Source organism: Notolepis coatsorum, assembly GCF_963971535.1.
Source record: "Notolepis coatsorum genome assembly, chromosome: 7".
Classification (NCBI taxonomy): Eukaryota; Metazoa; Chordata; class Actinopteri; order Aulopiformes; family Paralepididae; genus Notolepis; species Notolepis coatsorum.
The window spans coordinates 1,790,590-1,934,768 of NC_140171.1; the positions used below are offsets into that span (position 1 = coordinate 1,790,590).

The window sequence follows — 144,179 nt, forward strand, 5'->3', positions numbered from 1 at the left end:
TTATCCGTTGTTCATCCCTATATATCAAGACTTTATTATCCGTTGTTCATCCCTATATCAAGACTTTATTATCCGTTGTTCAAGCATAAAGTATGAAAAGGGAGCACGTCTCACTCACCGGTCCACCGTCTACAGTAGCGTCGTCTCCTCTGTCGCCCTGAAGAGGCATAAAAAATATGAATTTTTATGTCATTGAAAATGTTTTTTTTTGTGTGTAACATCTGGTAATGAAATGATGACACAAAATGTTGGTCATATAGGCACGATATTACGATGAACATTTTAAGGGGAAGCACTAAACACACACACTTACTAACTCTTTAGCCAGGAGAAGCACTAAACACACACACTTACTAACTCTTTAGCCAGGAGAAGCACTAAACACACACACTTACTAACTCTTTAAGGTCAGACTTAGCATCATGTGTCCTAACTAACTAAAATGAAAACGCAAAAAAACGAACAAACTAAAACAAAAACGCAAAACAAAAACGCAAAAAAACGAACAAACTAAAACGAAAACGCAAAAAAAAGAACGAACTAAAACGAAAACACAAATAAACGCAAAAAAAGAACGCAAAAAAAATTACGAACTAAAACAAAAGAAAAACGAACTAACTAAAATGAAAACGCAAAAAAAATTATCCATAATGCGCACGAAACAGATGAATGTAAAAAAAATAATAAACTCAACTCACGTCAATTCCATCCACTCCCGGTACACCGGCCACTCCGACGGGCCCCGGGGGACCTCTGGGACCAACCGGGCCCCTCTGAAGAACAGACACAACACAAGAAGGGAGAAATCATTTTCAGCTTTTTTTCAGGGTGAAATTCATCCTGGAATCAGGGCTGGTTTGGCGGGCGGAGGGGCAGAGGGGCGGGCGGGCGGGCACAGAGAGGCTCATTGTGTCGTCGGGGAAGCGGTCTTTGTGTGTGTGGCGTCAGGAGAGAGAGGTCACGAAATGAAAACGAGAGCCTCAGCATCTCCTCTCGAGTCCCGGCATGTGTTGAGATGACCTCTGCTGCTGCTTTAGCCTCATAATTGGTTCCATATGTTCAGAGTGTGGATACAGGCTCTATATAGTCGCCTCATCACCGTCGAGGATAACTGTTGTCTGTGTATTTTATCTTTTTTTTTTTTTTTTTGGGGGGGGGCTGGACTGTTAGATTTTATAATGTGGATTTGTATATTTGTATGAATTTTTTATTTATGTGTTTTGTTTTTATTATTTATTCGTATTTTTTGTTGTACATTTTTGTATTGTATTAGTTTTGTCCAGGATTCCCAGGAAGACGTCTCTTTCACGTGTCTCTAATGGGGATCCTTTATTAATAAACATAAACATCAAGGACATTTTTATTTTATTTTTTTTTTATTTAGTTTTGATCACAAAGTAGATATTGTTTATTGTTTATTGTTATTCGCACTTACAAACATACATTCTGGAATATAATAAGTAAAAAGAAGAACAGTTAAAATGTGCAGGAAAAGTCAAAAAACCCAAGGGCTTATAAGCGACCTCTCCTCTTAAACCTATATAGGATAACTACACAGAACCCCCCCCCCCACATTATGCACAAACACACATGCGCATATCCCTCTCTCATACACACAGATACATACAATACAGCATTATACAACTATTATAATGTTGGGACATTTTAAAAAAAAGACTTTACACAAATACACATGGATACTACAGACTACAGGATCTGTAGTTCTTTTTTAAGCTTACTTTGAAATATATTTAAAGTGGAACATGTTTCTATTAGATTTTGTATATCATTCCACATCACTGCACCTTGATAAACAAATCAAGGCACTGCAATATGAGTGTGTGGTTGTAATAAATGTTTTTCTAGGTTTTTCAATAGTAAAACCTATTGCTATACGTTTCAGGGAGTCGTTCCTTATCGGGGGGGGGGGGGGGGGGGGTTGCAAAATTGTGGATTTGATGGTGTTTTTTTATTGTGGATCTTGTGACGTTACTTGTTGATCCGTGAAGCCTGTCGTCGAGGGAACTCGTTGTGATGTCGGGCTAAACAAACACATCTGACTCGACTCGACTTGACATGTGTGTAATGTAATGTAATGTTATGTAATGTAATGTAATGTAATGCACACCGATTAATTACTGCACTGTTGCGAATCTTAACCGGCTGTTGTGTGGCAGTGAAAGGGTTAACCCTCTGTGTGTTGTCGCAGTGAAAGGGTTAACTATAACTACCTACCTCAAACTATATAGTCAACCTGCATAACATGTATAGCCTGTATAGCATGTACAATAGTGCTGTATATAATGCATATATATTCATATTTACCATACTATATACATATAAAATATATATATATCCACATCTGTCTGAATGTACCTGCATATAATCCTTCTATATACCTATTTATACACCTGCATATAACACATATAGCTAGCATGTAAAATAATGCTGTATATACTGTGTGTATATATTTATTTATTATTACCATATATATTTATCCACATCTGTCTGTACATACCTGCATATAACCCATATCTGTAGATACTATATATATACCGGTATATCATACATCTGATTATTAGCACTATTGCTCAGTAGTACTAATTTATATATTTTATACCCAGTTTAATCACCTGTACGTTGTATATTACTATTGCACTTTACTGTTACATTTGCACTCTGCATGCGGTCGGATGCCAAACTTATTTTCGTTGTACTGTATACTTGTGCTGTATGATGAATTTGATTGATTGATTGAAAACTTTATTAACAGATTGCAGAATGGGTACAATACAGTACAGCTCAATACATACAATTGTTAAGGGGATGCAGACCAGAGAAAGACTTTCGTCTTGTTTACATCAGGGTTCCCCCATGAAAATACATGTGATTTGAGGCCGATTTGAGGAGAGACATTTTTGCTAAATGATTCAGAACAAAGATACACTGTGTGCGACGAGAAGGACGCAGATGAGGACCAGAGCGACACTCACCTGAGCGGAGCAAATTAGGACGATTTGCAATAAAATCACCAGCAACGACTCGTGATAAATCCGGGCCCGAGCCATGGTCTTCTCTTCCCAGCGGCGAGGAAGGTGCAAAAAATAAGTCCCTTTTTTCTGCGATCAGTTGGGGTTAGCCACCTGTCAAAATATATCCCCCAACTGAACCCCGGCGTATAGTGAAAAGGTACGATGTAGTATTAGGAGCTCATGTTTATTCATCACGAGGGGCCGGAGCTGGGAGGTGGTTGGAGGAGCGCTCGGAGGTGCGCAGTAGGAGGAGGGGGAGTGATTGATTGATTGATTGAAAACTTTATTAACAGATGGCAGAATGGGTACAATACAGTACAGCTGAATACACACAATTGTTAAAAGGGATGCAGACCAGAGAAAGACGTGTGTCTTGTTTACATCAGGGTCCCCCATTTTCAATTCATCAGGACATTTATGACATACAGATAGACAGTACTGCTACATCTATACATTTATGACATGCCAGATTTGCAAATACAGTACTGTTTGTGATACAAAAAGAGTCCAGAAAAGAGAGTGTATACATTTGACGTAAAAAACTGTACATTGGGGGAGGTTGGGTAGGTGGGGTGGGGTGGTTGGGTGGGGGGGGGTTGGGTAGGAGGGGTGGGAGGGGAGGGATTTTATGCAAGGGGAAATAATGCGTCTACCAAAAAGCCTTATAAATACCATAAACTTTCAGGAAGGCAAAACTATGAATGAACAGGAGCATGCATTATAACTTCCAGTAACATATGATTTAATAAGAGATACGTGTTTGTCTCTCTCCCATTCTTAATGATGTCAGAATCAGAATCGCAGAAAGGTCTATATTGCCAAGTATTTTACACATGCAAGGAATTTGATTTGGTTGTTTTTGGTGCGACAGGGCTGTACAATTGTGCACGCACGATTAAAAAATGTATGATGAATTGAAAATGGGGGACCCTGATGTAAACAAGACGAAAGTCTTTCTCTGGTCTGCATCCCCTTAACAATTGTGTGTATTGAGCTGTACTGTATTGTACCCATTCTGCAATCTGTTAATAACATTTTCAATCAATCAATGAATGAATGAATGAATGAAAACTTTATTTAACAGATTGCAGAATGGGTACAATACAGTACGGCTCAATACACACAATTGTGAAGGGGATGCAGACCAGAGAAAGGCGTGTGTCTTGTTTACATCAGGGTCCCCCATTTTCAATTCATAGTGACATTTATGACATACACTATGACATCATGACATTTATGGCATAGGGACATACATGACATACAGGTATATAGTACTGTTACATTTGTGACATATATGATATGCAAATATACACTACTGTTACCCATATATCCTGACAGAGAGTATATACATATGATGGGGAGGAGACTGTACATTAGGAGGGGGTGGGTGGGAGAGAAATATACATACGGTGGGGAGAGAATATATACATACGGTGGGGAGGAGACTGTACATTAGGAGGGGGTGGGTGGGTGGGAGAGAACGGTGGGGAGAGAATTTATACATACGGTGGGGAGGAGACTGTCTATTAGGAGGGGGTGGGGGTGGGGGGGTTTGGACATTTACGGTGGCCAGTTTCGAATTGCAGTCTCCCGTAGGTGTTCTTTGAGAGTGTTTTTGAAGGTGGGTAGTGATTCACATTCCTTTACAGCTTTGGGTAGGGCGTTCCACATTTGATTTGATTTTTTTTTATTTGAAGTCTTTATTTCGAACATGCAATGAATACAACAAACAATAACAAAAAAGAAAAAAAAAATCAATCTGCATGTTCGAAAAGGAGTAGGAAGAAGTATACACTTATTTAATCCTACCCCTTTTCCACTACTCAAATGAGTGTACTATTTTAAACATAAAAAAGAAAAGAAAAAAAAATATATATATATATATGCAAAACAAAAAACAAAAACTATATATGTATAAAATAAATAAAATAGAAAACAAAATAAAAATGTAAACACCCGTGAATATCAAGTCCCTTCTTCATCCCTGTACCTTGTGAACATAATTTCCTTATACATCAGTTTGAATTGTCTCATGTTTGGACATTGCTTTAGCACCACATTTAGACTGTTCCACAGTTTCACTCCACATATTGAGATGCAGTGTTTTTCTCATGGTAGTGCGTACGTTTAGCACCTTTAAATTGTGTTCTCCCCTCAGATTATAACCCCCCTCCCTATCAAAGAACAATTCTTGAATGTTTCTTGGAAGTGCATGACTTTTTGCTTTATACATTAATTGTGCCGTTTTAAATTCCACAAGATCATTTAACTTCAATGTCTTTGACTCCAGAAACAATATGTTAGTGTGATCACGATAACCTGCAATGTGAACTATCCTTATGGCCCTTTTTTGGAGTATAAAAAGTGGTTGTAGTGTAGACTTATAATTGTTTCCCCAGACTTCAGCACAGTAATTTAAATATGGTAAAACTAGTGAACAGTAGAGAATGTAGAGTGATTTTCTATCCAGGATGTGCTTTACTTTACTCATGACTGAAATGCTTCGTGAGAGTTTAGATTGGACATGTTTTATGTGAGGTTTCCAACAGATTTTATGGTCTATTATTACACCTAGGAATTTATTTTCATAAACTCTTTCAATAATCACATCATTTATTTTAACTTGTACCTGAGTATCCAATCTACAGTTTCCAAACAACATAATTTTAGTTTTGCTCAAGTTCAATGATAATTTGTTTCTATCAAACCATTCCTTCAATTTCTTCATTTCAGATGTGATGACCTCTAAAAGCTGCTGGACATTCTCACCAGAAAAAAAAAGATTAGTGTCATCCGCAAATAAAATACATTTAAATATATTGGATACTTTACATATCTCGTTAATGTACAAGATGAACAGTTTTGGACCCAACACTGACCCCTGGGGGACACCACAAGCAATGTCCAAACATTCAGATTTATAATCTCTCATTGTCACAAATTGTTGTCTTTTATTTAGATAGCTTCTCACCCAGTCCAATACTACCCCCCTGATCCCATATCTCTCCAATTTCCTGATTAATATATCATGATTAATAGTATCAAATGCTTTTTTTAGGTCAATGAATACTCCAGCTACATGTTTTTTTTGATCTATGGAATTTGTGATTTTTTCAATGAGTTCTATTAACGCTAGTGATGTTGACCGGTGTGTTCTGAATCCATACTGGCTATCGGTGAGTAAATTATGTTTATCAATGAATTTATCTAATCTGTTGTTGAAGAGTTTTTCTAATATTTTTGAAAACTGAGGAAGTAGAGAAACAGGCCTATAATTTGTGAAGTGGTGTTTATCTCCAGTCTTGAACAGAGGTATGACTTTTGCTATTTTCATTTTATTCTGAAATCGACCAGTTTTGAATGATAAATTGCAGATGTGCGTGAGTGGTTTTGAAATCCCACTAATGACATTTTTTACTATTTTCATATCTATTTCATTACTGTCTGTAGATGTCTTGTTTTTACATTTATTAGTAAATGTAGATGTGGCATAATTGCGAAACGTGTTTAGTCCCTTGTTTGAGCCAAATCTGGGTTTAACATGATTTGTTGAGCTTCCTCTGGTGTTGTGGTCGTGGTATTCACTGACCTTTGGGAAGTATTTTGACATGTACATGGGTATCTTGGTCGTGTAGTGTATCTTGTAGACCAGGCCCATTGCAAGTTGCTGTACTCTGTCGTCTACTCTAAGCCATCCTAGGTTGTCAAAGTGGGCAGGTGAGGTGGGTTCTAGGAGTCAGGTCAAGCAGTAATCTGACTAGTTTGTTTTGAGATGTTTGTAATTTGTTTTTTAGTGCCTTTGAGGTGCTTTGGTACCATGATGTTGGTTGACTTTTTTTATTACATTGGATGCCATTTTGTCACAGGAAAGATTAGCTTCTAGGATGGAACCCAGGTAGGTAATTTCATCTTTCCTTGTGACAATATTGTCCCCCACTGCAACTGAGAAGCCGTCGGTCTTGCTGAATTTGTTATTTGAACCGAAGAGAATGGACTCTGTTTTGCCCATGTGTAATGATAGTTTGTTGTCGGCGAGCCATATGCAGATTTTGCCTAGTTCCGAACTTCCGAGCTGAGGGCTTTTTCAACCTGTCTGCACGACTGTGCTAAGTAGGCTGAGGTGTCTCTGTTTCTTTACACCTTACTCTGGAGTCCAGCTCTGGCTTCTCTGTCTGTGTCTCGTTCTCACATGTTGTCTTTGTGACAAATTTGACTAGCCTGTGTTTTTGCACTTTCCCTTTACCGGGATAATAGACTAGAAAAGCGGGGCTTCCTTTGTCGCGCCCTACAAAGAGTCCTTTTTCACATCTGGACTCGAGCTTTCCTCTGTCCTGCTGGTAAGCATAACACACTGATCCAAATTTGTGCATTCTAGCTAGATTACACTTTTTCCCTGTCAGTGCTGTATACGGGGTGGTGCCCGTGTTCTTATTAAAACACCTGTTTCTGGTGTAAGCGGCTTCTTGTACCGCATAATGCCATAGACTCTTAGGTAAGTTACCATCTATTTAGCTTACACCTAGCCATTTCGAAAAGAGTACGTCCTTCCCTCTCTGCCACCCCGTTCTGGTGCGGGGAGTACGGACATGACGTCTCGTGTCTTATCTTGTTCCTTCTCAACAGTGATTGGAACTCTCTATTTGTGAACTCGGTTCCGTTGTCGGACCTCAAGCATCTTATGTTGCCATAAGGGGCAACATCTGCAAGGAATTTCTCCGTGGCCTGGAGTGTCACTCTTTGCTTTGTGAAAGTAAACAAACACTGCCCCTGTACACACATCTGTAAAAGACTGTACATATTTAAAGCCACCTATGGACTCGTTGCTTACTGGACCGGCTAGATCTGTGTTAACTAGGGCAAGTGGTACCTTTACTTTTTCTGTGGGACTTCTGTTTCTCGATTGAGTGAACTTCCCCTTTATGCACACTTCACATTCTTTGTCAGGTCCACGCTTTTCACCTTTAATGTGCATGCCTTCTGTCACTGCTTGCAGTTTCAGTAGATCCTCGTAAATTACAATGACCCATGATCTCATGCCATGTCTGAATATCGTGACTGACAGTCACATTAAATATCATTATTATTTACACTTATCGTCATCATTACACTCTGTTTGTAGATAATACATTCTCTTGTACACCTCTATGTTAAATCGCGTACTGTCAGGCTCTACAAGATTTTTTTTTTTTTTTTAAACTTAAATTTTTATTAACAGTTTTAGACAGACAGCACTTACAAAAAAAAAGAAACTAACATCACAATAAAAACAAAAAGAAAAAACAGTGCACATAAATATTTACATGGGTATCATGGTTAGTTGTCTGGTTCCCCTACAGTTGTTTTCTAGGTACTTGATACAAAGGCTGATTGTGTATCTCCCTTAAACAGGCATAAACAAGTAATTCCTACTCAAAGATGATAAATACTGTCTAAGGCTTGTATGTGTGATCTGGGTCCAGAGACCCTCCTTGAGCTTCTTTCTTCCCTTATCCTTCGTCCTTTCTTTTTTTTTCTCTTGTTTATTAACTCTCACTTTGCCTTTTGATTCACCCATACACAAACCACATCATCCCTGAATATTAATATCACACCGTTAAACAGACATAAATAATAAAGTATAAAAACATTCAGCAATTGTAATATCCCAAAAAAATAGAAAATACTAACTAAAGCATAGTTGTGTGACATGGGTTCAGAGACCCTCCTTGAACATCTTTCCTCCTTTACCCTTCGCCCTCTTGTGTTGCATTTGGTTCTTCCTCTGTGATGTCGTTTTCGTTCCCTTTATAATCCTCCCACTTTCCCCATCTTTCCCCAAATTTCTCTTCCTGTAACCTCAGCATGTGTGTTATCCTAGGATTAAATAAGTGTATACTTCTTCCTACTCCTTTTCGAACATGCAGATTGAGTTGTTTTTCTTTTTTGTTATTGTTTGTTGTATTCATTGCATGTTCGAAATAAAGACTTCAAATCAAATAAAAAAAAAATCCTCTCCATATCCTGTATTTCTTCCACTATTCCTACCCATTGTGCTATTGTCGGTGGGTCTTCCTTGTACCACAGTCTCGTTATTGCTTTTCTGGCCGCTATCAACATTATCTTTATTAAATATTTGTGTCCCCCTTGTATTCCCTCGTGTGTCAGGTCTCCTAAGTAAAGCACCAGTCCTGTTTGTGGTAGCCCGTATCCTAATATTCTGATCATTGCTTCCCCTATCTCCTCCCAATACCCCTTCAGCTTCTGACATCCCCAGAATATGTGCGTGTGATTTGCCCCCTCCTTCCCACACATCCTCCAGCATGCTCTTTGTGTTGGTGCATATTTTCCCTTCAGCTCTGGGGTTATAAAGAATCTGATTATGTTTTTCCATCCAAATTCTTTCCATATTCTCGATCCTGTTGTTGAATGTTGTACCTCGCATATGTTCCCCCATTCCTTCCCTGTTATTCCTATCTCTAGTTCTCTCTCCCATTTCTCCCTTATATAATCGGTCGTGTGTCCCTTGCTGGTCATTATAGCCCGGTACAGTGCTGATATTACCCTTCCTTTCCCTCCTTCGTATGCCCTTACTATCATCCTAATTATTCCATTATGTTCTTCTTCCTTGTCCCCTCTTATTTCTCTATTATAGTAGTCTCTAATCTGTAGATATCTGAAGTGGTCCTTGTTTTCTAGTCCAAATTTCTCCTTTAATTTTTGTAGTGTTTGCATTTCCCCCTTCTCTATCATTTTGCATATCGCTGTTGCCCCCCCCCCCCTCTCCCACCTTCTGAATCCATGGTCTAACCTCCCTGGTTTGAATCTCTTGTCATGTGCTACCCATCTCAGGACCCCTGACTGCTTCTCCAATTTGTGTGTTTTTACTACTCTGTTCCATATGTTCAAGGTGCATTTGGTGATTGGATCTAATAGTCCCTCTTTCTCTTTAAATAGTTCCCTATCTCCCACCAGAGCTTGTACCTTGTATCCCTCCCCTTCTTTTTCAATGTCTTTCCATCTTGCCTCATATCTGTCGTTACACCAGCACGTCACTGCTCTCAGTTGTGCTGCATAGTAATAATCTTGTAGGCTGGGTACTGCCATCCCTCCCTCTTCCTTTGGTAGTTGTTGTGTTTTATATCTGACCCGTGGTCTTCTCCCCGCCCATATGAACCTCGATATCAGTCTGTCCCACTCCCTGAATTGATTCTGTGGTTTTTGTATCGGTAGTGACTGGAATAGGTACAGTAACCTTGATAGTATGTTCATTTTAATGACCTCTATTCTTGAATTGAAGTCCAAGGGCATTACTGTCCATCTCTCTAAGTCTCTCTTGATGTTCTGATTTATCTGTGTATAATTCGCCTCAAACAGTTTCTCCACCTCTCTCGTGATGTTCACCCCTAAGTATTTAATCTTGTCCATGTCCCATCTTATCCCGTACTGTTCTCTAATTTCCGTCGTTGGGGTATAGTTCCATGCTAAGGTCTGTGTCTTTGTCACGTTTAGTTTGTATCCTGAGTAGTGGCCATATTCCTTCAGTAGATCCATCAGTGCCGGGAAGCTCTTTTCTGGTTGCCTCATGTATACTATCACGTCGTCTGCAAATAGGCCTAGTTTATATTCCGTTCCCTTTATCCTTATTCCCTTGATGTCCTCGGTCTGTCTGATCAGTTGTGCCAGTGGTTCTATGAAAACGGCGAAGAGCGTCAGTGAGAGACAACATCCCTGTCTGGTAGCCCTCTCTAATCTGATTCTATCCGTCAAGCTGCCATTCACCTTAACCCTCGCTGTCGGTTCTTGATATAGCGCCTTGATCATCTTCATCGCCCTCCCGTTCAGTCCAAACCTCATCAATGTTTTATATAAAAATGTCCAGCTCACACTGTCGAATGCTTTTTCTGCATCTAGGCTAATCAGTACCGCGCTACCCCCTTGTTTTTGTATCTCCTCTACTATGTGTAATGTCTTTCTCACGTTGTCCTGTGTCTGTCTCCCTTTAATAAATCCAGTTTGATCTTCATCTATAATGTCTGGCATAAACGTCTCAAATCTCTTTGATATTATCGATGTATACATCTTGTAATCCACGTTAAGTATGGACACAGGTCTGAAACTACTACATAATTCCCTATCCTTCCCTTCCTTCGGTATCGTGGTGATTATTGTTAAGTCGCAAATAAGACAACCGTTATCTTTCATTCATGTTTATTTCACGCTGCATAGCGTAGTGGCCACAGCCTTCCTCCAGTCCAAAACCAGTGACGCGCAACAACAGTGCCCATTCACCTTTATCCAGATTACCGTAATGGCCGCAGTAGAAGTGAACTTAACAATCTCACTCTCTTTTTTTAAACAAATAATACAAGATCAGATCTCACTCTCTTTTTTTAAACAAATAATACAAGATCTCACTATTTTTTTTTAACAAATAATACACTGCAAGGATATTTAAAAAAAACAAAAAAAAATAAACTCAGTCATCATAACCAGTTACTCAGTAATCTAGCTTCCACTGTCCATTCTTCAGTGCTTTAAGCAGCACAAGGGAAGATGCTCCCTTTTTGGTCAGACAGTTTGCCAGCTGGTCCTTCGTAGTAGACCACAGAATCCGTTGGATCCTTTTGTCCTGGATAAGTTCTTTGATTCCACTTATTTCCAGTCTCAGTCGTTTCTCAGTCACTGACTTGGTGGACTTGATAGCCTCCACAAGGGAGAAGTTGTCTGTAACACACATCACAGGTAGGGTGCGCTGTTTGACCATACCTGTAGTAAGTTCAGAGTAGAGAGAGGACAAAAATATGGCATTATCAATACCATCAGCCAGGGCTAGTGTCTCTCCTGCCAGCGTGCTCCGAACCACTCTTCTGATCCTTTTTGATTTCCAGCAGATTGGAGAGAATCGTCCTTTCTCACCCATCAGAACGATGAGATGCCCTCCTTGTGTTCCCCCATCTGGGAGGTTTCCCATGGATGCGTCGCTGAAAACAACAAGCTTCAAACAGTCCTCCTTTCCTAAGTTGTGAAACTTCAGGGTGACATGTTCTGATTGCAGTTTTCGTACTACCTTATTTGCTTCATGCATAGTTTGCACAGTAGCATGTTTTAGATTGGTTGCAAGGACACATGTATCGAACATGATATCTGGCCTACTCTGTCTAGCCACCCACAAGAGTTGTCCTATTTTTGACCTTAGGTTGTCAGTCTCACACTCTGTGAGAAGAGCATCACGGTGCAACGCTCTTGATGGGTCTATGAGAATGGGCTGAAGGTTCTTTATGTAGATCTCCTGTTGCACAAGCACTTCTCCACCTACTGTGGAGAGTTCCATCCCCACATAGCGAAAGTTGTCTTGTTCCTCACGTCCCACCTGGAAAACTGTTTTGAGGTGGGGAATGGTCGTTGTGGCAAATGTGTGTGAGCCACCCCAGATGAAATCATCCACATGACAGGCAAGAACACCAGTCACAATACAGTTTTCATCAAGCCAGTAGAATACAGCAGGATCAACTTGTGACATAGTGGCCCCTGTTTTGATCATCGTTGCTTTTACTCTGTTGTACCAGTAGAGAGAGGCATCAGCAAGTCCATAGACACACTTCTTCAGCTTCCACAGTGTCCCGTCACTTTTAGCCTCAGGAGGAGGGCGGATGTGTATATCCCGAGACAGTTCCATTCCTTGAAGAAAAGCTGACTTTATGTCCATAGAGTTCAATGTCCATTTTTTCTGACACAGAACTGATATGAGTAATCTAAGGGACTCTGATGAGCATGTAGGCGAGTCCTTCTGTAGATCTTGAGTGTTAAATTCTTCAAAACCCCTAGCCACTAGCCGTGCTTTAGGTATGATACCATCTGGGGTTTCTTTAAGCGTACACACCCATCTCGTTGACACCTGTCTTTGACCCACATTTTTCACCTCCTCAAACACCTCATTTTTCCTCCAGTTACTGATTTCATCTTGTTTAGCCTTATCAAATGGTACACCCTCTGTTACTAATACATCATTTTCCTGCATATCAGAGCATAGTTCTACACCATCTAGTTCTACACCATCTAGTGGCTTAACCTGAAAATTGTCTACTTTAGTAAGATCAACTGACCCCATAGTACCGGTGATGTCAAAAGGTTCTAAGTACTGTAGGTTGTACCAGTTGCTGTTTTTTCCTGTAGCCTTTCCTGCTCGTCCCATCACTTTAGCTGTGTGAGAAACACCTGTTACATTATCCACAAAGCTGATTGTCTGACCGGCTTTTACCTTTATACCGGTTTTCACCTCTATGCCGGTCTGGTGATAATCGTCTTGATTGATCGCATTAGGGTTATCTATATCCTGGTTTGCTACACCTGCTGCGTCATTATTCATGTCACCATCAGTAACGGGCATGTCCTCACTGTTACTATTCATATCATTGTCAGTAACAGGCACATTATTATCACTAACAGATACATCGACATTGCCCACAGTATTACTTTCCCCAGGGTGCACTTTTCGCAGCCTAGATTGATGAACCCTGACATATGTCCCACCATGACGTACAAAAATCACCACCCCATCTTGCCCTATCACAACCCCAGGGCCTTTCCATTCAACACAGTCTGTCCTTTTGTAGAACACTTTGTCTCCTGTTTCATACTTCTCATCTGTTGGACGAAGCTGCTTTCGAAGAGCTCGTCTGATTCTCTCTGAGCATTCTGCCTCCGTAAAAGCTTTCCTTGCTGCATGTAATGCTGTTATGTGCTTTCCCACCCATGCGCTCATTGTAGTTCCCTCCAAAGCAGGTGGCTGGTCAACAAACACAGAGGGAAGGTTCGGGTTCTGTCCAAACACCAGCTGATGTGGACTGTAGCCATGCACGTTCTGCATTGTGTTCTTTGCCATGAGTGCCCAATCAAGAGCCGTTTTCCAGTCAAGTCCTTTGTCAAGTTTTACCTTCAGTAGTATCTCTGTAAGGGATTGGTTGTGGCGTTCCAGCAAACCATTGCTCCATGGACTGTAGCCAGCAGTCGTCTTGATCTCGATGTTGAAGTTCTCCGCCATGTCTCTTATTTCCTCATTATTGAACTCTCCACCGTTGTCAGTGAAGAGACGCTCAGGTGGACCATGGACACTGATCCAGGAATGCACAAAATTGTTCACTATCACACTTGGCTTCTTTGAGGTCACGATGCTACCTGCACTAAAGCGAGTGAAGTGATCGATAATGTGTAGGTACCACACATTTGGTTCTAGCTCATGTAGATCAACTGCCACAGTCTCGTTGTACCTGGAGGCCATGGGCAGACCAACAGCAGGCTTGGGCTTAGCCTTGCTGTACTTGAGACATATCTCACATTTTCCTACTATTTCCCCTAGAATAGCAGTGCATTCATCATCCGTGTTTCCAGCATTTGTCAGCAGCTTCTTTAGCCTATCAACTGATGCATGTCCAAATTGCTTGTGAAGTTTAAGTAAAGCTTTGTGTTTTTCCACACTGGTCATATTATCTGTGATGGCCAGGACCACATTATCATATGCTTCACTCGGGGACTCCTTATCCAGTATGTTCAGACAGTAGTGTCCAGATGAAGTCAACTCTAGAGCTACTGGTTTCTGAAACATTATAGCTGTATCGTTTTCTAGGTTCAACACAGCTCCTGCTCTCTTTAGCGAAGTTTTACTGAGCAGTAAAGGAATGTCAGATGAGACTACCTCTGTTTCAATATAACATTTTGTATCTCCTATCTTGGCTGGTATCTTGACCTTTTTTGTAGAATGCACAACTCGCCCATCCCCAAACTTAAAAGGTTTGCTACTCTCTGTGCTAACCAACCTTTTGACTTGTTTCTCATTTAGTCCCCCAACATAGTTATCCAGCCATTTTTCACCACATACAGTCCGTGTACATGCCGTATCAATGACGGCCGTTCCCAGAGCCTCAACCATGAATATTGCTGCATCTGATTCCTTAGAAATAAGTGTTATATTACACTCATCTGGCTCTTCATTTTCTTCCGTCACTTTTACATATTCTTCCTTGTTTGGGCAATCTTTCACCCAGTGGAATGTGCTCTGACAAATCCCACACTTCGCTCGTCTTCCAAATTTATCAAGCGGATTAGTGCCTGCGAATGGTCCTCTAACTTGTCCACTTTGAGATCGCGGCTGCTCCCGCCTCTGCTGCTCTCGTCTCTGATCTGTGTAAAAAGCTGCATCTTGCTTCACAGTAATGCCTCCTGCCCTTTTCTCCGTTTTTTCTCCAAATATACGTTTCAGTCCTGACTTCATATCAACAAAGGTGTGCTTACCACAGGCAGTCAACGCCAGTTGTTTGTCTTTGATGTCGAGGCCCGCTGTATCCAGTAGTTTGAATGCCAAAACAGCGTCAGGTAGAACCATATCGAACTTCTTGATCCGGTTGTACTTTTGTTCAAAATCAACAATATAGTCCACCATAGAGACGCCGTCTCCTCGCGAAATCTGATCAAACTCCGAATAGGCTTCGTAAGCCCGGTCCTTCTCTTCTCTCAAAAACACACTGTCAAGTTCCCGAATCAAAGTTACCATTCCATCATCCTTATTCAGATCATCGACAGGTATTTCCAACGCAGTATCCCTCGCTCTACCCGTCAACGATAGAGCAACAGCCAACGCTTGTTTCTTCTTGGCTAAATCCGTCACCCGACTCCACATCTCCACTTCATTCTTCCACTTCTCAAAAGACGTCTTTTCGTCCAGTCCAGGCGGCTGCCTGTAGTTAACGTTAGAGGCCGACATCCTCTGCTACCATGTTAAGTCGCAAATAAGACAACCGTTATCTTTCATTCATGTTTATTTCACGCTGCATAGCGTAGTGGCCACAGCCTTCCTCCAGTCCAAAACCAGTGACGCGCAACAACAGTGCCCATTCACCTTTATCCAGATTACCGTAATGGCCGCAGTAGAAGTGAACTTAACAATTATGACTTCCTTCCACGAGGGGGGGCATTTTACCCTCTTCCATCGTGTGTCTGAACGCCGCCCCTAACATGGGTGCTAATTCAGTTCTAAATGTCTTGTAGAATTCCGATGGGAATCCGTCGCTCCCCGGAGACTTGTTGTTTTTAGCTCTACTAATTGCCTCTTCCAGTTCTTGTTCCGTAATTATTTTATTTAATTCTTCATTCTGTTCTTTCCCTATCGATGGTAACTCTAGCTTCTCCAGATATGTTTCTATTTCCTCTTCTCCCGCTGCTTTTGGCTGTGTGTATAATTTCTCATAGTATTCTCTAAATGTCCTCTCTATTTCAGCTGGGTCCCTCAATATTTCATTAGTCTTTGTATCCCTTATTGTGTGTATCGTGTTCAACTTCTGTTGCGTCCTAATTCTCCTAGCCAACAGTCTGGTCGCTTTTGGTCCCCCCTCATAGTACGTTTGTTTCATGAACCTCGATTTCTTTTCTATTTCCGTCAATAATTCCCTATTTATCCTGGCCTTTACTTCTTTGATTTCTCCGAGCGTTTCCTGTTCTTTTGATATCTGGTGTCTCCCCTCTAGCTTCTTCAGCTTCCCTATCAGGCTATCTTCCTTATATCTGGCTATCTCCTCCTTGATCTGACTCACCACCCCCTTGTTATTTAATATGCCTACATTTAGTCTCCAAATCGTGTTCCTCCGTCTCCCTTCTAGATCTACTGTCAGATATATGGCGCTGTGATCCGATATGTCCGCCACTCCTATACTGCTCTCCCGTGCCCTGTAACTGTCCCCCGTCGTCATCAAAAAGTAGTCTATTCTCGCATATGTCACGTGTGGGTGTGAGTAATGTGTGTATTCCCTGTCCATGGCGTGCATCCCCCTCCAAACGTCTGTAATTCCCATTTCCGTCATCTGAATATTCATATATCTACTGATGGGTGCCCGTCCTTTTCTAGTACTCGTGGTGTCTAGGTCATGATTCAGTACTACGTTAAAATCTCCCGTGCATATCAATATCCCTTCTAGTTCCATCACTATCATATCAAAAATGGTCTCATATAAATCCCTCTCACTCTCTGGGGGTGCATAAACATTCACTAACGTAACCATTTGGCCCTCCATTTTCCCCTTCACCAGAACAAACCTTCCCTCCTTGTCTCTTACTTCAATTCAAATTTGACTGTGTTTTTGATTAACGTGATTACTCCTCTCCTCGGGTTTTGTTTAAAGGAACTATAGTATGCATTTTCATATCCAAATCTCTTCAGTTTCTCATGATCCTGTGCTACCAAATGTGTCTCCTGCAGAAAAATCACTTCCATCTCACTTTTTTTACATTTCAACATCACTTTGCCCCTCTTTATCGCATTATTCATTCCATTAACGTTTAACGACATCATTTTTATACCTTTAACCATTGTCATCTTTCTTCTTCTTTCGTCTGTCAGTCCCCCCCATGTCACACTCATTCCCCCCTCCGGTTGGAGCCTCCGCTCTCTTCACCGAATACATATAATGATTAACATAAATAAAAAACATAAACTTTACATAAAGTGCTCCCAAGGCGTTCGGGGGGTCCCTGTGTCCCCCCCTGTCCCCTGCTGGTGGGTGAGGGGTAATTGCCCTCCTAGCGAGAGGCCCCCTCCTGACGGCTTGGGGGTTTGAAACCCTTACCCCCAATCGCTCGTCATATTTGTCCAGCTTTCTTACTGTTTTTTTTTGCTGTCGAGCTCCTGGTCAAAAGCGCTCTGTCCTTCCTTCTGATCAAAGACCCTCTTTTCTTGGTCCCTCTCAATGTGACTCATATGTTTCATTGTCCCTCCTTCCTCCCATACCCGTGTGCGGTGTCTCCTGTGTACCCCCTTTTACTTTCTTTTCCTCTCCTCTATTTTCTATGTGATGTCCATTTATCCCCTTAATCCCTCCCAACTGTGTTACTCACAGCGTGTGTCTATGTATTTGTTTCAGTATGTTCTGTGTCTCGCCTATCAAACCTAGTTATATTTCCATTTATTTCCTCCATCAGCTTGTGTATTATGTGTCCATGTATACGTTATGTTCATTTCTATATCCTGCCTCTACCTGGGAATGTGTGTTTATGCATATGTTATTTCAGTTTCTATATTTTGTCTCTATTTGAATAGTTTTTTCAATCTCTTGTGCGTGTACTCATCCGTTCGCCTCCTCCCGCCTCCTCTCCGTCTCTGGCCTCCTCATCCGTCTCTGTCCTCGTTCTGTCACGTTTCACCTCGGCCTTCTCCTCTCTCCTCCCTCCTCTCCCTGGTTTCGGTCTCCCGCTCTGATCCATCTGCGTGCCCCCTCCAATCTCTGCTGCAAGCTCCGCGTCTGGTCCTCCTGCCTCCTTCCTTCTCCGTCCTCCGTCATCTGCATCCCCCGTCGTCTCATCTCCCGCTCCGCTTCTCGTGCCGTCGCATACGTCGCCGCCCCTTCCTCCCAGTGAATCCTTAGCGAGGTCATGGGTGACTGGAATCTCATTCCGTTTTCTTTCAGAGTTTTCTTCAGTCCCGCGTAGGACCTGCGTGTTATCGCTACCGCTGTCGAGTAATCGTGATCAAATGATAGTCTTTTCCCTTCGATTTCAATCTTCTTGGTCCACGCGGTTCTGAGTATCAATTCCTTAATCTCAAATCTCAGAAAGTTAATAATCACCGCTCTCGGAGGTCTGTCCGGTTTCGGTCTCGGAGCCCTCTGAATCTCCATTTTTTCCAGTCCCGTCTCCTTCAATTGCTCCTTGATAAGCTTTTCTACATAATGGGTCACCGATTCCCCTTCGACTCCTTCTTTCAATCCCCATATTCTGATGTTATTTCTCCGTGACCTCCCCTCCATGTCCGACATCTTTGTCTCCATCTGTTCTTGTTTCTGAATCGCACATGTTAATACCTCGTGTATCTCCGTGTTCCATTCCTCCGCTTGTGCCGTCCTAGTCTGTAACTCGGTCACATTTCTGTCCTGTTCCGCCATCTTCTCCTCCACCCTTTTGAGTTCTGTATTCATTTCATCTCTGAAGTCCTCCTGTTCCTTCCTCAATTCCTCCCGTAGCTTCCCAATATCATTCCTTATCGTGTCCGTGTTCAGTTTTATCGCCGCTGTTATGTTCTCCAGTATCCCGGCCTGCATGACCACGGCCCATCCTGGCATTCCCGTGTCTGCCTCAGCGGGACCTCCCCCTTCTTCCGCCTGTCTTTTCTCGGCTTCGCTTCGGGGACTCTGTTTCTTCAAATTCTCTTCTTCTCGTGTGTTCTCCATTTCTCTTTCCTTCACAATCGTTGTCTCTTCCTTACTTCTCGTGTGCATTTTCATTTTTAATGACTTTTCGGGTCCTTTTTTATCAGTTTTTTCGCTCATTTGACCAGGAGCTCTATCGCACGTGTGTTACCCGTCTGCTCTCATACCGGAACCCTACAAGAACATCTTTACCTTCATTGAAGAACACTTTGGCACCGTTCGCAGTAGCAGATTTTACAGAGAATAGTTCTTGTGGGAACGAGGGTATGTAGAGAGCGTTCTTTAACGTCACTGTACACCGGCGCCCCTCACTGTCTATGAGGCTTACCTGTGCGTCTCCTCTCCCTTGCGCCAACCCGTAAGTGCGCTTCCCGTCTTCCAGCTCCATGCTGTGTCTCTCCGGCTCGAAGGTGTTGTCAAAGTTCTTGAATCGATTCCTGTCGTTGATGACGTGGGACGACGCACCTGTGTCCACGATCAGTCCCTTCCTTTGGGCCTGCTGCTGCTGCGTTGGCTGGGTGATGTACGCTGTCTGCGCCCCGAAGATGAAGTCCTCTCGTCCCGCTACTCTCCGGGCGTCGTCTCGACTCGTCTCACGTCCACCGTCGTCGCCATCTTGTCTACAGCCGCCATCTTGTCCATGCGCGTACTGTGCGCTCTGGTCGCGTTTCTTTCTACACACTTTGTCTGTGTGCCCCGTGGATTTGCAGAAGCTACACCAAACAGTCTTTGTGCAGTTATCTTTCCGGTGCCCCTTTTCTCTGCATCGCCAACACGCCAGCTCCGTCGTGGGTCTGGTCTTCTCTCTCGGTGCCGCCCGGGCCTTCAGCACCCTCTCTCCCGCCTCCGCGGCGACTGGGTGTGTGTCTTCTGAGGCCTCAAAGTTCCGCAACTTGTCCTTGAACTCTCCCAGCGACATGTCCGCTGAACCGTGTGTCACCAGTAGTGTGAACGGTTTGTACAGCTCCGGTAGTCCTCTCATAACCATTGCCATCATTAATCCATCGCTTGGTGCTTCTCCTGCACTCTTAAGCGCCATAATGATCTGCTCAGCTCTGATGACGTATTCGGTCACAGTCTCGGTGTGCGCCTTCTTCAGCGCGGTTAGTGTTATGTAGAGGGATACGATTCGGGGTCTTCCCCGTCCGATATAATGTTCTCTCAACACTTTCAGGCTCTCTCGGCCTTTGTCCTTAGTGTCGCGGAATATCAGCCCCAAGCTTGTGTCGTCTAGCAGTGGTGCTAACTCGCAGTATGCGTCAGCATTCAGCTTGGTGTCCACTGTCCAGGGCTCGCACGGCCGCCGTTACTTCTCCCGTGGGGGCCGTCAAGATCATTGTCTTCAGTCCCACACCGTGCATGCAGCACAACATTCGCTCTTCCCAGAGCTCATAGTCCTCTGCTCTTCCGTTGAATGAGGGCCATTTGCTCCTTCCTTTGGTCGACATCCCTTTTTGATGGTAGGCGTAGCTTTAGCTCCCATTAGCTTAGCTTTAGCCACGCGGTGCTCCCGGTGCTAAACTAGCCTATACTTCAGCTAAACTTGCTACCCTTATTATTTCGCCCCTGCGTGATCTGGGCCCATAACCTGTTGACAGAGTCAGCTATGGAGCGACAATAATATGGTCATGACGACAAGGTTTCTCTTTAGCCTTTGGCGTGGTTTATTTCACATTGCACCCAACAGTACACATGAGTCCTTCTCTTGTGAGAGCGACGGAGGAAGAGAGTGAAGGGGGAGGTAACAACTCCTTTTATACTTCTCACCTGGCATCAGCTACAATTTTTTTTCAGATTCAGATTCAGAGTTTTTATTTGCCACATGGAATCATACAATCAGAGTTTCTTCATTACACAATCATAAATAACATTCCATGGACAAAAGGAGCAGGAAGAAGAATAAATCTTATAGTTACCTGCCCCTTATTCCTAAACTAAAAAAGTATTTTCTTAATGGTCGGCGTACAACCTAATTTATACAAATAATAATTTATACCATTATACAAGTTTCAAGTTTCTTTAATAGTTGTCATACAGAAGTACAGAATACTTTTTGTACAAAATGCTTCTTACTGTTGCGCTCCAGAGACTGTGCATGACAAGATAAGTATGAAATAAAGACATAGTAAAAATTAGAAGTAAAAAAAGAGGTCACAGTGTTCAGTTTAGACATATGTACAATGTTCGTAGACGTAGTTACCATACAATATACAATACTGTGCAGTGTACTAATATACAATACTATATAGTGCAAGGCATAAATGGACGAGGTGCAGTTTAGGTACAATTCACAGTAGGTGTACGAGTTGTAGTGCAAATCCTTTATCAATAAATATAAAGTGTAAGTGTGTTTGTGTGATCTAAAGTGTGGAGAGTGGGTGCTGCAGTGTGTTGTTTGTTTGAGTGAGTGTGTGCGTGTGGGTGTGTGTGCTGTGTGCATTTGATGGTTGTTGCATAGTGATTATTGTTCGTTTAGCGATTATTGTTCGTTTAGCAGCCTGATGGCCTGGGGATAGAAGCTCCTTCTGAGTCTTTCTGTGCTCGCCATAAGACTCCGGTATCGCTTGCCTGACGGCAGCAGTTCAAAGAGGCAGTTGTTCGGGTGGCTCGAGTCCTTAATAATTCTCTTAGCCTTCCCCTTGCACCGCTTGTTGTAAATGTTCTGGAGGGTGGGAAGCCCCCCTCTAATTGTGCGTTCGGCTGAACGTGTCACTCTTTGTAGTCTGCTACGGTCTTGTGCAGTGCTATTCCCAAACCAGGAGGTGATGTTGCCGGTCAGGATGCTCTCTATTGTACATGAGTAGAAGTTCCTAAGGATCTTCTGACTGACTTGGAACTTCCTTAGGCGCCTGAGGAAGTAGAGGCGTTGTCGTGCCTTCTTCACAACACTGTCAATGTGTGTGGTCCATGTCAAGTCCTCGGATATGTGGGCTCCGAGGTACTTGAAACTGTTCACTCTCTCAACTGGTGCCCCGTCGATGTTGAGGGGGCTGTAGTCCTTGACCCCCGACCTCCTGAAGTCCACAATCATCTCTTTTGTTTTGCTGACGTTCAGGGAGAGGCAGTTCTCCTGACACCACTGTGACAGGTTCTCTACCTCTTCCAGGTAGGCCCTTTCGTCGTTGGCAGAGATCAGGCCCACCACTACTGTGTCATCAGCAAATTTGATGATGGTGTTGTTGTTCCGCTGTGCTACGCAGTCATGTGTGTACAGGGAGTAGAGGAGGGGGCTCAGAACACAGCCCTGGGGGGCCCCTATGTTGAGCGTGATGGATGAGGAGGTGCAGTTGCCGGCTCTTACCACCTGGGGTCTGCCCGTCAGGAAGTCCAGGACCCACTGGCACAGGTCATAGTTCAAGCCCAGGTCCCTGAGCTTGGCTATGAGTTTGGAGGGGACTATGGTATTGAATGCTGAGCTGTAGTCGATGAACAGCATTCTCACATAGTTCCCCTGCCTCTTGTCCAGATGTGATGCTGCTGTGTGCAGCACATGGGCTATGGCGTCCTCCGTGGACCTGTTGGGGCGATATGCAAATTGCAGAGGGTCCAGGTTGATGGGGAGGGAGGAACAGATGTAGCCCTTCACTAGCTTCTCAAAGCACTTCATGGCTATGGAGGTGAGGGCTACAGGGCGGTAGTCGTTGAGGCAAGCGGGCGTAGATTTTTTGGGTACAGGGATGATGGTGGACTTCTTCAGACAGGTGGGGATGACGGCCTGTTCCAAGGACAGGTTGAAGATGTCAGTGAATACCGGGGCCAGTTGGTCGGCACAGACTTTTAGGACGCGGCCGGGGATGCCGTCCGGTCCTGCTGCCTTCCTGATATCCACTTTTTTAAAGAGATCCGTCTCACCTCATGCTCTGTTACCCTGAACACTGAGTCTCCATCAGCAGACCCCCCCCCCCCCCCCATTGCCGTGGTTTGTAGGCTGGTGTTCACAATCCACAGTTAAACAAAGAAAAAATTAAATAATAATAATAATAATAATAATAATAATAATAATAATAATAATAATAATAATAATAATAATAATAATAATAATAATAATAATAATAATAATAATAATAATAATAATAATAATAATAATAATAATAATAATAATAATAATAATAATAATAATAATAATAATAATAATAATAATAATAATAATAATAATAATAAAGAATAAAGAATAAAAGAAAGAGAGAAAAAAAGAAAAGAAAGAAAAGAAAAGAAAAGATCACATTTGATTTTCATACTGACTAAATATTTCTTTTTTATAATTTTTTTTGAATTGATAAACACTATTACATCCCTTAAGCTCGCTATGGAGAGAATTCCACAACTTTACACCAATAACTGAAGGACACATCTGTTTAAGTGTGTACCGACGCCTATAGCGCCCTCTTGTGGAAACTGTTAGACAGTTACATGCAATCATACATAGCATCTAACTTCAACAGATTTGATTACGTAATCCAATCCGATTTCAGAATCCTTTTTTTCTTTTGAACAACCCATTTTCAGAATTTGATCAAATCTGTTATCCGAAATCCGATCGGTTTACTTTTGAACAACTGGGCCCGGGGCCATCAGGATGCTCAATGACAACAACACTATGTAACAAACCATCGACTACACTCACAGCACACACATCCCCACGCACACACTCACTTTAAACAAACAACTCACTGCAGCACCCACTTTAGACACTTTAACACACTTTATATTTATTGGTAAAGAGATTTGCACTACAACTCATACCTCATTGCACCTTACCCTAAGTTGTACCTCATCCCAATTCTGCATTGTACTGTATATCGTATTGTAACTCAGTTACTTTTCTCTACTCTGCATTGTATATTGTATATATGTATATTGAACACTTTTGTCTACGTACTTGACTTCTATTTTATACTTATTTTATACTTATCTATTTTTTATCTAGCACACTCTCAGGAGCTAAACAGAAAGAAGCATTTCATATAGAAGTATTCTGCATTTTTGTATGACAACTAATAAAGAAACTTGAAACTTGAAACTTGAACAATATTGCCTAAGTGATGTGGATAATAACAAGGCACCGCTATAGGGATACCATATAATTTGCTATAGGTCACTGTCTCTCATTTCAAGTCTGTTGTTTGATTGATTGATTGATTGATTGATTGATTGATTAATTGAAAACTTTATTAACAGATTGCAGAATGGGTACAACACAGTACAGCTCAATACACACAATTGTTAAGGGGATGCAGACCAGAGAAAGACTATCGTCTTGTTTACATCAGGGTCCCCCATTTTCAATTCATCAGGACATATATGACATACATGACATACAGATAGACAGTACTGCTACATCTATACATTTATGACATACCAGATTTGCTAATACAGTACTCTGTTTGTGATACAAAAAGAGTCCAGAAAAGGGAGTATATACATTTGATGTAAAAACTGTACATTGGAGGAGGTTGGGTGGGGTTGGGTGGGGGGGGGGGGTTGGGGGGGGGGGGAAACACTGTATAACTGTACAAGCAAAACTGTACATTGGAATATTGACAAAACCATACTAGGTATGAATGAATGAATGAAAACTTTATTTAACAGATTGCAGAATGGGTACAATACAGTACGGCTCAATACATACAATTGTTAAGGGGATGCAGACCTGAGAAAGACGTTTGTCTTGTTTCCATCAGGGTCCCCCATTTTCAATTCATATAGACATTTATGACATACACAACATACATGACATTTATGGCATAGGGACATATAGGTATTTAGTACTGATACATTTGTGACATAGGCGGTATTCAAATATACAGTACTGTTACCCCTAGATCCTGACAGAGTATATACATATGATGGGGAGGGGACTGTGCATTAGGAGGGGGTGGGTGGGTGGGAGGGAAATATACATACGGCGGGGAGGGAATATATACATGCGGTGGGGAGGAGACTGTCTATTAGGAGGTGGTGGGGGTTTTGGGCATTTACGGTGGCCAGTTTCGAATTGCAGCCTCCCGTAGGTGCTCTTTAAGAGCGGTTTTGAATGTGGGCAGGGATTCACATTCCTTTACAGCTTTAGGTAGGGCGTTCCACATTGTTGTGGCATAATTGCGAAACGTGTTTAGTCCCTTGTTTGAGCCGAATCTGGGTTTAACATGATTTGTTGAGCTTCCTCTGGTGTAGTGGTTGTGGTATTCACTGACCTTTGGGAAGTATTTTGACATGTACATGGGCACCCCGGTCGTATAGTGTATCTTGTAGACCAGGCCCATTGCAAGTTGCTGTACTCTGTCGTCTACTCTAAGCCATCCTAGGTTGGCAAAGTGGGCAGGGGTGAGGTGGGTTCTGGGGTTCAGGTCAAGTAGTAGTCTGACCAGTTTGTTTTGTGATGTTTGTAATTTTGTTTTAAGCGCCTTTGAGGTGCTTTGGTACCATGAGGTGCACGCATAGTCATAGTACCCTTGAATGAGTGCTCCTGCCAGAGTCTTCAGGGTATTCTTGTTTACCAGAGAGGAGATCCGGTACAAGAATCTAGTTCGTTGGTTGACTTTTTTTTATTACATTGGATGCCATTTTGTCACAGGAAAGATTTGCCTCTAGGATGGAACCCAGGTAGGTAATTTCGTCTTTCCTTGTGACAATATTGTCACCCACTGTAACTGAGAATCCGTCGGTCTTGCTGAGTTTGTTATTTGAACCGAAGAGAATGGACTCTGTTTTGCCCATGTGTAATGATAGTTTGTTATCAGCGAGCCATATGCAGATTTTGCCTAGTTCCGTGCTGAGGGTTTTTTCAACCTGCAATTTGTTCTTGTCAGAGACCAGCAGGGCTGAGTCGTCCGCAAACAGGAACAAGTTGCAGTCACAGGCTGACGACATGTCATTTGCATAAATTAGGAAGAGTAGCGGTCCTAGTATGCTTCCTTGTGGAACACCACAGCTCACTGTGAGGGGGGGGGGTAGAGTACCGTTTACCTCTACCATCTGTTCTCTCCCCTCCAGGTAGGATTGCATCCAGCTCACTGATAGGCTATCAAAACCAATTGCTTTTAGCTTGTCCATTAGAATGGAGTGATTGACAGTGGCGAAGGCCTTTTGTAGGTCCAGCATGACCTAAATGACTGTACATTGGAGGGGGTTGGGTTAGGACATTTACAGGGGCCAGTTTCGAATTGCAGTCTCCCGTAGGTGTTCTTTGAGAGTGGTTTTGAAAGTGGGTAGTGATTCACATTCCTTTACAGCTTTCGGTAGGGCGTTCCACATTGTCATTTAAATGTATTGTCTTGTCATTATAATCACAAGACAATAATAATAATAATAATAATAATAATAATAATAATTATTATTATTATTATTATTATTATTATTATTATTATTATTATTATTATTATTATTATTATTATTATTATTATTATTATTATTATTATTATTATTATTATAATAATTATTATTATTATTGTTGATGTCAATGTTGTCTGTGATGTTGTTTTAAAAAAAAGAAATTGGAAATACAATTTTGAAAAATGTGTAGTGACGTTTCAGTCCTCCGTTCCCACGCACCGGGGGGCGCTGTTTCTCAAACAAGCCCCAGAGAAGACACCGGACAGGGCAGCCAGCTGATCCGCGAAGAAGAAGTCCTCGGGGCGTCGCATTCAAAGCAGCGTCCTAACGGCTGTTGTTGTCCTGGCAGCGGCGTCACGCTCATGGAACGCTACTTTAGTTTGGTTTGGTTTAGAAATACAGCCACCGACTCAGTTCTAATGTCTCCATAAGGACGTCGACACGTCACGCGTACAGGTAGGAAATAAATACATCATATTTTTTATGTGTATCTCTCCGACGATCATTATTAACCAAGTTTAACCAACTGTTTTCAGACCGGTTTGCTAGCTAACGTTAGCTCGTTTGTTATTGATGTTGTTGTTTAGTTGTCCACCACCGGTGTGTTTGAACTCTTTCACTGCCACACAACAGCAGATTAACCCGTCGGTAGTGTGATAGTAAAGGGTTAACCTTCTGTAGTGTGGCAGTGAAAGGGTTAATCTGCTGTTGTGTCGCAGTGAAAGAGTTAACCGGCTGTTGTTTGGCAGTGAAAGGGTTAACCTTCTGTGTATTGTCGCAAAGGGTTAACCTTCTGTGTATTGTCGCAGTGAAAGGGTTAACCTTCTGTGTATTGTCGCAGTGAAAGGGTTAACCTTCTGTGTATTATCGCAGTGAAAAGGGTTAACCTTCTGTGTATTGTCGCAGTGAAAGGGTTAACCTTCTGTGTATTGTCACAGTGAAAGGGTTAACCTTCTGTGTATTGTCGCAGTGAAAGGGTTAACCTTCTGTGTATTGTCGCAGTGAAAGGGTTAACCTTCTGTGTATTGTATTTGTCGCAGTGAAAAGGGTTAACCTTCTGTGTATTGTCGCAGTGAAAGGGTTAACCTTCTGTGTATTGTATTTGTCGCAGTGAAAGGGTTAACCTTCTGTGTATTGTCGCAGTGAAAGGGTTAACCTTCTGTGTATTGTATTTGTCGCAGTGAAAAGGGTTAACCTTAAGATAAGATATTCCTTTATTGATCCCCTTGGGGAAATTCAGGCATCATAGCAGCATGGGGGGGAGGGGGGGAGGGGTACAGGTAGTAAAACAACACAGTATACAGGTAGTAAAAGACAACACAGGCAGTGTAAACAATTTGATCAATATGGTCAATATAATTTACTATCTGACTAGCTGAGGAATATTCACATTATTCACAGTGTCACATGAGGTGCAGTATGCAAGAGGTAGTGTTATAATAATTTACTATCTACTGAGTATACATTAATCAAAGTACCAGGTAGTCTACTTTGTCCCCCTTGGGTTCCTATAAGTCCCAGGTCAATGTCTGGTAGCAGTCGCTGTCGCTGCCCCCTGTTGTGGGGCCTGGAGGCTGCTAGTCGCTGCCCACTGTTGTGGAGCCTGATGGCCGCTGGTATGAAGGACTGTCCGAGGCGGTTAGTTGAGTGTCGGGGGGGGATGAGTCTGTGGCTGAACGAGCTTCTCATCTTGACTAGCTCGTCGTAGAGGGGGTGGTAGGGGTTCTCCATGATGGCATCCAGCTTCCTTATCATCCCCCTCTCTACCATCACCTCAAGTCTAGGTAGCTCGACTCCCACCACGGAGCTAGCCTTCCTCACCAGCTTGTTGAGCTTGTTGGTGTCCCTTGAGTTGATGTAGCCTCCCCAGCATGCCACAGCATAGAAGAGGATGCTGGCCAGTGGCCACAACAGACTGGTAAAAAGACTGCAGCAGTTTGTTGCACACATTGAAGGACCTGAGTCTCCTCAGGAAGAACAGCCTGCTCTGTCCCTTCCTGTAGAGGGCCTCTGTGTTGTCCGACCAGTCCAGTTTATTGTTCAGGTGTACCCCAAGGAACTTGTATGAGTCCACCATCTCCACATCCACCCCTCGGATGGAGATGGGAATCGGGGGGGGCCTCTTCTTGCCCCTCCGGAAGTCCACCACCAGCTCCTTGGTCTTACTGGTGTTGAGTTGGAGGTGGTTGCTGTCGCTCCACCCCACGAAGCTCTCCACCAGGGCTCTGTACTCCTCCTCATCATCGTCGGTGATGTAGCTTACGATGGAGGAGTCGTCTGAGAACTTCTGCAGGTGGCACCCGCTGGAGTTGCGGCAGAAGTCTGAGGTGTAGAGGGTGAAGAGGAAGGGTGACAGCACAGTTCCCTGGGGGGCGCCGGTGTTGCTCACCAGTACGTCAGACTGACTGTCCTTTAGTCTGACGTACTGTGGTCTCTCAGTGAGGTAGTCCTTGATCCAGGCCACCAAGCCGTGCTCCAGCTGCATCACAGAGAGCTTCTCCGCTAGCAGTGACGGCTGGATGGTGTTGAAGGCGCTGGAGAAATCAAAGAACATGATCCTCACTGAGCTGCGCGGCTTCTCCAGGTGCGTGTACGCTCTGTGGAGCATGTAGATGATGGCATCCTCCACCCGATGTTTGCCTGGTATGCAAACTGCAGGGGGTCGAGGGAGTCACGCACCAGGGGCTTGAGGTGTTGCAGGACCAGTCTCTCAAACGTCTTCATGACGTGTGACGTCAGAGCGACTGGCCTGTAGTCGTTGGGGGTGCTGGGACGTCCCTTCTTGGGCACCGGGACAATGCAGGAGGTCTTCCAGAGCTGGGGCACCCTCTCCAGCCTCAGGGAGAGGTTGAAAAGATGCTGGAGCGGTGCTGCCAGCTGCTCTGCACATACCTTGAGCACCCTGGGATTGGTGTTGTCCGGTCCTCTGGCCTTGTTTACATTAATTTTGTTGTATTGTATTGTATTAATTCTGTGTATTGTCGCAGTGAAAGGTTTAACCGTTTGGTAGTGTGGCAGTGAAAGGGTTAAATGTACTCATTGTTTATCCTGCTTTCAAATGTATTCATTATGTCTCCTGCTTGTTTTAACTTTCATCGTTCAGCGCCCCCCCCCCCCCCCTTCCTACCAAAGCTGCACTCAACATTGTCTCGGAGTATTATGGACAACCTGGATTTCTCAGAAGAGGAGATTCAGGAGCAACTGGACATACTCGGCTATACAAATATCCCAAAACACAGGCTGCATCAATTCAAACGAGGTGGGATTATTTTAAACACACACCACCACGTATGGCATTTGTTGCGACTGCTGGTGGTGATCAACCACGAGGATAAACACTTAATAATAATAACACAAGTCTGTCTCTGTTGTTCTATTATTAAGATCTCGACCAACTGATAAGGCATGAAACATCCAAGAGCCAGGCTTCTTCCAGTGAACTTCTCTCGCCCAAATCGCACACCGTTGACTCTCGGCAGAGCCCGCCTGCCTACACCAAAGAGAAAGGTAAACCCTCTTGTTAATGGAACACACCAACATTTATGGAAAATGCACTTACAGTCTTCTCTAGAGTGGAGAGACAGAAGATAGATACAAATGTCCTCTCTGGGTTCAGTTGAAAGCGATCTTAGCACAAACTAATGGAAGTGGGTAGTGGAAACGGACCACTAGCCTAGCTTTGGGAGGGGTGTTTTTGACCCAACAGCTAGGTTAGTGGTCCCAATCTGCTTCCATTAATTTGTGCCAGGCTAGCTTGCAATCAAGATGGCCTTTCTACTGAACGCACAGAGGAAATTTGTTCCTTTTTTAAAAGTGTGTTCCTTTTCATACTGTGAATAATGTATACTCAGTAGATAGTAAATTATAACACTACCTTAGGCATACTGCACCTTATGTGGCACTGTGAATATTTCTTCAGCTAGTCAGATAGTAAATTATATTGACCATATTGACAATTGTTTACACTGCCTGTGTTGTTTTTACTACCTGTACACTGTGTTGTTTTTACTACCTGTACCACCCCCCCCCCATGCTGCTATGATGCGTTTACCTGCTATTAACCTCAGGGCCATCACGGTCAAGCCAAAGCAGACCTCCTCTAAAGAAGTCCAACAAATAAAATTAGCTTTCCTAAATGTCAGATCACTGAATAATAAAACATTCTTAGTAAATTATCTGATTAAAGAAAATAACTTAGATTGCATCTGCCTAGTAGAGACATGGCTAAATAATGACACAGCTACATCAATAATGATAGAAGCTTGTCCACCAGACTATAACTTTTTTCAAATACCCAGAAAAAATAAAAAAAGGGGCGGAGGAGTTGCAGCAATCTTCTCCTCAAAACTCTTGTTTAGAATCACAGAACTAGGCGAGTTCATGTCAATGGAATATCTTGCCATTGAACTAAAAACAGAATCAACTATTATTGTCACAATATACCGCCCGCCTAGACACTCACCAATATTTATACAGGAGCTCTCTGAACTGATCTCACTATGTGTTACCTACCGGATATGATAAGGTGATCCTAAATGGAGACTTGAACATCCATTTTAATAAGAAAACAGACTCCAAAACTATAGAACTAAAAAATCTACTGGATAGCTTTGACCTAATACAGCATATAACAAATGCAACTCACAGGCTTGGGAATACACTAGACTTAGTTATAACAACAATTGGGCTAAGCATAACAAATATCTCAATATCAAATATCTCTCCGACCATCACTGTATATTTTTTGATACTCCAATAACCCTTACTAAAACAAAAAAAGAAATCATAGTTAAAAAGAGGCTCCTAAACGACAAAGCTGAATCAAAGTTCATTGATCTTATCAGACTACATGAACCACACAATCATGACAGCTCTCTAAATGAAATGGTAGAAAATCTCAATGATGCAATGTCATCTATATTAAATTCTGTCGCCCCATTAAAAACGAAAAAGAAGAAAACTAGAGCCTCGCCCTGGTTAAACTATAATACGGTCAACGAAGAAAAAAGGAAATGTCGTGCAGCCGAGCGAAAATGGAGAAAAACAAAAACCACCATATGCTGTGATATATACAAAGATGCTTTAACTGCTTATAATAAAACCATCCGCTTAGCAAGGAAAGATTACTTCTCTAAAATCATTACAGAAAATGCTGGAAACTCCAGAATCCTCTTTTCCACTATTAATGTACTACTCAACACTGCCCCTACACCTCCTCAGTCATCAACGGATAAGTGTGAAGAACTTGCACTATTCTTTAACAACAAAATAACCTTGATCAGGGCCAGCATTACTCATGATGGAAATACAGCTGATTGCGGCAAACCGTGCAATGTAACCATGAGAAGTTTCACATGCATCACATTAGATGTACTCTGCAAAACTGTCTCAGAATGTAACTCCTCCACCTCAGACATTGACCCTATACCTACAGCTTTCTTCAAACGGGTATTTAATAGTGTTTCAAGCCCTGTGCTAGATATCATAAACACTTCCCTTAGGACTGGTATTTTCCCGGATGCCTTTAAAACAGCAGTTGTAAAGCCATTACTAAAAAAACCTAACTTGGATAGTAATGAAATGGCAAATTATCGTCCAATATCCAACCTACCATTCATCAGTAAAGTACTTGATAGTTTCAGTTCAAATAAATTCCTTTCTTGAAGAAAACAACATCTTAGAAGAATTTCAGTCAGGATTCAGAAAATATCATAGCACTGAAACTGCCCTCACCAAAATAATCAGTGACCTCAGACTAAACTCTGACGAGAATAAGATCTCCATCCTTATCCTGTTAGATCTCAGTGCAGCATTTGATACAATCGATCACAATATTCTAATCGATCGTCTTGAAAACCATGTCGGTTTCTCAGAACATGTGCTGGGCTGGTTTAAAACATACATCAGAGGGAGGAAATTCTATGTTAAACTAGGAGATCACATGTCTGATATATACGACAACAACTATGGAGTTGCACAAGGGAGTTGCTTAGGTCCTTTACTCTTCTCCCTTTACATGTTACCACTGGGTGATATCATCAGAGAACATAATGTAGATTTCCATAGCTATGCGGATGATACACAACTGTACATATCTGCTGAACCAAATGATACAGCGATTAGCTCCATTACAGACTGCTTACTGGCAATAAATAAATGGATGAGTAAGAACTTCCTGAAACTAAACGAGAACAAAACTGAAATTCTAATTATCGGCTCAAACTAAAAAAGAAACATTAATAAAGAACCTGGGGGGACTAACCCCTTGGATCAAATCTGAGGTCACTAGTCTTGGGGTTATCATAGATTCAGAACTGAACTTCAATTCTCATATTAGCAAAGTGACGAAAACATCGTTCTTCCATCTCAGAAATATAGCAAAAGTACGACCATTTATTAATCAGAACGATGCTGAGAAGCTAATTCATGCATTCATATCTAGCCGGTTAGACTACTGTAATGCACTTTTCACAGGTCTCCCTAAGAAAACCACAGAGAGGCTTCAGCTAATCCAAAACTCTGCAGCCCGACTGCTAACTAGAACCAAAAGGAGAGAGCACATTAGTCCAGTCTTAGCTGCTTTACACTGGCTTCCTGTAACATTTAGAATGGACTTTAAGGTCCTTCTCCTTACATACAAAGCTCTAAATGGACAGGGACCTAGCTACATCGCCAACACTCTAATAAATTACACACCAGCAAGAACACTGCGATCATCAGCTGCTGGACTATTAGAGGCTCCCAGAAGCAGTCAAAAGAGGATCGGTAATGCAGCTTTTATCAACTATGCCCCAAAACTATGGAACAAACTACCCCAAAACATCAGGGAAGCCAACTCGCTAGACATCTTTAAAAGACAGCTTAAAACCTATCTCTTTGCTCAGGCATTTCACTGATAGATATCTGCTACCACCTAGTGGCAAGAGGAAACATCAGGGATATCCTGACACAACTTGTATTTACCTGCACTATTCTTACCCTGCCTACTCTTATACACTGCCTATCAAATTCATGTGTCGGTTATTGCACTTTTTACTTCTTACTGAATCATTTAAAACTTTTTATTATTTGCTAGATCCAAATGTGAAACACCGTGATTATTTGTATTACTGAATAGAGAGCCTATTAGGATGCTAGATCCTAATGTGAAACACTGTGATTTGCCATATCTTGCTATGCTCGCTCATGCCTGTATTTTTTATGTCCGTTCTATTTTATAATTTTTTAACTATTTTTAAACTGAATCATTTTAAACTATTTTTACTATTTGTGTTACTGAAAACTGTAAGCGGAGAGCCTATTGGGATGCTAGATCCTAATGTGAAACACTGTGATTCTACCTGTCTATCTTTTTATGCCCGCTTATGCCTGTATTTTTTACTGTTGTGAAGCACTTTGAACTGCAACCTCTGTATGAAAAGTGCTATACAAATAAAGTTATTATTATTATGATGCCTGAATTTCCCCAAGGGGATCAATAAAGGAATATCTTATCTTAAGATTCAAGAGGTTTATTTGTCACATACATACCAGGGCATACAGTGAAATGCGGGTGGCCATGCCCGCTTTGATTGTGCAATTGTGCAATAATACAATAGTAAATCAAATAAGTAGAAGATGTGTTTACACTATCTGTGTTGTATTAGACTAATTACCTAATTTCCCCACCACAGTCGATCACTATTACATCAGAGGAACTGGTAACGACCATCTCCTGCACGCTGGCAGACCGGACTATGAGAGACAGGTATGTGTTCGTCAAGTTTCAAGTTTGTTTATTATTTGTCACAACGAAATACAGAATACTTTATGATGAAATGCTTTATTTCGGTATGAGCCCCTGAGAGTGTGCTACATACAGTTAAAGAAAAAAAGGTAATTACAAAGTAAGTAAAGGAATGTTCAGTCAATATATACAATACAGAGTCAAATGAGTAACAGTGAGGTACAGTGCAGAAATGAGATGAGGTACAAAACTTAGGGTAGGTTGCAAATGAGGTATATCATATCATCATATATCAAATGTATATTTTATTAACGCGATAAACTGACAGCCCTAATATATATATGTATATTTCAGTTAGTTAGATAGTAAATTATATTGACTTATTTGTTTACACTGCTTGTGTTGTTTTTACTACCTGTACCCCATCCCCCATGCTGCTATGATGCCTGAATTTCCCCAAGGGGATCAATAAAGGAATATCTTAAAGGAAAACTCCAACATTTTGGGAAATTAGCTTATTTGCCATCTACCCTGGAGTTAGACAAGAAGATGCATACCTTTTTTCTTCTCTGTGCATGCAGTAGGAGTATAGGAAGACGCGCACCGTTAGCCTAGCTTAGCGTCAGTCACTGGAAGTAGGTTCCTCCATTAGCCTAGTTTCCAACGTCTTCCTACTGCATGCACAGAGAAGAAAAAGGTATGCATCTTCTTGTCTAACTCCAGGGTTCCCAAAATGTTGGAGTGTTAAGATGCATACCTTTTTCTTCTCTGTGCATGCAGTAGGAGTAGGAAGACGCGCACCGTTAGCCTAGCTTAGCGTCAGTCACTGGAAGTAGGTTCCTCCATTAGCCTAGTTCCCAACGTCTTCCTACTCCTACTGCACGCACAGAGAAGAAACAGGTATGTATCTTCTTGTCTAACTCCAGGGTAGATGGCAAATAAGCTAATTTCCCAAAATGTTGGGAGTTTTCCTTTAAGTCTTATATCAAATATGGTAATGAAGTGATTCAAACAGTGTTATAAGATGTAGTTTAGCCAGAGACTGGAAGGAAGCGAGATGTGGAGCTCCATCTCTACGTCCGCCACCAGCTCTGGGAAGATGAGCAGACCTGAGACTCTTATGGAATGAGATGTACCAGTAAATGTAGAGGACGCTTATTTGATTGAGCAACAGATGTGCTGTTTATGTTTAGAAACATATTGTCGACGTTTTAAACTAGGAATGTCATTCAGCAGAGTTTTTTTTTTTAAATGGATTTGTTATATTTTGGGCGCATGCTGATGACGTATTTAACTTTTTTTGGACGATTCACAATTTTTTTTTAAACTAGGGTAAACTAGGCCAACGATTTGGCTAGTTTTGACATCAAATTGAGAATATATTTGATTTACAATATGGAAATTGCCATTCTCTATCTAATGCCACAAATGACGTTGCGTTTTCAGTGAGGATGCCTCCTCCCATTCATTTACCAGCCTCTTTGGTCTGTCTTCCTGTCTCCAGTCTCTTTGGTCTGTCTTCTCTCTTCCTGTCTCCAGTCTCTTTGGTCTGTCTCCTCTCTTCCTGTCTCCAGCCTCTTTGGTCTCCTCTCTTCCTGTATCCAGCCTCTTTGGTCTGTCTCCTCTCTTCCTGTCTCCAGCCTCTTTGGTCTCTCTTCCTGTCTCCAGTCTCTTTGGTCTGTCTTCTCTCTTCCTGTATCCAGCCTCTTTGGTCCGTCTTCTCTCTTCCTGTCTCCAGCCTCTTTGGTCTGTCTTCCTGTCTCCAGTCTCTTTGGTCTGTCTTCTCTCTTCCTGTCTCCAGTCTCTTTGGTCTGTCTTCTCTCTTCCTGTCTCCAGTCTCTTTGGTCTGTCTTCTCTCTTCCTGTCTCCAGTCTCTTTGGTCTGTCTTCTCTCTTCCTGTCTCCAGTCTCTTTGGTCTGTCTTCTCTCTTCCTGTCTCCAGTCTCTTTGGTCTGTCTTCTCTCTTCCTGTCTCCAGTCTCTTTGGTCTGTCTTCTCTCTTCCTGTCTCCAGTCTCTTTGGTCTGTCTTCTCTCTTCCTGTCTCCAGTCTCTTTGGTCTGTCTTCTCTCTTCCTGTCTTCAGTCTCTTTGGTCTGTCTTCTCTCTCCCTGTCTCCAGCCTCTTTGGTCTCTCTTCCTGTATCCAGTCTCTTTGGTCCGTCTTCTCTCTTCCTGTATCCAGCCTCTTTGGTCTGTCTCCTCTCTTCCTGTATCCAGTCTCTTTGGTCTGTCTCCTCTCTTCCTGTCTCCAGTCTCTTTGGTCTGTCTTCTCTCTTCCTGTCTCCAGTCTCTTTGGTCTGTCTTCTCTCTTCCTGTATCCAGCCTCTTTGGTCAGTCTTCTCTCTTCCTGTCTCCAGTCTCTTTGGTCTGTCTTCTCTCTTCCTGTCTCCAGTCTCTTTGGTCTGTCTTCTCTCTTCCTGTCTCCAGTCTCTTTGATCTGTCTCCTCTCTTCCTGTCTCCAGTCTCTTTGGTCTGTCTCTTCTCTCTTCCTGTCTCCAGTCTCTTTGGTCTGTCTCTTCTCTCTTCCTGTCCCCAGTCTCTTTGGTCTGTCTTCTCTCTTCCTGTCTCCAGCCTCTTTGGTCTCTCTTCTCTCTTCCTGTCTCCAGTCTCTTTGGTCCGTCTTCTTCTCTCTTCCTGTCTCCAGTCTCTTTGGTCTGTCTTCTCTCTTCCTGTCTCCAGTCTCTTTGGTCTGTCTTCTCTCTTCCTGTCTCCAGTCTCTTTGGTCTGTCTTCTCTCTTCCTGTATCCAGTCTCTTTGGTCCGTCTTCTCTCTTCCTGTATCCAGTCTCTTTGGTCTGTCTTCTCTCTTCCTGTCTCCAGTCTCTTTGGTCTGTCTCCTCTCTTCCTGTCTCCAGTCTCTTTGGTCTGTCTCCTCTCTTCCTGTCTCCAGTCTCTTTGGTCTGTCTTCCTGTCTCCAGTCTCTTTGGTCCGTCTTCTCTCTTCCTGTCTCCAGTCTCTTTGGTCTGTCTCCTCTCTTCCTGTCTCCAGCCTCTTTGGTCCGTCTTCTCTCTTCCAGTCTCTTTGGTCTGTCTTCTCTCTTCCTGTCTCCAGTCTCTTTGGTCCGTCTTCTCTCTTCCTGTATCCAGTCTCTTTGGTCCGTCTTCTCTCTTCCTGTATCCAGCCTCTTTGGTTTAGCCACCGGGTTATTGTTCGAAAGCACAGTTGAACTCGGCCCATGTGATTCTATTAAAAGGGGTTCGTTATTTTGTGTTCATTCCCCTTTTACAGGTGCTGACGTCCTGTCACAACAGAGACTACTATGGTACCAGACCCAATCACTATGACTCCTATGCGATGCACTCAGTGGCTCCCAGACACCCAGGGCAAGTGGGTCTCAACAGGCTGGAAGTGGAACCAGAGCAGACGGACAGCCAGAACCTGTCGTACACCGCCAGCGAGTCGCCCCGATCGGACGCGGGGGCGGACAGGAGACACTTCATTAAGAGGAAAGTCTTTAGGTAAGGGGCACACAAACGTTTTATCATACATTTTTTTTAATTTTCGGTTCATTATACAACTGTGGCGGGACAAATTAGACTGTGGCGGGAAACACTGCACTCCCTTGGGTTCTCGGCAATACACCCACCGAGCGTGAAGTTGATCAGATGAGTGGTTGTTGAGATACGAGCGTGAAGTTGATCAGATGAGCGGTTCTTTTTTTTTTTGATCCACTTTTTCTCCCATTTTTCTATATTTTTCTCCCATCCCAATTTCGTATCATCCAATTCAACCCTCCCCTGTCACGAACGCTGTTTCTTGCCTCCCACAAGCCGGCTGCAATGTGGACTAAGTCATACATAGCACAAGTCCCCTCCGGTACTTGAGGTAACAGCAGTCGCATCTTTTCACCTGCGCAGCTCGATCTCTCAGTGGCGAGGAGTAACGCGTGGGAGGCTCACGCTGCCCCCGACACTTCCTGATTCTACTGCGCAGGCGCACCAACCGACTTGTAGGAGTCGCTTGTTCACAACGTTCGATCCCCACCCTTCAGTTTTCCCTCCCCGTAATACGGCCAATGTGTATTACTGCGGACGACCAGCTAAACTGAAAACAATGTGGAGAGCTGGATTCGAACACGCGAATCCTAGCGTCTCCACACTGGTGGCGAGTGCCTTGCCCACTACACCACCTAGCCGCCCCAGATGAGCGGTTCTTGAGATATGAGCGTGAAGTTGATCAGATGAGCGGTTCTTGAGATACGAGCGTGAAGTTGATCAGATGAGCGGTTCTTGAGATATGAGCGTAGACAGACATGCAACTACAGCGCCACCATCTGGCCACCATGGCAGCACTCTAGTTCTTGGCTCGGGGAGAGAGGGTCGTTTATATAATATCTGTGGACCGTCTTAGACCAGAGGAATAACATTTCTCCTTAAATTGGGTGTAGTTCCCCTTTAACCCCTTTACTGTTGGGTTCTCGTCACCTGTGTGAGTCCCGTCTCCAGGGTAACGCTGGACACGTCCCATTTCCGGCCGTACGCGAGATATGAAAATGGATATATAAACACGTGGCCTCGTTTATGATTTTAGATATTCAAAATGCATCGTCGTCATGGTACAGCACAAGTACAGGACAATGAAAAGAAGTTTGGCGTAGCTGGAGACACGTGATCGCCGCCGTGGTAGTTATGAGCTTGTAAAAACGCACTCGGTAATATTGTTGTAAAACTTGTTTTTCCTCCTCTCCCCGAAGGAGGCATCAAGGACGCGCCCTGGTCTGTGACGAATCCGTCCACAGTGAGGACTCCGGTAAGATGCAACCTTCGCCTGTATAGGTCTTAATTAATGGAATAATATTTTAAAGTATATTTAACACACACTGTAGGCTGTAGGGTGTAATCCCCGCGGTGTCCAGTGTGTAGCGCTGTTCTGAATGGGAGAAGAGTAAAGCGTGAGTAGTTAGTGGCTAATCCTCTTAGCGGTTGTGTCTCAGAGAGCCATCTGTCGGATCACACACACACACACACACACACACACACCACACACACACCTCGGCTGCCCTCTCGGTCACCATGTACAACATGGACGACTCCCAGTCGGACGGGAACACTTCCCTCAACTCCTCTTTCTGGTCCGACGACGACGGGGAGGAGGAGGTGGTGGTGATGGAGCGGGCGTGTCTCGAGGAAGACCCGGGACCCCCAGACGACCCCCCCTCGGCAGCGGAGTTGGAGGATCAGCCCGAGGGGGGAGACGTTAACGGAGACGGCGGACGGGAGAGGAAAGAAGAAGAAGAAGAAGAAAGCTACGCGGCGGCGAACGCCGACAGTCCGGCGTCCAGTCTGTTGACGTCCGGCTACGGGACCTACAGAGCGGACTCGGCCGGGCGCGACGACCAGGAGGGAGGGGGCGACCAGGAGGGAGGGGGCGACCAGGAGGGAGGGGGCGACCACCAGGAGGGAGGGGGCTGCAGGGACGACGACGACGACGGCACCATAGCGGAGTTCGACGGCGAGAGCCAGGGAGGCCTGTCCGAGACGACGACGGCGAGAGACGAAGACGACCGCTCGCTCTCCAACTGTTTCGAAGACTTGTACGAGACGTATAGGCGGTACGGGGAAGACGGCGCCGCCGCCGACGCCTCGGAGGGCTTTTCAGAGCCGAGAGACGGCGGAGGAGGTCGCTCTCTTTCTAACGACGGGGAAGCCGCTACTGACGGCGCGCCACGGTTTGACGGAGAGAACCGCCGGCGGGACCTTCCTGACCGCGCCGGGGACGACGACGACGATGATGCCGAGTCCACCGCCGGCGCGCCGAGTCCCGAGGAACACACGCGTCCGCCGACCGCGTTGGAGTACGTCGTGCGTGACGCCGCAGGTCGCGGGGACGAGGTGGCCGTCGCAGAGGAGGGGGAGGGGGAGGAGGAGGAGGAGGAGGAGGACGAGGACCAGCGTGACGCCGAGAGGGAAGAAGGAGGAAGCCCGGCGGGTCGGAGGCTCTTCTTCCCAGCGGACGGCCCTCTGGCCGCCGGGGTCAAAGGTCACGGAGACGCGGAGGAGGAGGTAGAGGCGGAGCCGCGCCCGGAGGAGGAGGAGGAGAAGGGAGCGGCGGACGAGCTGGAGCGGGAAGACGCGGAGGAGACGTCGAGCGACAAAGACGCCGCGTTCATCGACTCCAAAGCGGATTCCCGGTTTGCCGCGGCGTACAGTCACCGAGTGTGTAGAGACGGGGAGGGGAACCGGAGACCCAGGAAGAGTAACTGATGATTTGATCTTTTAAATGTTATTTACTATTGATTGAATGAATGAGGGCTTGTCGATTGATGGTCGTCTTTTCAACGTGTCCCTCTGAGTAGGGCCGTGCGATATGGACAACGTCTTCCATCACGATATGTGTAATTACATGTCTCGATAACGACTATATATCACAATATAGTCACAACATAACCACATGCCTCATCATGCTTGCTCTGCGATAATAATCCTGTGAACTAATACGAATGAAAGAATCTTAAGCGGGGTCCGAATGAAGGGTTCTCGCAGGGTCTTAAAGTCTTACATTTAATCATCGTAAAAGTCTTTTAAATGTGATTTTGATGGGACTCGAAAACTTTCATTAGGATGTTGTTGTGATCACTTCTCTGCCATCTTGTTTAAAATGTGTTTAGGGGGTAAATGTCCAGGCGGTAACTTATCTTATCAGTTCCTCCAACAATTCATATGAATGACTTCTTCTTTCATAGTAATATTCCTTCATACATTTTTGCCAGTGTGGCTGTGAAATGGGTATTCATTTCAAATCTATTCAAAGTGGTCTCAGAGAAACACTGCAACATTATGGGAAATGCGCCTTACTGTCTTCTCCAGAGTCGGACGAGCCAGTCTCCCTGTAGTAGTGGCCTCTTCCTGGGTCCGCTTCTACTGGCAACCGGGGAGGCGATCCGTACGCGCGCTCCATCCAAAGAATAGTCTCCACACCTTGAGTTCCGTTATCAGATGCCACAGATATCCGATTTATTTAGAAAATATATAGTTAGGCGGTTAGGTGGCCGAGCGGAGATTGCGTTCGTCACCAACCCCGGAGCTGTGAGTTGGATTTGCCTGTTCGAATCCAGCTCACAGCTCTGGGGTTGTCACCAGCTTGGCTGGCCGTTCACACTAATACAATTGGCTGTATTAGAGGGTGGGAGAAGCTGGCGGGGTCGGTCCTGGTCGTTGTAAACAGCGACTCCTACAGTTCGGTCGGGGCGCCTGCTAAGCGCGGATAGGACCTGAGTGGGATAGTGTGATCCTCCCACACGCTACGCCCTCTCGATGAGAATCCGCGCTGCCAGGTGAAAAGAAGCTGTGATTGGCTGGACGTGTGTCGGAGGAAGCACGTGGTAGCCTCCACTCTCCCAGATGATCTGACTGTGGGGGGTAAGTGCGCAGCGACCAGGAAGGGATTGGGAATTGGCATACGACTAACATTGGGATGGGAGAAAATCAGAGGAAAATGTAGGGGGAAAAAAGATCAAAAAAAAAAATATATATAGTTACATGGGAGAGGTGATCAAAGCGATCCTATTGTTCCTATAAGCGTGATTCTAATTGTTCAAAGCGTTTCTAAGACTATTCTAAGTGTTTCCAAAGCGGTCAGAAAACTGTATGCTTTCCCCGGCTACGCCACCCAGCTGATTCCCATTAACCTATTTATGTCATCGGCTGCGCCGTGGTTGATTCGCCTGTCACGTGAACCACCACAATACAACTGAGAACATTCAATTGGCTATACAGATAAATCATAACATTCCCATAAATCATATCCTTCTATTGGAAATAATAATAATAATAATAATCCATAACAAAACCCCTCGTATGGCCCTTACACTCCCCTCTGTGCGTTCAGTAGAAAAGCCCTCCGGCTGCAAGCTAGCCTAGCTTAGCACAAATGAATGGAGGCAGATAGACTGCTAGCCTAGCTTAGCACAAATGAATGGAGGCAGATAGACTGCTAGCCTAGCTTAGCACAAATGAATGGAGGCAGATAGACTGCTAGCCTAGCTTAGCACAAATGAATGGAAGCAGATAGACTGCTAGCCTAGCTTAGCACAAATGAATGGAAGCAGATAGACTGCTAGCCTAGCTTAGCACAAATTAATGGAGGCAGATAGACTGCTAGCCTAGCTTAGCACAAATGAATGGAAGCAGATAGACTGCTAGCCTAGCTTAGCACAAATTAATGGAAGCAGATAGACTGCTAGCCTAGCTTAGCACAAATTAATGGAGGCAGATAGACTGCTAGCCTAGCTTAGCACAAATTAATGGAAGCAGATAGACTGCTAGCCTAGCTTAGCACAAATTAATGGAGGCAGATAGACTGCTAGCCTAGCTTAGCACAAATGAATGGAGGCAGATAGACTGCTAGCCTAGCTTAGCACAAATGAATGGAGGCAGATAGACTTGCTAGCCTAGCTTAGCACAAATGAATGGAGGCAGATAGACTTGCTAGCCTAGCTTAAAAGAGATGTTTTTGGACAACAGCTAGGCTCCCTAATACCTATTTCATGGCCATACTGGCAAAAAGGTATTTTAAATGTAACTTGTTGAAACCTGCTATCAGTCTGTGGTAAGTAGGAAATGGGGCTCGGGTTAGAACTAAGATAAGATATTCCTTTTTTTTTTTTTTTTTAAACAAATGTTTTTTATTTTCTCTCTTTTTACATGAAACAAGACGAACAAGACGAACAATAAAGTAACAGTAATAATCAACAATAAATCACAGGACAACAGAAATAATAATAACAATAATGACAGTCCAGTAATTAAATCAGAATGAAAGTAGACTAAAAGACATAAAAAATAATAAATGCAATAAAAATTATAAATACAATACCATGGGCTCTCGCTCGCTCTCCCCCCTTCAGGACCCCCCCACGTGGGATATACATCCACTACTTCATTAAAGGGGAACTATCTTATAAATGGCCTTTTTGAGTGTTTAGCATTGTTTCCTAGCTATGTGAACTTATATTAATATGATCTATGTCTCAAAATTCTCATATTGGCGCATTCTTCCAATTCTCCTCTCACAATATTCACCCTCACTGAACTGAGTCATTTGAAAATGTGCCTATATGTGATGTCATAAAGACACCGCTGCATGTTAATGTTCAGGCGAACACGACGCTGCACAGTGGTTTAGGAGCCCAGGCTCAAAACAGCTCGAGATCTTGAGGTAGAAAAATGCTGTTTTTGAGGACTTGATTAGAAATACAAAACAATGAATAAAAAAAATATATATATTACAGAGGTGTTCCATAGACTCACAGGAATTGTGTAAAAGTGCCCAAATAGTGAAAGAAATAGTAAAATAGTTCCCCTTTAAACACCAGAAAGCTCCAAATGTATATGCAGCGTACCTTTATCTTATCCACCACAGCTACCCAGACTGCTATGCTGGCTTCATTAACTAACACCTCAAATTCGTGCAGTAGATATCTCTAGATAAATCACATCGAGATGGGTGAGAATCCAAACCTTCTGGCACATTTCTATCCGGTTGAATCCAGCGTGATGCTATCAACTTTTTGGCAACATAAGATATTCCTTATCTTATCTTGTCTATCCCTTGCCGTCATGCTCAGGTCCAGCTCATCAGGGACGCACACATCGTCTGCCACATGGGGGTTGAACCTTCCAGTGGTGGGGGTCAGTCTTAACTGTCAGCCAGGGCACCCTGCATCGGTAGAGGTAGAGCAGCGGTCGTCTGGTTATCTGAAGGTTCTCGGTTCGATTCTGGCTCCTCCCGGCAGTGCGTTGAAGTGAACTTCAGCGAGACACTTAACTGCTCCCTGTGAACACACCTTGCATGGTCGCCTCCGCTGTCAGTGAGTGAGTGAGTGAGTCAGAGGTATACATTTTTTAAGTGCTTTGGATATCGGCGCTCTATAAATGCAGTCCATTTACCATACAAGAGGTTTACATTGACATACATTCTTTACGAGGTGGGAAGTGCGGTTGTCGGTACATTCTCAACCCACTAAATCACAACGCACGTCTGTTGAAACCAAACCTTTCAAAAAGTCTAGCCATTTACAGCCACAAAATACAACAAATCTATTTGAAAAAGATTTAATTTTTTTTACAGTTAAGACTAGAAAATGAAAACCTTAAATTTTTTTTATTCTTTGAACGGAGGGGCTACTCATTGGTTTACGTTTGGATTACGGATTGTGTCTTTTTCTAACTGTAAAACCCGCCTGGTCTTTTCCCAGATGCAATGAGTGTTCTGGAGGAGAGACTGGGGGCCCTGCAGGTGGACCCAGAGGACGACGACTCCAGCGGCCAGAGTGAGGAGACTCCCGGGGCCTTTGAGACCTACATCAGAGGCGTGGTGGGTGTTGTAGTCTTTGAGACCTACATCAGAGGCGTGGTGGGTGTTGTAGTCTTTGAGACCTACATCAGAGGCGTGGTGGGTGTTGTAGTCTTTGAGACCTACATCAGAGGCGTGGTGGGTGTTGTAGTCTTTGAGACCTACATCAGAGGCGTGGTGGGTGTTGTAGTCTTTGAGAAAAATACTTAGGAAGGTTAAATACAGAGGATACATTCCATGGTTTATGTAAATACTGAGGATACATCCCATGGTTTATGTAAATACTTAGGAAGGTTAAATACAGGGCGGCTGAGTGGCGCAGTGGGCAAGGCGCTCGCCACTAACGCAGGAGATGCTGGTATCGAGCCCAGCTCTCGGCGTTGCTACCAGCTTGGCCAGTCGTCATACTAACACAATTGGCAAGTGTTAGAGGGTGGGAAAGCCGGTGGGTGGGGATTGGATGTTGTGGACAGCGACTCCTACAGGTCGGTTGGGTGACGCCTGTACAGCAGAATCAGGAAGTATCGGGGGCAGCGTGAGCCTCCCACGCGTTACTCCTCGCCGCTGAGAGATCGCGCTGTACAGGTGAAAAGATGCGACAGGCTGCCTCCTCGTGTACCGGAGGGGACACGTGATGCAAGGCTTCTATCCTCACTACAGCCGACCAGTGGGAGGCATAGTCTAGCAACGTTCGAGACAGGGGAGGGAGGAATTGAAGGGAGAATTGGCGAGGCGAAAATTGGGATGGGAGAAAAATAGAAAATAAGGAGAAAAAGTGGATAAAAAAAAGGGAAGGTTAAATACAGAGGATACATTCCATGGTTTATGTAAATACTGAGGATACATTCCATGGTTTATGTAAATACTGAGGATACATCCCATGGTTTATGTAAATGTACTTGGCAAATAAGAGTTTCCTTCCCTTTCTAACCATCTCTAACCACCGTCCTTTGCCTTGTGACTCAGGCTCGAATGCAGAGTGAGAAGGACCTTCGGCCCAGAAACAAGTCCTGTAAGAGACCAGTACCCTTCACCACCACCTAACATGTGTACCATCTAACCTTCACTACCACCTAACACGTGTACCATCTAAGCTTCGAAGCTTCGAAGCTTCGTTCGATGGGCATGGCATTCGAATATGAAAATAGAAATCTAATATAAAAAAAAAAAAATTTCTTTTATTTTTTTTGCCAAATCAACTCTGCCTCTTTTGTTAACTACAACAAGCAATGCTGTTTGTTATTTAAGATGAGGTCGTTCTCGGCACTGACAGATTTGTGTTCATTGTGCTGCTTTTATAAAGCCTCAAATGAAGGCTTACAATATTTCATGAAAGCAAAGTGTTTTGTTTCTCTAAGATTTAAAAAGGTTTAAACTTTACAGCACTGACAAAGTTGAACAAAGTGCTGTACAAGTCCCACAACATCAAAAAAAAAACATCGAAGCTGCGAATTAAAATCGAATCTCACCCCCGAAGCTTCGAATTCTAAAAATTCGAAGGTCAGCCCTAGTACCATCTAACCTTCACTACTACTGTACCTAACATGTGTACCATCTAACATTCCTTCATCAAGCACCTTAGAGCACACCACACAAGCACACACATTAGTTTAGTTTATTACATGGCGTTTTAACATTCGCCGAAATGCTTGATTGTGATTGGTCAATAGCGCTCGGTTGCCCCTAGCAGCGGTCCGTTATTACTCGATAACGGACCGCTGCCAAGCAATAATGACCGCTGTTAGCAGCTGGAGCAATCAAGCCCACTGACACACTGCATCAGTGCAATCAGACACACCTGCCGGCTGCCGGCGATGACAGTGGAACGACAGAACTGCATCTGCATTTGATCTCGTCTTGTCGATGGTGTAAAATGAATTAGGTATATTGTTAGTAAGTTAGCCATGTAATAAGCGGGATAATGTATAGCTCAGTGGTTCTCAAACTTTTTACACCAAGTACCACCTGAGAACGTAGCTGGCTCTCCAAGTACCACCATATGACCGGCGTTAAAATACAGTCTATTCAGCTATGCACAGTTCACGCAGGAGGCAAATGTATTCCTAATACCATTATTTATTGTTAACTTTTGTCAGACAGCCACAATGTACAAAGGGATAGCACTAGAACTAGCAAACACTTCCACACAACTCATACAATGCAAGGGGTATTGAGAACATAATAACTAACATTCTCACATAGCAAGTGAGAAAATTAAGAACAACTGTATTTCAGCAAATGTACTTAATTCTCTCTCTCTCTCACACAGCAAGCAATTGTCCGTCATTCTCTCACACACACACACACACAATTATTTTGTTACAAAAACTTAATTTCCTGCATTCTGGTGCAGGAATTTTTGAATTTTTACCCTTTAAATGCCAGTGTTTGTGATGGGAATCACAAATTATTGTAAAAAAGAAAAGAAAACACATTCAATACATTTTTGAATGTTTACCCTTTAAATGCCAGTTTGTGTGATGGCATCACAAATTATTGTTAAAAAAAACACAAAAGTAAAATATTTTCAATATATCAAATGCAAAGTACATTTTTCTGGGGGGGATTATTACAGGCTAGGCATGTGTCAATGATTAGCAGCAACACAGATTTTGATGGATTTTTTGTAATGTCAGATTTAACACCAACTCTTTTCAGAAAAGTGGGAGTACTTCATTTTTTATCTGACATTACAAAAAATAAATGGTTATGATCAGGGCTGAAGTTGAATTAAAGATTTATGACTGTTTAGACTGCATTACTCTCTGTCACAGTGATCTCCTGGTTGTTCCCCACTTAGGTTATCTAACTATCGCGCCGCCGCAACCAGAAACACTGGCCTGGCCTGCTTCTACGTTCAGTGGCCTAAAAAAAAAAAAAAAAGTGCTTTTTTGGAAATGTTTTCAAGTACCGCCAGCAGTACCACCAAGTACCACTAGTGGTACACGTACCACAGTTTGAGAACCACTATAGCTATACTCGGTCATTGTCGCAAAATAATTGACAGACAGAGTTTAAAATACCGAGGCGCCGCCCTCGTAGCTATACATTATCCCTTACTTATTTATAGCCCATCTAGTTTGTAGTTATAGATAGAAATATATGTACCATGTTTACAAATCTACTACGGTTGAGGAGCCAGGAAAAACAAGCATCTCACGTTTTTCCGAATGTATGTACATACATTTTTTTTTAAACGGACAATACAATAATCTGAATCATGTAATTGAGGTTTTGTTTTGTTCCCCCCCCAGTCATCCGCCCCGTGATGGACCACCCACACACCAGGAACCTGAAGAAGTGTGACCCCGTCTCCAGGTAGGATTCAGATTCAGATTACTGTATTCATCATATTGTATATAGAAATGGAACGTGATTCAACATTACAGTGCATGATTTTTTTTCACAAATAAGAATAACATAATAAATGGGATGTCCGATATTATCGGCCTACCGATATTATCGGCCGATAATTGGCATTAAAATGTAATATCGGAGGGCGGTCAGGTGGCGCAGCGGAGATTGCGTTCGTCACCAACGCCGGAGATGCTGGATTCGCGTGTTCGAATCCAGCTCCCGGCGTTGTCACCAGCTTGGCTGGCCGTTCACACTAATACAATTGGCAGTATTAGAGGGTGGGAGAAGCTGGCGGGGTGGGTCCTGGGCGTTGTGGACAACAGGCCCCTGCAGTTCGGTCGGGGCGCCTGCTCAGCGAGTGTAGGATCTGGAGAGAGGTAGTGTGACCTTCCACACGCTACACTCTCCCAGTGAGAATCTGCGCGGCCAGGCTGGCTGCCGGCTGGCTGCACATGCGTCGGAGGAAAGCATGTGACCGTCTCCGGCCTCTCGGACCAACAGTAGGGGAAAGTGCGCAACAACCAGGAAGGGTGGGATGGGAGAAAAAAATCGGAAAAAAGAAGGAGGGGGAAAAAGATAATAAAAAAAAAATGTAATCGGAAATTATCGGTATCGGAAATTAAGAGTTGGACAATATCGGATATCGGTAAAAAAAGCCAATATCAAACATCCCAATAATAAATAAAGTTATAAAGTGCAAAACAGGGCAGAACAGTGAGACAGTGATAAGACTGTCATAGAAGACACGTTACCACACCAGGAGGAAGAAGGGCGACCCTGTCTCCGGGTAGAAGTAGAAGACACGCTACCACTAGAGCAGGAGTTCTCAAACTTTCTCATACCGTGACTCCATTTTATTTAGGAATCTTTTTGAGGACCCCACACTTAACCTGTTAAGCCTTAAGGTCCCCCTATTGATCATAAATCGATCAATAGAGACCGTATTAGATCCCCAATTATCATATCATTGGAAAGCCACACTCATTGGCTACAACCCTGTGCAAACGATTTTCGAGATCGCCAAATGATTGACGGAGCTAGAGCCCCGGGAGTTGGGGGTGGTAATGTGTACTTTTGCGTACTTTGGGGCACGCCTCACATATCGGCATGTAACTCGAGAACCGCCGAACGGATTTTGTCACCTGAAAGGGCAATCGACGGGCAACAAATAGGGCTTTAATTCTACCTATATTAGATTTCAGATTTTTTTTTTTTTTCAATTATTTCAGTAGTTTGATGAACATTACCTCAGCTGATAGAGTTGTGCCCTTCCTTCCTGCTGACTTCTGTCGTACAGAACTTGTAAGTCGCTTTGGATAAAAGCGTTTCAGCTAAAAAGACTAAATGTAAAAATGGATTGCGTTAGTTGGTGGTGTCAGTGGTTGACGTGTGGTTCACTTGTCTCCTAAGGTATTTCCAGTACAAGCGGGAGTGGGACATGTTCAAGGTCCCTGGAGACAGAGACAGGAAGGCGCTTCGCTGGGAGATCAGGGTAAGATGGAGAACTCACAGAGTACAGCGGGAATAAAACTATTACTGCACTGGGGGGTCGGGGTGAAGATGGAGAACTCACTGAGTACAGCGGGAATAAAACTATTACTGTCGGGGTGAAGATGGAGAACTCACTGAGTACAGCGGGAATAAAACTATTACTGCACTGGGGGGTCAGGGTGAAGATGGAGAACTCACCGAGTACAGCGGGAATACAACTATTACTGCACTGGGGGGTCAGGGTGAAGATGGAGAACTCACTGAGTACAGCGGGAATACAACTATTACTGCACTGGGGGGTCAGGGTGAAGATGGAGAACTCACTGAGTACAGCAGGAATACAACTATTACTGCACTGGGAGGTCAGGGTGAAGATGGAGAACTCACTGAGTACAGCAGGAATAAAACTATTACTGCACTGGGGGGTCAGGGTGAAGATGGAGAACTCACTGAGTACAGCAGGAATAAAACTATTACTGCACTGGGGGGTCAGGGTGAAGATGGAGAACTCACTGAGTACAGCGGGAATAAAACTATTACTGTCGGGGTGAAGATGGAGAACTCACTGAGTACAGCAGGAATACAACTATTACTGCACTGGGAGGTCAGGGTGAAGATGGAGAACTCACTGAGTACAGCAGGAATAAAACTATTACTGCACTGGGAGGTCAGGGTGAAGATGGAGAACTCACTGAGTACAGCAGGAATAAAACTATTACTGCACTGGGAGGTCGGGGTGAAGATGGAGAACTCACTGAGTACAGCAGGAATAAAACTATTACTGCACTGGGAGGTCGGGGTGAAGATGGAGAACTCACGGAGTACAGCAGGAATAAAACTATTACTGCACTGGGAGGTCAGGGTGAAGATGGAGAACTCACTGAGTACAGCGGGAATAAAACTATTACTGCACTGGGAGGTCGGGGTGAAGATGGAGAACTCACTGAGTACAGCAGGAATAAAACTATTACTGCACTGGGAGGTCAGGGTGAAGATGGAGAACTCACTGAGTACAGCGGGAATAAAACTATTACTGCACGGGGAGATCAGGGTGAAGATGGAGAACTCACTGAGTACAGCGGGAATAAAACTATTACTGCACTGGGGGGTCGGGGTGAAGATGGAGAACTCACTGAGTACAGCAGGAATAAAACTATTACAGCACTGGGGGGTCGGGGTGAAGATGGAGAACTCACTGAGTACAGCAGGAATAAAACTATTACTGCACTGGGGGGTCAGGGTGAAGATGGAGAACTCACTGAGTACAGCGGGAATAAAACTATTACTGCACTGGGGGGTCGGGGTGAAGATGGAGAACTCACTGAGTACAGCAGGAATAAAACTATTACTGCACTGGGAGGTCAGGGTGAAGATGGAGAACTCACTGAGTACAGCAGGAATAAAACTATTACTGCACTGGGGGGTCAGGGTGAAGATGGAGAACTCACTGAGTACAGCAGGAATAAAACTATTACAGCACTGGGAGGTCAGGGTGAAGATGGAGAACTCACTGAGTACAGCGGGAATAAAACTATTACTGCACTGGGAGGTCAGGGTGAAGATGGAGAACTCACTGAGTACAGCAGGAATAAAACTATTACTGCACGGGGAGATCAGGGTGAAGATGGAGAACTCACTGAGTACAGCGGGAATAAAACTATTACTGCACTGGGAGGTCAGGGTGAAGATGGAGAACTCACCGAGTACAGCGGGAATAAAACTATTACAGCACTGGGGGGTCGGGGTGAAGATGGAGAACTCACTGAGTACAGCGGGAATACAACTATTACTGCACTGGGAGGTCGGGGTGAAGATGGAGAACTCACTGAGTACAGCGGGAATACAACTATTACTGCACTGGGAGGTCAGGGTGAAGATGGAGAACTCACTACTGAGTACAGCAGGAATAAAACAAATGGGGAGTAGGGAGGGGATATGCACACACAACATGTAAACAACAACATTAATTTTGGACCCACAAAGACATTTTAATCAACTTTTGGGGGGGGGGTAAGGCAATAGTTTTATTCCGTACCTTTTCTTAAAGCTGTGGATGTAAACATGTCATCTATAGCTCCTTTAACAATTTCTGCCCAGTAGTTCTGATGGCTGTTGAGACTTGCTTTTTTTTTTTTTTTAATGTGTTTCTGTCTTCCTTCTCAGGAACAACTCGCCTACTACCAAGCCCCACCAGTAAGTTACACTGACAGATGATGAACTATATCCAAGTGGACATGTACAGTATTACTGTAGCCAAGTGGACATGTACAGTATTACTGTAGCCAAGTGGACATGTACAGTATTACTGTAGCCAAGTGGACATGTACAGTATTACTGTAGCCAAGTGGACATGTACAGTATTACTGTAGCCAAGTGGACATGTACAGTATTACTGTAGCCAAGTGGACATGTACAGTATTACTGTAGCCAAGTGGACATGTACAGTATTACTGTAGCCAAGTGGACATGTACAGTATTACTGTAGCCAAGTGGACATGTACAGTATTACTGTAGCCAAGAGGACATGTACAGTATTACTGTAGCCAAGTGGACATGTACAGTATTACTGTAGCCAAGTGGACATGTACAGTATTACTGTAGCCAAGAGGACATGTACAGTATCACTGTAGCCAAGTGGACATGTACAGTATTACTGTAGCCAAGTGGACATGTACAGTATCACTGTAGCCAAGTGGACATGTACAGTATTACTGTAGCCAAGTGGACATGTACAGTATTACTGTAGCCAAGTGGACATGTACAGTATTACTGTAGCCAAGTGGACATGTACAGTATTACTGTAGCCAAGTGGACATGTACAGTATTACTGTAGCCAAGTGGACATGTACAGTATTACTGTAGCCAAGTGGACATGTACAGTATTACTGTAGCCAAGTGGACATGTACAGTATTACTGTAGTCAAGAGGACATGTACAGTATTACTGTAGCCAAGTGGACATGTACAGTATTACTGTAGCCAAGTGGACATGTACAGTATTACTGTAGCCAAGTGGACATGTACAGTATTACTGTAGCCAAGAGGACATGTACAGTATTACTGTAGCCAAGAGGACATGTACAGTATTACTGTAGCCAAGAGGACATGTACAGTATTACTGTAGCCAAGTGGACATGTACAGTATTACTGTAGCCAAGTGGACATGTACAGTATTACTGTAGCCAAGTGGACATGTACAGTATTACTGTAGCCAAGAGGACATGTACAGTATTACTGTAGCCAAGAGGACATGTACAGTATTACTGTAGCCAAGTGGACATGTACAGTATTACTGTAGCCAAGAGGACATGTACAGTATTACTGTAGCCAAGAGGACATGTACAGTATTACTGTAGCCAAGAGGACATGTACAGTATTACTGTAGTCAAGAGGACATGTACAGTATTACTGTAGCCAAGTGGACATGTACAGTATTACTGTAGCCAAGTGGACATGATTACTGTAGCCAAGTGGACATGTACAGTATTACTGTAGCCAAGAGGACATGTACAGTATTACTGTAGTCAAGTGGACATGTACAGTATTACTGTAGTCAAGAGGACATGTACAGTATTACTGTAGCCAAGAGGACATGTACAGTATTACTGTAGCCAAGAGGACATGTACAGTATTACTGTAGTCAAGAGGACATGTACAGTATTACTGTAGCCAAGTGGACATGTACAGTATTACTGTAGCCAAGAGTACATGTACAGTATTACTGTAGCCAAGAGGACATGTACAGTATTACTGTAGCCAAGAGGACATGTACAGTATTACTGTAGCCAAGAGGACATGTACAGTATTACTGTAGCCAAGTGGACATGTACAGTATTACTGTAGCCAAGAGTACATGTACAGTATTACTGTAGCCAAGAGGACATGTACAGTATTACTGTAGCCAAGAGGACATGTACAGTATTACTGTAGCCAAGAGGACATGTACAGTATTACTGTAGCCAAGAGGACATGTACAGTATTACTGTAGCCAAGAGGACATGTACAGTATTACTGTAGTCAAGAGGACATGTACAGTATTACTGTAGCCAAGAGGACATGTACAGTATTACTGTAGTCAAGAGGACATGTACAGTATTACTGTAGCCAAGTGGACATGTACAGTATCACTGTAGCCAAGAGGACATGTACAGTATTACTGTAGCCAAGAGGACATGTACAGTATTACTGTAGCCAAGTGGACATGTACAGTATTACTGTAGCCAAGTGGACATGTACAGTATTTATGATACTTGGCTGACCCGTCTCTCCCCCGCAGCCCAGACCCAGGAGAGTCTACGTGCCAAACACCTACGTGGTGCCAACGGAGAAGAAGCGCTCCGCTCTGCGCTGGCAGATCAGAAACGACTTGGCCAATCAACTACCACCTCCCAGCCTCAACTACCGCTTCTAACTCCAGCCTCAACTACCGCTTCTAACTCCAGCCTCAACTACCGCTTCTAACTCCAGCCTCAACTACCGCTTCCAACTCCAGACTCAACTACCGCTTCTAACTCCAGACTCAACTACCGCTTCCAACTCCAGCCTCAACTACCGCTTCTGACTCCAGACTCAACTACCGCTTCTAACTCCAGACTCAACTACCGCTTCTGACTCCAGACTCAACTACCGCTTCCAACTCCAGCCTCAACTACCGCTTCTAACCCCAGCCTCAACTACCGCTTCCAACTCCAGCCTCAACTACCGCTTCTGACTCCAGACTCAACTACCGCTTCTAACTCCAGACTCAACTACCGCTTCCAACTCCAGCCTCAACTACCGCTTCTGACTCCAGACTCAACTACCGCTTCTAACTCCAGACTCAACTACCGCTTCTGACTCCAGACTCAACTACCGCTTCCAACTCCAGCCTCAACTACCGCTTCTAACCCCAGCCTCAACTACCGCTTCTAACTCCAGCCTCCCTCCCAGCCTCAACTACCGCTTCTAACTCCAGCCTCAACTACCGCTTCTAACTCCAGACTCAACTACCGCTTCCAACTTCAGCCTCAACTACCGCTTCTAACTCCAGACTCAACTACCGCTTCTAACTCCAGCCTCAACTACCGCTTCCAACTTCAGCCTCAACTACCGCTTCTAACTCCAGCCTCCCTCCCAAACTCAACTACCGCTTCTAACTCCAGCCTCAACTACCGCTTCTAACTCCAGCCTCAACTACCGCTTCTAACTCCAGCCTCAACTACCGCTTCTAACTCCAGCCTCAACTACCGCTTCTAACTCCAGCCTCAACTACCGCTTCTAACTCCAGCCTCCCTCCCAGACTCAACTACCGCTTCTAACTCCAGCCTCCCTCCCAGACTCAACTACCGCTTCTAACTCCAGACTCTGACTCAACTACCGCTTGTTTTTTTTGTAAATTTCTTTTATGTTTTTGGTCGGTTTTTATTGGCTTTTTGCTACCGGGCAGTCCGGTAAAGAGAGAGAGGAAGAACGGGAGATAGACGGGGGAAGACATTCGGCAAAGGTCGCCGGGTCCGGGAGTCGAACCCGGGACGGCCGTGTTGCGACGCAGCGCAGTACGTGGTGTTGCTACTTGAGCGCCCCCAACTACCGCTTCTAACTCCAGCCTTAAGAGCTCAGAACACGGCCTTTCAAGAACTTTTAATCAATCCTTTCTATTGGTTTTTATCATTGATTTTTTTTATTGAGTTTTTATGACAAATAATAAAAGACATGGGAAAAAAAAACATTTGTGTTGGATATATTACATGATGATACTGTAGCGATGCAGCCACACCACTTGTTGGCCAGGACCCTTTTGCCTCGTCCCCCATTAGCTATATGGTATGTTCAGCCTGACTTTGCATGGTATGTATGGTTGGGTTTGTGTCTCTGTTTTTGGTTGCTATGGCACCAACTAATGGGGATCCGTAATCAAATAAAATCTTGCTGTTTTAACCTGGTGTTAATATCTGGTATGGGTGCATCGCTACGTTCCTGTCCCCAGGGCTCCTAGGGGAGGTCAGAGTAGGGCAGCTTGTAGGGGTCAGAGTAGGGCAGCTTGTAGGGGTCATGGGGAGGTCAGAGTAGGGCAGCTTGTAGGGGTCAGAGTAGGGCAGCTTGTAGGGGTCATGGGGAGGTCAGAGTAGGGCAGCTTGTAGGGGTCATGGGGAGGTCAGAGTAGGGCAGCTTGTAGGGGTCAGAGTAGGGCAGCTTGTAGGGGTACAGGGGTCTAGGGGAAGTCTGAGTAGGGCAGCTTGTAGGGGTACAGGGGTCTAGGGGAAGTCGGAGTAGGGCAGCTTGTAGGGGTACAGGGGTCTAGGGGAAGTCTGAGTAGGGCAGCTTGTAGGGGTCTAGGGGAGGTCAGAGTAGGGCAGCTTGTAGGGGTACAGGGGTCTAGGGGAAGTCGGAGTAGGGCAGCTTGTAGGGGTACAGGGGTCTAGGGGAGGTCGGAGTAGGGCAGCTTGTAGGGGTCTAGGGGAGGTCAGAGTAGGGCAGCTTGTAGGGGTCTAGGGGAGGTCGGAGTATGGCAGCTTGAAGGGGTCTAGGGGAGGTCAGAGTAGGGCAGCTTGGAGGGGTCAAGGGGAGGTCAGAGTAGGGCAGCTTGGAGGGGTCAAGGGGAGGTCAGAGTAGGGCAGCTTGGAGTGGTACAGGGGAGGTCAGAGTAGGGCAGCTTGGAGGGGTCTAGGGGAGGTCGGAGTATGGCAGCTTGGAGGGGTACAGGGGAGGTCAGAGTAGGGCAGCTTGGAGGGGTCTAGGAGAGGTCAGAGTAGGGCAGCTTGTAGGGGTACAGGGGTCTAGGGGATGTCGGAGTAGGGCAGCTTGTAGGGGTACAGGGGTCTAGGGGAGGTCAGAGTAGGGCAGCTTGTAGGGGTACAGGGGTCTAGGGGAAGTCTGAGTAGGGCAGCTTGAAAGGGTACAGGGGTCTGTAGCGCTGGTCGTGCCACAGCAGCTTATCCTCCAGGAACCTCACGGCCCCCAGGGTGAGGACCAGGGCCTCGTGCTTCAGCAGGCTGTGGACGTTCAGGCCTGGGGAGGGGGAGGAGGAGGAGGACAGCTGCTTAGATCACATGGTTCTCCGTCAGACACCTGGCATGAGGCGTTGTTCATATCCAACAAGGCAATCGAACAATATTCATCGTAATTTCTTCCTCACAACATTAGGTCAGTTCAGTATAAGATTTAGAGGTCCTACTATTTGGAATTCAAAACCCTCCATAATAAAAATGAAAAAAAATCTATTTCATCACTCAAATCCAAGCTTAAATATACATTGTTATTACATGGCGTTTTCACATTCGTCGAAAATGCTTGCTTGTGATTGGTCAATAGCGCGCGCCAGAGGTCCGTTATCACACAATAATGACCACTGTGCGCAGCTGTTCGCAATCAAGCCCCACTGACACACTGCCTCAGTGCAGCTCAGCATATGCACAGCTGCACTCAAGTCATGCAATCAGACCAGAGCCCACAGACCTGCCGGCTGCCGATAATAATAATCACTTTATTTGGGCTGACAGAGCCACAGAACAACTGCGTCTGCAATTGATCTAGTCTTGTCGATGAATTAGGTATATTGTTAGTAAGTTAGCCATGTAATAAGCGGGATAATGTATAGCTATACTCAATCATTGTCGCAAAATAATTGACCTTCACTGACGTTTAAAACACCTCGGCGCTGCGCCTCGGTATTTTAAACTCCGTGTCGGTCAATTATTTTGCGACAATGACCTCGTAGCTATACATTATCCCTTACATAACCACCGGTGATTATTGTTTTTCGCAGCTGGAGTAATCAAGCCCCACTGACACACACTGTTTCAGTGCAGCCAATCAGACACACCTGCCGGGCTGCCCGCGATAATAATAATCACTTTATTTGGGCTGACAGAGCCACAGAACAACTGCGATTTGTAAAATGAATTAGGTATATTGTTAGTAAGTTAGCCATGTAATAAGCGGGATAATGTATAGCTATACTCTGTCATCATCACAAAATAATTGACCTTCACTGACGTTTAAAACACCTCGCCGAGGCGGCTCGGTATTTTAAACTCTGTCGGTCAATTATTTTGCGACAATGACCTCGTAGCTATACATTATCCCTTACTTAAATTAATAGCTTCAATCTCATAAAACCATTAATGTCACTTTGTTTTACAGTTTCATGTTAATTAACACATTGGGCGCCGGGGGTTGTGCCCATCATTGTACCCAGTCTGCCAGCACTGTAACCCTAGAGATGTTTACCTTCTTTGCAGGGCTATAACTTTTTTTAATTGTATTGCTATATTGACATTACTATGGCCCATTCAACATTGATTATCTATCGTTCCGGATGTGGGAACGTTATATTTTTTCATTCATACATTGTTGTGTTAAGTTACCTTCGAGAATATAAGTGTTTTTAAGCTTTTCTGCTGTAATTCGAAAAACGCTAGTTATAGGCCCTGACGCATATGATAGATTATCGATTGGTGTATCTTTCCTATACACGATATATACAAAAATTCAAATGTATATGATCGGTATACATTATGCTTCATCATGCGTGAAGGAAAGGGGGGGGGGGGTCGTTTATAATTCCTTGATCGTTAGTAGCGGCTTTATTTAGTATGGGTTGATATATTGATCAGACTGATTGCAAACAAGGAAATGGACAATCGGGCTGAAAATAACGTTAGTGTCATCTTACCGTTCGCCGATGAGACTGGAGGAAAAAGATCCCAATTATTTGACGCCGATCTCCTAGATCCATTTCCGGTTTGTATGGCGCAATAAACGCCGAAATCATATCGATTATTGCGTTTTGAAAGACTGTTTGTCTGGAGTCCCGTAACAAGATATGACTGCCGGAGGGATTTCCTCGATGCACCGACCGATATTGATCCCAAAAATTATTTACGCCGTTGTTGGCATTCAACGCATGGCGGGCAATAACGACTTACGCCGTATTTGGCGGACAAAGTGTTAATTGTTTAGACTAATTATTAATGTTTTTGTTATTATTTTTTTTTATTGATCCTTTTTCCTCCGATTTTCTCCCATCCCAATGTTAGTCGTTATGCCAATTCCCAATCCCCTTCCTGGTCGCTGCGCACTTACCCCCCACAGTCGGTCTGGGAGAGTGGAGGCTATTACGTGCTTCCTCCGACACACGTCTAGCCAATCAACCGCTTCTTTTCACCTGGCAGCGCGGACTCTCACTGAGAGTGTGTAACGTGTGGAAGAATCACACTACCGCCCTTAGATCCTATCCGCGCTTAGCAGGCGCCCCGACCGAACTGTAGGAGTCGCTGTTTACAACGACCAGGACCCACCCCGCCAGCTTCTCCCACCCTCTAATACTGCCAATTGTATTAGTGTGAACGGCCAGCCAAGCTGGTGACAACCCCGGAGCTGTGAGCTGGATTCGAACAGGCGAATCCAGCGTCTCCGGGGTTGGTGACGAACGCAATCTACGCTACGCCACCTGACCGCCCTCTGTTTTTGTTATTATTATTACTTTGATTATTATTATTGTTTTATGAACTTATTTCACTTTACTTTTGTTTTTGTGTGTTTTTTTTATCCAATGATTTAATGAGTTGAGGCCCCGTATCGGCCCATCTGGGTCTCTTGCCTCTACTCAGCACCTTTATACACTTACTGTTTTGCTGAAATGGTGCGAAATAAAGAAATAAAATAAATAAATTCCTTAGGAACAATTGTACAACTTCTGTATATAAACATTAACAGTTATTTGATTATCCTGTTAGTATAATGCTTCTCTTGTAGGGAAGTTACTGATATAAGAACTGATGGAGATGGTAAAGCTAATCTGGGTAATATATTTGTTAGATTGAAAGTCGATATAGATACAGCCTACCATAAAATATGATATCATACTGTATAGTTTTGACATACCGGTATGTATAGTTGACCTGTGTTATATATTACCTATGGCTGGGATGAGGTTGACAGTCTTCAAACTAGCTGTGGCCTTAAGGATGTTCTCAGGAAGCTCCTCTCCTCTGTAAGCAGCATAGAAACATCTTAGCTTAGCATAAACACTTAGCTTCTCCAGAGTCAGACAGAAAGATATCCTCTCTGTGCGTTCAGCAGAAAGCTATCCGGCTGCAAGCTAGTCTAGCTTAGCACAAATTAATCGAAGTTGATACGGACCACTAGCCTAGTCTCCGGGAGAGTTTTTATTTATTTTTTGGCCAACACAGCTAGGCTAGCTGGTCCGTATCCACTTCCATTCATTTGTGCTGTGTAGGCTAGCTTGCGGCAGGATAACTTTCTACTGAAGGCACAGGGCGGAAATCGGTATCCATCTGTGTATATACAGTATATATATATTTTTTATTGCAGATGTTAACAAATGTTTTCCGTTGGGGATATCATTTGCAGTTGAAAAAGGGTAATAAATCACAATTATGGTGACTCTGGTATGGTGATAATATGGTGGTGTGGGGCCTCTACTGTACATACGGTACGGTACATAAGAGAAACATACCGTACGGTACATGAGGGAAACGTGCAATACATAAGAGAAACGCTACTTACACATCCACTATCAACACAGACTCTCCCCACGATCGGTCTCTCACTAGGTCCATGAGGTACTGGGGGTCAGGTGTGGGCATGTCCAGAGAGTCCACGACGTGAAGATAATCCTGCAAGAACACACGGCATCCAGTTAAAGGAACACGCCAACTATTTGGGAAATTCGCTTATTTGCCGATCTACCCTGGAGTTAGACAAGCAGAGACATACCATTTTCTTCTCCGTGCATTGCAGTAGGCTTAGGGAACAGCCGCACCGTTAGGCTAGCTCGTTGTGCGCATGTGCCCCCTACTGGTCGGTCTAGAGAATGGGCGCCTCAAAAGCCCTGTTTTTTTAGCCAGCAGTGGTTCGGCAAAAGATTGTTCCGAGTATATATCTGCTTAGAAAATGAAAAATTTCCATTTTCTTTTTTTATTTCTCCACATGGTAAATAAAAATATATTTTCTACATAAAAGCTATATAAAACATTTACCTTTGTCTAAATTAGACTTGACTCGTTGACTTGTTTTTATTAAAAAGGCTTCAAGGTAGGGCTGTCGCGGTATGACATTTTCCCACCGCGGTTGTGTGTGTGGCTAATCACCGCGGGATGCGATGGTACCGCACTTCTAAAAAAAAAAAAAAAAAAAGTGTTAATTTTTTTTTATATATATACCTGTATATATTTTTTTTTTATTATTAAGACATGAGAGTTTACCCGCGATCGTGATTAGACAACAGTTCTAAGGTCGTAGGAGTCCTGAAACTATTTTAAACATGTTTGATAATAATATATCCATTTGTCCCGCAACGTTCTGAAATGTGATAACAGTAGATTTGCCTGCTCCTTTACGAGTGATGCGTTGTGGGATATATACTGTAGGTCTGGTCTACGCAAGCAGCCAATAGTCAGTCACACATCCCTTCTCCAACTTAAAACTAACGTCATTTGAGCGAACATTTAACGTTATTATAACACTATTTTAACGTTAGTGAATGTGAACGCACATACATAGCTAGTTAAATATCACAACTCGTGTCATTGTTCGTCATTGGGGGGGAAACTAGCCAATAGCTAACGTTATAGATAGGCTAGCTAGCATATAGCTAACATTATAAATTGAAAACAAAGCCAACGTTAATATCCAGTTGACATTACAGATCATAATATCTATGATAACGTTAACGAAGTGAGAGTAGGGGTTAGGCGGCACTTGATTTGCGTGTAACGTTAGCATAACATTGAGCATCGAGCTACATGACCAGCACTTCGGCCCGAGAGTGTTGGGAGAACGCTCCCCTGTACTCTACTACGGTTCAGATGAATACAGGAACAGGTAAACATTGGGGGCTCGAGTCCGGGATATGAAAATAAATCCTGATTTCACCTGCGAGTTGTAAACTGTATGGAAACGTGAAGTTAGCTCATGCTACTGGAAAAACGGACGCCTCGTCATTAAATGAAGTAAAAAAAGAAAATGATGACGCCCCTTTTATTTTACCGCGGATCTCGCGCTCGTCTGTTCTACATCCCGCGGGTCACTTGACACACCGCGGTGATGCGGTTATCGCGACAGCCCTATTTCAAGGTGGAAATTACCTTTCTCTTCATTAAAAGGTTTCAGTTACCTGAGCCAACTTGGAGCTAAGAGCCACTTTGAGTCCCTGCACGCGGACCTTCATGGGCAGCATGTAGTAGTAACTGGTGGGTCCTCTGGGGCCATGACTGACCCCCCCTGGAATATAAACACACTGATTTATAGATCTAACATGACTAACCCCACCTGGAATATAAACACACTGATTTATAGATCTACTGACCCCACCTGGAATATAAACACACTGATTTATAGATCTACTAACCCCACCTGGAATAAACACTGATTTATAGATCTAACATGACTAACCCCACCTGGAATATAAACACACTGATTTATAGATCCAACATGACTAACCCCACCTGGAATAAACACTGATTTATAGATCTAACATGACTAACCCCACCTGGAATATAAACACACTGATTTATAGATCTAACATGACTAACCCCACCTGGAATATAAACACACTGATTTATAGATCCACTAACCCCACCTGGAATAAACACTGATTTATAGATCTAACATGACTGACCCCACCTGGAATATAAACACACTGATTTATAGATCTACTAACCCCACCTGGAATAAACACTGATTTATAGATCTAACATGACTAACCCCACCTGGAATATAAACACACTGATTTATAGATCCAACATGACTGACCCCACCTGGAATATAAACACACTGATTTATAGATCTACTAACCCCACCTGGAATAAACACTGATTTATAGATCTAACATGACTAACCCCACCTGGAATAAACACTGATTTATAGATCTAACATGACTAACCCCACCTGGAATATAAACACACTGATTTATAGATCTAACATGACTAATCCCACCTGGAATAATAAACACTGATTTATAGATCTAACATGACTAATCCCACCTGGAATAATAAACACTGATTTATAGATCTAACATGACTAACTCCACCTGGAATAATAAACACTGATTTATAGATCTAACATGACTAACCCCCCCTGGAATATAAACACACTGATTTATAGATCTAACATGACTAACCCCACCTGGAATAATAAACACTGATTTATAGATCTAACATGACTAACCCCACCTGGAATATAAACACACTGATTTATAGATCCAACATGACTGACCCCACCTGGAATATAAACACACTGATTTATAGATCTACTAACCCCACCTGGAATAAACACTGATTTATAGATCTAACATGACTAACCCCACCTGGAATAAACACTGATTTATAGATCTAACATGACTAACCCCACCTGGAATATAAACACACTGATTTATAGATCTAACATGACTAACCCCACCTGGAATATAAACACACTGATTTATAGATCTAACATGACTAATCCCACCTGGAATAATAAACACTGATTTATAGATCTAACATGACTAATCCCACCTGGAATAATAAACACTGATTTATAGATCTAACATGACTGACCCCACCTGGAATAAACACACTGATTTATAGATCTAACATGACTAACCCCCCCTGGAATAAACACACTGATTTATAGATCTAACATGACTAACTCCACCTGGAATAATAAACACTGATTTATAGATCTAACATGACTAACCCCCCCTGGAATAAACACACTGATTTATAGATCTAACATGACTAACCCCACCTGGAATAAACACTGATTTATAGATCTAACATGACTAACCCCACCTGGAATATAAACACACTGATTTATAGATCTAACATGACTAACCCCACCTGGAATAAACACTGATTTATAGATCTAACATGACTAACCCCACCTGGAATAAACACTGATTTATAGATCTAACATGACTAACCCCACCTGGAATATAAACACACTGATTTATAGATCTAACATGACTAACCCCACCTGGAATATAAACACACTGATTTATAGATCTAACATGACTAACCCCACCTGGAATAAACACTGATTTATAGATCTAACATGACTAACTCCACCTGGAATAATAAACACACTGATTTATAGATCTAACATGACTAACCCCACCTGGAATATAAACACACTGATTTATAGATCTAACATGACTAACCCCACCTGGAATATAAACACACTGATTTATAGATCTAACATGACTAACCCCACCTGGAATAAACACTGATTTATAGATCTAACATGACTAACTCCACCTGGAATAAACACACTGATTTATAGATCTAACATGACTAACCCCACCTGGAATAAACACTGATTTATAGATCTAACATGACTAACCCACCTGGAATAAACACTGATTTATAGATCTAACATGACTAACCCCACCTGGAATAAACACTGATTTATAGATCTAACATGACTAATCCCACCTGGAATAAACACTGATTTATAGATCTAACATGACTAACCCCACCTGGAATAATAAACACTGATTTATAGATCTAACACGTTCGAACCTTCGTTTGTTACATTGGCGTTTGAATTCTAAATCAACATTCGAATTTTTTTTTTTTTATTAATTTTTTTTTTTTTTATATTTATTTTGTGTGTGTATTCATTCTGTTTAAACCAATGGGGTTTTTCTTCACAGTTGCAGATCAAGATTAGGCTACAGGCAACGACTAAATTGGGACGGGGAGAAAACAGAGAAAAATCGGAGAAAGAGGGATAAAAAAAAAAAAAACGAAGGTTCGAACATCCGTTTGAAAAACCCTGACGAAGTTCGAAGCCCAAAAACAGACTTCAGGGAAACAGCTCTAGTAGCTGCCTCCTCTACCGGGCCGTGAGCAGGTGAGGTGTGTGTAGCTGCCTCCTCTACCGGGCCGTGAGCAGGTGAGGTGTGTAGCTGCCTCCTCTACCGGGCCGTGAGCAGGTGAGGTGTGTAGCTGCCTCCTCTACCGGGCCGTGAGCAGGTGAGGTGTAGCTGCCTCCTCTACCGGGCCGTGAGCAGGTGAGGCAACCCGTGTTACCAAGTAAACAAATCACGGAGATGGCCAGTTCGCCCGCAGCTCTAGTGCTAACGTTAAGCTCTCAGAATGGTAGCAGCTCGCCCGCAGCTCTAGTGCTAACGTTAAGCTCTCAGAATGGTAGCAGCTCGCCCGCAGCTCTAGTGCTAACGTTAAGCTCTCAGAATGATAGCTGCTCGCCCGCAGCTCTAGTGCTAACGTTAAGCTCTCAGAATGGTAGCAGCTCGCCCGCAGCTCTAGTGCTAACGTTAAGCTCTCAGAATGATAGCAGCTCGCCCGCAGCTCTAGTGCTAACGTTAAGCTCTCAGAATGGTAGCAGCTCGCCCGCAGCTCTAGTGCTAACGTTAAGCTCTCAGAATGGTAGCAGCTCGCCCGCAGCTCTAGTGCTAACGTTAAGCTCTCAGAATGGTAGCAGCTCGCCCGCAACTCTAGTGCTAACGTTAAGCTCTCAGAATGGTAGCAGCTCGCCCGCAGCTCTAGTGCTAACGTTAAGCTCTCAGAATGGTAGCAGCTCGCCCGCAGCTCTAGTGCTAACGTTAAGCTCTCAGAATGGTAGCAGCTCGCCCGCAGCATCCTACACACAACAACAACACACACTCTCGTTACCACAGCGCTTTACGGTATTTTCACAGCACTGTCGCAACATTACCGTAAAGCGTGAACACCGTTGTGATCGTACACAACACTACAGATAGCTCTCAGAATAGCCAGTTAGCCTGCAGCACCAGCAACGGTAAGCGTGTCCATTTTATTTCACCCACTGAAGCGGGGTTCCCCTCCTCCTCCTGTGTGTAGAAGACAACCAGCTCTGCATGGCTCGCTCCATTAGTGAGGACTGGTCTCGCCCTCTGCTGGCGCGTGTGTGCACTACAACAAAACTCCGTTTAGACGGTATTGATTTTCAATACCGTCGGTATCTCTAAATACTAGGGGTGGGAATCACCAGTTTCATCATGATACGATATGATATCGATTCTTTGGACAACGATACGATATTTGCCGATATCACAAAGTCTCTCACGATACAATACGATACGATTAGATTCAGGTGCCTGCGATCGATATGAGATGATATCATATGCCCATTTAACACAATCGGTAACATTTAGATCAACAAAAAAAAGGTAATGCAAATATCATTTGACATTTGTATTTTTGAGCTCTTCCAGACATTTAAAGGAAAATCAATCTATTGTTTTTAATACAAATAGACCTCCTGTTCACTGTAAAGTGCCACGTTTTTATATATTGAGCTTTAAACTTTAAGCTACATTTTTTGGAACTCAAAACTCACAACCTCCCTCTCCCAAACCGTTCCTACAACAATTTGTTGATGTTGCATGATCATGTATAGGCCTACATTTATTATGTATTATATTGTTTATGTTTAAATAACATTTAAACATCAAACTCCTCTGACCTCATCTTGTCTTTCCAAAGACGCGCGCACACACACACACAGAAAGGGAGAATGCTATGCTGTAACATCTACACACACGGAGCTACTGCTGTTGTTCTTGGGCAGATATGAGACTCGCCACAGGATTTTCAAAATAAGAGTATCGATATGAATCGATCTTATTACATCGCATCGATCCGATTCGATTGTTGATAATTACATCGATGTATCGATCTGGATCGATGTATCGTCCCACCCCTACTAAATACCCCGGTATACCGTAATACCGTCATACCGCCCAAGCCTAGTAGCTACCTCCTCTACCGGGCCGTGAGCAGGTGAGGTGTGTAGCTACCTCCTCTCCAGATGGGTGATCTGATGCTGCCGTGACGGGCTCTTCCACTTCCTTTCTGGTTCCACGGTTTCCTGCCCCCTCCTCTGACCTCCGACCTGATCTTTGTGTTGGCATGACTCTGAGGGATCAAAACAGCCGTTAGTTTGGTGTGATGGTAGTTTAATTAGTCTGGGCTATTTTGTGTATCCCCCCAGGGCATCAGGATGCTCAATGACTCTATGCAACGCTAACCCAACCATCTATGAAATCATCGGCACTGATTGGAGACAAAATAAGTGATGAGATAGTCAAACAGGTGAAATGAGCTAAATACTTTCCATCATAATGGACTGTACTCTTTGAAAGTTGCACATTTGTAATAAAAAAAAGTTTATTTACTATATTTTTTGTTCGCGTCAGATTATTTGTAACATAATGGAGATGAACACTGGTTGGGGGCCCCTCCTAAGAATTACTGCCTAGGACACCAATGACCCTAGCAGCGTCCCTGCACACACACATGCACACACAGCTCAGGCTGTTGTCGTTTTAGAGACATGATCATAATGAGGCTTTTGTCCCAATAGGGTAAAGTGTCATCAGTAGGGGTGGGACGATACATCGATCCAGATCGATATATATATCGATCTATTATCAATAATAAAATAGGATCGATGCAACGTAAAAAGATCGATTCATATTGCGATACTCTTATTTTGAAAATCCAGCGAGTCATATCCGCCCAGCAGTGTGAAACTCCGTGTAGACATTACAGCGGAGCGGCGCTACAGAGCGCCTATTTTGCGACCCGATATAAGTCTGTGCAGTTTTTTCCCCCCGCAACGGGTCAAATGCATCTAACATGCTTTGCATCGTCGCTATTCCCTTATGCCCAGATGGGCAGACCTAAATATTAACGTTACGTTAGCTCAGTGTTTCTCAAAGTGCGCAGAGGCATGCCTTGAGATTAAAAAAATAAATAAAAAATTTATTCTTTTTGGATTACAGAAAATTATCACTAAAGTGCCATCTGTTGCAGCTGCACTGTTCTCCATGAAAATACCATATTTGGATAAGTTTGACCATTTCTCAAAATCATTATTTAATAAAACACAGAAAAGGATCACCAAGTTACTCTGGATAAAAAAAAACCTTTACAGACAACATTGAGACAAAGCTTCCCGACACATCTCCATCCAAACTCTTGGAATAACTCATTGAAATCTCATCTGATACATCCACCTGGAGAGCTGGTTTCAGAGTGTGGTGCTGAGTACCAAGTATCTCATGATGGCGATGCAGCAGTTTTTTTTTTTTAAAGCAGTGTCCATTGAATTGTATTGCAATATTACAAGATGTCTCTATTTTTGAAAAAGCAGTCTTGAGTGTCCATTGGATTGTATTGCAATGTTACAAGATGTCTCTATTTTTGAAAAAGCAGTCTTGAGTGTCCATTGAATTGTATTGCAATATTACAAGATGTCTCTATTTTTGAAAAAGCAGTCTTGAGTGTCCATTGGATTGTATTGCAATATTACAAGATGTCTCTATTTTTGAAAAAGCAGTCTTGAGTGTCCATTGGATTGTATTGCAATGTTACAAGATGTCTGTATTTTTGAAAAATCACAGGCTTTGAGTGTATTGGACAGTATTGTTATGTTGTTGCACAATTGCAGTTGTAAAGTGGTTGCACAATTTGAAAGGTCACGATATTGGTGTTATTTCAATACATTTAAACATGGCCCATTTCATGACTTTTGTTGGGGCGAGGGGGGGGGCCCAAAATATTTTGGTCCGCCAAAGGGGGGCCTGACAGAAAAAGTTTGAGAAGAACTGTGTTAGCTGCTTAAGCTAACTAAGCTAAGCAGCTAACGGTGAGAGAACAGGAGAGGGGAAGGAGGAGGAGGGGGCGGGGGCATTCTGTGTGTGGGGACTGGGGGAGGGGCATTCTGTGTGTGTGTGTGTTTGAAAAGACCAGATGATGTCAGGAGTATTATATTGATAGTATTTACTGAGGATGGACAGATAATGTTGATATTTAAACATGAATACATAGAGAGGGAGGGGTTTACTTAAAGTTTAAAGCTCAATATATAAAAATAGATTGTTTTTCATTGGTAAATGTCTGGAAGAGCTCAAAAATAAAAACGTCAATTGATATTTCCGTAGCCTTTTTTTAGTTGATCTAAATGTGACTGATTGTGTTAAATGGGCACATAATATCGTCTCATATCGATCGCAGGCACCTGAATCGAATCGTATCGTGGCAGACTGTGATATCGGCAAATATCGTATCGTTGTCCAAAGAATCGATATTAGTTAGTCTGCAACACTACTATCACCGACATCTAAGAAGGGAGATCCCCCCTTGAATGGCCCTTCTAAGGTTTCTCTCCTCCACATTGCCTGTGGAGAATTTTTCCCCTATTGTTAGGTTTTAGTGAGTTTTTCCTTACCTTCGCGTGGGGTATGTCTGGGAGTGCTTGCATTCATTCATTTATTTGCATTTATTTTAAATTTCTTGGACCTTATGGTGGTCTTGTTTTGTTCTTGACTTATTGTGATGTTTCTTCTTGACGTGTCCGGCCCATGGGGACATTAACACTTTGGCTGCCGGAGGTTAAATTCATGATATACCATCTGTTGCCAGCTCTATTTGTCTATGGAGAAGTTCCCCTTCTTTGCAGGGCTATAACTTTTTAAATTCTATTGCTAGATTGCCATTATTAGGGCCCATTCAAAGTCCTATATGTATTGTTCATTGTGTAGCAACGTTAAACTTTTTCATTCACATATTCATACTAAAATATGGTCTAAAGTATAAGTATGTTTTCATCTCTTTCTGCAGCTTTCTCCAGAACGTGATCTATAGCCCCAAATGCATTATATTGATGATGAAATACAGTTTGATAGCAATCGGCTCGATATAATACATTTCAACTGCACGTACTTCTGGAAGTTACTACACGTCATCTGATGTTGACCGGATGGGCGAGGGGGCGTTTATAATTCCGTGGGCAGCGTTATACCATTCATCTAATGTGGGTCAAATGTTCATCATAGCAGTTAGTATCGAACACGGTAATTTTACACGCTAAAACTCACCCCAGTCTCCTCGGGCCGTTGGGCGATCAGCGTGGAGTAGACAGTTTTCCATTATGGGATGTCGAAATACCCGGTCCATTTCCAGGTTGTATAATAGTATATACGTCCAAATCATGTTGTTTATCGAGTTATTGGCAACGGATCGCTATGTATTGTATCGAGCGCGAGTCCCGGGAGCTATAGCGAGTGCCCGGAAGTAATATGGGTGATCACCACTCCATCGACATGACTTCCTGTTTGGCGATTACGCCGATCGGCCACCAGATGGCGCTCTTGAACCGCTAGAGAGTTCAGTGGGGCTTTTCGGTGGGTCTCAGGGCTGCGGATGGAAAATATGATTCCGATCACAGATTTTTGAAATATTGATATCAAAGACGAGTTACGGCGTCTTCGGCAACTTGAGCATGGGTAGGAAAGACGCCAAAACGCGTCCTTTGGCAACTAAAGTGTTAACGTGTGTTGTCTGGCCTTACAAATAAATTTGATTTGATTTGATATCGTATCGTATCGTGATGGAACTGGTGATTCCCACCCCTAGTTATTAGTGAGATTTTAGTTTATGGAATGCATTTATAATTTAGCGAATATCCGGCATTTTTTATTCGCTAAACGTCGCCGAAAATAGTCATGTGAGAAGAGGGCATCCAGAGCTCTCAATGAGCGTTGACATTTCGAAAAACTACAGTACCCAGCAGATTGTAGCTTCCTGCAAGCAAATGACTTGTGTATGAATTGTTTTTATTTCTCTTATTTCTCTGGATTCTCTACCACAAAACTGAACATTAGGGGCATAGATTGGAGCGCAATTAGTGTGTCTACCTTCTGTGAACATTTAGCAACAATCTGCGTTGCAAACTGATTCAAAATGGCGGAGCCATATCCATTATTATAATTTTATTTTTTTATTTTTTTTTCTCTTATTTTGGAGATCGATGTCATACTGTGACACTGAAATGAAAGAATATTTCATCAACTAAAATATTTAGTCAAAAATATTTCATCAACTAAAATATACAGTACGTCACACCCCGCGCCTCTCCCTGCCGTCTGCAAGTGGCTAATCTTGAGTTTCCGACCCTCCAGTAAGCTAACCATGGATAAATCCAAAACAAGGAAAGTCTGAGGAAAATAGAGGGTTTAATTCAGCGTGGACAGATTAATTTGCTTTCACGACTAACAATGCAGGCGTACCTGTAGCCTATGCCTGATATGCGTGCGAAATCTGCGAACAACGAAAAATTTACTTGTTATTTTATAGATTTTCCACAAATAAGGCAAGGACTCAAATAGAGCTGCATAGTTCAGGGTTTTATTTCAAAGTAGGTCTACAGATGCCAATGTTTTTTCTCCTTTTCTGTGTTTTATTTCAAAGTAGGTCTACACATGGTAGTCTTTTTTCAAAGTGGACTACTTTTTATTTTATAAATGTTCCACAAATAAGGGAAGGACTCAAATATACCTGAATACCGTAATTTCTCTAATAGTAACCCCGGCTTGTATTTGTTTCAACTGTAACTGATACCAGGCTTGTATTAGGAGGAGGCATGTATAAGAGAGAGGCCTATATTTATAATTTTCAAACATCATAATAAATAAATCAACATTTTGTGTCAGTTTGAACCCAGTAAAATGTACTGGGTTCATTTATTGAAACCAAGTACTGTATGAAATACGGTAGTAAACAGTGCAATTACAGGTGGTCAAAAAAAGTAAAATAAAGTAAAATAGTGCAATCACAATACTGGTATAATAATAATAATAATAATAATAATAATAATAATAATAATAATAATAATAATAATAATAATAATAATAATAATAATAATAATAATAATAATAACTTCGTTTTATACAATTCTGAGGTAGGCTTACTCTCTTGGTAAACATTAACACCATACCATTATGGTATTTACTGCACAGCCAGGCCAGCATATACATGAAAGCCGGCTTGTATTAGGAGGCCGGCTTATAATTGCTTAGCTCAACAGCGCACCCGGTCATTAATAGAGACCCGGTTTTTAATTTAATACCGGTTACTATTAGAGGAATTACGATAGTTCAGGGTTTTATTTCAAAGTCGGTCTACAGACACCAGTGTTTCGTCTCCTCTTCTGTGTTTTATTTCAAAGTAGGTCTACACAGCCAGTCTTTTTTTCTCCTCTTCATAAGAGTTTGAGGTTTTCCTTTGTTATAACAGGTAAAAACAGCAATCAAAAGTCAAAAATCTTCTTTTTGTTGCTTTATAATTCCATTAATGCAACAAACTGTGTGCTATAAGTATAAAGTATAATAAATCGCAAATTACTTTGGGTATGCAATTGTCAGGCGTTTTATGCTAAATGTGGGGTATGCTTGGGGATATATAAAACGTCTTCATTTTAAGGGTAAATAGGTTGTTGCGGCTCCCTGAGCATTTTATTTTGTGGGAGGGGGTAAAAGTGGCTCTTTTGACAGTAAAGGTTGCTGACCCCTGGGCTAGGGCTTAACAGGTTAAAGGGATACCCTGACTATACTCTTAAAGGGATACCCTGACTATACTCTTAAAGGGATACCCTGACTATACTCTTAAAGGGATACCCTGACTATACTCTTAAAAGGCATACCCTGACTATACTCTTAAAGGCATACCCTGACTATACTCTTAAAGGGATACCCTGACTATACTCTTAAAGGCATACCCTGACTATACTCTTAAAGGGATACCCTGACTATACTCTTAAAGGGATACCCTGACTATAGTCTTAAAGGGATACCCTGACTATACTCTTAAAGGGATACCCTGACTATACTCTTAAAGGGATACCCTGACTATACTCTTAAAGGGATACCCTGACTATACTCTTAAAGGGATACCCTGACTATACTCTTAAAGGGATACCCTGACTATACTCTTAAAGGGATACCCTGACTATACTCTTAAAGGGATACCCTGACTATACTCTTAAAGGGATACCCTGACTATACTCTTAAAGGGATACCCTGACTATACTCTTAAAGGCATACCCTGACTATACTCTTAAAGGGATACCCTGACTATACTCTTAAAGGGATACCCTGACTATACTCTTAAAGGGATACCCTGACTATACTCTTAAAAGGCATACCCTGACTATACTCTTAAAGGGATACCCTGACTATACTCTTAAAAGGCATACCCTGACTATACTCTTAAAGGGATACCCTGACTATACTCTTAAAAGGATACCCTGACTATACTCTTAAAGGGATACCCTGACTATACTCTTAAAAGGCATACCCTGACTATACTCTTAAAGGGATACCCTGACTATACTCTTAAAGGGATACCCTGACTATACTCTTAAAGGGATACCCTGACTATACTCTTAAAGGGATACCCTGACTATACTCTTAAAGGGATACCCTGACTATACTCTTAAAAGGCATACCCTGACTATACTCTTAAAGGGATACCCTGACTATACTCTTAAAGGGATACCCTGACTATACTCTTAAAGGGATACCCTGACTATACTCTTAAAGGGATACCCTGACTATACTCTTAAAGGGATACCCTGACTATACTCTTAAAAGGCATACCCTGACTATACTCTTAAAGGCATACCCTGACTATACTCTTAAAGGGATACCCTGACTATACTCTTAAAGGGATACCCTGACTATACTCTTAAAGGGATACCCTGACTATACGCTTAAAAGGCATACCCTGACTATACTCTTAAAGGCATACCCTGACTATACTCTTAAAGGGATACCCTGACTATACTCTTAAAGGGATACCCTGACTATACTCTTAAAGGGATACCCTGACTATACTCTTAAAGGGATACCCTGACTATACTCTTAAAGGGATACCCTGACTATACTCTTAAATGGATACCCTGACTATACTCTTAAAGGCATACCCTGACTATACTCTTAAAGGCATACCCTGACTATACTCTTAAAGGGATACCCTGACTATACTCTTAAAGGGATACCCTGACTATACTCTTAAAGGGATACCCTGACTATACTCTTAAAGGGATACCCTGACTATACTCTTAAAGGGATACCCTGACTATACTCTTAAAGGGATACCCTGACTATACTCTTAAAAGGCATACCCTGACTATACTCTTAAAGGCATACCCTGACTATACTCTTAAAGGGATACCCTGACTATACTCTTAAAGGGATACCCTGACTATACTCTTAAAGGGATACCCTGACTATACTCTTAAAGGCATACCCTGACTATATTCTTAAAGGGATACCCTGACTATACTCTTAAAGGGATACCCTGACTATACTCTTAAAGGGATACCCTGACTATACTCTTAAATGGATACCCTGACTATACTCTTAAAGGCATACCCTGACTATACTCTTAAAGGGATACCCTGACTATACTCTTAAAAGGCATACCCTGACTATACTCTTAAAGGGATACCCTGACTATACTCTTAAAGGCATACCCTGACTATACTCTTAAAGGGATACCCTGACTATACTCTTAAAGGGATACCCTGACTATAGTCTTAAAGGGATACCCTGACTATACTCTTAAAGGGATACCCTGACTATACTCTTAAAGGGATACCCTGACTATACTCTTAAAGGGATACCCTGACTATACTCTTAAAGGGATACCCTGACTATACTCTTAAAGGGATACCCTGACTATACTCTTAAAGGGATACCCTGACTATACTCTTAAAGGGATACCCTGACTATACTCTTAAAGGGATACCCTGACTATACTCTTAAAGGGATACCCTGACTATACTCTTAAAGGGATACCCTGACTATACTCTTAAAAGGCATACCCTGACTATACTCTTAAAAGGCATACCCTGACTATACTCTTAAAGGGATACCCTGACTATACTCTTAAAGGGATACCCTGACTATACTCTTAAAGGGATACCCTGACTATACTCTTAAAGGGATACCCTGACTATACTCTTAAAAGGCATACCCTGACTATACTCTTAAAGGGATACCCTGACTATACTCTTAAAAGGCATACCCTGACTATACTCTTAAAGGGATACCCTGACTATACTCTTAAAGGGATACCCTGACTATACTCTTAAAAGGCATACCCTGACTATACTCTTAAAGGGATACCCTGACTATACTCTTAAAGGGATACCCTGACTATACTCTTAAAGGGATACCCTGACTATACTCTTAAAAGGCATACCCTGACTATACTCTTAAAGGGATACCCTGACTATACTCTTAAAAGGCATACCCTGACTATACTCTTAAAGGGATACCCTGACTATACTCTTAAAGGGATACCCTGACTATACTCTTAAAGGGATACCCTGACTATACTCTTAAAAGGATACCCTGACTATACTCTTAAAGGGATACCCTGACTATACTCTTAAAAGGCATACCCTGACTATACTCTTAAAGGGATACCCTGACTATACTCTTAAAGGGATACCCTGACTATACTCTTAAAGGGATACCCTGACTATACTCTTAAAGGGATACCCTGACTATACTCTTAAAGGGATACCCTGACTATACTCTTAAAAGGCATACCCTGACTATACTCTTAAAGGGATACCCTGACTATACTCTTAAAGGGATACCCTGACTATACTCTTAAAGGGATACCCTGACTATACTCTTAAAGGGATACCCTGACTATACTCTTAAAGGGATACCCTGACTATACTCTTAAAAGGCATACCCTGACTATACTCTTAAAGGCATACCCTGACTATACTCTTAAAGGGATACCCTGACTATACTCTTAAAGGGATACCCTGACTATACTCTTAAAGGGATACCCTGACTATACGCTTAAAAGGCATACCCTGACTATACTCTTAAAGGCATACCCTGACTATACTCTTAAAGGGATACCCTGACTATACTCTTAAAGGGATACCCTGACTATACTCTTAAAGGGATACCCTGACTATACTCTTAAAGGGATACCCTGACTATACTCTTAAAGGGATACCCTGACTATACTCTTAAATGGATACCCTGACTATACTCTTAAAGGCATACCCTGACTATACTCTTAAAGGCATACCCTGACTATACTCTTAAAGGGATACCCTGACTATACTCTTAAAGGGATACCCTGACTATACTCTTAAGGGGATACCCTGACTATACTCTTAAAGGCATACCCCGACTATACTCTTAAAGGGATACCCTGACTATATACTCTGGTAGGTTTGAATCTGAAGCGCTTTTGAAATGGATTGAAATGACACCAGATACCGGTGACAAATCAGACAGGATAGGCTTCTTAAACGTGTGTAGTAGTAATAATAATAACTTTATTATTTATTATTTAGTATCTCCTCCATGTAGTCATCTGCATGTTATGAACCCTATAACATGCACAGCCTTGCAGCACAACACGACAAGGAGATGGAAAAAGCAGGTGGTTTACCACGAGCGACTCACAATTCTTTGGTAGCTTCTCTGCCACCTTTCCACGTCGTAGAGAATGTCCAGTCTGAGAGAGAGAGAGAGAGAGAGAGAGAGAGAGAGAGAGAAGAAGGAAAACGTTGCATCCTCTTCAACTTACAGACAGCGGCCTTCACCGACTGCCCCCTCCGTGTCTCACTGAGATTGGGGGACCCTGATGTGTAAACAAGACGAAAGTCTTTCTCTGGTCTGCATCCCCTTAACAATTGTGTGTATTGAGCCGTACTGTATTGTACCCATTCTGCAATCTGTTAATAAAGTTTTCATTCAATGCATTTTCAATCAATCACTGAACTCCTCTCCTCCTACCAACCCTCTCATCTCTCAGAGCCACCTCCTCTCCTCCTACCAACCCTCTCATCTCTCAGATCCACCTCAGCCTGCCTCCTCTCCTCCTACCAACCCTCTCATCCCTCAGATCCACCTCAGCCTGCCTCCTCTCCTCCTACCTGGGCTTTATTTTAAATAACAAACTTTCTAACAAAAATAAATGGCACAAAAAGTGATTACTAAGGTCAATCAAAAAATAAATTAGAATTTTCTCGTTCATAAATAGGAACGCTCTGAGGACCCTAGCTGGAGCCCTCATCCAATGTCACTTTGACTATGCTTGCACTTCATGGTACAGCAACTTATCCCAACAAATGAAGACAAAGCTCCAGACCTCCCAAAACAAACTAGTGAGACTCCTGCACAACCTTCACTTTAGGACTCACCTAACGCCAGCCCACTTTAGCAGTCTGGGATGGCTTAGGGTTGAGGAAAGGGTACACCAGCTTAAAATGCTACTGGTTTTTAAAGTACTGAAAGAAACGGTCCCCAAGTACCTAGTAAATTATTTTAATAAAGTAGGAGATGTCCACAAACACGCCACAAGAGGGAGCCCCACGGACCTGGTCCCGCCGAGAGTCAGGACATGCATGGGGAAAGATGCATTTTTTTTTTTACTTGACTACTGTGATGTGGAATGCCCTGCCAACATTCATAAAACTCCTGAACTCCCCTCTCGGATTTAAATCCGCCCTAAAAACATGGCTCAGCAGCAACTCAAATTGGTCTTAAAATGATCTTTATCTCTTTTATCATAACTCAGCTTTTATCTCTCTTTATCATGAGTTGCTTTTAAGGGTTTGCAGATTTTCTTTTAACATTAGTTGACTGTATGAGTTTTCAGGTTAGGTGTTATTGTACTTATTTTTAGGGTGTCCCGTCTCGTGTACATGTCTATTCGTGTTTTTGTGCCTTTTATGTTCCATGTATGGACCACAATGGAAACAAGCCTTGGCTTTATTGTGTTTTATCCATTTTTGACCAGCACGTTGACACTGTTATTGTTTGTTTTTCAAATGTTTGTCCTACCATTGTGTCAAAATAAAGTATTCAATAAATCAATAATAAAAAATAAAAACCAACCCTCTCATCCCTCAGATCCACCTCAGCCTGCCTTCTCTCCTCCTACCTGGGCTTTATTTTAAATAACAAACTTTCTAACAAAAAAAAATGGCACAAAAAGTGATTACTAAGGTCAATCAAAAAATAAATTAGAATTTTCTCGTTCATAAATAGGAACGCTCTGAGGACCCTAGCTGGAGCCCTCATCCAATGTCACTTTGACTATGCTTGCACTTCATGGTACAGCAACTTATCCCAACAAATGAAGACAAAGCTCCAGACCTCCCAAAACAAACTAGTGAGACTCCTGCACAACCTTCACTTTAGGACTCACCTAACGCCAGCCCACTTTAGCAGTCTGGGATGGCTTAGGGTTGAGGAAAGGGTACACCAGCTTAAAATGCTACTGGTTTTTAAAGTACTGAAAGAAACGGTCCCCAAGTACCTAGTAAATTATTTTAATAAAGTAGGAGATGTCCACAAACACGCCACAAGAGGGAGCCCCACGGACCTGGTCCCGCCGAGAGTCAGGACATGCATGGGGAAAGATGCATTTTTTTTTTTACTTGACTACTGTGATGTGGAATGCCCTGCCAACATTCATAAAACTCCTGAACTCCCCTCTCGGATTTAAATCCGCCCTAAAAACATGGCTCAACAGCAACTCAAATTGGTCTTAAAATGATTTTTATCTCTTTTATCATAACTCAGCTTTTATCTCTCTTTATCATGAGTTGCTTTTAAGGGTTTGCAGATTTTCTTTTAACATTAGTTGACTGTATGAGTTTTCAGGTTAGGTGTTATTGTACTTATTTTTAGGGTGTCCCGTCTCGTGTACATGTCCATTCGTGTTTTTGTGCCTTTTATGTTCCATGTATGGACCACAATGGAAACAAGCCTTGGCTTTATTGTGTTTTATCCATTTTTGACCAGCACGTTGACACTGTTATTGTTTGTTTTTCAAATGTTTGTCAAACATTTGTTTTTCATTGTGTCAAAATAAAGTATTCAATAAATCAATAATAAAAAATAAAAACCAACCCTCTCATCCCTTTGATCCACCTCAGATCTACCTCCTCTCCTCCTACCAACCCTCTCACCCCTCAGCCTGCCTCCTCTCCCTCTACCAACCCTCTCATCCCTTTGATCCACCTCAGATCTACCTCCTCTCCTCCTACCAACCCTCTCACCCCTCAGCCTGCCTCCTCTCCTCCTACCAACCCTCTCACCCCTCAGCCTGCCTCCTCTCCTCCTACAAACCCTCTCACCCCTCAGCCTGCCTCCTCTCCTCCTACCAACCCTCTCACCCCTCAGCCTGCCTCCTCTCCTCCTACCAACCCTCTCACCCCTCAGCCTGCCTCCTCTCCTCCTACCAACCCTCTCATCCCTCAGCCTGCCTCCTCTCCCTCTACCAACCCTCTCACCCCTCAGCCTGCCTCCTCTCCTCCTACCAACCCTCTCATCCCTCAGCCTGCCTCCTCTCCTCCTACCAACCCTCTCACCCCTCAGCCTGCCTCCTCTCCTCCTACCAACCCTCTCATCCCTCAGCCTGCCTCCTCTCCTCCTACCAACCCTCAGTCCCTCAGCCTGCCTCCTCTCCTCCTACCAACCCTCTCACCCCTCAGCCTGCCTCCTCTCCTCCTACCAACCCTCTCACCCCTCAGCCTGCCTCCTCTCCTCCTACCAACCCTCTCTGTCCCTCAGCCTGCCTCCTCTCCTCCTACCAACCCTCTCACCCCTCAGCCTGCCTCCTCTCCTCCTACCAACCCTCTCACCCCTCAGCCTGCCTCCTCTCCTCCTACCAACCCTCTCTGTCCCTCAGCCTGCCTCCTCTCCTCCTCCTACCAACCCCCTCTGTCCCTCAGATCCACCTCTGCCTCCCTCCTCTCCCTTAAGTCCAACCTTCTCCAGGGCTTCTCCTTCTCCAGGGCAGCTCCCAGAGTCTCAGTTTTCTCAAGACCCATCTCTTCTCCACCGTCTTCTCTTAAGACTCTCCGTCCATCCTTGTGAGTTTGTGTTACACTCGTCCGTTTGTCTCACTACCTGGTGGGCACCGCGAACACGTCCGGGTGGAGCTGCGTCAGGCCTCGAGGTTCCGGGTCCTCCAGGGTCTCCACCCAGGTCTGCAGGGGGCGCAGGTGAGCGGGCACGGCAGCGTCACACCTCCTCAGGACGGGCAGCGGGGAGTCTGCTGGAGGGGGGGGCCTCTCTGTGGGACACACACACACACACACACAGAGACACACACACACAGAGACACACACACACAGAGACACACACACACAGAGACACACACACACAGAGACACAGACACACACAGAGACACAGAGACACACACACACACAGAGACACACAGACAGACAGCCACACACAGAGATACACACACACAGAGATACACACACACAGAGACACACACACACAGAGACACACACACACAGAGACACACACACACAGAGACACAGACACACACAGAGACACAGAGACACACACACACACAGAGACACACAGACAGACAGCCACACACAGAGATACACACACACAGAGATACACACACACAGACAGACAGACAGACACACAGAGAAACACACACACAGACACACACACACAGACAGAGACACACACAGACAGACAGACAGACAGACACACACAGAGACACACACACAGACAGACACAGGCAAGACACACACACATATACACACACACAGAGACAGACACACACATATATATACAGTCACACACAGAGACAGACACAGACACACACACACACACAGAGAGACAGACACACACAGAGAGACACACACACACACATACACACACAGAGACAGACACAGACACACACACACAGAGAGAGACAGACACACACACAGAGACACACACACACAGGTTAAGTAAGGATAGGCTGATGACTGTCTGTCAAGACACAAATGGCTTGTAATTTGGTTTATATTTTGTATTTTCAAATGATAAATCAAATAAGATAAGATAACGCAAGATATTCCTTTTATTGATCCCCTTGGGGAAATTCAGGCATCATAGCAACATGGGGGAGGGGAGGTACAGGTATGGGCAGGGTAATAGTAGAAACTAAAGACAAAGAGATAAATATAGGCAATACAATTAAATCACAATATAAAAATATGAGATAAATAAACGGTGTAAACAAAGGTGCAGATGAGGGTGTGTATGCCCTACTGTTACATTTGTGACATATACGATATGCAAATATACAGTACTGTTACCCATAGATCGTGACAGAGAATATATACATACGGTGGGGAGGAGACTGTCTATTAGGAGGGGGTGGATGGGTGTGGGAGAGAATATATACATACGATGGGGAGGAGACTGTACATTAGGAGGGGGTGGGTGGGTGGGAGAGAATATATACATACGGTGGGGAGGAGACTGTACATTAGGAGGGGGTGGGTGAGTGGGAGAGAAATATACATACGGCGGGGAGAGAATATATACATACGGTGGGGAGGAGACTGTACATTAGGAGGGGGTGGATGGGTGTGGGAGAGAATATATACATACGATGGGGAGGAGACTGTACATTAGGAGGGGGTGGGTGGGTGGGAGAGAATATATACATACGGTGGGGAGGAGACTGTACATTAGGAGGGGGTGGGTGGGTGGGACAGAAATATACATACGGTGGGGAGGAGACTGTACATTAGTAGGGGGTGGGTGGGTGGGACAGAAATATACATACGGTGGGGAGGAGACTGTACATTAGGAGGGGGTGGGTGGGTGGGAGAGAAATATACATACGGCGGGGAGAGAATATATACATACGGTGGGGAGGAGACTGTCTATTAGGTGGAGGTGGGGGGGTTTGGACATTTACGGTGGCCAGTTTCTAATTGCAGCCTCCCGTAGGTGCTCTTTTAGAGTGGTTTTGAATGTGGGTGGGTATCATGTGTTATAGCCCGTGCAGGTTAGGTAGGCAGGTAGACAGTAGGTGCACTCCCCCACTGACCACGTGTGTCATTCCACTGACCAATGCCGACATATATGTTGCTCAATCTAGTTTAAAGAGATTGATTGAAAACTTTATTAACAGATTACAGAATGGGTACAATACAGTACGGCTCAATACACACAATTGTTAAGGGGATGCAGAACCAGAGAAAGACTTTCGTCTTGTTTACATCAGGGTCCCCCCATGTTCAATTCATCGTAACATATATGACATACATGACATACAGATAAGACAGTACTGCTAGATCTAGACATTTATGACATACCAGATCTACGAATATAGTACAAACAGTACTGTTTGTGATACAAAAATAGTCTAAAAAAGAGAGTATATATATACATTTGAGGGCATGTGTTCCTGTTCCCAATGATGCTGTACACACTGTGTGGCCGACTAGTTCACACACTTTCAGGGGCGGAGAGGAGACGCAGTCACGCAGATAGCAAGGTATCGAGTAGAAGGTAACGGTTAAAAAGAATTTGACTTAAAATAGTCTTCCTATATAAAACATTTACATTACAACAGTAATGTAACCCACCACCACCCCCTCCTAATGTACAGATCTCCTCCCCATCATATGTATATATTCACTGTTAGGATCTATGGGTGACAGTAGGCCTACTGTATATTTGCATATCGTATATGTCACACATGTAACAGTACTATATACCTGTATGTCATGTATATGTCCCTATGCCATAAATGTCATGATGTCATGTATGTTGTGTATGTCATAACTGTCACTATGAATTGAAAATGGGGGACCCTGATGTAAACTAGATGAAAGTCTTTCTCTGGTCTGCATCCCCTTAACAATTGCGTGTATTGAGCCGTACTGTATTCTGTACCCATTCTGCAATCTGTTAAATGCAGTTTTCAATCAATCAATCAATCAATCAATCAATCAATCAATCAATCAATCAGCAACTGGCTGAACTCACTTGATCTCGCAGGGTCCACGAGATTGGAGGGGATGAGTAGATTGGACGGCAGGGCGCTCTCACCAGAGAAAGATGAAGCAAACTGAGAAAGAAAGATTTATTAAAAAGAAGTCCAACCAGTTATCCCGTTATTATTATATTCGATGTGTTCCGGACTGTCAAGTGTCAGCTGAACACGTTACTCACCCTTCTGCCGTTGCCTCTGACACAAGCTAATACACATATACGTAACATGTCGACCTGGTGGAGAACAACACAGTCATACAGGTGTGATTTCTGCAAAAACCCTGCGGGAAAACATCAATTATTGTATTAAAACATTACGATCTGAAGTCGGTTCTCGCCCGAGTAGATGGAAGGTCATGTGGTGCTACTTTGTTGTCGTCTCACAGTGATGACGCCATCATGTGAAGGAGGAGCATAGATATACATAAACACTAGATGGCTCACGGCGGAGTCTCCAGCGTAGTTCACGGGCGGCCATCTTGCATCGGTGGACTATTCTGTAATGGTCGAATGATCTGCACAAACAAAACATCTTGACGGATTTACAAACGGTTTGGTTTATTGCAAACGTTATTAACCTGGCTATGATTCTTGCTTGGAATCTTTTTTATTAAATCTTTTTTTATTTTTTATAAAAGTCCATTATTGTATGCAGTATGATAACTACATCTCTGACGTTTTTAGCGGCATGGTCATGCTAGACCTACAAAAGGCCTTCGACACTGTCAATCACACCATTCTGATTGACAAGCTAAAAGCAATTGGTTTTGATAGTTTATCAGTGAGCTGGATACAATCCTACCTGGAGGGGAGAGAACAGATGGTGGAGGTAAACGGTACCCTATCCCCCCCCCCCCCCCCCCTCACAGTGAACTGTGGTGTTCCACAAGGAAGCATACTAGGACCACTACTGTTCCTAATTTATGCAAATGACATGTCGTCAGCTTGTGACTGCAACTTGTTCCTGTTTGCGGACGACTCAGCCCTGCTGGTCTCTGACAAGAACAAGTTACAGGTTGAAAAAACCCTCAGCTCGGAACTAGGCAAAATCTGCATATGGCTCGCCGACAACAAACTATCATTACACATGGGCAAAACAGAGTCCATTCTCTTCGGTTCAAATAACAAACTCAGCAAGACAGACGGCTTCTCAGTTACAGTGGGTGACAATATTGTCACAAGGAAAGAAGATATTACCTACCTGGGTTCCATCCTAGAGGCAAATCTTTCCTGCGACAAAATGGCATCCAATGTAATAAAAAAAGTCAACCAACGAACTCGATTCTTGTACCGGATCTCCTCACTGGTAAACAAGAATACCCTGAAGACTCTGGCAGGAGCACTCATTCAAGGGTACTACGACTATGCTTGCACCTCATGGTACCAAAGCACCTCAAAGGCGCTAAAAACAAAATTACAAACATCTCAAAACAAACTGGTCAGACTACTGCTTGACCTTACTCCTAGAACCCACCTCACCCCTGCCCACTTTGACAACTTAGGATGGCTTAGAGTAGACGACAGAGTACAGCAACTTGCAATGGGCCTGGTCTACAAGATACACTACACGACCAAGGTACCCATGTACATGTCAAAATACTTCCCAAAGATCAGTGAATACCACGATCACAACACCAGAGGGAGCTCCACAAATCATGTAAAACCCAGATTCGGCTCAAACAAGGGACTAAACACGTTTCGCAATTATGCCACAACAATGTGGAACGCCCTACCCAAAGCTGTAAAGGAATGTGAATCACTACCCACCTTCAAAAACACTCTCAAAGAACACCTACGGGAGACTGCAATTCAAAACTGGCCCCTACAAATGTCCTAACCCAGTTGTACAATAAAGACCAAGCATGGCTTTGTCAGTATTCCAATGTACCCAACCCCCCCCCCCCCCCACCTCCAATGTACAGCCCCACCCAACCCCACCCCACCTACCCAACCTCCTCCAATGTACAGTTTCTATGTCAAATGTAGGTCAGTATTCCAATGTACAGTGTGTGTCCCCCCTACCCCCCCCCCCCCCCCCACCTCCAATGTACAGCCCTACCCCACCTACCTAACCTCCCCCAATGCACAGTTTCTATGTCAAATGTATATACACTCTTTTTCTGGATTTTTTTAGTATCACAAACAGTACTGTATTTGAAAATCTGGTATGTCATAAATGTATAGATGTAGCAGTACTGTCTATCTGTATGTCGTGTGTGTCATATGATGAATTGAAAATGGAGGACCCTGATGGAAACAAGATGAAAGTCTTTCTCAGGTCTGCATCCTCTTAACAATTGTATGTATTGAGCTGTACTGTACTGTACCCATTCTGCAATCTGTTAATAAACTTTTCAATCAATCAATCAATCAACAAACCAAACGGTTGAACATTTAGCAAGCTATGGTTATTTCAATAGTACATGCACTATAGTACAACATTGACAAGGATGACTATGGCTTAGAGCAGTGGTTCCCAAACTTTTTGTTTATGCGGACCACTAATTCATTGTTATAAAAAAAATTCGTGGACCACCTTGTATGCAAAGAGTAAAAATAAATAAACATCAAACGTATTATATAAAGTAAAGACCGGAGATAGGACGTGCGCACGCACACACACGCAATCTATGAAAAAAAAGCACTTAACCCAAAAAAAATTTATACAAAAGGTTTTTAGATGGATTCCGATAGTATTGGGCGTGCTAAATAACATACTAAAAGTCGACCAAAATCGACCCCCCCCCCCCCCCGAAAGCCGCCATTTCCAAGATGGCGTCCCAGATGGCGGTGGAGATATTAAAATGGCTATATCTCAAATTGAGAATATGGTGCAAAGGATTTCTCAACTGATTCTGGTACCTCTGGGCATGTTCACTAACATACTAAAAATCTAGGAAAATACACCTTCCAGAAAGGCTTAATTTTCAAGATGGCGTCCAAAATGGCGGCAGACCAAGCTTAAAATGGCTATATATCTCAATAGAAAAAAATATATAACTATGATTTTTCACTTGATTCTGGTACCTCTAGACATGCTTGTGAACATACTAAAAATCTAGGAAAATACACCTTCCGGAAAGGCATCATTTTCAAGATGGCGTCCAAACTGGTCCTGTGTTTGGGCATGTCTGGGCGTGTCTGACCTGGCAGTGTTATTTAAGCCCCAGTTTCATTCTAGTCTTTGACAGAGGTGTTTGCACTCTCAGCTCTCAAGCTAGCATAGTTGAAGCCTTCTTTTTGACCATTATAGTTGTTATAGTTAGAGGTGTTTGCACTCTCCAGCTCCCAAACTACCATAGTTGAAGCCTTCTATATGAATTGAAAATGGGGGACCCTGATGGAAACAAGACAAACGTCTTTCTCAGGTCTGCATCCCCTTAACAATTGTATGTATTGAGCCGTACTGTATTGTACCCATTCTGCAATCTGTTAAATAAAGTTTTCATTCATTCATTCATTCATTCTTTTTCTGAATCAGTTTCTTTCTTTCTTTTCTGACCAAGTCCTGTGTTTGGGCATGTCTGGGCGTGTCTGACCTGGCAGTGTTATTTAAGCCCCAGTTTCATTCTAGTCTTTGACAGAGGTGTTTGCACCCTCAGCTCTCAAGCTAGCATAGTTGAAGCCTTCTTTTTGACCATTATAGTTGTTATAGTTAGAGGTGTTTGCACTCTCCAGCTCCCAAACTACCATAGTTGAAGCCTTCTTTTTCTGAATCAGTTTCTTTCTTTCTTTTCTGACCTAGTCCTGTGTTTGGGCATGCCTGGGCGTGTCTGGCCTGGCAGTGTTATTTAAGCCCCAGTTTCATCCTAGTCTTTGCCAGAGGTGTTTGCACTCTCCAGCTCTCAAGCTAGCATAGTTGAATCCTTCTTTTTGACCATTATCTGATTTCTAAAGTGATGAGTGAATTCAGTGCCCAGATCTGTCCCATTTGTAAATTGGAAGATGGAAGTGATTTTGTTGAGATTCGTCAGAAAGGTGCTGATGGGATCAATAAAGCTAGTGTTAAAAGAGGTGACACTGTTCATGTGACTGCTGGCATGAAAGTACATTCAGAATGCCGCAAAATGTACATACATAGCAGAGATATTGATTTACATTTACAGAGGAAACAGAGCGGTGAATCAAGTACCACTAATAAAAGGACTAGTACTAGGCAGTCTGAAGCTCTATTCAATAGCCAAACTGATTGCCTTTTCTGCGGCACAAATGTTCATGAAGGACGTGCCGACTACAGTTACGTGAAAACAGACAACTTTGCAAAGTCTATATTGCAAAGCTGTGATAAACGAAATGATGAGTGGTCATTCAAAGTCAAAGGTAGAATTGAATACTATAATAGTGATCTACATGCTGCAGACTGTGTGTATCATAATGCTTGTAGCACACATTTCCGGTGTGACCGTGATGTTCCCATGGAATTTCAGCCTGATTGTAATCCAAAGCGGAGAAAGTCTGGAAGGCCAAAGAATGAGGACCAAGAACAAGCCTTCTCAAAAATGTGTGCTTACTTTGAAACGAATGATGATGGACAGCTGACCGTTTCTGCACTTAGGTGTAAAATGCAAGAGTATTTGTCTAAGGCCGATTCCATCCCATATAGTAATCAATACCTAAAAACATTGCTGATGCAACGATATGCAAATAGCATATTTATTGCAGAAGGAGATGGCTTGGATTGTATTGTTACAATAAGAGAGAAAACATCAGACATACTCAGATCCTACTATAACAACACAAAACAAAACAGTGATGAAGAGTCTGAGAAGAGACACTTACTTGAAACAGCTGCAAAACTCATAAAAAGTGACACAATGACTAATGTTCCACCTGTTAATGAGTACCTGACTACAGAGACACTAAAACTACAGAATGCCCTTGATTATATTCCACAATCACTCCACATTGTGTTAAAAGCTTTGTTTGTCGGTAAAGAGACAGAGCAGAAAATTGCTAGTATTGGCCACGCAATCATACAGGCAGTCCGACCACGAGCTGTCCTTGCCCCTTTGCAAATTGGCCTAGCAGTGCAAATGCACCACTTAAACCGGTCTCGGTTCATTGTAGATATGCTGAATAAGATGGGATTCTGCTCTTCCTATGCAGAATCTGCTGCAGAGGTTTGAAATGAATGCTGCAAATTGTACTGCACCAAACATGCTTGGTAAGGATATTGATGTGTTGAACACGACCGTCTTATTTGCTGCAGACAATGTAGATCATAATATTCTAACAATTGATGGGAAAGGGACATTTCATGGGATGGGCATGATAGCTGCCTTGACACTAGGACAGAAGACAGACCAAAGGATTCCGAGGTTCAGAATTAATGAACTGAATCTTGTGCAGAGGTCAAAAGTTGTGATTGTGGTGTCACATTAAGGGAGTCTTTCACGCCAGAGTTGACGCGTCACAGGGGAGGAGATATAGGGGAGTAGTAGGTGTGTGTACGGGGTTGATTCTGTGAATGAATAAAGTAGGAAGTCACTGAAGGACCTGTCACGCGCGTTATTGATTCGCCTCTTCCTTCAACTTCCCACATTGGTGACCTTGATCGTTGGATTATTATTATTATTGTTATTATTATTATGAGTGATAACGAAGAAAACGCTGTTCGGCCCGCTGCGGTGGCAGCTGCGGTGTCTGTCAAGTTGCCCGAGTTTTGGCAGCACGACCCGGACCCATGGTTCCAACATGTCGAGGCTCAATTCCATCTGCGAGGTGTCACAGTGGACGACACGAAATACTATCATGTCGTCGCTGCATTGGATGCACAGACCACCCGTCGCGTCATGGGATTTTTACGAGAGCCGCCGGCCATGGGGAAATACGCCGCTCTCAAACAACAGCTGTTACGGCTGTTTCAGCTGTCAGATACGGAGCGGGCGGAGCGCCTGTTGTCACTGAACGGTTTAGGTGACAGTAAACCAACCGAGCTCATGGAGAACATGTTGGCGTTGCTCGGCTCAGGTGACGCATCATTTTTGTTTATACAGTTATTTCTGCGTCAGCTCCCACCTCCAGTACGCACTGCCTTGGCCAGCTCGCCGCTCGTGAGAGCCAAGGATTATCGGGGGATGGCAGAAGAGGCTGACAGAATATTGCTGGCAACCCGCCACTACAGCGTTAACGTTAACGCTGCGCTGCCGGCGGGGGAGATGACTGGAGCTGCGGTATCGGATCGCCGGAGGGAGAATGAACTTTGTTTTTTTCATCAGCGTTATGGTGCCAAAGCCAGGCGATGTGAGCAGCCTTGCTCTTTTTCCGGCCAGGGAAATGCCAGAGCCGGCGCTCATTAGCAGCTGTGAGTGCTGGCGACACGACGAGGCTGCTGTTCATTGAGGACACGTTGTCCAGTAGGCGCTTGCTGGTGGATTCGGGAGCCCAGCGGAGTATCCTGCCAGCTTCAGCTGCGGACGGCTTGAGTGGCAGTCACGGCCCCCCGCTGGACGCCGCCAATGGAACTCCGATTCGCACCTTCTGCACCAGGTCAGTGACTGTTTGTTTCAATGGACATGCTTTTAATTGGGATTTTGTAATTGCTTCTGTGTCAATGCCTATACTGGGCGCGGATTTTTTATGTGCTCATAGACTTTTGGTGGATGTGGCGAACCGTCGCTTAATTGACGCGGTGTCATTTGCCACTTACCCCTGCACTCTGGGGGGGGGGGGGGGGGGGGGGGGGGGGGGGGGCGGCTCGCCCTCGCCAACATCCTCGCCACGGGGGACGTGTACCAGCGGCTTCTCGCTGATTTCCCCGCTCTGACTGTGCCCACGTTTTCTGCTATGGTCGCAAAACATGGGGTGGAGCATTATATCCCCACGGCCAGTCCGCCAGTTTTCGCGCGTGCACGCCGCCTTGATGCCGCTAAACTGGCCATCGCTAAAGGGGAGTTTGACACAATGGAGCAGCTCGGCATTGTGCGGCGCTCCGACAGCCCGTGGGCCTCGCCTTTGCATATGGTTCCGAAGGCTGATGGGAAGTGGCGCCCGTGTGGAGATTTCCGGCGCCTCAATAGTGCCACGGATCATGACCGCTACCCTGTCCCGCACATCCAGGACTTTTCTGTTCACCTGGCCGGGACCACCATTTTCTCCAAGGTGGATTTGGTGCGGGGCTACCACCAGGTGCCAGTCCATCCCAGAGACGTGCCCAAGACCGCCGTTATTACCCCGTTTGGACTTTTCGAGTTTTTAAGGATGCCTTTCGGACTCAAGGGGGCAGCGCAGACCTTCCAGCGGTTGATGGACTCTGTGCTGCGAGGGTTGTCATTTTTGTTTGTGTATTTAGACGACATCCTGGTGGCCAGCACATCTGCTGAAGAGCATTGTTTGCACCTCCGACAGCTGTTTCAGCGGCTGAATGAACATGGGCTGATTGTTAACCCAGCCAAGTGTCAGTTCGGCCGGCCAGACATAGACTTCCTGGGCCATCACATCTCTTCACAGGGAGCTGTGCCTCTGCCCACCAAGGTGGAGGCGATCACTGCCTTCCCACGTCCTCGCACCATCAAGCCCCTACAGGAGTTCCTCGGTATGGTAAATTTTTATAACCGATTCATACCAGGAGCGGCTCTCTTGATGCACCCCCTGTACGAGGCACTAAGGGGCAAGAAGGACAATCAGGAGGTGGACTGGTCCCCTGAGAGGGTCCAGGCGTTTGATAGTGCTAAGGCTGCTCTCGCTAACGCTACTATGCTGGCACACCCGTACCCGGCCGCTCCAATAGCCCTCACGACCGATGCCTCGGACTATGCTGTGGGGGCGGTGTGTGATCAGTGGGTGGCTGGCGCGTGGCAGCCTCTGGCCTTTTTCAGCAGGACACTGCGGGACAACGAGAGGAAATACAGCACGTTTGACAGGGAGCTGCTGGCCCTTTTCCTCGCCACGCGTCATTTTAGGTTCCTGTTGGAGGGCCGGGAGTTCACCGCTTTCGTGGACCACAAGCCTCTGACCTTTGCCATGGCTAAGACCACGGAACCATGGTCGGCACGGCAGCAGCGCCAACTGTCCGCCATTTCGGAATTTACCACGGACCTGCAGCATGTGGCGGGCAAGGACAACCTGGTGGCTGACTGCCTCTCCAGAGTGCGGGTCAACACTGTGCACCTGGGTGTGGACTACGCAGCCATGGCAGTTGACCAGTGCATGGACATGGACATCCAGGCATTCAGGACAGCCACGACAGGACTGAGACTGGAGGATGTGGTGTTCCAGGACAGTAAGGCCACGCTCCTCTGCGATGTCTCCACAGGCCGACCTCGCCCGATGGTCCCCGCTGGCTGGCGCCGCCGCATTTACGATGCTATACATGCTTTGTCGCACCCGGGGGTGAAGGCATCAGTTAAGCTGGTGGGGGCTAGGTTCGTCTGGCCGGGCCTCAGGAAAGACGTCAAGGGGTGGGCTGCCTCTTGTGTAGCGTGCCAGCGCGCCAAGGTGCATCGGCACACTAAGGCCCCGCTGGGGCCATTTCTCATCCCGGAGAGACGTTTTGATCATGTTAACGTGGACCTGGTGGGCCCGCTGCCCCCCTCCCAGGGGTTCACTCACCTGCTGACCATGGTGGACAGGACCACCAGGTGGCCGGAGGCTGTGCCCCTGTCATCCACTACATCGGCGGACGTGGCTCGGGCGTTCATCTCCACCTGGGTGGCCCGTTTCGGTACCCCTGCGGATCTAACTTCGGACAGAGGGCCCCAGTTCACGTCAGAGTTGTGGAGCGCCGTGGCGGAGAGTTTGGGGGTGAAACTCCACCGCACCGTGGCATACAACCCGCAGGCAAATGGTCTCTGTGAGCGTTTCCACCGCACTATGAAGGCTGCTCTCCGGGCGGCTCTTACGGACAGTAATTGGGTTGACCGTTTGCCGTGGGTCATGCTAGGCCTGCGCTCGGCCCCAAAGGAGGATCTGCAGTCATCTTCGGCTGAGCTCGTGTTGGGTCAGCCGCTGAGAGTCCCTGGGGAGTTCCTCCCAGGTGCCACAGCCCCCTGGTCAGCTGCGACTCATCGCTTGGCCATCCGAGACGCCGCCAGCACTTTCGCTCCCGTGCCCGCACATCACTGTTTTCCCCTGTCCTACATCCCCAAGGACTTGATGTCAGCCCCGTACGTGTTCATCCGCCGCGATGCCCACCGATCTCCACTCCAGGCTCCATACGATGGGCCCTTCCGGGTCCTGGAAGCGGGACCCAAGAGCTTTATGGTGGACAGAGGGGGGCTTCAGGAGCGGATATCGGTGGACCGTTTGAAGCCTGCACACGTGGACCCGGACAGGCCGGTGGAGCTGGCTCAGCCCCGACGGCGCGGCCGTCCACCCAACCCCACTCCTGCCGCAAGTTTGCGGCCCATGTCTGCCTCTACCCCGGCAGCAGCCCCGGACTCTCCCCCAGTCCAGCCTCGCCGCCGGCGCGGACGGCCGCCGGCTCGTGCCCTTCCCCCTTCCCCCCTGACTGTTAAGCGCAGTCGTTATGGTCGGGTAGTCAGGCCTCCTACGAGGGGCTGAGTACTTTGGGGGTTTTTTTGGTATGGGTTGGGGTTGCAGGGTATGTCTACTCTGGGTGTTCGGGGGGGGGGCCTGTGTGGTGTCACATTAAGGGAGTCTTTCACGCCAGAGTTGACGCGTCACAGGGGAGGAGATATAGGGGAGTAGTAGGTGTGTGTACGGGGTTGATTCTGTGAATGAATAAAGTAGGAAGTCACTGAAGGACCTGTCACGCGCGTTATTGATTCGCCTCTTCCTTCAACTTCCCACATGATAATAGATTATCACTTTGCCAAACACTTTTGCAGAGACACCACATTTAAAGAACTTCCAAGACTCGCAGAATGTAACAAGATGGTTGATCTGCTTTGGGAGTTATCGTTCAATTTCAAACAGCCTGCACCTGGTTGGCAGGGGATGATGCACATTATTCATAAGGGAGATGAACATACAGGGCAGTCTTCAGTGAGATACTTACCAATGATAGACATGTACTCCGGAGACAAAACATGCATTCTGTCAACACTGGAGTTCATTTGTGGTCTGGCATCCAAACACCACCTTGCCCCAGTAGTTACATTTGACCAACCCCTATATTGGAAAGCAGCAGAGATAATCCTAGATTCACCACAGTGCAGTCACCTCAAGTCCTTTGTCCTGCTCCTAGGAGGATTTCACACATTTATGAATTTGCTAGGAGCAATTGGTACACTGATGGACGGTACAGGACTTAAGGACATTCTAGGGGTAGTCTATGGGGAGAACTCAGTAGCCCATATGATGACAGGCAAATCAGTTCAGAGAGCATTCCGTGGCCATCTTCTGGTTGACAAATGTCTTAACCGCATGATAATATCAGAAATGGTAGATGATAGTCATGAATTTGCAGCAATGGTTGAACAGTCTGAAGCAATGTATACCTCAATAGTTAAGGGTGAAATGCCATTGGAAACAGTGTTCACATCAGAGACCCTCATTACAATAAATGAAGAGCTGGGAAAAAGGAAGATGGAACTGTGTGCTAGATCCAAAACTAGTCAGTTGTGGCTAAATTACCAACACATGTTAGAAGTTGCTAGGTCACTGATAACAGCAGATCGCACAGGTTCCTGGCTTTTGCACCTACGCGCTGTTTCTGAATGCAATGCCGATATTCGCTGCGGCTGGGCATTACAATTACTTGAAATCGGCACACTTTTATGTCCAAGAGATGAGTCAGCTTCACATCAACCACCCAGATGTCTTCAGACAATTTGAAAAGGGTTTTCATGTTATCCGTCGCAGCAGCCAATCATGGGCAGGCCTCAGCTCAGATCTTGTAATCGAAACAACATTGATGAGGTCATTGAAGACTACAGGAGGGATGACACATGGAAGTGGAATGACCGACAATCAGAGATCCCTTTGGACAATGTCAAAGGGCATAACATCAGAGTATAACACCGCAATGCAGGAGTTCTCAAACCAGACATACACAACATCAGAACAGCACAAGGATTCAACAGAGGCAAGGATGAAAAGGGATGCTGCTGACCTGGAGAAGATCACTTCAAAACTTGCTATATGTTCACCTTTCTCTCCAGACTCTTCTTTAAGGAATGTTGTTACAGGTGTTGTCACTGAGGATGGAGTGAACGTGCATGATTATGACTCTGTTGGACGCAACATCATGCACAAAATGATCGGACAGCCGGCATTCACATTTTCATTTAGTAGAAAGGATAAAGCCATAACCCTTGGACAAAAATCGTCTATCAAGGTTGCTCCTGATCGAATCATTGATTCTGCACTTCTTTTTCAACGTTTCCTTATTGTCTCCCAAACTGGAGAGCTGTCATTGGAGGAGGTTATGCGTTACGAACTCAGTCCTTTCCCTCCTGCCCTCTTTGAAGCCGGAAACGTCTTCCGCAAAGCTGATAAACCACAACTAGCGCACGCGATCTGTGATCATGCAAGTGATGCAATCCTAGATTCTGTACCAGAAACGGAGCATTATGTTCTTGATGGTGGTTCACTCCTTCACTGAATACAATGGAAGCACGGACAAAGCTATGGTAAAATTGCACAGTCATATGCAGACTTCACCATCCAACATTATGGCTCAGCTACAACCATTGTGTTTGATGGCTATGAGGATGGGCCATCCATTAAAGACAACACACATCAAAGAAGAGGAAACAATATTCATCCCATTGTCAACTTCACTGCTGAGACAGAGTTCTCAGGTAAGAAGGAGGAGTTCCTGTCAAGAGATCTGAATAAACAGAAACTGATCCACATGATAAGTGATGAACTGAAAGAACGGGATTGCACTGTGGTCAATTCACTTGGAGATGCTGATGTAGACATAGTAAGGGCCGCAGTGGGATCATCTCTTCTTCACACCACAACGCTGATTGGAGAAGATACTGATCTCCTCGTCTTACTTCTTTACTATGCACAGAGAGATAGCAAGGGCCTTTATTTCAGATCAGACAAGTCGAAAGCTGATGGCAGTTTTAAAGTGTACGCCATAAACCATTTGAAAGAAGTACTCGGACAGGATGTGTGTTCTCAGTTGCTGTTCATCCATGCTGTGACTGGCTGTGACACAACTTCCCGGATCTTCGGAGTTGGCAAAAAGACAGCATTCCAAAAACTTGTAAAAGGGGATCCTGTCCTTCAGGCTTGTGCCAATGCATTCACTGTACCAAACCAGACAACAGATGTGATCGATGACCTTGGGTGCCAAGCAATGGCTGTCTTTTTTGGTGGAAAGTGCACAGATTCGCTTGCAAAAATTAGATATAACATTTTCAGCAAGAAGGTCTCAGCTTCATCAACGGTAACGCCTGAACGTCTACCACCAACTGAATCTGCTACCAAATTCCACTGTCGTAGAGCATACTACCAGGTCATGGTCTGGATGGGAACAGATGATGGTATAGATGCTCTAGACTGGGGCTGGAAACTGCAGGACAATAGATTTGTCCCACTCATGTCAACAATGAATGCTGCTCCAGACAGTCTCTTGAAGGTCATTCATTGTAACTGTACCACTGCCTGCAAGACACTTCGCTGCTCATGCAGAAAATATGGACTACCTTGTACTACTGTCTGTGGACCATGTCAACTTCATGAATGTGACAATCCACATAACAAGTTTCTCCCAGAGGATCCTGAAGATGATGATGAGTAGGCCTAAAGACCACAATAAGTGGGTCATTTATTTTGTGTTCAACACCAAAGCCAGCTTTCTAGGTTGAATATAATAACCAATTTTAATTTGAGCCAAAATAAGCTACAGGCAGCCATTTTGATGATGCAAATGATGCATTCCTAGCAGATATATTTAGCTAGATATTTTGCTCATTATTAATGTATAGAGGTGCCAGAATCAGTTTATAAATCCTTTAGAAATGTTTTCCCATTTGAGATACAGGCATTCTAAGCTCCCAGTCGTCATTTTGGACACCATTTTGAAAATTAAGCCTCTTCGGAAGGTGTATTTCCCTAAAACTTTAGTATGTTCCTAAGTATGTCTAGGGGTACTTGGGGTACCAGAATCAAATGACAAAATCATTTATATAATTTTTATATTGACATATATATAGCCATTTTAAGCTTGGCCAGCCGCAATTTTGGACGCCATCTTGAAAATGAAGCCTTTCTGGAAGGTGTATTTTCCTAGATCTTTAGTATGTTAGTGAGCATGCCCAGAGGTACCAGAATCAGTTGAGAAATCCTTTGCACCATTTTCTTAATTTGAGATATAGCCATTTTAATCGCCCCGGCGCCATCTGGGACGCCATCTTGGAAATGACGGCTTTCGGAGGGGTCGATTTTGGTCGACTTTTAGTATGTTATTTAGCACGCCCAATACTACCAGAATCCATTGAAAAACCTTTTGTATCAATTTTTTTGGAGTTAAATCAACTTTCCAGTTCGTTTTATAGTGTAATTTGTAGGGCTATCTTAAATACTTTGAAGCTTCGTTCGATGGGCACGGGATTATTTCGAATGTGAAAATAAAATTAGAAGAAAAAAAAGTCCTGCAAAATCTTGCGCCTCTAATGCAACAGATGTCATATACGCCTCATTAACCCCGCCTCTATTTGTTAACTACAACAAGCACATGGAGATTCCTCATTAACTCCTCTCTGTGTTGAATACAACTTGCTGCTTTTATAAAGCCTCAAATGACGGCTTACAATAGTTCATAAAAGCAGTGTTTTGTTTGTCTAAGATTTAAAAAGGTTTAAACTTTACAGCACTGACAATTCTCTATAGTATTTTTAGTTTGACCTGTGTTTGATAAGACACCCAGTCAGCAGCAGTGTCCCGACTCCCGACCCATATACAAACATGTCTTAATAACCCATTGCAAGTTGCTGTACTCTGTCGTCTACTCTAAGCCATCATAGGTTGTCAAAATGGGCAGGGGTGAGGTGGGCAGGGCCGGACTGGGGAAATAATTCATACCGGGAGATATAGCGCGAAATATAGCCCCAATCAGGCCACTTTTTAAGCGGGGGGTCTGGGGGTCCCCCACCAGGATTTTTTTTGTTACAAAGACTTAATTTCCTGCATTCTGGTGAATTTTAGTGCATGTGAATCACAAACTAATGAGCCAACAATTGCTTAGTACAATGTACTGTTATGGACCTCAAATAAAACTATTGTGGCACTAGCAATGCTACTCTCTCCACCTTCAAAAAGAAAAAAGCAAGAGCACAACATATTTTTCTATTTACTATTATAATACAGTTAACCACTCTCTCCTGTAAGGGCCTTTCTTTTTCTTTGTTTTATCCCTCTCTCCTCCACCCTTTCTCTTTCTTCCACTGTCCATCTTGACATCAACGTTAATTGACTTTCGCTCTCTGATCTCTCGCGAGTCCCTCACTACCTGGCTCATTGCCTGGCTGTTATTCTGCGTCTGAGTGCCGTCTGCCATTCCATTCGCCGCCTCCGCTGTCAATCAGTTGTATCGCCTGGTCCCGCCTCCACCAATCACAAGCGGCAGCACGGCTCCATTGTGTGTGTGTGTGTCCGCGTGAGGGAGATTCTAGTCAGATAGTTCTCCAACTCTGTCGCAGACAGTGAAATCCTGGTTGTTCCCCACCCACCTAGGTTATCTAACTATCGCGCTGCGCCGCCGCCACAACTAGAAACAATGGCATGGCAAAAAATAATAATAATAATAATTTCTTTTTTTTTTTTTTTTTTTTTATATAATTTTTTTTTTAAATCTGTGCAGGCCAGGCCACCGGGAGAACTCCCGGTGCTCCCGATGACCAGTCCGGGCCTAGGAGTAAGGTCAAGCTGACCAGTTTGTTTTGTGATGTTTGTAGTCTTGTTTTTAGGGCCTTTGAGGTGCTTTGGTACCATGAGGTGCACGCATTGATTGATTGATTGATTGATTGATTGATTGATTGATTGATTGATTGATTGAAAAGTTTATTAACAGATTGCAGAATGGGTACAGTACAGTACAGCTCAATACACACAATTGTTAAGGGGATGCAGACCAGAGAAAGACTTTCGTCTTGTTTACATCAGGGTTCCGCATATTACCCTTGAACGAGTGCTCCTGTTAGAGTCTTCAGGGTATTCTTGTTTACCAGAGAGGAGATCCGGTACAAGAATCGAGTTCGTTGGCTGACCTTTTTGATTACATTGGCCATTTTGTCACATACACACACAAGATACTGAACGACTGCGCGAATGGCTCTTGACAAGCATGCAGTTGTTCAGTATTGACATTACTAAATGAGATGTCATGCTAATATGTCATGTCCTACAGTAGGACTTGCTACTATATAATGGGAGTAGCAGCTGTTAGTATTTTCTACACATTGTCGCTTTTAATTATCTTGAAATGTCCTCCAATAAAATTCTACCTATCACCTAATTTTCACAGCTGAATTTTCGAAATATACAAAATAAAATGTATATTGAGGCAATTTGTCTACTAGCAATCACAATGGAGAAATGGCATTATATTTTTATAGAATAACATTTCAAATGATATTGTAGTGGTTTTAGAACTACAATTTAACGTCTTCTTCGCTGGTGGTTAATCTAGTAGTCGTCAACCTTCATTGGTCAGGCATGACACATTGTGTGTAAAGGTAAACAAAAATAGATTGACTGCTCGTCCTGTATGGAAAACAGCCCACAAATTTCACATTTAGTCTAATTATCGTTCTTATGTATGAGGAATTCATTAGATGATAGACTTAGAAGCACAGTCTTGAACATGGGCCCATTTGTAAATAAGGGACTAAACACGTTTCGCAATTATGCCACATCAATGTGGAACGCCCTACCCAAAGCTGTAAAGGAATGTGAATCACTACCCACTTTCAAAACCACTCTCAAGGGACACCTACGGGAGACTGCAATTCAAAACTGGCCCCTGTAAATGTCCTAACCCAACCCCCTCCAATGTACAGTCATTTACCTAGTATGGTTGTCAATAGTCCAATGTACAATTTTGTTTGTTTGTACAGTGTCTCCTCCCCCCCCCCCTCAATGTACAGTTTTGCTTGTTTATACAGTGTTTCTCCCCCCCCCCAACCACCTCTAATGTAAATTACCCAGTATGGTTGTCAATATCCCAATGTACCCAACCCCCCCCCACACAACCCCACCCAACCCCCTCCAATGTACAGTTTCTACGTCAAATGTATATACTCCCTTTTCTTGACTCCTTTTGTATCACAAACAGTACTGTATTTGCAAATCTGGTATGTCATAAATGTATAGATGTAGCAGTACTGACTATCTGTATGTCGTGTATGTCATATATGTCCTGATGAATTGAAAATGGGGGACCCTGATGTAAACAAGACGAAAGTCTTTCTCTGGTCTGCATCCCCTTAACAATTGTGTGTATATTGAGCCGTACTGTATTGTACCCATTCTGCAATCTGTTAATAAAGTTTTCAATCAATCAATCAATCAATCAATCAGTATTTTTTAAAGGTTTGTTTCTGACACTCATAATGAGGTCAAGCATGGCACATTGTGTGTTAAGGTAAAACTATAACCACCTAGACCAGTCCTTCAGGCTCCACAACAGTGGGCAGGGATCGATGGAGCATCGACATCGAGGTCCGGAGCTCCGGCTTTGGGAATGGAAAGATCAACGTTTGGACCGCATTGGATTGATTGATTGATTGAAAACTTTATTAACAGATTGCAGAATGGGTACAATACAGTACAGCTCAATACACACAATTGTTAAGGGGATGCAGACCAGAAAAAGACATTCGTCTTGTTTACATCAGGGTCCCCCATTTTCAATTCATCAGGACATATATGACATACACGACATACAGATAGACAGTACTGCTACATCTATACATTTATGACATGTCAGATTTACAAATACAGTACTGTTTGTTCTGAAGTTCACGCCTGGTCCCTCTATGTCACCATCCATCCCTCTACGTCACCATCCATTCTAAGATCAGGACCTTTCAGTCCAGATAAACCTAACTTAATACTCAGCTTCCCCGAAGGAGACCCAGGGGCGAATTCACAAAGGGATTGTGCGGCTTTTTCTGACGCAAATAGCTCTGAAACACAGTTTGCTATTCACAGAGGAGGCGCAACGGGTGAAATGAGGTGGTAACTGCGTTCCATCAGCATTGCGTCCGGTGCTATTTGCTCGTATTTAAATGAGGTAATGTGGGCGGAACATGTTCCTGTTTCTATGCAAATGAGCCTCGTCCAAAAACACTCCCAATTCACAACGGCCGGCGCAAATTGCACCACGCAGTTAAAGCGACGCTCCTAATGTCTTCAGAGATCTGGTGGTAACTAAACGTATCTATAATTAAGCATTACATCACGCGCAGGAGTGGTTTGTGAAAAAGAAACCATGCGTAGGGGTGGTTGTTAGGCCCGAGGCGCAGCCGAGGGTCGTTAGACCCCCCTAGGCATGGTTTATTTTTCACAAATCACGACTGCAAGTGGTGTAATGCTTTTATACAACTGCCACATTCATCCAACCTTATTGCTATACAATAAACATCGAAGATTTATTGAAAAAACCATCCGCCACAAAAAGTTGTTCCCACAACAACAAAAAAGAGAAGTTGCCTCCATGTGGAAGCAGCTCGGAAGTGCATCCAACTGTTCTCAGTAAGACATCCAGCAACATCCAGCAAACTAACACATCCAACTGTCTCTCAACTAAGACATCCAACGAACTAACACATCCAACTGTCTTTCACCTAGACATCCAACGAACTAACACATCCAACTGTCTTTCAACTAAGACATCCAACCAACTAACACATCCAACTTTTCTTTAGTTTTTAACCTACTTTCTATAGAACTTCATTCTTAGATGCTTCTGTAATGGATATGTGCCGCGATAGTGTGACTACGGCACATAGAAGTGTGTAAAACTCACTCCCCAGAGGCATATAAACCGAGCGCTTAGAGGGGAATTCCCTTCTTGGCGCAACGGTTTGTTATGTCGGCCCCGGTGCAGACGCCCGGGGTTCGATTCCCACTCGAGGCACGGTCGAATTTCGTGGCAGGTGTCAGGTGGCACCTGCTACAGTGGTGCCGTGACCCGGATGCCTTGGGTGGTGTGAGTTTAGGGGGGGTGAATGTAGCGGATATGTGCCGCGATAGTGTGACTACGGCACATAGAAGTGTGTAAAACTCACTCCCCAGAGGCATATAAACCGAGCGCTTAGAAGGGAATTCCCTTCTTGGCGCAACGGTTTGTTATGTCGGCCCCGGTGCAGACGCCCGGGGTTCGACTCCCACTCGAGGCACGGTTCGAATTCGTGGCAGGTGCTAGGTGGCACTGCTACACTTCTATAGAAAGTAGGTAAAACAAATTAAAAAAGGTTTTCTTTGCCCTATTTTTTTATTTTATTTTTTAAACCTACTTTCTATAGAAGCAGCTGGGAGGTGCGCTGTTTTAAGTGAGCGTGGGTTATTGAATTGATTGATTGCTAATTTTATTACTGTCCGCCTTGTTTCCAACTGGTTAAGTTTAGGCCCTCTTTCAAAGTTGGTTTGGAAGGAGTTTGGAACCAGGGCTGGTGGTCTATCGCCCTGCTCTAAAGACAAACTCTAACCTTAACCAACTTCGAAAGAGGGCCTAAACTTAACCAGTTGGAAACCAGGCAGACAGTAATAAAATTAGCAATCAATCAATCAATCAATCAATCAATTCAATAGGCCATGCTCACTTAAAACAGCGCAGCACCCAGCTGCTTCTATGTCTCTCAGTCTGACTCTCCTCCGCCGTTGCAGACAGGAGTGTGTGTGTGTGTGTGTGTGTGTGTGTGTGTGTGTGTGTGTGTGTGTGTGTGTGTGTGTGTGTGTGCGTGTGTGTGTGCGCGTGTGTGTGGGTGTGTATGCGACCGAGTGAGTGTGCCAGACAGTGTGAGAGAGTGAGCTCTGCAGTCAGGGGCAAGGAAGGGGAAGAAAGAAAAGAAAAATTAAAAAAAAAATGCAAATTAATCAATCAATCAATCCGCGCGATTTTTATTTTGTTCCACAATGACTCATGACCCATCAATTACATCATCCAACATTGTTTAAACAACTAAGACATTCGCCGTGACAGAATCGGTTTATATTTAGTCGTTATGACGCTATCAACATATCCATTTGTTAAAGATTATTGTCCGCCATCTTGTTTTTTCCTAAAAATCCCACAGCGGAGTGATTGTAATTCGGTTGTGGGCGGGTCCTGGGATCAGGAGTAGGGATGCTCGATATTGGCTTTTTTACCGATACCGATATTCCGATATTGTCCAACTCTTAATTTCGATACCGATACCGATACCGATATCAACCGATACCGATATATGCAGGGTTTCCCCCCAAAATTAATTAATAATTTCACTGGATGCATTCAAAAGGCTTTCTAAATGTAAGCATTATCTGTGCAAAATATGATAATTAAAAAAGTAAAAATTAACATTACATATCTCTTGTTGTTGAATTAAACCAACATGCATACTTTTGACAATAAATAAAATAAGAATTGGTTCTTACTTGCTTGCCTGGGTAAATAAAGGTTAAATAAATGTAAAAAAAAAAAAAAAAAAAATTATTGTTTTTTTTTGTTTTTTTTACCGATACCGATATTTTCCGATATCACATTTTACTGCCGATATCGGCCGATAATATCGGACATCCCTAATCAGGAGCGTGGAATTGTGAAGAATACATACGTGTAAATTGACTGTTTCAGCCAATCAGAATCGAGAAATTTGCATGCCGTTGTATAAAACGGCGTTATTGCCAGCGTCATTGCTGATCTCGGGTGATCATGGCAGGGGCGCGGGAAGTGGGGGTGCGGCGGGTGCTCCAGCACCCCCTGCTGGCGGGGAGTGTAACTGCAACTGCAAGGTTGTTTTGGCCTTTATTCGAGTAGCCTCCAGCTGCAGCCTCGGAGATTGTTCCAGATTGGGCAACTTCCGCCCGCTCCCACGACATTTCTCCCGCTGACAGGACAATGCGCTGATTGGTGGAAAGTACGGAAGTATCTCGAAGTACGCCTGACGTATCTCGAAGTACGTCTGACGTTTCTCTACGTTAGCGAACGTTAATTGAACGTTGTATTCATAAGATAAATTCAGCAGCATGGGGAGGGGGGAGGGGAGGTACAGGTAGTAGAAGACATAGAGGTACAGGTCACATAATTATAGTACAGTGGAGAAGTAAAAATAGAATAAAAAGGCAGTGTAAACAATATTATTAACTCTGGAATATATATTTATTTATCGTATAAATAAAATTTATTATGTTGTCCTTTTGTATTGTTTCAGTGAGGTGGAGGAATTTGACCGGAGGATCAACAAGCAAATGAAGAAGGAAGGGAGACCATTTTGGACCATATAATAATACTGTAGTTGTGGTGAATGAGGTGTTGAAGGAATAGCATTATGTGTCTGATATGCACCAGTAACCTGTTTGTTCAGTGGTGAACGAGGTGTTGAAGGAATAGCATTATGTTGCTCCTACACCACATCATGTTCATATTAACATTTGTATTCTGTAGAATTATTTCTAATCATTATTCTTTCTTTACAATTTCTACATATTATTGATTGGTTTGGTAAAGTAAATGGGGATTGAAATGGTTATTTTAAAATATTTGTATATTAATAATAAGTGTCAGTTGTAACCTTTTTTTGTTTGACATGTTTGTTTATTTTCAGTTGATGATGATTTATTTCCTCCTTTCCCGCCCATACAATACAATACAGTAATAATACAATAAAGACACAGTTGTTTAAATGTTTATTTTCTTAATTTAATTTCCTATACAATGTAGGAACCGCACAAGTGATTGATTGGATGAAAATTGTATTAACAGATTGCAGAATGGGTACAATACAGTACGGCTCAATACACACAATTGTTAAGGGTATGCAGACCAGAGAAAGACTTTCGTCTTGTTTACATCAGGGTCCCCCATTTCAATTCATCATAACATATGACATACACGACATACAGATAGACAGTACTGCTACATCTATACATTTATGACATACCAGATTTGCAAATACAGTATTGTTTGTGATACAAAAAGAGTCCAGAAAAGAGAGTATATACATTTGACGTAGAAACTGTACATTGGAGGAGGTTGGGTAGGTGGGGGGGGGGGGGGGGGACTGTACATTGGAGGTGGTTGGGGGGGGGGGGTCTGGTAGGAGGGGTGGGTGGGTGGGGGACACTGTACAACTGTACAAGCAAAACTGTACATTGGAATATTGACAAAACCATACTTGGTCATTTACTGTACATTGGAGGGGGTTGGGTTACAACACAGGGGCAGAGTATAAACAACAGTACAGGAATGAGAAACAGTCTAAATGGGTTTTAACATTTTAGTTTATTTCATGCGGATATGATCTGTAATACCTGATCAGTACAATATCTACTAACCTGATCAATACAAGCCCCCCCCCCCCTCTCATGGAACAAGGAACTCTTCAATCAATCACTCAACAACCGCACGTCAGCGCAGATGTACTTAACACGTTCGCTAACGGACGTAGAGAAACGTCAGACGTACTTCGAGATACTTCCGTACTTTCCGCCAATCAGCGCATTGTCCTGTGAAATGTCGTGGGAGCGGGCGGAAGTTGCCCAATCTGGAACAATCTCCGGGGCTGCAGCTGGACCCTATTGCTTTATTCCATTGGAATACCGAGGCTACTCAATGTCATAGAGCGGAGCGGCACTGCAGATTTACCCTATTCTTGGAATTCATTGCCAGATCCATAGGGGCGCTGTCTCGATAATGCAGTGTTATTAAAGCAGCGTCATGAACCAGTTGGGATTCGAATAGACGCAACCGGGCATTGGATCTTCTTCTTCGTATGTCCCTTTTTCGTTGTAGCTCACTCATTACTGCCACCACAAGGTCAGCCGTGACCCTGGTCCTTTGGGCTTTGAACTTCTCACTGGTTTATTATTTCCCCACTGACAGACACACACAGGTATTCGTTTATGTATGCCCATGTCTATTTGTATGTCTGCACTCGATGCATTGCCTTTATTCTATCAATTGTAGGCTCAACTTATGCCTATGTCTATTCATTGTATGTTCATCTATGTCTATTCTGCTGTGCCTGTGAAGCAACTTGGGCTTATGTAAGGTGCTATAGTATACATGAATGAATGGATGGATGGATGGATGGATGGCTGGATGAATGAATGAATGAATGAATGAAAACTTTATTTAACAGATTGCAGAATGGGTACAATACAGTACAATACACACAATTGTTAAGGGGATGCAGACCAGAGAAAGACGTTTGTCTTGTTTACATCAGGGTCCCCCATTTTCAATTCATAGTGACATTTATGACATACCCAACATACATGACATCATGACATTTATGACATAGTGACATGCATGACATACAGGTATATAGTACTGTTACATTTGTGACATATACGATATACAAATAATACAGTACTGTTCCCCATAGAAAGAATATACATACGGTGGGGAGAAAATATATACATACGGTGGGGAGGAGACTGTCTATTTGGGGGGGGGGGGGGTTTACGGTGGCCAGTTTAGAATTACAGCCTCCCGTAGGTGCTCTTTGAAAGCGGTTTTGAATGTGGAACCGTGTGGACATGTACACTGGATTATCTACCCGACGACTGCATAGCCCTTTGCGGCTGGATTATATTTGCTTTTGGTCCTGTAATTAATGGAGCGGAGAATCGCCGACGCCTACACGTGTGTGGGATTTACCCTGTGAGGAGCCACGTCGAGTCTGCGCCTCAGAGAGCCTGAGGCAGGCTAGCTTTCTTCCCTGTGGATCTACAGGCTACGGAGAACAGCTGTATTCGTCTGTGGATCAAGATCTTATTGCACCGTCTCCCGTACTCGTAGTCTCCTTATCATCGTTGACCCAGACTCTACTACCGACAGATCCTCTACCCCTGCTGGCTTACAACCGGGGGGACCCTTCCAGTATCTCCCGCTATATATTACTAGTGTACCATAGATATAATTCCCTAAGATTCAGGTTGTATAATTACCTCCTGCGTAACCAGAGAATGGACATTCATTATTGATTTGCCTACGCACATTCCTTTGCCTTATAAGCGCATTCAAAGTAAATAGAGAAGTATATTATGTACCTTTTGCTGCAATAAATACTTAATTACAACTTTGTGTGGAACCGATTCATTGTGGGAAGTGTTCATCATTATATATATATCATGTACTGTATGGCCAGTAATTAAAGTACATAAGACGGTAGTGGTTTAATGATACCATACTTATCAATACAGTCAGGGAATTGTACCCCTCAGTTACAATTGGTCCTTCGAGCCGGAGGGTAACTAGTGTAATATTAATATAGTGGTATTAATATTGACATGGCCAATGATGAACACTCCACAAAACGGTTCTCCTAAAGTAGATCGCCCGCAGCGTAGACGGCAGACACCTCAGTACTTAGAGGATTACGTTGCCAATATACTACCTAGCTTTCTACAGACGGTAAACGCGGAAAAAGTAGATAGTAAAATTATGTCCGACCCTATCGACCAGGCTACCCCGCCAATAGAGGCCCTAGTGGGTTCTAACGTAACTGACCAAGCTCACGGTGGGGACCAGGAGGGACCTGACATGACTTTACCCCCCGCCAAGACCGAAGAAGTAGTCCCCGGAGAGCTCCAGGATAAAGACAGCCCTCCAGGGATGGAACTCGAGCCGCTACAAGAAGAGGCGAGCACCCCGGAGATGGATCTCCAGGACTCGCCACAGGAGAACAGATCTCCAACGAGTACTGCCAGGAGCGGATCACCCCAACCAGCGTCTTCCCCCAGCGAGGCGGACAAGATGCTGGCACAGGCATTCCTCGCCAGCTTGGCAGCCTCAACAGAGCGCGATCGACTCCAAGCACAGACGCTTAGTGAGCGCGAACATTCTTCCATGGAAAGAGAACGCCTTCAAGCGCAGCAACGGAGCGACGAAGATCGTATACGTCTAGAGATTAGACGCCTTCAGACGGAAGAGAATATGGGAAGGGACCGGGCCGAAGCCCAGCGCGCCACCGCCGAAGCCCCGCGCGCCACTGCCGGTGCCCAAAGAGAAGCAGAGCGCGACCTCGCTCTCACCAAGCGCGAAGCCGAGCGCGACCGATTACAAGCGCAGATAATGGAGCAGCTGATCACCAGGGCAACACCCCCTCCCTCCGCACGGGGTTCCAGGGCCTCGTCAAGACAAGGGTCAAGGGCACCCTCCCCTACCCGATCAAGCGACCCTGAGCCCGACCACCAGAGAGAGCCTATACCCCCCTCCGAACCCCTTCCCCGACCGGTCCAAGTGAGACCCAGCTACAAGGAAGAAATGGTCTACACCGCGGAGAGGCTAAATAGACGACTACAGGATCTAGAGGACCTGCCAGAGGAAGACCAAGAGGGATATACACAACTTGTGTGTATATGACCCAGGCATGTCGGATCACATGGCCGTTTCCATGGATATGCTGTTCCCCCCCCCCACCCATTCAAAGCCCAAGCGCCAGATATGTTTCAGAAACATAAAAAACATCAACCTGGATGCTCTGGCCTTGGATCTTCAACATCTTGCCCCTCCTGCCCTCTCCTCAGCCAGTGACTTGGTAGGCTATTACAACAAAGCCCTGAGTGGCCTCCTGGATGTTCACGCCCCCGTGAAATCCAAGATGGTCACCTTCTCACGCTCTGCCCCCTGGTACACCAGCGAGCTGAGGGAGATGAAGGTGGCTGGCCGTGTCCTTGAGCGACGCCTCACTGCGTCGGGACTCACCGTGCACAGAGAGGTCTACAGAGAGCACCAAAAGGCCTACTCCAAAGCCCTGAAGGACGCTCGGTCACGGTTCTACTCCAACATCATCAACAATAGCCCCGGCAATTCTAAACATACACCACCTCCTCAAACCCCAAACCCAGGCACACAGAGAGACCACTGAGAAGCGATGTAATGACTTCATGTCATTTTTCACATCCAAGGTTGAGGGCATCCGCTCTCTCCTCCCCGGCTCCTCTTCCTCACCTGCTCCACCTGCTGTCTTACAGCCTGAAGTCTCCCAGCTCCTCCGCTGTTTCAGCGACACCACGCAGCGCGAGGTCGAGGCCATCATCGGGAGGATGAAGTCATCCACGTGTGCTCTGGATCCCCTCCCCACAGCCCTGGTGAAAGCCAACATCCGCACTATTGGTCCCCTCATGACCAGCACCATCAACCTCTGCTTGCAGGCTGGCCACGTTCCGCCTGCCCTCAAAACTGCCATCATCACCCCCCTCCTGAAGAAACCCACCCTGGACCCAGAGGCCCTCGTCAACTACCGGCCCATCTCCAACCTCCCGTTCCTTTACAAGGTGCTGGAGAAGGTAGTTGCGAAGCAGCTCCTAGCACACCTCGGAGACAACAACATCTTCGAGAAGTTCCAGTCTGGTTTCCGCTCCGCGCACAGTACAGAGACAGCCCTGGTCAGGGTAACCAACGATCTACTGATGGCGGCGGATGCGGGAACCCCATCCATTCTGGTCCTTCTCGACCTATCGGCAGCCTTCGACACGGTGGATCATCCCATTCTACTGGACTGTCTCCACTCCAATGTCGGACTCCGCAACCTAGCCCTTGCCTTATTCCAGTCCCTCTTGGCTGGTCGGACTGAGTGTGTCTCCCTCGGAGGCGCAACATCCTCCAACCACCCTGTCACCTGCGGTGTCCCCCAGGGATCCGTCCTCGGCCCCCTGCTGTTCACCCTGTACATGCTCCCCCTCGGCCGCATCATCGGCCGGCACGGTGTGTCTTTCCACTGCTACGCTGACGACACCCAGTTATATATCCGGATCACACCATCATCACCTTCATCACCCCCCACACTGACCACTTGCCTGGAGGAGACTAAGGCGTGGATGAACCACAGGTTTCTCCAGGTCAACAGCTCCAAAACACAAGCCATGCTGATCGGTACCCCACACCAGGTCCGGTCAACCACCATCACCACCATCTCCTTCTCCGGTCAGGACATTCCCCTTTCCACCCTTGTCACCAACTTGGGCGTGAAAATGGACCCCCACCTCACATATGATACACACATCAAACACCTCTGCAAGACCTCTTTCTTTCACCTCCGTAACATCACCAAACTCCGCCCCTCACTCACCCTGGCAGACTCGGAGAAACTCGTCCACGCTTTTGTTTCCTCCAGGCTGGACTATTGCAATGCACTCCTCATCGGGATTCCTAGCAAAAGCATTAAAAAACTGCAAACCATTCAGAATGTCGCTGCTAGGATCCTGATGAGGGTGCGCAAATATGATCACATCACCCCCACCCTCAGATCCCTTCACTGGCTCCCTGTGGAACACAGAATTGAGTTCAAGGTGTCCCTCCTCACTCACCAGTGCATACACGGTGGTGCCCCTGCCTATCTCAAGGAACTCCTCACCCCCCAGTCCTCCTCACGTTCCCTCCGCTCCGGCACAGCCTACCTCCTCAAAGCCCCCAGGACTAAGCTGCACTCCATGGGTGATCGCGCCTTCTGCTCCGCCGCACCCAGACTTTGGAATGCTCTCCCCATCCACCTGAGAGCACCACAATCCGTCGAGGTTTTTAAAAGGGGCCTAAAAACATTTCTTTTTAACAAGGCTTTTGCCTGAATTTTCTTTTACTTTTATTTTTTTTACTTCTATTCATTTTACTATTATTTTTATTTTATTTTACTCTTAGGTTCTTCCATTTTACTGGTTGTTAGTCTTTTTAATTGTTTTTATTCATTTTAAATTGTTTTATTCATTTAACTTTTGTTTTTGTCTCCTGTAAGCGTTCTGAGATTCTCGCGAATGTGGAGCGCGGTACAAATCTAATCCATTATTATTATTATTATAGGAGGAGAGTCAAGCCCGACAGCAGCACAGTACTCCACAGGACCAGGAGGTCCAGTACAGCCCAGGCTCTACCCCCGCGGCTCTGCGCTACAGACCCCCGACTCAATTCACGGGGTGAGCTTGACGCACAACCAGCCCCGAGGAACAGCACCTGGATACGCGGGCCATGGTACCCAGCAGGTACCAGCCCACCAAGAGGCGTAAGAGGAGACTCGCCTAGGAGGCCTCTCTTCCAACGCTCACCGATGTGCCAGCCATCCATGGCATCATACATTGGCACACCGACGTTCCCGGACTTCACACACGAGAACAGAGCACAGTACACGGAGCTACGAATGTGCTTAGAGACAATGATGTCCGATGTAGCTGATGAACCGTACAAATATGCTATCCTACTGAAGCACCTCAAGGTGCCCCGAGCGCACAATATAGCGCTGGCCTATGCCACCTCTACTACCCCATACACAGCGGCTCTAGCAGCACTCGACCAAAGATATGGACGCATATGGGACTACGTAATACAAGAGATAAGGCATATTGACCGCCTACCCCCAGCCACAGACAATCGCTCACTAGATGACCTGTCTATCAAGGTACAATCCCTGGTAGGGATGCTGGGGGCGCAAAGAGAAAAGGGTATGCACGAACTGTACGCGAACTCTAATGTCGAGAGGATTTTAGAGAAGCTTCCGCCCGCCCGACAAGAGCGCTTCAGGCGGCAAAGAGACCACCGTGATCCTAACGGTCCCAAGCCATCCCTCCTAGACCTAGCCGACTTCCTGGCGAGAGAAGTCAACAGCCTACGGTTGGATACGTTCATGCGGAGCACACCAAGCTCCAGAGAGGGACCTAGGAGAGCAAACGATGGCCGCAGATTGGTGACCGTCATGCACCAATCAGAATCAGTACCGAGCAGCAAGAACCACAGTACCCCCTCGATGAAAGAGAAGTGGAAGATGGTGTGCCCGTACTGCGAAAAGGAACACTGGTTGTCACAATGTGACACGTTCAAGAAGATGACCCCCGACGAGGTGAGTCAATGGATAAAGTCCAACCGACGCTGTTACCGATGTGCGCGCAGTCACATGGCAGCCGATTGCCGCTTAAAGAAGAGGTGTAGTCGGTGTGACGGAGCCCACCTAGATGTCCTACACGACAGTAACAGAAGAAAGCCTGCACCCTCAAGCAGCACAAAGGCAAGTGTTATGTACATTGACCCCGCCAGCAGCGGGGGCGCCCGGGTGCTCTTAAAGGTGGTCCGCGTAACACTGAGTTACCAAGATAAGGTCATGGACACTTACGCCGTCCTTGACGACGGGTCAGAGAAGACCCTTCTCCTCGCGTCCGCTGCGGCCCAGCTGGGGCTGCGGGGGAGCGAAAACCAGATGACGATTCGGACAATAAGAAGAGATCTAAAGACGATAAAGGGCGAGAATGTCTCCTTCACTATCGCAGCAAGCGGGCAGCCAGAGAGACGGTATAGGATTACTAACGCTTTCACCAGCCAAGAAATAGGCCTGTCGCAGTACACCTACCCCATCGCCAAGCTGATGGATAAATATGTGCACCTGCGTCAACTACCTATACCGCTCATAGACGGTGCCACCCCGACCCTGCTGATAGGCTCCGACCATGCAGACCTCATCGTCCCGATTGACCGGGTCCACACAGGGCCCAGAGGCTGTCCTGCAGCAGTCGAGACCCGCCTAGGATGGACATTACAAGGCCCCCTCGCTAAGTCTCTTAACCGAACAGCAGCCACTAGCTGCCTCCACTCCAGAGTGACAGAAGAAGACACCACCCTCCTACAGCATGTCGAGAGGCTATGGACACTAGAGACAATGCCCTTTAAGAACGAAAAGAAAGACATTCGTTCCAAGGAAGACATTTACACTATAGCCCTCCTCGAGCAGGGGACAAAGAGAGTCAAAGTCAACGGAGTGATGAGATACGCAACTCCACTCCTGAGGCGAGAGGGTATGCCTACCTTCCACGCCCCAAAAGAAGCAACGGAGCGGTATCTATTGAACACAGAGCGGCGCCTAGCCAGAGACCCCGCTCAAGAGACTGTGTACCGCGCTGAGATTAACAAGCTAATCACAGCGGGACACATAAAGAAAATTGACATTAAAGAGGCCGATCAGACGACCGAATCATGGTACGTGCCGCACCACAAAGTCCACCACAACGGCAAGGATCGTATTGTGTTCAACTGCAGCTACCAGATCGGATCACAAAATCTGAATAAAGAGCTCTTGCCCGGCCCAACACTCGGCCCCTCTCTACTAGGCGTGTTACTACGTTTCCGCCAAGACAAGGTGGCCATCAGCGGCGACATCAAAGGGATGTTCCTGCAGGTGAGACTAGTGGAGGAGGACAAGCCCCTGCTGCGGTTCCTATGGAGAGAGAGGATCGGGGATGAGCAACCAGCCATCTATCAATGGGAAGTCCTCCCTTTCGGAACCACATGCAGCCCATGCTGTGCTACGTTTGCACTGCAAAAACACGTCGCAGATGACCCAGCAGCTGATGAAGAGGTCCGACAAAGTGTAGGAAATAGTTTCTACGTGGACAACTGTCTGCAAAGCGTCTCGACGCCAGAAGAAGCCGAGGCCCTTCTACTCAAGCTCCGCGCCTCCCTGATCAAAGGCGGCTTTGATCTCAGGCAGTGGGCCAGCAGCGACCCGCAAGTATTGCGCAGCCTCTCCCCCGAGGACAAGGCAGCAAGCAGCGAGACCTGGATGGCGACCATCCCAGGAGAAGCCCAAGAAATGACATTAGGACTAGTCTGGCGCTTCAAAACAGACTCGCTCCATTATAAACACACACCCCTGACCAAGGAGCAGGGAAGGTCGACTGCACTACCAACCACCAGACGGAGTGTATACAGAACACTCGCCAGACAATATGACCCGTTGGGATGTATTCTACCTTACACCACCAGGGCAAAGATGATTGTAAGAGCGTTATGGGACAAGGACCAGGGCTGGGACGACCCCATACCCGAGCACCTTGCGTCCACATGGAGAGAGTGGGAGACGGAACTCAGCTCACTCCCAGGTGTCAACATACGCCGCAGCTACTTCCCACCCACAGTGAGGCCGGAGACGTGCCAGATGGACCTGCACGTCTTCAGCGACGCCTCCGAAGTAGCCTACGGTTTGGTGGCCTACTTGCGTGCCCGAGAGGAGGGAGGAGAAATACATACTGCCTTCATCCTGGCTCGCTCAAGAATAGCCCCACGAAAGCAACAGTCTATCCCGCGTCTAGAGCTCTGCGCAGCCCTAGCAGGAGCGCAACTCGCCACGTTAATCCAACGTGAACTCACCATTCCGGTGCAAAGAACAATCTTGTGGTCAGACTCCACGACAGTACTCACATGGATCCGGTCTGATTCGTGCAGATACAAGGTCTTCGTGGGAGTCAGAGTCACAGAGATTCAAGATTTAACAGAAGTAGCAAGCTGGAGGTATGTGGACACAAAACACAACCCAGCTGACGTCATCACCCGGGGAATGTCCCTGGATGACCTCACCCGTCACAACCTATACAGTGACGGGCCAGAGTTCCTCAAGCTCCCGGAAGAAGAGTGGCCTACACCCACCCCACGGGAAGCGAGTAAAGAGGAGGCCGAAAACAAGAAATCTATGTTCTGTGGATTGAACACACTCGTCTCCACAGACCCCGACATAGACGATTGCCTCACCCTAGAGAGTGCGCAGCTAAAGACATTCCTGTGGCACCACCCAGAGGTTCAGCTCACTACTGACATTACTGCAGCTGACTACGAAGAAGCAGAACTTCTTCTACTACAACGAGCCCAGAGAGACTCGTTTCCCGATGAGCTAGACTGTCTACAGGGAGCAAAGCCCGTCCCATCAGACAGCAGACTGCTCCACCTAGCCCCCGAGAGCGACGCCCATGGTCTCATCAGAGTGGGTGGTCGTCTGCGGAGAGCTCCAGACTTACCGGATGACGTCAAGTACCCGATAGTCTTAAACAGCCGACACAAGGTCACAGAGCTGATCATAAAGAAATACGACGAGGATGTGCATCACGCCGGGGCAGAGAGAGTCTTCGCGGAGATCAGACGTCGTTATTGGATACTGCAAGGGAGAGAAGCAGTGCAGCGCTTCCAGCGAACCTGTCTAGATTGTCGTAAATGGCGAGCGCAGCCCAGTATACCCCGGATGGCTGACCTACCTCCCTGTCGCCTCCGACTCGGCGACAAGCCTTTTCACTCCACCGGTATGGACTGTTTCGGCCCGCTGTATATAAAGAAAGGAAGAGGAACCGAGAAGCGGTGGGGTATTGTATTCAAATGCATGACCACCCGAGCGATGCATATAGAACTCCTTCCAACCATGAGCACAGACTCATTCCTTATGGCCTTCCGAAGATTCACATCGCGGAAAGGCAAACCGTCTATACTATTGTCTGATCACGGGACAAACTTCAAAGGCGGAGAAAGAGAGCTGAGAGAGAGCTTCCAAGCTATGGGCCCAGAACTTAAGACCCACCTCGCTCCATCCCAGATTGACTTCCAGTTTAATCCCCCGAATGCACCTCACTTCGGTGGAACTTGGGAACGAGAAGTACGTTCAATAAAGACAGCCCTGTACGCCGTGCTTGGGGCCCAGACCGTGGCGGAAGAAGTCTTAATGACAGTCCTCACGGAGATCGAGGGAGTATTGAACTCAAAGCCCCTCGGTTACGCCTCAAGTGATGTAGCAGATGTCGACCCAGTCACCCCCAACACACTCTTGATGGGGCGGCTGGACCCCGCGCTACCACAGACAATGTACAGGCCTGAAGAAGCGAACGGCCGAAGAATGTGGAGGTACAGTCAAGTATTGGCTGACAAGTTTTGGAACAGCTTCCTACTCCACTATCTACCGTCTCTACAGACCCGCCAGAAATGGGTGAAAGAGAGAGACAATTTGACAGAAGGAACAGTCGTCATGATTATCGACCAGTCACTACCCCGAGCTATGTGGCCGGCTGGCCGCGTAAGCAAAGTGATCACCGGTGCCGACGGAAAGGTCCGAGCAGCCGAAGTGCTCGTCCAAGGGCGGATCTACACCCGACCCGTGGCGAGGCTAATAGAGCTGCCAAGGCTCCCCGATACTATCGATGACGACCATGACCCCATGACTTTGTGAACTGCCCGACCCCTCACAACAGACCTTGAGTAGTGGACAGTGCGGTTAATCTGTCTCTGCTTAGCTAATTAGGTGGGACTAATTAGGAGGCGGCTGTTACAAAGGATCAGATTAAACCGAATATATATATTTATTGATTGATATATATTGCATAATATTTGTATATCGTTTGATATCCCTTGTATATTCCTTGTACATATACACGGAATATCCCTTTAGCCTAGTACAGACCATAATATTTCATTCTCCTATTGGACAGCGGTCCACAGGCGCCAAGGCCATGCCTCCAGAGTCAGGTTCAAAGCCACCGTCAAGACATGTCTGTACATGCCCGGCTTTGCCCAAGAATACGAGACAGAAATGAGGTTGGCACTAGATTGTTCGCCGTGCATATAAATATGGCGCAGGTGAATACAGAAGCACTTAGACTTAGAGAAACTTAGTAACTAAAGTTGAAGCCTCACCCACGATACTCCGTGCGGTGAAGTATGGCCTGTTTGGCCCCAAATAGAGCATTGAGACCGCGTGCGAATTAATAACTGAAGTGTCAGAGTTTGGCGCTATACCGTCGAGTGCGACATATTTCTATTAAGTCAGTAATAGTCTATTTGTGTATAGTGTATCGTGCGGCTAAAGTTCTACAGTGACCAGCATCACCAACGCTTCCTCGTATCAGCTAGAGTGCTTATCCAGGCTGGGCTGCTTTCATGGCGCTTTCACCCGAGGAGCCCTAGACGAGAACCGTGTGGACATGTACACTGGATTATCTACCCGACGACTGCATAGCCCTTTGCGGCTGGATATTATATTTGGTCCTGTAATTAATGGAGCGGAGAATCGCCGACGCCTACACGTGTGTGGGATTTACCCTGTGAGGAGCCACGTCGAGTCTGCGCCTCAGAGAGCCTGAGGCAGGCTAGCTTTCTTCCCTGTGGATCTACAGGCTACGGAGAACAGCTGTATTCGTCTGTGGATCAAGATCTTATTGCACCGTCTCCCGTACTCGGAGTCTCCTTATCATCGTTGACCCAGACTCTACTACCGACAGATCCTCTACCCCTGCTGGCTTACAACCGGGGGGACCCTTCCAGTATCTCCCGCTATATATTACTAGTGTACCATAGATATAATTCCCTAAGATTCAGGTTGTATAATTACCTCCTGCGTAACCAGAGAATGGACATTCATTATTGATTTGCCTACGCACATTCCTTTGCCTTATAAGCGCATTCAAAGTAAATAGAGAAGTATATTATGTACCTTTTGCTGCAATAAATACTTAATTACAACTTTGTGTGGAACCGATTCATTGTGGGAAGTGTTCATCATTATATATATATCATGTACTGTATGGCCAGTAATTAAAGTACATAAGACGGTAGTGGTTTAATGATACCATACTTATCAATACAGTCAGGGAATTGTACCCCTCAGTTACAGTAGGGATTGTAGTTTTGTTTACATATTTAGCCTACTGTTCAAAGAAGTACAGCAGTGGTCGGTAGTTTACTTGTAAATTACTTTAGATCGAGGTAGAACTTTAGTTCTACTAAAGTGAAATATCCCTTTAAAGGTGCTATCAATAACATTTCTATGTAGAGTATTTCCACAGAGCTTTTAGACAAGTGTGGAATAAAAGTGTTGCCTTCCCCCCCAAAAATATATTGATTAATGAATCATAAATTACATGCTGGTGCTTTAGTTCGACATCTAGTGGCTGACTGTTATCTATAGCACCTTTAAGTTTGTGCCTCAAAAATATGTTTTGATTCATGATGATATAGCTATGATAGAATAATGCTAAGAATAACACAATATTAATAGGCCTGTGTTTTGCTAGCCAGGGGCTTGCACATCGCAGTCACGGAAGGGGCTATCCTGACTCGTGACATCATCAAACAGCCTCGCTCCATCCTGACTCGTGACATCATCAAACAGCCTCACTCCATCCTGACTCGTGACATCATCAAACAGTCTCGCGCCATCCTGACTTGTGAAGTCTCGCGCCATCCGTCCGACCAAATTCAATCTCTCTCTATTCCCCCGCAGTAATAATAATAATTATTATTATATATACAATAATAGCTCTACATTTTGACATATACATTTAGTCATTTTACCCAAAGCGACTTACAAGTTCTGTACGACAAGTCAGCAGGAAGGATACAACTCTTTCAGCTGAGTGACAATGTTCGTCAAACAGCCATCACTGATATAGTGTTTGGTCAGTAACATGGGTCTCCCAGTCCCTCCGCTCTGTAAACACAAAATACATTTCCTGGTATACTGTTCCCACTTTATCCAATCAGGAGAGAATGTCAGAATGTAGAGCTATTTAACACTTATTTGGACAAAAATACCACTTACAGCACCTTTAACTCATTCAGCGCCGGAGGCCTAGAGCATCTTAGTTCCTACTGCGCCACCACTCTAAGAGATAGGGCTGCGTGGTGGTGTTTGCAGGGCTATATCTATATTCTATATTATAGCTATGGATACAATACTATGGCTCATTTGACATCAAGAACCACCCCCTAAGAACCACCAGGGTTAAAAATCGCGCTGAGCCATGGATGCACACTGAAATACTGACCGCTATGAAAACCAGAGACAAAAAATGCTCTGAACTTCATAAAAGTCAGACAAAGCTCAAAACCGCAAAAAGAAATTTCATCAATGACAAAACTGAAGAAAACTAAAACAAACCCTGCAAACTTTGAAAATTACTCAACAACCAACTAGGCTGCAGCAAAAAACTAAAAACCAGACATTACAAACATAAACATAAAGACAGAAAACACTCTCATCACACACAAGATGGATGTGGCCAAATACCTAAACATATTCTTTACAAACATATAGCCACAACACTGGTTAATAAACTACCCTTCCACTCAGGGCATTTTGGGGTAGAACACATAGTAGCCTACTACAAAAACCTAGGGGTCCGCAAAGACGACTTCAAACTTGAAATGGTAACAACAGATGAGGTACTCAAAAAACTGAGAGCCCTCCAACCTAACAAGGCCACTGGCCATGACAACATCCCCTCCAAATTCCTCAGAGACTCAGCAGCCGCCATCACCCCAGTCATCACACACATAATAAACCTTTCCATAAAACAGGGACACGTCCCCAAAGACTTAAAAATTGCGAGAGTGACTCCCCTGCACAAAAAAGGCAGCAACTTAGACCCAGGCAACTACCGCTCTGTTTCTATTCTTACCTCCATCTCGAAAGTCATGGACAATGAACATTGAGTGCTCAGAACATTGAACTGTCCACACACAAGCACACATGAACACACACACGACACGCACACTGTGCACGCTCACACACGAGCAGCCACTTAAACACTTTAACATGAGCGGGCACACACTCATGTCGCACACACGCACACTTATGGCCAAAGGAAAGGACACTTTAAATTAGAATAACAGGAACAGTGTATTGCACTACCAAAGCTAACTAGCATGTCCCATATGCTCTGTAAATAACTATGTACAGATACCGAGATGTCACTCCATGTTACCTGTTACCTGTTACTGCACAATGTTGTTTTCTTCTTTTGATTCGATTATATGTACCACTGTATTGCACATCGTTGCGGGCAAGACCACCCGCATTTCATTGTATACCTGTATGCCGTGACAATTAAAACTCTTGACTTGACTTGACTTGACAAAATAGTCTACGAACAGGTCGAAAAGTACCTTGCGGGAAAAAATCTAATCTATGAATTCCAATCTGGCTTCAGAACATCCCACTCCACTGACACATGCCTTCTCTATTTGAACGACCACATCAAACAAGAGGCGGACACCGGCAAATACTGCGGCATGGTCATGCTGGACCTACAAAAGGACTTCGACACTGTCAATCACTCCATTCTGATTGGCAAGCTAAAAGCAATGGACCTATCTCAAACCCTGCCCTCTTTTCTTGATCCTCCAATTACAGCTGTCGCTTACCTCGGACTCGGTAAGCGACAGCTGTGATTGGAGGATCAAGAAAAGGGGCAGGGTTTGAGATAGGTCTATTGGTTTTGATAGTCTTATCAGTGAGCTGGATGCAATCCTACCTGGATGGGAGAGAACAGATGGTGGAGGTAAATGGTACTCTACCCCCCCCCCCCTCCCAGTGAGCTGTGGTGTTCCACAAGGAAGCATACTAGGACCGTTACTGTTCCTAATTTCTGCAAATGACATGTCGTCAGCTTGTGACTGCAACTTGTTCTTGTTCGTGGACGACTCAGCCCTGCTGGTCTCTGACAAGAACACGTTACAGGTTGAAAAAGCCCTCAGCTCAGAACTAGCAGAATCTGCACCTGGCTCGTTGATAACAAACTATCATTACACCTGGGTAAAACAGAGTCTTCGGATCAAATAAGAAACTCAGCAAGACCGACGGCTTCTCAGTTACAGTGGGTGACAATATTGCCACAAGGAAAGATGAAATTACATACCTGGGTTCCATCCTAGAGGCAAATCTTTCCTGTGACAAAATGGCATCCAATGTAATCAAAAAAGTCAACCAACAAACTAGATTTTTGTACCAGATCTCCTCTCTGGTAAACAAGAATACCCTGAAGACTCTGGCAGGAGCACTCATTCAAGGGTACTACGATTATGCTTGCACCTCATGGTACCAAAGCACCTCAAAGGCGCTACTTACAAACATCACAAAACAAACTGGTCAGACTACTGCTTGACCTTACTCCTAGAACCCACCTCACCCCTGCCCACTTTGACAACCTAGGATGGCTTAGAGTAGACGACAGAGTACAGCAACTTGCAATGGGCCTGGTCTACAAGATACACTACACCACTCAGGTACCCATGTACATGTCAAAATACTTCCCAAAGGTCAGTGAATACCACGATCACAACACCAGAGGGAGCTCCACAAATCATGTTAAACCCAGATTCGGCACAAACAAGGGACTAAACACGTTTCGCAATAATGCCACAACAATGTGGAATGCCCTACCCACAGCTGTAAAAAAAATTGAATCCCTACCCACCTTCAAAACCGCTCTCAAAGAGCACCTACGGGAGGCTGCAATTCGAAACTGGCCACCGTAAATGTCCCCCCCCCACCCCCTCCTAATGGACAGTCTCCTCTCCCACCGTATGTATATATTTTCTCCCACCCACCCAACCCCTCCCAATGTACAGTCTCCTCCCCCTCATATGTATATATTTTCTATTAGGATCTCTGTTTAACAGTACTGTATATTTGCATATCGTGTATGTCACAAATGTAACAGTACAGTATATCTGTATGTCATATACAATGACTTGTTTGGACTACTTAAAATAGACTCCCCCTTCCACCTGATGGACACATATCACCTGTACTACTATTATTTATTATTTATATACATATAGAACTGCTCAACATGGATTTTAATATATCATGCTTTAAGTACTGTAGTTTAAATGTAGTTTAAAATATATATATATATATATATATATATATATATATATATATATATATATATATATATATATATATATATATATATATATATAGTGGTCTTTTTACTGTAGTTTTAATGAAGCTGGTGTTTTTTTTATAGTGAATGAATGAATGAATGAATGAAAACTTTATTTAACAGATTGCAGAATGGGTACAATACAGTACGGCTCAATACATACAATTGTTAAGGGGATGCAGACCTGAGAAAGACGTTTGTCTTGTTTCCATCAGGGTCCCCCATTTTCAATTCATATAGACATATATGACATACATGACATACAGATAGTCAGTACTGCTACATCTATACATTTATGACATACCAGATTTGCAAATACAGTACTGTTTGTGATACAGAAGGAGTCAAGAAAAGGGAGTATATACATTTGACGTAGAAACTGTACATTGGAGGAGGTTGGGTGGGGGGGGTTGGGTACATTGGGATATTGACAACCATACTGGGTAATTTACATTGGAGGTGGTTGGGGGGGGGGGGGGGCACACTGTATAAACAAGTAACACTGTACATTGAGGGGGGGGGGGGAGGAGACACTGTACAAACAAACACAATTGTACATTGAACTATTGACAAAACCATACTAGGTAAATGACTGTACATTGGAGGGGGTTGGGTTAGGATATTTACAGGGGCCAGTGTTGAATTGCAGTCTCCCGTAGGTGTCCCTTGAGAGAGGTTTTGAAAGAGGGTAGTGATCCACATTCCTTTACAGCTTAGTGGTGAGTGTCTATGTATTGTGACTGTATGTTTGTCTTTTAACCACTGCGCAAATGAAGTTCCGAAAGGAAAATAAAGTAATTTGAAGTTGAAGTTGAAGTATAATGTGAACATGTCATAAATGTCATGATATATATATCTGTATATCTGTATGTTTTGTCATAAATGTCATTATGAATTGAAAATGGGGGACCCTGATGTAAACAAGACGAACGTCTTTCTCTGGTCTGCATCCCCTTGACAATTGGTTGTGTGTATTGAGCCGTACTGTATTGTACCCCATCTACAATCTGTTAATAAAGTTTTCAATCAATTCAATTTCAAAACAAAACAAAGGCTTCGATGGCGTCCTGTAATTCCAACTCATTATGCGGTATTATGCCGCCTCCTGCTGGGCGTTCTATGGCATTACATAGAAAACCTGAACTGAATTATAAACTCTCTTGGACCCTAATGAATGAATGAATGAATGAATGAATGAATGAATGAATGAATGAATGAATGAATGAATGAATGAATGAATGAAAACTTTATTTAACAGATTGCAGAATGGGTTCAACACCTTGTCACTGGTCAAGAAGGCTCAACACTGTCTCTTCTTCCTGAGGATCTGTCTCCTCAGATTCTTGTGAACTTCTACCGGTGCTTCTTTCCCTCAGCTGTCATCTCCCTGAACTCTGTGCCACGATGGCAGCCCCCCCCCCCCCCCCCCACCTATATAAACTCTGACTCCATATGTGCCAATACCACAATGTACAGTTTCTTCCCCCTCAAATGTATATACTCTTTTTTAGAAACTCTGTCTCTTAAACAGTACTGTATATTTGTATATCTTGTATGTCTGAAATGTCTGGATGTAACAGTACTGTATATCTGTATGTCGTGTATGTCATAAATGTTATGATGATGAATTGAAAATGGGGGACCCTGATGTAAACAAGACAAAAGTCTTTCTCTGGTCTGCATCCCCTTAACAATGGTGTGTATTGAGCCGTACTGTATTGTTGTACCCATTCTGCAATCTGGTAATACAATTTTCAATCAATCAATAGGCTCTGTTACTCATACTGTGCAAACTGTAAACTCTTGTCTATACTCAATTTATACCTGCCTACTGCTTTCACTGTCTACAACTGCCTTACACTGTAATCATAACTACCTACCTCAAACTATAGTCTACCCATATAACTCTGTATGATAGCGTGTAGAATAATGCTGTATGTACTGCATATATATATATATAACTGAATATACCTGCTATATATATACCTTTCTATATACAGTACCTACTTATACACCTGCATATAACCTATAACGCTGTATGATAGAATGCACAATAATGCTGTGTATACCGCATATATATATATATTATATATATTTATACTTACCATATGTATATATTTACTGTCTGTACATACGCATATATAATATTTTTTACATATCTGTAGATACTATCTATCTGTACATATCTCTTACCCACTCTTACTAGTTGTGCTGCTCATCCGTATGACTTACTACCATAGTGTCTTTGTACCTGTATCACTGTACATATTAATACTACAACTCTGTACATACTTCTGATTAGCACTATTACTACCTGTAAGTAGTACTAATTTATATATTTTATACCCAGTTTAATCACCTGTACATTATATATTACAATTGCACTTTACTGTTACATTTGCACTCTGGTTGGATGCCAAACTTATTTTCGTTGTACTGTACTTGTGCTGTATGATTACAATACATTTGAATCTAATCTAATCTAATACTAGGTTTCTGCAGTAAGTGTAACAGTTGGAGATTAAGTTTGCTCTGTCCCCCCCCCCCCCCCTCACCAGCTCCACGTCACGCGGAAGTTCGGTGATCAAATCAAAGGTTGCTGTCTCTCGACACGGTTGGTCTCAGGACTGGAGTAAACTTGATGTAGACCGTCACTCTGAAACAGTCGACGAGAGGGAGAAGGTAAGAAACTCTCATTTTCGTGAACAATATGTTTTACAGACTCAACAAATAAGTAGATATATATCTTTTTGAATTTCTTTTACATTTTCAGAAAACATTGAGCTATACTGAGCTATATTGAGGTAATGTGTACTGTAATGTGTACTATATGTGTGTACTGTAATGTGTACTATATGTATGTACTATGTATGTAAATCCGTTGTTATGTGTCCAAAGCCAGAAATAAAAAATAACTGAACTGAACTGAACTGAACTGAACTGAGCTGAGCTGCTGGGGAACAAACCCGGACGCGGCACGTACCTTTACTTCAAGAGAGACACACTTTTCTGATGGCCTCGCCCAAACCCCTAACACTAACCTTAACCACACTGTTACCTTAAACTAACCCTAACCTGTTACCACAAACAAATATGCAGGTATTATTGTGAGTAACATATAGTCACAATACCTCTTCAACCTCCACACCTTGTTAGGACTAGTGCAGTCACCACCCCAACCCTCCCCTTATGCTACTACATTTCAAGAATCGGAAGGGCCTTGGATTAATCCATCTAAATATTAGACATCTACCTAAAAACTATTCTAGTTGAACAGACAACCCCAGATATTTTGGTTTTGGGTGAAACTTGGCTTGGAGAGAGTATTGATAACTCAGATTTGGCTCTTTGTAATTATAATGGACCGTATAGGCAAGGGTGGGGGAGTAGGAATTGATGTCATGTCTAGTCTTCCAGTGACAATTTTAAATGCTGTCTCTCTCCCAAAGTGCTTTGAGTTTCTTGCTTTAACGGTTCAACGTGGTCTTGATTCTATGACTGTGGTAGGAGTGTACCGTCTTCCATCAGCACATCCAGATACTAAGCTGCTTTAGTGAACATGCTTTCTGAATACTCTGCTGATGAGTTGCTTGTAATGGGCGACCTACATTTGAATTGGCTGAGTGATGTTTCTTTGCAGCTTAAACATTTAATGTGTGGCCTAAACTTAAGCCAATTGATAGTAGCACCAACTAGGCCAAACCTCAAAGATCACTAAGTCCACTCTGATATACCTTATTTTCACTAATAAGGTTGATAAATATCCTTCTAGTGGTGTTTTTGAGCTAGGTGTAAGGAAGTCAGGGTCTCAAGTGGTGTCAAAGAGGAATTTTTTAAAACTTTGATACAGAGAGGTTTATGGGTGACATAAATGTCATGTCTGAGCCTGAGGTTCAGGTAGTCTTGTACTCACGTATAGACTAATTTAATGCTGTAGTAAATAGACACGCTCCATTCAAGAGGGTTCGCATTAAGGACAGAGTCACACCATGGTTCAGCCCTGGGTTCTCCATTGTTTAGGGATAGGAATGAATGAATGAATGAATGAATGAATGAATGAATGAATGAATGAAAACTTTATTTAACAGATTGCAGAATGGGTACAGTACGGCTCAATACACACAATTGTTAAGGGGATGCAGACCTGAGAAAGACGTTTGTCTTGTTTACATCAGGGTCTTGCGCTCGGCGCTCTGGTGACTCAACACTGGCTTGCCTTTCATCTCACTATATGTCTTGTGTATGTATGTATGTATGTGATATTGATTGATTGAAAACTTTATTAACAGATTGCAGAATGGGTACAGTACAGTACAGCTCAATACATACAATTGTTAAGGGGATGCAGACCAGAGAAAGACTTTCGTCTTGTTTACATCAGGGTCCCCCATTTTCAATTCATCGTAACATATATGACATACATGACATACAGATAGACAGTACTGCTACATCTATACATTTATGACATACCAGATTTGCAATTACAGTACTGTATTTGTGATACAAAAAGAGTCCAGAAAAAAAAGAGTATATACATTTGACGTAGAAACTGTACATTGGATTGGGTAGGTGGGGGTGGGGGGGGACTGTACATTGGAGGTGGGGGGGGGGGGGGGGGGGTTGGGTAGGAGTGGGGGGGGGGGGTTGGGTAGGAGGGGTGGGTGGGGGACACTGTACAACTGTACAAACAAAACTGTACATTGGATTATTGACAAGACCATACTTGGTAATTTACTGTACATTGGAGGGGTTTGTGTTCGGACATTTACAGGGGCCAGTTTCGAGTTGCAGTCTCCCTTAGGTGTTTTTTGAGAATGTTTTTGAAAGTGGGTAGTGATTCACATTCCTTTACAGCTTTGGGTAGGGCGTTCCACATTGATGTGGCATAATTGCGAAACGTGTTTAGTCCCTTGTTTGAGCCGAATCTGGGTTTAACATAAATAAACCTCTTGAATCCTTTCGTCAGATTAGGAACAAGTGTACAAATGCTGTAAGAAAAGCAAAAACAGACTATTGCCTTATTCTAGTTACAAATGCATATTCTAATCCTGCAACATTTTGGAATGCAGTAAACAAAAACAAATCCTCCAATTCCCTTCCCACCCATATTTAATTCAACAACCGTGAGATCTCTGATAAGAATGCCATCTGTCAGTTATTTAACCAGCATTTTGCTGAGGCGGGACTTCTCTTCGACAGACATATAACTGGGTCTCTTTCAGCTGCTGCAACTGATAGTCGGGGTCAAATAAATCCTTGTTGAAATTTTTCTCTCATCCCATTTACACTCGATGAGGTTTATCACGCAGTAGTAGCATTAGACAACTGGTGAAGATGACTGTGGTATTTAAGCTTTAGAGAATAATCATTCGGGACGAGGAGATTACGTGAACTTATTTATTGCAACGTGAGCAACATGAGTGTGTGACTCTATCCGAGGCTAGCAGCCAACTGGTCCTCAGGGCCCCGTGTGCAGGTACTGATAACAGAAAGGTGCGCCTGGCGCGCCTGTCGTAAATGACATATTCAAGGCATGAATATTACATCCTCCTTCTTTTAAAGAAAACTTTATGAGCTATAAACAGAGACTGAGAGTAAAGAGAGATTATGCATTACTCTGTAAGACATTCTTTGTAAACATTAACCATGTGTGTTAACACTGTCAGGGCCAGGCAATGTAAACAGGTAAGCATTAATATGTTAGACATAAACAAATATATTCTTGTATCAAAGGTATTACAGTTCGTACCGTGTGCACTCTTATTATGGAACAGCCTGCTTGGATATTAGAACAATTCAACAGTGAATAAGGTATGTAATCAAAGCTTAAAGTATACTCTGTCTCCCAGTTCTTACCGTATGCAACTCTTATTCACAGAACAACCTGCTAAATATTGGAACATATTCGACAAGGTAAACAGGCTAGCAGCCAACTGGTCATCAGGACCCCGTGTGCAGGTACTCATAACAGAAAGGTGCGCCTATAATCATTCTCGTTATAGGAGAATTTGTGACATGGAAGACAGATTTATTGCTCAAGCAGAAGTCCTCCGTGGTAGTTTTCAGGACAGAGGCTATAGTGATGTATTGACACTTAAAGCCCTGAACAAAACCAAACAGATCGATAGAGCCTCGTTGTTTACCCCCAAAAAGAAAAATGAAAACTCTGACAAATTATCTTTTGTTTCTACTTATAGTCCCATCACGAGAGACATACGTAGCATTGTCAATAAATATTGGCATATTCTTCAGTCGGATCCCCTTACAGGGGCAGCGTTTCAACATTCGCCTAATTATTTTTATAAAAGACAAGCGAATCTTTCTAATCTTCTAGTCAAAACAGATTTTCCCATAAGGAAACCCACTCATTTTATGTCCAACATCCCAGATGGTAATGTCCCCTGTCAAGCCTGTGTACAATGTCAAGGCATGATCAAAGATAAATTCTACACACACCCAATAACGGGCAAACGTATACCCGTTAAAGGACGTATTACGTGTAATTCCTCAAATCTGGTGTATCTGATGAAATGTCTGTGTAATTTTTCTTATGTGGGTAAAACAACTAGAGCCTTTAAATCGAGAATCAGTGAACACAAATGTTCAGTTAGAAATTCAGATGTCAAGTCTTCGGTAGCTAGACATTTTTCTAAATGCAAACATGCCGTTAATGATCTCAAATACATGGGACTCGAGTTAGTCCACAGGCCCTCTAGAGGGGGAGACAGGCACAAGTTATTATTGCAACGTGAATGTTATTATATTCATTTGTTCAATTTCATTGAACCAAGGGGAATGAATGAAGAGAACATGTTAACCTGTTTCCTTTAAGTGCCTTTCACCATCATTATTATTTTTTCATGATTAATTATGATTGTTTTTATGTATGAGGTATGGTTTTCCAAGGTTGCTCATATGGAAATTTTGTTTTGTAAATACGGTAAGGGGCTTATCTATTTAGCCCTAGAAACTAGGGGCAAGATGTATTTTGTTTCTGGTAATTTTGTAATTTTGGTATATATGGTATATATGTATTTTTTGTATTTAGGAATAGACTTTATATTTAAAGGTCCTTCCTAGGGTCAAAGTTGACCAGCAATCCCAGGCACACCTGTGTTTTGATGTCATTTCCTGCCTACCCTGGTATATAACCACCATTTTGTCATATTAAACACTGCTAGCCAAACACTGACGAAGGAACAAATCATTTCTGAAACATGTATGCTTCAGGCTGCCATCAAAACTTTTTAATCTGAGAGTGCTGGTCCGGCTTCCTGCTTTCTTCAAGGTGATAGTAGTGTTGCAATAGAACAGGTGAACAGTTGATAGGCATGCACTCATATGATAAGATAAGATAAGATATTCCTTTATTGATCCCCTTGGGGAAATTCAGGCATCATAGCAGCATGGGGGGGAGGGGTACAGGTAGTAAAACAACACAGTATACAGGTAGTAAAAAACAACACAGGCATTGTAAACAATTTGATCAATATGGTCAATATAATTTACTATCTGACTAGCTGAGGAATATTCACATTATTCACAGTGTCACATAAGGTGCAGTATGCATGAGGTAGTGTTATAATTTACTATCTACATTATTCACAGTATCACGGTATCCACTGAAATATACATTATTCACAGTATCACAGTATCCACATAGGGTGCAGTAAGCCTAAGGTAGTGTAGGTTGTCCTCCTTGGGTTCCTATAAGTCCCAGGTCAATGTCTGGTAGCAGTCGCTGCCCCCTGTTGTGGAGGCTGCTAGTCGCTGCCCACTGTTGTGGAGCCTGATGGCCGCTGGTATGAAGGACTGTCCGAGGCGGTTAGTTTAGTGTCGGGGGGGAATGAGTCTGTGGCTGAACGTGCTTCTCATCTTGACTAGCTCGTCGTAGAGGGGGTGGTAGGGGTTCTCCATGATGGCATCCAGCTTCCTTATCATCCCCCTCTCTACCATCACCTCAAGTCTAGGTAGCTTGACTCCCACCACGGAGCTAGCCTTCCTCACCAGCTTGTTGATGATGATGATGATGATGATGATGATGATGTAGTGAAACACAGATAAGTGCATGCGATACCAACTGAACATTTTGAAAGATTAAAGATAGAGCTGATGGCAGATCTATTTGAGGCGAAGGGGCGGCGCAGATAGGGTCACATCCTCCCGGTCTTCATCACGGGACGTCCAACACTCCGGTCATCACTCCGAGACAGCCACAGGGAGACAGGGAGATGGGAAGAAGAGAAAATAAAAACATAAAAACAAACCACTGGGTGATGACAACCTGCCTCAGACTCTATTGTTCCACCGCTTGGCCACATCCTAACAATGGTCAATAACAAATAAATATACAGTGATATAAACCGTTACCATCCAACAATCTAAATATACCGTGATATACATTTTATATCCATACCCCCCCCCCCGTATTGTATCACTTCAAGTTTCAAGTTTCTTTAATAGTTGTCATACAGAAGTACAGAATACTTTTATATAGTGCTGTCAGGCGATTAAAAAAATTAATCTAATTAATTACAGGATTTGTAATTAATGAATTAATCTAATTAATCGCATTTTAATCGCATAACCATTTTATGCCTGATATTCTATATTCTATAATCATATTTCAAATTGCATGTGTCCAGATGGCAGAATTCAGTACTGTATCTACAAAACCTTCTGTTTAATCATCTTCCATCTATTAATTTGCTTAGATTTGTCAGGTCTGGTCAATTTGCGCATGGTGTTATTCACAGTCAAAGATAAAAAAAATGTATTGATATTCTCATTTGGTTCATTACAATTGACTCAAAATAAGATTTTCATTCAATCAATCACCGCGCAGATTGATTGATTGAATGAAAATGTTATTAACAGATTGCAGAATCGGTACAATACAGTACGGCTCAATACACACAATTGTTAAGGGCATGCAGACCAGAGAAAGACTTTCGTCTTGTTTACATCAGGGTCCCCCATTTTCAATTCATAATGAATTGTAAGTAAGGGTGCAACTTGCACTGTGCAATCCATTCTTTGTGGATCTAGCCCACAATATTTCTGACACTGGGAATACATTCCCTGAGATTCATAGATGTCCCTAGAATCAGATACCAAGAACATGCAAATGGTCCAAAAAAAGTCTGTAAATGTGTATTCTACATTCTCATGGAATGAATGAGATACAAAAGAAAAAGTAATTTTTTATTTTTTTGTAATTATTTGAGTTAACGCCATAATTTGCTGTGTAATTAATTAATCTAATTAACGCGATAAACTGACAGCCCTACTTTTATACAAAATGCTTCTTACTGTTACGCTCCAGAGACTGTGTTAGACAAGATAAGTATGAAATAAAATAGTATAGCATGTAAAATAGAAGTAAAAATAGAGGTCACAGTGTTCATTATAGACATATGTACAATGTTCGATGCAGAATAGAAGTAACTGAGTTACCATACAATATACTATGCAATGTACTAATATACAATACTATATAGTGCAGAGCAGAAATGGGATGAGGTACAATTTAGGTACAATTTACAGTAAGGTGTACGAGTTGTAGTGCAAATCCTTTACCAATAAATATAAAGTGTAAAGTGTGTTTAGGTGTTCTAAAGTGTGTAAAGTGGGTGCTGCAGTGAGTTGTTTGTTTAAAGTGAGTGTGTGTGTGCTGTGTGCATTTGATGGTTGTTGCATAGTGTTTATTGTTCGTTGAGCAGCCTGATGGCCTGGGGATAGAAGCTTCTTCTGAGTCTTTCTGTGCTCGCCTTAAGACTCCGGTATCGCTTGCCTGACCGCAGCAGTTCAAAGAGGCAGTTGTTCGGGTGGCTGGAGTCCTTGATGATTCTCTTAGCCTTCCCCCTGCACCGCTTGTTGTAAATGTTCTGGAGGGTGGGAAGCCCCCCTCCAATTGTGCGTTCGGCTGATCGTGTCACTCTTTGTAGTCTGCTACGGTCTTGTGCAGTGCTATTCCCAAACCAGGAGGTGATGTTGCCAGTCAGGATGCTCTTGATTGTACATGAGTAGAAGTTCCTAAGGATCTTCTGACTGACTTGGAACTTCCTTAGGCGCCTGAGGAAGTAGAGGCGTTGTCGTGCCTTCTTCACAACACTGTCAATGTGTGTGGTCCATGTCAAGTCCTCGGATATGTGGGCTCTGAGGTACTTGAAACTGTTCACTCTCTCAACCGGTGCCCCGTCGATGCTGAGGGGGCTGTAGTCCTTGACCCCCGACCTCCTGAAGTCCACAATCATCTCTTTTGTTTTGCTGACGTTCAGGGAGAGGCAGTTCTCCTGACACCACTGTGACAGATTCTCTACCTCTTCCAGGTAGGCCCTCTCGTCGTTGGCAGAGATCAGGCCCACCACTACTGTCATCAGCAAATTTGATGATTGTGTTGTTGTTCCGCTGTGCCACGCAGTCATGTGTGTACAGGGAGTAGAGGAGGGGGCTCAGAACACAGCCCTGGGGGGCCCCTATGTTGAGCGTGATGGATGAGGAGGTGCAGTTGCCTGCTCTTACCACCTGGGGTCTGCCCGTCAGGAAGTCCAAGACCCACTGGCAGAGGTCATAGTTCAAGCCCAGGTCCCTGAGCTTGGCTATGAGTTTGGAGGGGACTATGGTATTGAATGCTGAGCTGTAGTCAATGAACAGCATTCTCACATAGTTCCCCTGCCTCTTGTCCAGGTGTGATGCTGCTGTGTGCAGCACATGGGCTATGGCATCCTCCGTGGATCTGTTAGGGCGGTATCAGGGCTCTACAGTGCGACCATATTGCTCGCATATGCCCCTAAAAATATGTGCGTGCGAACATGCGAAATCAAGTACTCGCACGGCGTGCAAGTGGGGCCAGCGAGTGCAGAGTACAGCCTCTCATTCGTCCTTTTTTTTCTCCGCTGCGAGAATCGTTAAAAAACTACAAGTCCCACAGTTCACAGCCGCATAAACGTTCCAATCACAGTAGTTTCCTGTGGTCACGCGACTGGAAACCGAAAGTAATGATCAGCGGCTGCGTCACTGTCTGAGTCAAACAATAATACAGCCATGTCGAAGCCCATTCATTTTTATTTTGCGCGAAAGATACCGGAGAATGAGAAGTCAGGCGAGGCAGCTCATGTTACAGAGGTGATGGTTAACGTTAACCAAGATACTGACGCTAGCCAGCATGCTAGCGAAGTTGGCCAAGCTAGCGAGGCTACACCCACTGTAGCACCCAATGCAGCCACTGTAGCTAGCGAAGCTACACCCACTGGAGCCGGAGGGAAGACATACAAATTTAACGTGAATTGGCTAAACATTTCCCCATGGCTAGAGTTCGAAAACAATGTCATGTTTTGTAAATATTGCAAAGTAGGATCGATGCATTGTTACACCCCTACAACTGGCCCACTGTGTATGTGTGTACAGCTAACTTGGCTAGCGTTATCAACCGCAGAGGTGGGCAATGGGTCCAGCTGTAGCGCCGGACGGCCAGAGTGCAAGCGGTGTGGCAATAGGGTCCAGCTGCAGCGCCGGACAGCCAGAGTGCAACGGTGTGACGTCGTAATTGGCAGAATCGACTGTCAATCAATGGTCTACCTGACACGCAAACTACTGTACTGGAGGTGTACAGTATTTCAATAGGCAACCCTGAAAGGATTATTTTTCTAAAAGAGCAACACTAGCTCCCCCCTCTACTGATGGCCCTGGTTGTAAAGCCAGTGTCTCCTTTTTGTTCAATATCACTGCCTTTCTTATTAGGCCTAGTTGTTGGCTACAACTTTGCCATAGTAGGCATTAATCACTTAATTAATAGTTCAAATGTCTGTCCCATTCCCGTTTGCACACGCAGATGATACACACACACGCACACAGTGGGCCAGTGACTTTGGTGGTATGTGCTATTGCACAAATGTGTCCCGTTTGCACATGCACGCACAGTACAAATATACATTTATTTTTGAAAAAAAAAAACTGTTACTTGACATATTTTCACTGTGCTCCTAAATATTTTTGGGTGCTCCTAAATTTCTTTGTGTGCTCCTAAATTTTTTCATTTAGGAGCACCTGTGCCCCTAGTGAAAAAGGTTAGCGTAGAGCCCTGGGTATGCAAATTGCAGGGGGTCCAGGTTGATGGGGAGGGAGGAACAGATGTAGCCCTTCACTAGCTTCTCAAAGCACTTCATGGCTATGGAGGTGAGGGCTACAGGGCGGTAGTCGTTGAGGCAAGCAGGCGTAGATTTTTTGGGTACAGGGATGATGGTGGACTTCTTCAGACAGGTGGGGATGACAGCCTGTTCTAAGGACAGGTTAAAGATGTCAGTGAATACTAGGGATGGGTACCTTTCACATTTGAACCGGTACCGGTACCTGTGAATCGATACCGGTACCCAACGGTACCTTTTTTCTGTACTTTAGTCTCAAGAAATTTAATTTACCTACCTCAGTCGTAAAAAAAAAAATCCAAACTTCAAATAACTACAATTTCGACAGTTTTCGGCTTGTCATTGCTCTGACTGCTTTGTTGTTGAATCAAGTCAAATCCTAGGTAAGCATATATTGTGCGTGTGAACGTTGACATGAAAAGAAAAAAGTAAAAAAAAAAAAAAAAAAAATTTAAAGAATATTTTTTTTATTTATTTTTTATTTATTTTTTCGGTTTCTCACTTGATTCGATACTCGGTAGTACCGACGTGTTTCGGTTTGGTACCTCAAAAGTACCGAATTCGGTACCCATCCCTAGTGAATACCGGGGCCAGTTGGTCGGCACAGACTTTTAGGACGCGGCCGGGGATGCCGTCCGGTCCTGCTGCCTTCCTGATATTCACTTGTGCTATAAGCTATGAATAAACCTTTAATTCTTTTTATATATTTGTACAGAAAGACGGCAGACACTGAACGCCTGATGGAAGAAGAAGCTGAGGACAAGGTGGAGGAGAGGAGGACAGAAGAGAGGGATGATAACATGGAAGGTCCTCCTACTAAAGAAAACACGGATGAGTCAGCAGAAGGGTGAGAACGTTCTTTCATCTCAAGATAATCTGTTGATATCCTAGAGTTCCATAGTAAGTACCTTTTAATTCCTAAAGCACATTGTAACTGAGGGGTACAATTCCCTGACTGTATTGATAAGTATGGTATCATTAAACCACTACCTGCTTTATGTACTTTAAATACTGGCCACACAGTACATGATGTAGATATGATGAACACTTTCCCACCTGATGAAACGAAGTCCACACAAATGTATAAATCGAATATTTTATATAGCAAAGGGTATATACAACGTTCACTTAATGACATTTATGATTTGAATGCACTTGTAAGGCAAATGAGTATTCGTAGGTAAATCAACATTGAATGTCCAATCTCTGGTTACGCAGGGAGCAAGTATACAACCTGGTTCTTTAGGGAACTATAGCGATGGTACTTAAATGATTATAGCTGGATACACTAAAGGGGGGTCCCGCTGGTTGTAAGACAGTAGGGGGGGGGGGTTAGGAGAGCCGCTGGCGATATCCCATCTGGCCGACGATTTCTTGGGAGAATTCAGAGTGCTGAACACGGTGCCCACAGAACCTCGGTCCGCAGATGAATACAGCTGGGCCCTCTTGTAGACGGTAGCTGCCGGTCCACAACGAAGAGACGTGAGGCGACCTCACTCGGGGTAGAGCGCCGTCTCACCTGGACTCCTCTCGGGGGGGTAGTTCCAACACTCAGCAGTGTTGGCTGTTATCCATGGCATAATCAAAGCACCCAAAGCATGTAGATAATCCAAGCCGTGTAGGGCTCGCCGTCGTCCGGGTGAAGTAATCCAATGTACAGGTCCACTCGTCCTGGCCCAGAGCTCCTCGGATGCAAGCACCACACGTGGTCTGCCCAGCCTGGTTAAGACTCTAGATAACGCCAGGAACGATGGGGGTACTGCTCACTCTATAACTCTAACCGAACGATGCACCATACATAATAGACTATTATTAACTTAATAGAAATACGTCCCACTCGACGGTATAGTGCCAAACTATGACAATTCAACTATTAATCCACACGATGTCTCAATGCCTATTCTGAGGCCAAGTAGGCCATACTGCACCACACGTGCGTCGTGGGTGAGGCTTCACGTCTGTTACTAGGTTGGAGGGTAAAGAACTAATGGACTAAAAAGAAAGTTCTACTTTACTTGCGCCATATATATATGCGCTGTGAACAAATAGTACCATTCGTATTTCGCCAGACGTATTCCTACGCGGAACCGGGCTTGTAACGACATGTTCGTCGGCACGATTGAACTTGAACCAAGGGGCTTGGCTGCTGGCGCCAGGTTCTTGTCCAATGGTAGAATGAAACTATTATAGACTAAAGGGATATTCAGTGTATATGTACAAGGAATATACAAGGGATATCAAACGATATACAAATACTATTAAATATATATCCATAAATAAATATATATATTCGGTTTAATCTGATCCTTCACAACACACATTTTAAACACAGTGATGGCACTATAAATAAAACACAGTAAAACATGGTAAAAAAGAAAGCAATACATATACGACAAATACGATTAAACAAGTACGTTTACAAGTAAATATACAACATGAAACCGAGTAGGTGTGAGATCAGACTATCCAGACTAAAAAATCTCAGTTTAAAAGCTAAAAGGCCTGGCAAACAGGTCTGCGATCAGGTAGGTTTATAACCTGGTAAACAGGTAGGTTATTAACCTGGTAAACAGGTAGGTTTTTAACCTGGTAAACATGTAGGTTATTAACCTGGTAAACAGGTAGGTTATTAACCTGGTAAACAGGTAGGTTTTTAACCTGGTAAACATGTAGATTATTAACCTGGTAAACATGTAGGTTATTAACCTGGTAAACAGGTAGGTTATTAACCTGGTAAACGGGTAGGTTATTAACCTGGTAAACATGTAGGTTATTAACCTGGTAAACAGGTAGGTTATTAACCTGGTAAACAGGTAGGTTATTAACCTGGTAAACAGGTAGGTGTCATGTTTTTGCCTTATTTCACCTTTCTGTGACGGACAGCTGTCTATTTTTGTTTTATTTCACCTTTCTGTGAGGGACAGCTGTCTATTTTTGTTTTATTTCACCTTTCTGTGAGGGACAGCTGTCTATTTTTGTTTTATTTCACCTCTCTGTGAGGGATGGCTGTCAATCCCAGTGGTCCCTGTGGTTAATTGCCTCATGGGTCGGCAGGTGTGTGGGCTTGATTGCACCTGATGCAGTGCAGCTGTGCCTATGGCCATGTGGAGTCTATTTAAGTTTGGAGATTGCAGTGTCAACTGCTTTTTCATTTACTAGTGTTGGCTGTCCTTTTGGTCACGCTCATTATATTGAAGTGTAGTCTGATCTCTGATTCAGAATTTAGCTTTATGGTAGTCATTCTTATTTTAGGTTATTCATGTGATTCTACACATAAACTCCATTAGTGGAGGTTTATTGTTTTACTTTTTCCAATATAAACTCCTTTATTAGGAGGTGTCCTTGTGGCTTATTTACTTTTGTACTATACCTCTTTATTGAGAGTAGTCCTGTTTTTTGGGACTTGATTTATTTTCTTAATTACTCACTTTGAGATTTCCACCTGTAAAGGTTGTTTTCTGTTGTTGAATTTTCCCCCTCTCCTAAGATATCGTTAGGTTATGACTATAACCAAGTTCTGTTAGTATAGCGAAGCTCGGCATCGCTCTCTGCACTATCTCGCATATGTGCACGCGCACTGAATAAAGACCACAATGTACCTTTAATCCCAATATTCATCTGACCACACCCCTATCAGCTTACCCATATAAGCAGGGGTGGGGCCACCCACTCGCCTCCTTCCCAAGCTTTCGCCACAAGGCGAGGTCAAAGGCTGCAGCGGCGTCGGATGCCGAGCTTCGCTATACTAACAGAACTTGGTTATAGTCATAACCTAACGTTCTGTATCGTATCGCTCTCGCTCGGCATCGCTCTCTGCACAAGGGAGGCCCCGCTGACAGCCCCCCACAAACCATCAGAACAGGGAGGGCCGAGCCCCCCCGACCCACCCTAATGGCGGGCACCCCCCCTATTAGGGGCTTCACGGGAGGGCGACGGACCCGACAGTGCGAAGAGGCACTCAAGCAACTCAACGCACAGGGTGAGCAGACCGTGGCTTGACCCCACGACTACACACACGCACAACCCGCATGCCACCCGGGAACGAACGGAGGAACAACCTCGTTACTGCCCCCAGAATCACGGGGTCAAGGGCAAACCCAACCCCGTGGCAAGGCCGCAGCAGCGGAGCACGAAGGAAGACCCAGACCCACCAAAAGGACTGGACTCCCTAGAATGGGGGCCCGGAGAAGTCCACGATGCCAGCATCAAGACCCCACCAGGTGGGCACGTAGTGCCCCGCCCCCACATCGCCAGCGTATTCGGACAAAGGCCCCTCAGTTACTGCACCTGGTATTCCCAGGCGGAATCCCATCCAAGTACTAACCAGGCCAGAACCTGCTTAGCTTCCGAGATCGGACGAGATCTTCAGGTTGGTATGGCCGTAAGCCGAGCGGGCCCTGTCCCCCCAATAGTACACCGCCTGGCACACTGACCCTGCAGAACAGGCAGTCAGCATGGCCGTAAGCACACAAAAAAGGTTAACCAACGGAAGCAGGCAGCGCACCGGGGAAAAACCAGGCAACAGGCTGTTAACCCTAGCCTGGAGACTGCGGACGAGACAGGCGCCAGAGGGGACAGCTGAACACAGCCGCCCCGGCGGAAGGAGCGTAAGCTGGCGGTGTTGCATGACCAAGCCTCCATTTAAAAACCCCCACCCAGAGGGGTCGAGGCAGAGAAGGCTGACACGATTGGCAGACGTCATGAACGTGCAGGGGCACCCTCAACCGGTGAACCCGGGAGTTGACACTGCTCCAACACACCAGGGAATCAACCACCTCGGTGTTACCCAATGCGGCGGTTGTTCCTATAACCCCTCAAGAAAAAACTCAAACACACCTGCGGGTATACACCGGCTATACCGCAGTACAAGTGTTTCAGTTTTCAAAAAAGGTTAACCCAGGCCTACGGGTCGACGAAACATTACTTCGGACCGGGCCTGGCGGTACGGGAAGCACAGGGTCACCAGAGGAGGTCAAAAAACCACCCCCACAGGCCCCTCATCGAAAGGAGCGAAAAAGAATGGAGAACCAGCCCCTAAGCACACCGTACTTGGTATTCCCAGGCGGTCTCCCAACCAAGTACTAACCAGGACCAACCTGTGTAGCGGCCGAGATCCGACGAGATCGAGCGTGTACAGAATGGCATGGCTGTAAGCCATTACGACAGTGCTGAGTAAAAACGTACCCAACCAGGGTCTCCATAGCGCTTAACCCTGTGACACCCAGACCGACCTGGCATTTTTCCCCCTGAAAAAAGCCCAAGTCCCTCAGGGTACCAGAACAGCAGATCTGCATCCCCGGCGACAACGGGTTCAACTGATCTGGACCAGCGTGACCAGAACCAGTCCCGTGCCCTAACCACGCCGACATGCCTACTCCAGGAGAAGGGCAGATATGCGTGTTGATCTTAGGGCTGGGCGATAAAACGATAACGATAACTATCGCGATAAATTATTTCCTCGAAATAAACATGAAACGTGGTCGCAAAGTTTCGATATATCGATTTTCCAAGCTTGGATATGAGCACACGCACTAACAACCAATCGGTGAAGGAGATGGCCGATAGAGGAAGGAGACCCGGAAGGAGGTAGGACTCTGTAAACAAGGCTGGCTATGGCTAATTAGCTTGCACGCCGCTATTTCACAGGTTACCTGCCGAGTTGGTGTGTGTTTTGAATTCTGAGGGTAACTGTTATAGTAGTGTGGGGTATACGGTGGACGTCGTTGCAATGAATTGGGCGGAACAGAGTATTTTAGGGTCATTTTTGAGTCATGAGATACTCCGCTTGAGGGGGCGGAGCTGAGCGATCATGGAGTAGACGTGTTTCACGTGAGCTCCCTTCTACCGTGCTGAATATACGTTTCTCCCCATTAGTCTTTATTTTATTTTTATTTGTTTTTTATCTGTTTGCTAGGTCGTCGTGTTTAGTATACATTCATCAACTTTTTTCGACTTTCTACGATGGCGGGGGTGGAAACCAGAGCCATGAAAGAATTAGGCACGACACCGGCACCGCCGAGCATGGCCGCACCGTCTCCCGCTGTCGGGGAGTTAAGCGAAGCTGTGCTCTTGGTCATGACCAAGCTACACGCAGACTCTGAGACACGCATCGCTGAAGCACAGAAGAAAGTACACGCAGACTCTGAGGCACGCATCGCTGAAGCACAGAAGAAAGTGTTGGCGGATTTCTGTATCAGCCTCCGTCGTGAGATATCAGAAGAAATACGGCTAGCGGTAGTCCCGCTGACAGACAAGATGGAGACGATTCACGCTGCCTCATCGGCTAATGCTAACGAACTAGCCATGCTAACGACGGAGGTATCATCACAGTGTGAGAAGATGGCGGGTCTTGAATCCGCCCTGCTGGCTAGGCAGGCTGAAGTCAACAAACTACAGTCGGCGATGGAGGAGATGCAGTCCCGGGATAGACGCCACAACGTCAGGATTGTTGGAGTACCGGAGACCAGCGGTGAAGGCCGTCTCTCTGAGACCGTGCCCGAACTGCTGCAGAAGATACTAGGGACAGACGTCCTCCCTATGCCTCCTATCTGTGAGTCGGCCTACAGAGCGGGCAGGTTTTCTCCCGGCGTGAACAAAGAACCGAGGCCCATCATAGTCAAGCTGAACAGACTCCAACAGAGAGAAATCATCATGCGGTCGGCTCGTACCAGAAGGGGTACTCTGAGGCTTGGCGATCACAAAGTGGCCATTTTCGAGGACTTTACACCGGAGGTTCAAGCTCAGAGAGCCGAGTACAAGGTGGTCCTGACTAAGCTATGGAAACTAGGCCTGAGGCCCACGTTATTCGCTCCCGCGAAATTATCTGTGTTGGAGTAGGTCGGTGGTCAGCGTTTGTTTTGGTCGTTGGCTAGAGCGAAGGAGTATCTCGCGGAGACACCCGAGTCTGTTGCTTGATATCTATGGAGGGTGAGTGACTTGGCGGTTTGGGCCTATATACATTGATTAGGTCGACTATTCACAAACACTTGCTGTCATGCCCAGACATGCTAACTGTCCTCTGCCCATCCAACTAGCGGGGCTTCCCAATGACTTCTGTTACTTGCTAAAGCTGACCTCATGGTCGTACTTGTGTATCGCCTCTTTGGAAGCTAACGAGCTAGCTGAACAATGTACATAGTAGGCTAACGTGCTATCCGGATTCGTCACTAGCTTACGCGCTAGCCTCGGGCTAGCCAGCGGGCTTCGACTATGGTCTGCGTTGAGACATTCGAGACCCGTTAATGGTTACGTATTTTGGTTGCTGTTGCTGTTCAAAGGGACATTGGTTTGCACAGTTCAAGAGTGACCGAGTCCCTAACTAACTTCTGGTATGCTTTTTATTTTTATATCCAGGTTGTTTTGAGCTTTGGTGATCCAAAGTAGATGCCAAGGTCGGTTGAATATGCATATACAATATTTGATAACAGGTTGGGTCGGGTATGGCTTGCACTTCATGGCTATATGGTTATATGGCTTGCACTCTAGCCATTACCCACTTTTCCTTTATTTTTTCTTTCCTATTGTCGCTGTTTTTATGTCATCTATATGCGCGATTTAAATGTGATCCGGTTCTACCTTGGACTAACTGCTGACTCGCCTTATTTTTGTTTTGAATTTTCCGTGAGCCACTTATGCTATAACGTTGATACATTAATATGCAGACTCCAAGGTAGATGGTTACAGGTTGATGCTGAGTAATTATATAATAATTATTGTCGCCTCCCTCAAACTGAACAGTGACATCTCCTTAGCAAATGACCTCAATACCTTCTATGCGAGGTTTGATGCTGGTAATAACAACACCAGCTCACAAGCCTCGGCAATGGGGGGGGGGGGGTCGGCTGCTGATGGAGGCGCAGTGTTCAGGGTAACAGAGCATGAGGTGAGGCGGACCTTTAAAAAAGTGAATATCAGGAAGGCAGCAGGTCCAGACGGCATCCCCGGCCGCGTCCTAAAAGTCTGTGCCGACCAACTGGCCCCAGTATTCACTGACATATTTAACCTGTCCTTAGAACAGGCTGTCATCCCCACCTGCCTGAAGAAGTCCACTATTATCCCTGTACCCAAAAAATTCAAGCCTGCTTGCCTCAACGACTACCGCCCTGTAGCTCTCACCTCCATAGCCATGAAGTGCTTCGAGAAGCTAGTAAAGGGCTACATCTGCTCCTCCCTCCCCATCAACATGGACCCCCTGCAATTTGCATACCGCCCCAACAGGTCCACGGAGGACGCCATATCCCATGTGCTGCACACAGCAGCATCACACCTGGACAAGAGGAGTTGGCGCCGAGGAGAGTGGCAGCCTTTTCATAGCAGCTCCCACCCCCTCTACTTTTTATCGTGTTTACTACTTTCTTAATTATTCTTTTTGTGATTATACTTACATAATAGGTGTATAAGTGACTGTGCGTTGCTTTAGACCAAGTTAAGGCATTTGTAACAACTTCTGTGAAGTTAGCTGAGTTAGGAAAGTTCGGTCGAGCACAGCTCTGAACAATGGACAACACCGGCGGCGGGCTGGTTTACCCGCGGCAGCACAACAACAACAACAACAACAGCAACAACGGCGGGCTGGTTTACCCGAGGGAGGCTCTCCTCTGCTTTCGAAACAGAGTTGCAGAACCACCGAGGAATCTACCAGCCGAAATAAGGATTCGCAGACGGGGAAATCGAGCTGGCACGAGCGTGAAGGACAGGAGAGAGGACAGAAGGAGATTCAAGCCTTACCTGCCCGCTGTCGTCATGGGGAACGTGCGATCGCTGGTCAACAAGACCGACGAGCTCTCAGCCCTGATGATCAACCAGCGTGAGTACAAGGAGGCAAGCCTACTGTGCTTCACCGAATCCTGGCTGAACGAGAACATCCCGGACAGTGCAATAGAACAGGAGGGTTTCACGGTGGTGCGCGCCGACCGGAGTAAACAGAGCGGCAAGCGGAGAGGCGGAGGGCTTGTTGTCTTTGTGAACTCCAAATGGTGCCACCCGGGGCACATCACCATTAAGGAACGTATCTGTTCCCCCGACATTGAACTATTGGCACTGAGTCTGCGGCCATACTATTTACCGCGAGAAATAACACACGTCCTGGCTCTCACTGTTTACATCCCTCCCAGCGCGGCGGCGGCGCAGGCGAGTGACGTCATACACTCCACCGTCGCGGCGCTTCAGACAAAACACCCGGATGCATTTATTTTTATCAATGGGGACTTCAACCATGTCAGACTGAACAAGACCCTGACAAACTTCACCCAGTATGTCACCTGCAAAACCAGGGGAGACAAAACTCTGGACCTCCTGTATGCTAACGTGAAGGAGGCTTTCAGTGCGACTTCCCTGCCCCCCCTCGGCCAGTCAGACCACAACCTTGTGAGGCTTGTATCCACATACACGCCTCTCATTAAGAGACAGCCTACGATCACCATGTCTGTCCCACAGTGGTCTGACGACGTCGAGGAGGAGCTACAGGAGTGTTTCAGGTCGACGGACTGGGATATGTTTGAGAGGGCTTACGGTGATGACATTGATGGACTATCCCACTGCATCACAGACTACATCAGGTTCTGTGAGGAGAGCATCGTACCCACAAAGAGGGTACGCTGCTTCTCAAACAATAAACCCTGGATTAGCAAGGACATTAAACACCTGCTAAACAGGAAAAAGAGGGCCTTCATGGCAGGGGACACTGAGCAGGCCAGGGCTGTCCAAAGGGAGCTCAAAAAAGAGCTAAGGGCAGCCAAGGTCAGCTACAAGGACAGGCTGGAGGGCAGACTACAGGCCAACAACACCAGGGAGGTGTGGGCGGGGGTTAGGAAGATCACTGGTTTCAAACAGCAGGGCACAGCTGTGGAGGGCCCTCCAGAGCGTGCAAACGAGTTCAACACGTTCTTCAACCGCTTTGACCAGAGTGGCCTCCCCACACCCCTCCCCCCACCCATCGACACCAGCACCAGATCACACCTACAAAGCAGCCCCCCCACCCCCCACCCCCCCACACCCATCAGCAACGGCACCCCACCCCCAACACCAGCAGACTGCCCACCACCCCCAACCCTGACGATCACAACCAGTCAGGTCAGTAGGCAGCTCTCCAAAATTAATGTGAACAAGGCCAGAGGACCGGACAACACCAATCCCAGGGTGCTCAAGGTATGTGCAGAGCAGCTGGCAGCACCGCTCCAGCATCTTTTCAACCTCTCCCTGAGGCTGGAGAGGGTGCCCCAGCTCTGGAAGACCTCCTGCATTGTCCCGGTGCCCAAGAAGGGACGTCCCAGCACCCCCAACGACTACAGGCCAGTCGCTCTGACGTCACACGTCATGAAGACGTTTGAGAGACTGGTCCTGCAACACCTCAAGCCCCTGGTGCGTGACTCCCTCGACCCCCTGCAGTTTGCATACCAGGCAAACATCGGGGTGGAGGATGCCATCATCTACATGCTCCACAGAGCGTACACGCACCTGGAAAAGCCGCGCAGCTCAGTGAGGATCATGTTCTTTGATTTTTCCAGCGCCTTCAACACCATCCAGCCGTCACTGCTAGCGGAGAAGCTCTCTGCGATGCAGCTGGAGCACGGCTTGGTGGCCTGGATCAAGGACTACCTCACTGAGAGGCCACAGTACGTCAGACTAAAGGACAGTCAGTCTGACGTACTGGTGAGCAACACCGGCGCCCCCCAGGGAACTGTGCTGTCACCCTTCCTCTTCACCCTCTACACCTCAGACTTCTGCCGCAACTCCAGCGGGTGCCACCTGCAGAAGTTCTCAGACGACTCCTCCATCGTAAGCTACATCACCGACGATGATGAGGAGGAGTACAGAGCCCTGGTGGAGAGCTTCGTGGGGTGGAGCGACAGCAACCACCTCCAACTCAACACCAGTAAGACCAAGGAGCTGGTGGTGGACTTCCGGAGGGGCAAGAAGAGGCCCCCCCCGATTCCCATCTCCATCCGAGGGGTGGATGTGGAGATGGTGGACTCATACAAGTTCCTTGGGGTACACCTGAACAATAAACTGGACTGGTCGGACAACACAGAGGCCCTCTACAGGAAGGGACAGAGCAGGCTGTTCTTCCTGAGGAGACTCAGGTCCTTCAATGTGTGCAACAAACTGCTGCAGTCTTTTTACCAGTCTGTTGTGGCCAGCATCCTCTTCTATGCTGTGGCATGCTGGGGAGGCTACATCAACTCAAGGGACACCAACAAGCTCAACAAGCTGGTGAGGAAGGCTAGCTCTGTGGTGGGAGTCGAGCTACCTAGACTTGAGGTGATGGTAGAGAGGGGGATGATAAGGAAGCTGGATGCCATCATGGAGAACCCCTACCACCCCCTCTACGACGAGCTAGTCAAGATGAGAAGCTCGTTCAGCCACAGACTCATCCCCCCCCGACACTCAACTAACCGCCTCGGACAGTCCTTCATACCAGCGGCCATCAGGCTCCACAACAGTGGGCAGCGACTAGCAGCCTCCAGGCCCCACAACAGGGGGCAGCGACAGCGACTGCTACCAGACATTGACCTGGGACTTATAGGAACCCAAGGGGGACAAAGTAGACTACCCTGGTACTTTGATTAATGTATACTCAGTAGATAGTAAATTATTATAACACTACCTCTTGCATACTGCACCTCATGTGACACTGTGAATAATGTGAATATTCCTCAGCTAGTCAGATAGTAAATTATATTGACCATATTGATCAAATTGTTTACACTGCCTGTGTTGTCTTTTACTACATGTATACTGTGTTGTTTTACTACCTGTACCCCTCCCCCCCATGCTGCTATGATGCCTGAATTTCCCCAAGGGGATCAATAAAGGAATATCTTATCTTATCTTATCTTAACTATGTGAGAATGCTATTCATCGACTACAGCTCGGCATTCAATACCATAGTCCCCTCCATACTCATAGCCAAGCTCAGGGACCTGGGCTTGGGCTATGACCTCTGCCAGTGGGTCTTGGACTTCCTGACTGGCAGACCCCAGGTGGTGAGAGCAGGCAACTGCACCTCCTCATCCATCACCCTCAACATAGGGGCCCCCCAGGGCTGTGTTCTGAGTCCCCTCCTCTACTCCCTGTACACACACGACTGTGTGGCTCAGCGGAGTAGCAATACAATCGTCAAATTTGCTGACGACACAGTGGTGGTGGGCCTGATCTCTGCCAACGACGAGAGGGCCTACCTGGAAGAGGTCAAGGTCCTGGCGGGATGGTGCCAGGAAAACAGCCTCTCAGCACTATAGCCATTACCCTCTTTTCCTTCCCTTTTTTCTTTCTTACCGTCGCTGTTTTTATGTCATCCGTATACGCGATTTAAATGTGACCCGATTCTACCTTGGACTAACTGCTAATCTGCCTTAAATGTGTTTTGAATTTTCCGTGATCCACTTATGCTATAACGTTGCGACATTAATATGCAGACTCCAAGGTAGGTGGTTACAGGGTTGATGCTGAATAATTATATAATAATTAGTGTCGCTGTTTTAATGGCATTTGAATGAGCAATTTAACTGTGATTCGAT

General features: G+C 44.6%; 3 protein-coding genes across 3 annotated transcripts in view; 1 reads left to right on the forward strand and 2 right to left on the reverse strand.

Moving 5' to 3' along the window:
• Positions 1-3,156, reverse strand: part of col9a1a (collagen, type IX, alpha 1a) — a 78,459-nt gene extending 75,303 nt beyond the window's left edge. The window contains exons 1-3 of the mRNA XM_084318182.1: positions 2,994-3,156; positions 699-773; positions 119-157 (exon numbers count right to left, since the gene is read on the reverse strand). Of these exons, the coding sequence (XP_084174308.1) occupies positions 119-157; positions 699-773; positions 2,994-3,068 (189 nt within the window). The 5' untranslated portion in view covers positions 3,069-3,156. The remainder of the gene's footprint in view (positions 1-118; positions 158-698; positions 774-2,993) is intronic.
• A 26,496-nt stretch (positions 3,157-29,652) lies between these two features.
• On the forward strand, positions 29,653-53,810 carry hyls1 (HYLS1 centriolar and ciliogenesis associated). The gene is made up of 11 exons (XM_084319516.1): positions 29,653-29,789; positions 29,915-30,037; positions 34,204-34,277; positions 37,481-37,710; positions 38,946-39,001; positions 44,448-44,566; positions 45,512-45,557; positions 47,800-47,863; positions 49,313-49,394; positions 51,557-51,586; positions 53,669-53,810. The coding sequence occupies exons 1-11, from the start codon at positions 29,690-29,692 to the stop codon at positions 53,801-53,803; spliced, it is 1,059 nt and encodes a 352-aa protein (XP_084175642.1). The 5' UTR covers positions 29,653-29,689; the 3' UTR covers positions 53,804-53,810.
• Positions 53,811-56,232: 2,422 nt separating this feature from the next.
• mrpl4 (mitochondrial ribosomal protein L4) lies at positions 56,233-82,366 on the reverse strand. The gene is made up of 9 exons (XM_084319517.1): positions 82,175-82,366; positions 81,989-82,070; positions 79,106-79,271; positions 75,647-75,698; positions 66,158-66,275; positions 61,511-61,617; positions 59,902-60,011; positions 59,290-59,363; positions 56,233-56,379 (listed from the first exon to the last, which is right to left on the reverse strand). Exons 1-9 carry the CDS (start codon positions 82,220-82,222, stop codon positions 56,234-56,236), a joined length of 903 nt encoding a protein of 300 aa, XP_084175643.1. The 5' UTR covers positions 82,223-82,366; the 3' UTR covers position 56,233.
• Between the last annotated feature and the right edge of the window lie 61,813 nt (positions 82,367-144,179).

Bases quoted from the DNA above. Each gene is read 5' to 3' on its own strand.
- mrpl4 (XM_084319517.1), bottom strand. From the start codon at position 82,222: ATGTTACGTATATGTGTATTAGCTTGTGTCAGAGGCAACGGCAGAAGG. The intron at 82,071-82,174 runs GTGAGTAACGTG...TTTCTTTCTCAG, and splicing joins TCAGAGGCAACGGCAGAAGG to TTTGCTTCATCTTTCTCTGG. The intron at 56,380-59,289 runs GTAATATATAAC...CCCCCTCCCCAG, and splicing joins CAACCTCATCCCAGCCATAG to GCCTGAACGTCCACAGCCTG.
- hyls1 (XM_084319516.1), top strand. From the start codon at position 29,690: ATGGACAACCTGGATTTCTCAGAAGAGGAGATTCAGGAGCAACTGGAC. The intron at 30,038-34,203 runs GTAAACCCTCTT...TCCCCACCACAG, and splicing joins TGCCTACACCAAAGAGAAAG to TCGATCACTATTACATCAGA. The intron at 37,711-38,945 runs GTAAGGGGCACA...CTCTCCCCGAAG, and splicing joins ATTAAGAGGAAAGTCTTTAG to GAGGCATCAAGGACGCGCCC.